Here is a 144,179-nt window from a genome sequence, read left to right on the forward strand (position 1 = left end):
GGAGAATCCTCTAGCCATGAATATTGCATTGTATTTTTCAATGCTCCCACTTGTTGCATGTTTAATCTTGTAAATCCACTTTGAGGTTACCACAAACTTTCCTTTAGGTCTTGGAACAATTTCCCAAACATCATTCTTCATAATATATTGGTATTCCTCCATCATTTCACCCTTCCACACTTGTGAAGTAGTTGCTTCCTCGAAGTTGGAAGGTTCAGATTCAATCAGCTTAGTCATTAAAGCTGCATAACCAAAATTCCTCTTAGGTCTCTTATATTTCCTAAAGGTGCCATGTGGAATCGCATGTCCTTCTACATCTTGCAAATTAGATTTTAGCCAAGATGGTATTTTTCTATTTTCAAGAACAACCATAGGATCCAATGGTTCACAAGGTCCTTCTATCATATCTTCATGATATTCAGGATGAAAATATGATGAGGGAGGATCTATAACCTCTTCTTTAGGATCCACATGCTTCTTCTCTTCATCTTCAGTGTTCGAGTGCTCTTCTCTGGATTTCCAATAAGTTACATGTCCATCAAAAGTCACATATCTTCTTAATTCCGCCTATTGTTGCCCTAGAACATAGATCCTATGGGCTTTTTATGATTCATTGTACCCAAAAAATATTCCCTTCTTACCATAATGCTCTAAATTGTTTCTCTTATCCTTGGGTACATGTATGAACATTGGAAAACCAAAGATTCTCATACGATCAACCTGTGGTTTTTGACTTGTGAATACTTCTTTGAGAGTCTTATCTTCAAGAAGCCTATGAGGACTTCTATTCAGGATGTAGACAGTTGTCTTGGAAGCCTCTCCCAAAAAAACATTGGTACATCTTAATCATGTATCATTGCCTTCATGGACTCTTCAATAGATGTGTGCTTTCTTTCGGTTACTCCATTATGTTGAGGATTATAGGGTAATATCAACTCCCTCTTAATCCCAACTTCCTTACAAAAGGAAATGAGTTCCTTGGAGGTGTATTCTCCTCCATTATATGATCCCAGGATCTTGATTCTCTTCCTTGTCTAGTTCTCCACTTTATTTTTGAATTCTTGGAACATTATGAAAACTTTGTCTTATGACTTCTTCAGATAGATCCACGTCTTGCAAGAGAACTCATCAAGAAAGGATATATAGTATAGAGTGACTCCAAGGGATTTCATTGGCATGGGACCACACACATTGGAGTGGAATAGATCCAAAATTTCAATGGACCTATGTTCACTGCTTGGAAAGGGTTTCTTTACATTCATTCCAAGCACATCCCTTACACACATTTATGATCTATCTGCAAATATGGTACACCTAAAACAATCTGCTTCAAAGCTGGAAAGGATCTATAATGAAGATGTGCATATCTCATATTCCATAGCTCACTAGGGTTAATATCATTATGTACTAAAGCTTTGGAAGGTTGACCCAGGTGTCTATACAACCTTCCTTTGTGAATCACAATAACCATAGCAAAGATTATACTAGAGCCCTTGTCCCACACAATGACTTTCCCATCAATGAAGGCCACTTTATCTCCTCTATCTTCTAAACATGAAATTGAAACCAAATTCTTTTTCAAACCTGGAACATAGAGTATGTTGCTCAAGTGAACGTTTTCACTTGTTTCCATCTCAATGGATGTTGTCCCAATTCCTTTGACTGCATAGTTTTTGTTGTCTCCAAGCTCTACCTTTTGTGTCAATCTTCTTTCCATAAAAATTGTAAGATGATCACGGTCCACTTTCATATGTCTTGAAGCTCCACTATCAATCAACCATATATTGTTTTCATTTATAAGAATTCATGTAAGTGTGGAATAGTAGAAGTGATATTTATCTCCTTCAACTTTGGATCTCTTGGATTGCTCATCAAATTTTGCCATGGTAGCATGATGATTTCCTCTCTTCTTCCTATCATTGAACCTTTCAGGACATTGGGCTTTGAAGATCCAAATATGTTGCAATGAAAGCATTGAATTTGAGACACATGTTTCTTCCTTTAAGGATTGGTTCTGTTGTCGAAACCCTTTTTCGTCTTCTGAAAACTAGACTTCTTTCTTCCTCCAATTTTCATGGAATGAGTTGTATAGGGTTGAGAATATTCTTCCTCTTTTAGATTTATTTCTCTATATACAAGTCTTGATTCTTCTTGGGCCCAAGTTTCCCATATTCCTTCCAAACTTGGAGCTTCCTTTTGGCTACTTATAACTGTTGCAAATGAATCCCATGAACGTGGTAGTCCATTAAGTGTTGAAGTCACAAGTTCTTTATCAAAGACAATTTCATCAATAGCTTGTAGTTGATCTCTCAGTTGAGAAACCATCACAAAGAATGAAGCCATTGTATCGTTCTTTGTCATTCTTATATCACGAAGTTCATTTCTCAAGCTCATGACTTGGCCAATATTGTTGATAGTATATAATTTATTTAGGGCATCATACATCTTCTTTGAAGTGTCAAGCTTTGAGATGTATGGAATAAGATGGTCCTTGATGGAGTCCACAATAATTCTCATGGTGATGATGTCATATTTCTTGTACTTCTTCTTTCCAACTTCATATGTAGGTTAAGTCACTTTCCCTTGCACAACTTCCGAAAGACCACCTTTTGCAAGAATTATGGCAATTCGTGTTTTCCAAGCACTAAATTTAGTGGCCCCCTCTAACGTGTTCTATGATTTCATAATAGAGACCATGGATGCAACTTGAATATAGATCTAAGGTTTCTTCAAGGTGATCTCAAGGTATGGTTTTTCAAGGAGTGATCTATGTGCTCCTTCCTTTACCAAAGATCTGATATCATGTTGATTTTTTTGTACAATCGATACAAGTGCTTTATTTCTGAACTATGATAATTACTTATGGATATATATTAGTTCTTTTATCTTCGTCAAGAAATCTCACTTCAGAAATTCAACTAATAACCATGAAAAAAAAGTAAACACCATCCTAGAAGCGCTAAATTTAGTGGCTCCCTCTAACGTGTTCTATGATTTCATAATAGAGGCCATGGATGCAACTTGAATATAGATCTAAGGTTTCTTCAAGGTGATCTCAAGGTAGGGTTTTTCAAGGAGTGATCTATGTGCTCTTTCCTTTACCAAAGATCTGATACCATGTTGATTTTTCAGTACAATCGATACAAGTATTTTATTTCTGAACTATGATAATTACTTGTGGATATATATTAGTTCTTTTATCTTCGTCAAGAAATCACACTTCAGAAACTCAACTAATAACCATGAAAAGAAAGTAAATACCATCCTAGATCCATCTTAACCCCAGATCTATCAAGCGTCGAGAGGGATCAAATCTCTCGAGGTGAAAACCTCTTTTTTGAGTGCAAAATTTGAGGAAACATTTGCACCTCGAGGGATTTGATCTCTCTCAACGCTTGATAGATCTAGGGTTAAGATGGATCTAGGTTGGTTTCAGTCATGTGCGGTCATACAACATTTGTTGAATGTCTAATTATTTTGATCATTTTAAATATGTTAAATATCTCTAATATTAATTTGGGCAATATAATTTTAAATTTGCTTAGTTACCTAAGTTTGTTGAGATGAGAGAGATTGTTAGTAACTTGAATGATGAATTAAAAATTTTGAGTGCAAAGTGACAATGTAACAACAAATATATAGATAGGTAAGGAGAGAGTGTGTGTATGTTTGGGGGGAGAGATAGAGAGATAAAGAAGGAGAGACAATGGGAGATAGAGATATAGATGGAGGGGGCAGAGATTTTGCTTACACTGAAATCAATGCACACTATAATCTAATTACTTTGAAATTAATGTATGTCATACATCTAGTTGCATCAAATCAGAAATCAACATCTAGACTGAAATCAATGCATCTAGTGCAAGCAAAAAAATAGGATTAGTAACAAGCATCTACACTAAAATCAATGCATCTAGTGCAAGCAATTAAATGGGATTAAAAATCAATATCTACACTGAAACCAATGCATCTAGTGCAAGCAATCAAATAGGAGTAGAAATCAACATATACACTGAAATAAATGCATCTAGTGTAAGGTATTAAATAGGATTAGAAATCAACATCTACACTTAAATCAATGCATCTAGTGCAAGTGATCAAATAGGATTAGAAATCAATGTCTACATTGAAACCAATGCATCCAATGTAAGCAATCAAATAGGAGTAGAAATCAACATCTACATTGAAATCAATGCATCTAGTGTAAGGTATTAAATAGGATTAGAAATTGACATCTACACTGAAATCAATGTATCTATTGCAAGTGATCAAAGAGAATTAGAAATCAACAACTACACTGAAATCAATACATCTATTTTAGTGAAAAACCAAAATATTCATGACCTAGATCTAACTTTTATGTCTATATTTGTCTATGCGTCTCTTTCTTCTTCCCTCTCTCTCCACCTTCCATTTTTTGTCTATCTCCCTCCCTCTCTCCTCTCTCCCCCTCCCTCTCTCCCCTCTCTCTCTCTCTCTCTGGCTCTCCCTCCCTTTCCCTACCTTTCTCTTCTTCCCTCTCTCTCCTTGCCATCTATATCTATACCTCCCTCCATCTCTCCTTATTTTTCTCTCTATCTCAACCCTCTAAACACATGTCATGCTCTCTCTCTCTATCTTCTTCCCTCTTGCCCCCTCCATCTATATCTTTGTCTCCCTTTGCCTCTTATTCTTTATCTCTCTATATTAGCCCGCAAACATACACTCTCTCTCTCTCCCTCTCCCATTGTATTTATCTATCATTGTCTCTCTATCTCAGCCCCGAAACAAACACTCTCTCTCTCTCTCTCTCTCTTGCCCCCTCCATCTATATCTCTATCTCCCTCTGTATATTCTTCTTTATCTCTCTATATCAGCCCGCAAACACACACACTCTCTCTCCATATATATCTATCTCTTCCTCTTCTCTCTCTCTCTCTACCCCCTCCATCTATATCTCTATCTCCCATTGTGTTTATCTGTCATTGTCTCTCTATATCAGCCCCCAAACAAACACACACTCTCTCTCTCTATCTCTCTCCATATCTATATCTCTTCCTCCCTCCCTCTCTTTGCCTCTCTCTTCTGCCCTCTCTCCCTCTCCATCTACATCTCTATCTCCCCTTATCTCTCCGTCTCACCCCTAAAACATACACACGCTCTCTCCATGTATATCTATATCTATCTTCCTCCCTCTCTCTCACTCCTTCTCCCTCTTTCTCTCTTCCCTCTTGCTCTCCTCTCTCCATCACCATTTATCCCTTGTCACTCCCTCTCCCTCTCCAACTCTTTCTCTATGTCTTTCTTCCCCTTCCAACACTCCATCTCTCTCTCGCCCTCTCTCTCAAATCCTCCCTCTCTCCCTTTCTCTCCCACCTCCCTCTGTCTCCCCCCCATCGCACTCTCGCTTTCTCTCCACCCTCCAACTCTATCACTATCTCCTTCTCTCTCCCCCCCTCTCCCCTCTCCATAGCTATGTCTTCCTATCTCTATCCTCTCCTTTTCTCTCTCTTCCCTCATCTCCTCTCTCCCCCATTCCATCTTCATCTCCCCCTTATCACTCCCTCTCCCTCTCCACCTCTATCTCTCAATGTCTTTGTTCCTACCTCCCTCTCTTTCCCCCTCCAAATCCATCTCTCTCTTCCTCCCTCTCCCCCTCTCCTCCTCTCTCTCTTCCCCTTTCTCCCTCCTCTCTCCTTGTCTCTCCCACCTCTGTGTCTCTCTCCCTCACTCTATTCCTCCTCCATCTCACTTTCTCTCTTAAGGAACTATCTAAAAAAAACATAATTTGTTGTAAAAAATTAAACCTATATCATGTCTAAGAGAATACAATAATAAAAAACTTAAAAGAATCATGCATTATCTTTCTTCTATCATTGTTAGTCACTTTGCTTTCTCTATGCACTTGGATCCTTTGTTAAGATGCATCTATCTTGGTTCTTTATAATATTATTTATATTATAAATTTCACATATGTATATATAAAACCATTCTCATTTTTAATTTATTAAAACCTCGATTTAATCTCTATGGGAATATTTTTAGTAGTCATGAGGATGGAGGGTTTAGATATACCTCAAAAGTAATTATAACCTTTTTGCTTTTAGATTTAATTAAAAAATGTTATAAAATTAAATTAAAATAAATATTTGTAAAATATTTTTATTTTGAAATAAGTGATAGTTTTTGGGCATGTTGTATTGATAAGCCATGATACTGGTCCATGGTATTGTAACAGAAAAATTTGAAAAACCTACATCCATAATATGATAATCAAAAGCCTAGATGGCCCATGGTATTGATAAACCTTGCTATTAGCCCACGGTCTTATGATTTTCTTCCCTCCTCTCCCTCTCTCCCTCCCTCTCTCTATCTTTATTTTCTGGGTATTGGCATGATACTCTAAAAAAAGCTTATTTAGAAGTTAATAATATCCATGGTAAATATTCATAATTAAAAATCTTGTCATATTGTAAATATTAAGTTTTTATCGGCTTATTAATTAAATTTATAGATGCCTATGGAATCATTATTTTAATTTCTATGGTAAAATAGATGTTAATTTATAATTACTATTTATATGTTGTCTATTTTAATATGATATGTACATTATATTTTCTTTTATCTAAAAAATTGTTCCTAAATTTATTAATAAAAAACAAAATTACAATATTAAAATTTAAAAAAATATCTAACATCTCACATTTAGTAAAAAACAAAATTACAATATTAAAATTTAAAAAAATATCTAACATCTCACATTTAATAAAAAACAAAATTACAATATTAAAATTGAAAAAAATATCTAACATCTCCCATTTCAAATCTAACGTCTACTACCTAACATAAATTACAATATTAAAATTTTAAAAAATATCTAGCATCTCACATACATTTCACATCTAACGTCTACCTCGGTAACATAACATAACATCTACATCTCTCTCACACCCAATCACAATGTTTGTCAAAGAGAGATATGTGAGTAATAAGTGTATATGTAAAATGAAAGTGTATTTTATACCTAAGAAACATATCTTTTAAATTAAAGCATGTCTCTTTGTAAATTAGTCATCTTTGTTAAAGTGTTGAAGATCACATAAATAATGATGTGCAGTAACTCTTAGTAAGTATATTTATTTACATCAATTTTACTTGAAGTATTGCAGATCAAGTAAATAATGATGGGCAGTGACTCTTGATAAGTATATTTATTTACATCTTGTTCATATTTGTCTTCTTGCAAATATTTGCTTAAATTATGGTGGATGGTAAGTAAATATTTTATTTACCTGAGTATGAGCTATTTTCAAAAATTTTAATTTTATATGATGATGGTGGTGGTGGTGGTGGTTAACGTCCACTGAGACCAAATTGGTCTATCGGACCTATAATTTTCTATCTGGCTCCTCGTCTTTCTTAGCGAAATTGGTGTTGTAGCTTTCTTTTTTTTCTCTACAATCTTCCAACTTCCTTTATCTTGCATCCCCTTCATCTCTTCTGGTTCTTGGGACATTGGTGTCTTAGCTTTGTGATCTATTGTGTTCGTCCTTTTGAAGATAATCAGAGAAGAAGTTTGGTCTAGGAGCTCTGCTTTGTTGTTAAATGAAGATTTATTTTGTGCGGTCGAATCCTCATAATTGTTGATTTGTTGGGCGGGGCTTTCTCCCTGCCTGTCTTGAAAGTTGTTTCTTTCCTGCCTGATTTCTTGTGATTCAGAGTTTTTTCTAGAGTATTCTTCTTTGATGACAGTGTAGTGTTCTTTTTGTGCTCCTTCCCACCATGTAGATCTGTGGTGGTTGTTTCTAGCAGAATTTTTCTGGGAGGCTTTTGGGCAATTTTTGGCTAGATGCCCTGTCTCAAAGCAGGATCGACATCTGAAGATGACACTTTCGTAATCAAGTTTCTGGTTCCACACATAGTTTTTACTTGTTAGGTTTATTTCAGCTGGGAATCCGGCGCTGAAATCCATTTCCACACAGATGCGTGCATAGGTGGTTCTGGCATATTCCTCTGTTTCTGGGCACCTGCAGTAAAATTTCCCAATTGCATTTCCAATGGCTTTTAGCGATGAGAGATTCCAGAGATACAAAGGTAGGCTTGGCAATCTCACCCAAACTGGCGCTGAGGTTATGACAGCTATAAAGGGATCGAATGACGGGTTCCATGGCTTCATGAATAGGCCTGATTTTTCCCAAAACCAAGGGCTGGAATCTAGAATACATTGTCTGCTTTCAGGATTTTCAAAATCTATAAAGAAACTCCTAGCACAGGGGTAAATATTAATTTCATCAAAAATGACAGGTTTCCTTACCTCCGAGATCTAGTTGTGGAGAGCTGTCAGCCGCGGCCAAAAACCATTGAACCGGCAAATTAGGGCACTTTTGGAAAACTTCAAAGCCTCATCGAGTGAGGCCTGGACCACCTGGGCAGTGGGAATTGGGGCTTCACTGACGATATGGGCAGGAGCTTGCCCTCCAGAAGCGGTTGAGCCAGCAGCAATTTTCGCGAAGCTGGGAGCCATATTTTACTTGCCCGTAAAACCCAGCCGCAGAGAAATAAAGCAGAAGATAAGATTAGATCTAGATCTAGCCGCAAAAGATTAAATCTGGAACCTAGCCACCTAGATCTAGATCTAGCCACAGAACATTGGATCTAGAATCCGAAATGTGCAAACAAACTTATTCACTCAAAATTTTCAGATGTCGGTGACTAACCAGATCTCACCTAAACAGCGAGTGTGGATCAGATCGCCACATCCACTATAAATAAATAAGATCGCCACAAATCCCTCTCACAACCATCCAATTCTCGATCCTTATTGTATCACAATGGCCGCGAACAAGGCATGGAGCGCGCAGTCATCTGCGTTTGCATTTGGGCGTGCATGGGGGTTTTCCTCCACCAACCAGCTTCCGCTGCAATGGACTGCAACACCGTCACTCAGCAAATCACATCCTGCGCCACATATCTCACCCAGGGAATGCTAGTGCCACAAGAAGACAACTCTTGCTGCTAGGACGTTCAAAGTGCAGTAAGTTTTGTTAATTTCATTCTTTTAATTTTCTTTTTTATAATTTAAATTTAATTTTATTTCCTATTTTTACATAATAAAAAATAAACAATAAATAAATAATTGAAGACCGGCCATAGCTACATTTTTCGACAAATTGATTCTACAAAAATATCTTGAATAATAGATAATTCTACTCAAATGAACTTGTCATTTAGATAATAAGCCGCAACTACAGTGTTATCTCGAATTGTACAGCGTTGATTTAATTGGTCGAAACGTCAGAGCTTAACCTTTTATGTTCTCCAACTTTTAGGTGACTTTAACAACCAATTACAAGAGTTTTTTTTTTAATTACGCCTCTGCGGTTACATGCGTCACTGATTTATTCATACAACGAATTACTCCTCAAGTGGCTCGGATTCCTTATGTTCAACAAACTTAACTCATCTTTGAAAATCACAAACCATCAGTGCATCTTTCCAGCCATTATTATTTTCATTACAGGGTCTATGCTTCCAGATCAGTGCGGGGAACTGAAGCCTTGAGTGTGAGTCGTTTCGTTCAGTTCAGTTCCGTTCAGTGAGCCGTGAGAGTGAGCAGAAAAAAACTGTGAGTTTCGTTCAGTGAGCTGTGAGCGTGAGCAGAATAACATGAGGGTTGATTACCATTGCAGTGAGCCGGAAGGTGAATTGATTACCAGTGCAGTGAGTCGTTGATTCCCAAGCTTATGCATTCAACAATTTTTGTTGGAGAAATTTAAAATTTGTTGTTTCAAGCACCAGAGAATCGAATCAGCGAGAAATGCATTCAAACATGACAACGAGACAAGAAATTTCAAAACCTATGGAAAGAAATAATCTAGGACAAGTGAAATTGCCTCATCCGCCAAAGTTGGGAAATGAGTTTGGGTCAATGCCAAACAATATCGGGCATTTTAAAACAAAGACTAGCCTATCTAAAATGGGAGCAAACAAGGAAAAACAGTCTGAAAAGTACTCAAGCCTTTCGCGATAAGCATTCAAACAAGTCCCCCCTGCAAGCATGTGGCAACAAACAGCCCAGAAGAAAAGTCATTGACGATTTTGCCTTCTATAGTCCCACATCTACACCTCTCACCTAGTCATCTAATCTTTATGTGAAATAATTGTTAAATGCAAAACAGAGGATGGAGGTTTTAGAAGCTAAAGCGCAGGAAAGGGATCATAAAATTCATATAATAACAATAGAAAACAATGCTTTAGCAGAAAGCAATAAAGTTTTGAAAGAACAAATGGCATTGCTACAGGAAGCTCTCTTGAAAATCTGTAGTGGAAAGTACAGAGGTGGTGAATGTAAAACCATCCAAGGATAAAGGGAAAGTGGTTGCCTAAACAGACAACCATGAAGAGAAAACAAGAGAAAAAAAGAAAAGAGACTCCACAAAAGTTTCCAAAACTTGGGCTCAAGTTATTAGCAATTCTGCTAATACGGAAAGAGAAACAAACATTCGGGTTGCCAACGTGCAAGATAGAGAAAGCATGGAAACACAAAATAAAGCAGTAAACATAATTATTAAAGTGGTGAAAGACTATGGGAAAAATGAATGTACTTTTAACCTTGCAAGGGACTTCTTGAAAAACAAGTTGCTATGGCAAGGACAAATATGCCAAGCATGGAGGGTGGATAAGTTTAACGGTGAGAGAGTCAGGGCCATAAAAGTCATCATGTCTAGCTTGTGTGATAAATATATCATTTTAAGAAAGAAGCATCTCTTGAGGGGTTCTCACTTTTTCTAGAAGAAGATTTAACTATAAGACAACAAGAGGAAATGTCAAAGGTTAGGGAAGCAAGAGATGAAGGCAAGAGAGCATGAATTTATAAAGTTGTGATAGCGTGATTTGGACCTCCTTCGAAAACATAGCAACAAGATGGTAATAAAGAAGAGGCAACAAATTCTTCAACAGGAAATCAAAAAGCACGGTCAGTATGGGAAAGCAGGGACAAAGACTCAACTGTGAGTCTTGCGTGTCAAAATAAATAGCAATCAAGTCATACCCAGGTTTCCTTAAGTTTAGTTTGTTGGAATTGAAAAGGTTACGCATGGAGACAAGGGCATGGGTTCGGGCCTATTGCAAAGGATAGAGACATAATTTGCCTCATAGAAACACATGAACATGAAGGGTGCAAGTCACCTTTGTTTGAAGGATATTGGAAGATAGCAGTGTGGAACAAGGCAGCAACGAATGCAAAAGGACACATGGGTATCATGGTATTAGTGAAGGAAAAAGAAGGTCGACTTATTCAATTAGAAAAAGAAGACTCAAATAAACAATTAATTTGGTTTAAAATATCAAAAAATAGAAATTACATCAGAATTGCAGCATGTTATTTTGCGCCGCAAGTTTCAAAAATCTAGAAAAGCAGATATTGCAACATATTCTCAGCTATGTGAAGTCCTTATAGTGGGTGATTTCAATGTCAAGACTGCAAGTGAGCAAGCTAGCATTCTTTGTTGTAAAGAAGATTGCGGCCCTATTTGGCTTATAAAATAGAGTAATCATCAATGGAAAAGAATTTCATAGGACAAGGGTTGCAATCTCTTTGATGAACAATTGTTTAATCTACGTGGGGCCTTCGATTTAGTCATTTGTAATGATTTGACTAGATGTGCAAAGTTTGGTAATTTCACTTGCAATATTTACAATGGAGCAAATGTAGTAGATTATGTATTTTGCTTGCATGGTTTGTGAGAGAAAATGGAGGAAGTTTTGATTGAAAATTAGCTTTGAGACTTAAAATCATATTACAAGCCAATTTATTTAAGTTTCTCTTGGACTGGAAAAAAGCAATTAAAGTCAAAAACTCAGTGTGTTCAACAAAATCTCCCAAAGGGCAGAATTCTTTTGACTCAAAAGAATTGTAATACTTCAAAATGACGCTAGAGAGGCTCTTCAAGAAGGAGAAAATCCCAATTCACGGCCTTCATAGTCACAAATTAACACATTTAATTCAAAGCGCACTTGCAGAGTGTAAAAGAGAAAAAATTAAGAAGTCTGAATCTAAAAAAGCAAGGAGAATGTGGAAAGAGTCAAACAAGGATAACATAAAGCTCAAAGCTTACAGCAGATATTAAGAAAGAAAAAAGTTGATTTCATGGTTTCAAAGAGGGAAGAACTAATATTCCATGGGAAAAATAACCCGAAATTATTTTGGAAGGAGCTTCAACAGAGAAATATGCAAACTGAAAATAGTATTACATCTTCTAAATGGTTTGACTATGAAAAACAACTCTATAAGCAGGGTACCAAGGTTCACTGTCCTCCCTTGGTCAACATTGATACTGAACTCTTCACAGTGCATGAGGTAAAGATGGGTACCAAGAAGTTGGGTGTTGGAAAAGCAAAAGACTTCGCTGAACTCCAAGAAGAGTACCTAAAGTGGGGCTTAAAAATTCTTACACCTCACATTGCAAAAAATTTCAACAACATCATACAACAGGGGTTCCCCAAAGATTCGACAACTAATCTAGCAATACCTCTTTTCAAGAGTGGTGACGTCAATAATTCGCCCAATTATAGAACCATAATGATAAACCCCGTGTTTCCAAAGTTATTTGGAAGCATGCTAGAAAATTAAATCAACAAGTGGGAAGAAGAAAGAGATAAGTGTGTTGAAGGGCAAGCAGGTTTTAGACCTAAACATTCCACGATTGATCATTGTATAATTTTAAGGCACATCATTGAAAAAGTTTGGGAGAAAAAGGAAGAAGCCTTCTGTTGCTTTGTTGATTTCAGAAAAGTGTTTGACATGATTCCTAAGGATAAGTTGTGGCACAAAATGGAGGAACTTGGGGTTCCTAAACATTTGAGAGCAGTTGTGCATAGGCTGTATGAAGAGGCGAAAGTCAAAATTAGAACTTCAGCAGGCATTTCTGAAAGTTTTAAAAGCGATATCAGGGTCAAGCAAGGTTGCCCATTGTCTCCTACCCTATTTGGTTTATATATCGACAAACTTGATGAATGGCTAAATTCGCAAGGGGGTGATGGTATCCATTTGGGCAAGTTTGTTATAAGGCTTCTTTTGTATGCAGAGGACCTTATTATGATTACTAAATCTGCTCTTGATTTGCAAGAGCACTTACTATCCCTTGAGCATTTTTGTAGAAGGGTGGAGATGCAAGTCAATATTACCAAAATGAAAGTAGTGGTTTTCTCTAAAAACACAAAACCTAACCAACATAAGTTCTACTTTGAAGGCAACATTATGGAAGAAGTTGTGGATTACCAATATCTCGGAATTGACTTCGACAAAAATCTAAGTTGGGATGATTGTAGAAAGAAAAAAAACATTGAGGGGTTGGAAAGCAATTTATGCTTTTCAAAATAGGTGTAGAGAGGCAGAGTTATGGGACTGGAAAACCACTCAAACTCTTTTTGGGCTTCTAGTGATTCTCTATTGTTGTGAATTGTGGGTCAATAGTACATCTGACATGCAATGGAAACAAATTGAGAAAATTCAGAAGCGTTTGATTACAAACAAATTCAAAATTAAAAGTGAAGATCCTTATGCTATCTTGGTGAAATATGGGTTTCTCCTATTGAAGCAATTGCTATGGTGCGAATCATAAGGTATTTAAAAAAAATTGAGCAAATGGAAGAGGGCAGATGGCCTAAGGTTGTCTTTAATGACATATTGTGCAAAAGAAAGAAGACTTGGATGTAGCAAAATAACTATTGGTTTAGTAAATGGGGTATTTGTTTGAACACGTGTCCCATAAACAATAAAGAGATATAAAAAATTGTTATGAATAAGTTCCACAAGCGTATTTGAGATAAGGGGCTAGGGAGAAAGAAAAAGTACTATGTTGAAGTGTTTAATCCCACTCATAATTATCAACAAAAAGCATACATAGAGGCCAATATTTCTTAGAGAGCCAAAATTCTTATTACTCAGTTAAGGACTAATTCTCATCAACTTCGTTGTGAAACAAGGCGCTGGAAAAGGCCAAAAGAAGTGTGGGAGGAAAGAGTATGTATTTTTTGTTCTTCCGGAAAAGTGGAAACAGAAAAGCATTTCATTTTAGAATGTGAGGCCTTCAAAGACAAAAGAGATGGAAACTAGCTCTTGGGATAATCTATTTAACAAGGGGTTTGTCGAGAAACTGGGAGCGTTTATTGTGACACTTCACAGGAAAAGGGTTGAATACATCAACCAGATGAAGAAGTAATCTATCTCATAGGCTATCTTTAGCCTCGTGGACATTAAAATAATTTTCTTTCTTTCTTTATGTGTTTCCATCATCATTTATTGTGGAGCCGGCCTATGCATTTAGTTGGAGCCGACTTGCACATGTATTTTCAATATTTGTTCTAACTTTAAATTTGTCTTAAGGGTCGACCTTATAAGAGGTGCTAAATTTGTCTCTTCAAACCAGAAATGTGTCCATCTTTGTATGTTTGTGTCTTTGATTCAACTCTAACCACAAAGTAGTGTTTATTAGTAGAGGTTTCGAATCGGATGAGATATTAAATCTTTGGGGTGCCATTTTAGGTAATGAACTAAGTTGGTAGATCCTCGATGCAAGGTTTGAGAGAGTTCAAGCAAGCATAGCAATGTTTGTATAATAAAATGTTCGTATGTTCTTGCCTTCACCTTAATGTCGTGTAAGATAGAGAAATGATAGGTTGAATTCTTTGTACTGAGAAAATCCATATATGATTGGGTCAATTACGTTCTATCGAGTGATTCAATTCAAGCATCTCTTTGGAAAACCATTGGAATTATTGAGGAGTATTGCATGCAATGTTGTCCAACAAGTGAGATGATACTAAGTTATAAGGCGGATCCTAAAGGTATATTGTTAAATCATGGAATATAAAATCAATCAAGAACCGATTACATCCAAAACTTTCAGTCTAAAGCTAGTGCCTCTTACATCTCATTATCATTTAGAATCTCTATAGATAGGCAATCTGACAACCTCTCAACCATTTGATTTGACCATGGTTAGCCCTTGCTTTGACATCAATGACAACATCTCAATGCTCTCACCCTTTGTCATTGATGGCAATACCCTTGTCATTTCTACCTTTCAGTGTTCTCTCCCCCTTTGGCATCAAAGGCAAATGGTGTGCTCCCCCTGACACTATCTCTCCCTTTGATTGCATCTTTACAATACTTCTTGACATGTGCTCCCACTATCTGAATTATCTCCTTTATTTCTATCATTGTAACCTTTTGGAAATCCCCTTGGGCTTATGCTTCAAATCTTTACCTTTCTCTTATTATTTGGATTCATGTCAATCATGTTATCATCATTTGAAGAACCATCTTCTGCTCAACATCATTGTTCAACCATATGTATCTCAACTACACAAAGATACAATCAAGTGCAAGCATGAGAGATCCTACTTGACATTGTGGAGATTAATTTTTGTGGCAAATCTAATCAGATGGCTAAATATTTTTTAACAATTTTTAACGCTACTCTGGACCAAATCGAGTATATTTAAATCTCTAGCAAATACAAGAAAGCATTCTTGATGCCCTGCATCTATCTCACCCACTCCCAATTCTTCCACCAAATTGTTTAGAAGTTCCACACCAAAACCTTCGTTGAGAAGCATATTCACTGGAATAGCCAACATTTTGAACTCTAAGGCAATAGAGGGTGCAATTACACTAGAATCACATGTCTGCACATCGCTTCTGACATGATCTAGTTCTAGAAGTATATCATCAACAACATTTGTTAATACCTTTTTCCTAGGAAGAAGGCATGAAATACAACTTGATTGACCGAAAATGGGGTTTGGAAAAGACTCTATTGATATTAATAGAATTATGCTAGAAAGTGGTAGCCATCTGCTCATGATAGCTTGAAGAACAACCTTGGTGTCCTTATGTTGCAAATCTCGAGGGATTGCCAAATTCATGGATTTGATTACTTTCTTCTGCATGTCATGCCCTTCATTGCCTTCAAGAGCGGATTAATACACTTGCCACAAAGGTTCAAGTATAAATTCCATAGACATAGGCTTTACATTGCAATCTACATCCTTCTTCCCCGCAATCATCTTGGTCTTTACTTATTAACCATATTAATATAGTCATCATTCTTGATAGGAATAACATCCAAATTCTTCAAAAGCAGTGATTGTATTTAAAACATCTTGCAAACTAAAAAGATAATTCAGATGCATAAGCATTTTTGATTATCTCGCTATCAATAGAAAAATGCTAAGTTTGACAATGCAACAAGCTTACTTGTTCCTCAACTCTTAATGCCTCAGCATTCCTTGATGTTGTCATAGCTTTATATATTTTCATATTTGCAACCTGAAATAGGTATTGAGCTCTTTGATGTTTTACTGTAGTAATTTCCCTTGTAGCACATGCAGCTTCCATACTTGCTTCAACATTTGCATGAAAGTAAAGACCTACAATATCATAAGAACCTTCACTACCTAAAGTTAATCCATGAAATCATTGCTACATTTCTGTGCACATTCCAAATCCCCAATTTCTCGCACAAGGATTCCCGATGAAACATTTCCCGTTGTGTTGACCTCTAAATGTCTTCTCTCTAAGAAATTTTCCACTTTGCTTTATGCGCTTGGATGGAGATGTCTGAAATTCTCAGATCAATGTCTTTCTTTTATGTTTCCTCTTTCCCTACCAATAAGAGTATATTAATGTCAAAACTTTTACTGGTGCCAATTCAGAACAATGTTCAATTGCATCATCTACAATCAAATCACTCTAGCGTTCTTCCATCGTGGCAAGATTGCATTGTAGTGTTGAGGTTCCTTAATTCAGACTTGGATCCTGAACATACAAAGTTAATTCATGATTTTTTTTGTCTTTGGCTCTACTTGTTTTCTTCCCCAAACTTTGGTGGAAATTTTTGTGTCTAGTAGGAAAATTTTCTTTTTTCACTTGCTAAAGAGGCATATCATGTTGCTTCTGCAATCACGTGCTATGTGTCCATGATTGTGACATTTGTAGCATTATGTATTTTACTTGAACAATGGAGCAAATTAATCATAACTTCTATTGCACCCAGTTGGTCCTTGCAAATTGATTTATGTAAGACCGATAAAGACTTATTTTGCTATAATCACTATTGGTGTATGCCCTACAATCCAAAGAATTTGGTTTGATACCTGAATGAGAAGACTTCCTTTGATGGTTTCCTAAAATTGCTTTTCCTTGGACAAGGTTCAACCCTTGGATGATTCTCATTGTTACTTGCATAGAGAGAAGATTCCTTGAGGACATCTGCATAACTTCTTGAAGAGGTAGCACTTGTAACATTCTTCTAGCTTTCATTGTGATTTGGCTTTTGAAAGGCAATGACTTTGGTTTCAGGTTTCTCTTCAACTTTAACCTTTGGGGATTTGGGGCTTGCATATTTTTTGCATGGAGATTTACTTGTATAACCAAGTCCCCTTTTGTCAAATGATGGTCTCTGACAGCGAAGAATGTCATACACTGATTGAGAACTCTTCAGATTCTTGCATAGTTTGTCAACTTCATTTCTCAATGATACAATTTCTTCTTCAATCTCATCACGATCTTTCTGTTTTCTTCATCAACTGGATCTTCATTACTTTTTCATTCTCTTTGTTTCTTCTAGCTAAGTATTAGGGAGATGACTTATTCATGTCTCCTTTGTTGTTGACCTTGCTTCAAGCTTGTTATAATCCTTAGGTCTCTCCTTAAGATGGTTTGTTAGAATTTCTTCTCTTTTCTGCGTCCTCTACTTGTTGTCTTAGGACAACTTCTTCCTTTGTACCATCAAGGTCATGATTCTTCTCTTCAAGTTATTTATTTTCTTTTCTCAGTCTCTTTATTTCTTTTAGAGCAGCCACAAGCTCTGCTTCAAGGTCTATTTCAGCCTCTACTTTGTAGCATTCTTTGTAGTCTTCCATGTTTTTGGTGTTTTCAATTTTTCCTTCATCTATCTTCTTTGACTCTTCATCATTTTTGTGTTCTTATTCCACATACTCTTGTTCTGGCTCAGCAGTGACAGGGACAGATTCCTTTGCATAAAGCTTTTGTAGTTTTTCCCAAAGACTTTTGGCTGAAGAACATTGACCCACCTTGAATTTTATAGAATCCGATCGACTAAGAAATTCTAACAAGCCATCTTAAGAAACTCCAATACCTTATGTTCAACAGACTCAATTCACCTCTGAAATGGTCACACGCTAGATTATTTATATGTGTTTTCAGCATCATTATTAGGGAGCCGAGCTGTGCATTTGTTTTCAATATTTGTTCTAATAAAAGGGCTGAGCTTAGGAGAGGTGCCAAATTTGTCATGCCGAACAACAAACATGTCCATCTCTGCATGTCTGTCTCTGATTCAACTCTAACCACAAAGCAGTTTTTATTAGTAGAGTTTTCAAATTGGGTGAGATATTAAATCTTCAGTGGTGCCATTTTTGGTAATGGACTGAGCTGGGAAATCCTGGATGCAGGGTTTGAGAGAGTTCAAGCAAGCAGAGCAATGATTGTATGATAAAATATTTGTATCTTCCTGCTTTCGCCTCAATGTCATGTACGATAGAGAAATGACAGGTTGAAGTCTTTGTACTGAGAAAATTCATATAGGATTGGGTCAATTACATTCTATTGAGTGAATCAATTCAAGCATCTTTTTGGAAAACCATTGGCATTATTGAGTAGTGCATGCAATGTTGTCCAATGAGTGAGATGACACTAAAAGTTATAAGGTGCCAAAAGGTCTATTGCTAAATCATGGAATCTGAAATCAACCAAGAACAGGTTACATCTAGAGCCTTGGGTCTAAAGCTAGTGCCTCTTACATCTCACTATCATTTGGAATCTCTATAGATAGGCAATCTGACAACCTCTCAACCATCTGATTTTGACCATGGCTGGCCCTTGCTTTAACATCCATGACAACATCTCAACAATTTCCAGGTCCATGGCAGCTCAAAAGGTTGAGCATTGCACTGTTTCCAAGCGGGTTTTGAAGTATATACATAAACTTTGGAGTAACAACTTGTATGGACAAGGGAAGGATTTCCAGTTCACAGGGTACAGAAATTCCAATTGAGCATGTACCATTGATGACAACTATTACAACTTTTATGTTAGGACTCTCGGTACAAGGGATGCTTCTTCGGTTTAGTAAAAAGCAGCAAGCAATGGCACTTTCATCTTTCTGAACTAAATGACAAGGCATCAATTAATACGTGAGACACTGGTTGCATACAATATTAGCTGATTTGCATATAGAACAAACTAGTATAATTCTGTTTTATCATGATAACCAAATATACTTTGTTCTGATAACCAAAGTGTGTCGAAGTTCGCAAGAAATGCAATGTTTTACGAGCAGACAAATCATGTGGAGGCTCATTGTCATTAACTAAATCACATGTTTTTAGTTATTAGTTATGTAGTATTGGTCACCAAAAGATTGTCTCTCAGGAGACATTACCTTTGTATCTCTTTTCTTACATTGAGTATATGTATTATCTCTCTTCTCTATGTAATTCTGCGTACCTGTGAATGTCCATATTTTATTATGGATGTAACTCGTTTAAATTTAGAAACAACTAAAATCACTGTCAACTAAAGAATCAAACAGAGCATAAGTAGACAGAAGCATAATGGATTGTCGAATGGCCTCCTCAAAAAAATATCAGTAGTCCTAAGCTACATTTTTCCTACTCGCAGAGGTTCTCACAATACCTTAAGTTAATAGCCTCTTTCTAATGGGGCTCCCTTTCTATGAGTTATTAGTAGTAAAAGAAATTCTCTGAGCTGTGGTTTATTCATTAATTTCTCACATAACTGGGAATGGTGACTAAGAAATCTCCATTCAAATAGGCATGGCATTGTTGTGTACCCAACATCAATAGGTGGAAGTCACCCAATCGTGAAAAAACCATAGCAGACTTTGAACCCTTGAAACCCCCTTATTGAAGTCTACACATCATACATGAAATGTTTGAGAGCCAAATCATACATAAAAATCCTGTAATACACTTTATATGAACATAAAAGGCATCGTTAACCTTTATCTTTAAGATACTCGATTAAACCAAACAAGTGTTTTCACGAAGAGTGATGAATCTAGACCTATGGTGACCAAAGGCTATGTTAAGCCATTCATGCTATTTATCTAATAATCATAATAAGTTATATATTTTTGACTGGTTGGGTTCTATGCAAAGACCCTATACTCCAATTGTCATAGTCGAAAACTCTGAATTTTAAACACAATTATAGAAAGGACAAATTTATCACAATGGAAGTCAATATCATATACTTTGGATTTATGAGACAAAAAAATGTCAAAATGACGTTATTGCGATACATTCTAGAACATTTTTATAAATAGGTCCTTTAGGACTGAGATCAACTAGTAACAATTTCCAACACTAACAAACAGAAGTACTCCAGTAACAAAAGAATCGATTCGTTTGTCCCATCACAGAAATATTAGGATGTGATGCTCCCATAAGTTGCATTTCAATTTTCATAATTTCACCATTGAAAATCAATAGTTATCCAGGGACATGATAAGCTTTAACATAAGACTCGGCCATCTAATGCAGATAGTCTCATCTTCAGAAACTTTTAATTGGCATCTTGCTGCTTGATAAAAATCCACGATCAAAACCACTTGTCATATCTCAAGGGGAATATAAAAAGATACAAGAGATGAAGAACCAATCTGGCCAGTCTCTCTAGAATAGTATTGGATACATAGAGATCAATGGATTGAATCCTAGATTAAAAATTAGTTGATGCTAATAATTAGTCTATTCATATCCCACTGAGTTGTGCCCCACTAAGAAATTGTGTAAAAAGGCTTCAACCCTTCACTATCTGTCTCTATAAGTGCCTTCCAAGCCAGAAAAATTTATTGCCATTCTCCTTTTCTGTTTTAACCGGAATACCCACAAATGGAAAAAGAGGAGGGAAAAACAATCTACTAAACATTGGATAACAACTAGTCTAAGTTCAATCTTTTTGTCCAGATAAAACACTAAATATTTCATGGTCAAAAAGTTACAAGTCAACCTTTTCGGATTTTGAAGGCTTGGAACCAGACTTCCTTCCTTTATACCACTTCCTTATTTTGTTAGATATTCCATTAAGACTCCGCTTTGCACCAATAACTGCATGTTGAGTTTGATCTTTTATATGAGCAAATGAGGATTGGACTCTGTTAATTAAACTTTTCTTCCAATCACTTTCTACAGACACCACAGGCTTTTTAATGTTTCTCTGCACAGGAAATTTTATACTGATTAGTAATGAGAAAAATAACGCAGCATAACTATAGACTGTCCAGTAGCAAAAAGTTGCCAGCATATTATGCTTCAGAAGCACTTGGCAAACATATGCCAAGCATTAAATCCTCAGTAACTCACTAACATCCAAAACTAGCAATCAAATTTCCCATGAATATTGTACACACACACAAAAAAAAATATGCTATATCTAACAGTCCAGGGCTCTGCTCTTCACAGCAAGATAAAAATATTTTTCATACAACTTGTCAAAGTGCCTGCTTTGTAATCATAGTAATGCAAAGATTCCAACTGTCTGCACTTTGAACAACAATAATCCCTAATGAACAAAAGACCTACGTATTAATATTTGCTGTACTCATTAGCTGTTGAAAATTCCATTGATCAATCTGAGGGAGTGAACCATTCTGGGAAAAATCCCATATGATTTTAACAACTTATACACTAAGTTTGCAGTTTCTATGGGAAATTTAAGTTCTCAATCAAAGAATGAATTTGGCAATTCAACAATTCACGTCTAGAATGTTAACCAAAATATTAAACCACCATCATGTCAGCATGGGTCTTTATGTTAGAAGTTCAAAACAAATTTAGCTTTGCATGCAATAAGGGTCACCAGCAAATGAGTTTACTCTGTTATGCTGCTTTCTGATATATACGTTGTAGAAAAAAATTCCAGTAACTTACAAATTTCAATAATTAAGGGGCTGTAATATTGTAAACTGCAAACTAAGTCCAAGTTTAAGATATACAGTTCCAGTGGGCAATTCACGTCTAGAATGTTAACCAAAATATTAAACCACCATCATGTCAGCATGGGTATTTATGTTAGAAGTTTAAAACACATTTAGCTTTGCATGCAATAAGGGTCACCAGCAAATGAGTTTAAGCTGTTATGCAGATTTCTGATATATACGTTGTAGAAAAAAATTCCAGTAACTTACAAATTTCAATAAATATATATCTCGGCTTCTGACAACAAAACAAACTTGATATTAAAACCCAAAAAAAAAATATCCCATCACCACCCCAATAAGCCTTATTAGCATGCTCTCAATTGTTGTCGATCATCTGATCTGACATTCATTGCCCACTAGAACTGTATATCATAAACTTGGACTTAGTTTGCAGTTTACAATATTACAGCCACTTAATATATATGTTCTGTGTCGATGCCAAATACACTGTTGACCTAGACTAAAATATTCTCTGATGGTTTTATGTAAGAACATTCTGTAGTCATCTCTCTGGTTGATGTTCATAATATTCTAAAACATGGCTATAGCTGTCCATAGCTTTCAAGTCTATTCCATAGAATCCATGTATGCTAAGCTCTGACACCAAATACTTGGAAGATATGTCAAATATATTCACAGTCAATATTAATAATGCAAGTTGGTTGTTCCATCAGCAAATATAGAGTATTTTGGTCTTATAGAAACATTAGGGATAACATGTAGCTCAATAGAAAATTGAATCAAAACAACACCGTAAGACTAGGGCATATGATAGCTGGCCTCCTAGTTAAACTGTTGTTCCATGAAGAAGAAAGCTTCACTCCCCAAATGCCGGGGAGAAGTAGGGATCCAGAAACTGGATCTTCCAAGTGAAGCCTAATGACTAAGCCATTTTGGAGGAAGATTCAAGAAAAATACTTGACTATGGAGCAAAATTTTAGAGCTATGTACACGGACAATGCTCTAATATCAATTCTTCTTTCTAAGGCTCTTCACCCTAGAGGCTTTTGTTTATGGAATTTGACAATAAAAGAACAAAACTTGTTTGCAGAAAATGCCTTCTGGGTCAGTGGCAATGCCAAAACAGCAAGATTTTTGGATAATCAGTGGCAGGGTCATCAGGCTCTATCCAAAATTCCAAGTCTGGATAGGATATCTAGTCAGCTCATAGAAAAAGGATGAATTGGAGAAGAAACTTACTGAAATATAATTCAAATCAACAGCCAGTTTTAAGAAATTGGTGAGGTTTCAAGGAAAAGCCAGGACCATTATCTGGTAAATCAACCCAACAGAAATAAAGATCCTTCAGGAAGCTCTTAACCAAAGGAAAGTTCTTCATATGCCAAGCTTGAATAAACTGTGCTGGACTGACAAAGACATCCAAGCATTGCTCAGGGGCTACCAGCGTAGAAAAAGGTTCCTTTTGGACCAGATTTTGGAAAAAAGGGATTTGATCAGAGATAGCACATTTATTGGATTGCAAATTGCAATCAAAAACAGAATTCTAACCCAGTCAATCTTCAAGAAACATGGAATCACAGGTCCCTCCAGATGCAATGGTTGTGAACAGAATAAGAAAGATGCTACTCACCTCATTCTGGACTGTGAAATCGCAAAGTCTCTGTGGCAGCTTTGGGAAAATGACCTATCATGTTCCAAGCCTGAGTGCAATTCAGTGATGGAACTTGGAAGTCCTCCAAAACCAGAAGTCTACTCCCTCTAACATAAGTTTCTAAAATTCATGTGCATCATCAGTCTATTTATCTTCTGGAATGTATGGATTGAAAGGAACTTTAGGATCATTGAAAACAATATTCTCAACCCTCTTAAAATCTGGAAGAAAACGAGGCTGATTAGGCTGAGACTTTAAGAGGACAAAGTGATTTCCCAAGAAGATGGACAGGTTAAGGAGCCACAGGGAAAACGTCTATTGGAGCTATGCAATCAAGGATAGCTGACAGGTCCCCAGGAGAAAAATGGAAACTTCCTTGGAAGAAATCTACAGCCTGAACTTTGATGCAGCTGCAAAAGGAAATCTAGAAAAGGTTGCCATTGAAGAGGTATAAGAGACAGTAATGTACAATGGGTGTGTAATTGCTAGCTACATGGAGCTATTGGAATTGATTCGAAAGTTTTAACTGGAGGGATTAAGACTTTACTCAAGTTGAATTTGAGAAAGGTTGATAGAAGCTTATCTGGTCGGCCATAGGAGGTGGCACTTACACTCCCAATTTGGTCGGAATCTGGTATCCACGCCTAAATCTTTGAATTTGCCAATTCCAAAATCAGAACCATTTCCTGTGATTCATTTCTAGAAGAGGTGGAATTGTTTCCGGCAGATGGAAACAATTCCTGAAAGCTAGCAACCATTTTCATCTGCTGGAAACAATTCCTGTCCAAACAAGAAAACAAAAAGAATGCATGACTTCTATTCTGGCATGGGCTTCCTTGAGGGTAGGATACTTTTGGAAGGAAATAGAGGGCTGGCACATGATTTGCTTACAAACCCTAAAAGCTCATTAAATTTTGATATAACTTCCTTGCTTATAAAGTTTATCTTTTCTTTCCTTGATCTGCTCCTATTTTGGGAATTTTGCAGTCCACCTTGGATTGAGTATCCACATTTTTTATTTCTCAAGTTTGTCAAATTTTTATTCTTTGAATCTTCTACTTCAATGTTTTTGTTCACATTGACCTGTATCTTTTGGATTGGCATGAACAATAAATACCCAGCAATTTTCCCCTGCATGCTGCTCCAAAGTTCTGCAAGACAGCTGCTTATACAATAACACTCCAAGAGTTTCTGTCAAGTACATTATCTGTCCCAATGTACTGATCTGGTGGCTTCTATATAGCTCTTAATATTATATAAATTGAGTTTGTGGCAATTATGTAATCTATGTTGTTTGCTTCATCGGTATTCAATTTATTGAGTAATCAGTGTTTACCTACTTCATTTCCTAGTTTCCATTAGATCAATTTTGCACATTAGTTTACTTCCTTCTGTTTTCTTATTTTCTTATGCTGACACACTAGAACATGTTGATAGCCTTCACTTCCTCTAATTCCAGAATAATGCTGGCAATATTTCCTTTAGCAATAATTCCTAATCATAAAACAAAGTTGTCTCAAGCTCTCTCTTTGTTAAATTTAGTCCACATTCTTAATCCAAACAGTGCAGGGACAGGACAGCCAGTTAGTGGGAACAAATTGATGACGGAAAAGCAGCAGAACTCCCACACAGTCCTGCGGATTGGCCACAGCAGAACTGGATCCTCATCGCATGGTATGCCATTCAACAGGTCCAATTATATTAGCGGCACAGCTTCATATTTTTACTGAAGTTCTACTCTTACTCTCCAAGTCTCTCCCTCTCACAATCTTCTTCAAGTCTCTCCAACTCTCTCTCTCTCAAGTTCGAATTCTTCTTTCACAATGCTCTAGTAGTAAGGTGAGATGATATGAGAGACACATATATAGGAGGTGCAACGAATTCATGTCATAAAGGAGGGGCAATACGCATGCCTTGAGGAAGAGCAACATATGCCATTTTGGGGAGTGTAACTCATGCCGTTAAGGAGAGAAATGCATGCCTTCGTAACTTATGCCATTAAGAGAGGTACGCATACCTTAGTTAAGGATATTGTAGCATATGCATTAAATAAAGCGTAAGAGGAATCTTTTATGACATGCCTTTAATGAGTGTAAAAGGAATACTGCCTTTAATGAGTGTTGTAATGCATCATTAAGAGAGAGAGAGAGAGAGAGAGTTACGTAGTGCCATGTGGGTCATCAAAGAGAGAGGTGCAAAGAGATTGAGGTGATGAAGGTAAGGTGAATTGTAATTCCTTTTAATAATAATATCATAATATCATAAAGGATAATAATAATAATATTGATGATTAAGTCAAGATTGAACTATTAGGATTGATTAATGACAAGTAATTTTCCTTCAACTATACTTGATTACCAATTGATGCAAGGTGATTTACTATTTTTGGAAAGTCATACTTGAGATGCTAGACATAACTTTCTAGTTTTAGAAAGTCACTCAAGAATTGTCAGAAATGAGATTTTATTTAAAGAAATCCATCCTTAAGCTGCCAATTTTCAACACTATGATGCTATCATAAAGAATGGAACATGGAAGCTAGTGGACCCTCCATTTGGAACCAAACCAATTGGCTACAAGTGAGTCTACAAGTATAAAACAGATGGCTCACTTGACAAGCACAAAGCAAGACTCATGGCAAAAGGATTTGCACAAAAAGAAAGTGTCGATTATGAAGAGACCTTTGCCCCCACAGCAAAATGGGTCATCAATTGGACTCTCTTTGCCTTGGCAGCCCAGAATGGATGGAAGTCCATCAAATGGATGTGAAGATTACTTTCTTGAATGGAGACTTGAAAGAAAATGTCTTCATTTTTCAACCAAAAGACTTTGTTATGAAGGGACAAGAACATGAAGTATGCAAACTCATCAAACCATTATATGGCCTAAAACAAGCACCGAGAGAATTATGAAAAATTGAATAAGCATCTTCTGAAATTAAATTTCAAACACTTTAATCTTGATGATGCGGCTTTATTTGTCAAAAAAGTTGGAAAAATTGTTGTCTATCTTGTACTATATGTAGATGATCTATTGATAAAAGGGAACAATAAAAACTATATTACAACCATAAAGAAAGAGTTGAAGAAAAGATTTGAGATGACGGATTTGGGACACCTTCACTTCTACTTGGGCATTGAAGTGACCCAACGTCCAAGTTATATATTCCTCTCTCAAAAGATGTCAATTGGAGAATTGTTGAACAAGTATGGCATGACTAAATGCAATCTAAAGAAGGAACTAAATTTGAGGATGCAACTAAGTATAGGCAGCTTGTGGGAAGTCTTATCTACCTCACCACTACAAGACCAGGCATTTCATTTGTTGTTGAAATCCTTTCCAAGTTTATGCAAAAGCCTCGTAAAGGACATTGGTCTGCTGCAAAAAGAATTCTAAAATACTTGAAAGGAACTCAGTACTTTGGAATCAAATATTCAGACTTTGTTGGAGATAAGGAAAATGGAGTGTCTACTTCAGGCTATGTATGAGTCTTGGGTCAGGAATTGTCTCCTGGAGGTCATGCAAACAATTAGTTCCAGCAAATTCCACAACAAAAGTAAAATATGTGGAAGCTACAAAAGCAACCAAGAAGATTGTGTGGCTCAGGAGAACTCTTTAAGACTTGCAGGAGAAACGATTTAACTCTACTCCCCATTTGATTGACAATACTTCTGCAATTAAGTTGGCTAAGAATCCCAAATTCCATGATCAAACTAAACATATCAACGCAAACTATCATTTGATTTAATGTCATGTAGAGGCCAAGACTATTCATCTACAACATTGTTCCACAAATGAGCAAATTGCAGACATCTTCACCAAATCTCTTGGAAGGGAAAAGTTTGAAAGATTCACAATGATGCCTGGACTCACAAACAACCCTTCAAATTAAGGGGGGGATGTTGAACACCTAATCCTCAAGGTTTGGGTGAGAAATTTGTAAATATATAAATTAGGGAGAAAGGAAGAGTTAGAATAGGAAGAGACCTTGGAATATGAATCCTAAATGTCAAAGCTCACACCTCCTCTTATTATATAATCATGTTTACATTAATGCAAATGCACATTTCAGAGTCATTCCTTAGCCTGACACTACTAGTAGAGTCTAGACTCTATAAGGGATCAAACTGCCTCGATATTGTTTTGCAGCTATGCCACTAGGTTCTAGCTGACTTTCCAGAAGGGTAGTAGAGAGCATAGTTAATGCAATAGTATAAGAATATTATATGCATATATAAAATATAATAGGGGTTAGTCATGGCTCAAAATTATCTCATCCATGATCAGCTCACAATACGATACCCGCTCCATGATTAGGCTCACAATCATCCATGGCGCATACAATACCTGCGGCGAAACCTGTAGTACTCAAAGAGACCTTTCCAAAAAGGTATCGTACGCGCCAAACAAAGATAACATGACCAAGTTATGACCCCAGGAAGTTGGCTGCCCAACTAACCCCAATGGGGCCCACAAACTCTTGGTGTTACATCTCTTGGGGTTAGGGCTTTGGTTGTTTAGGGTTTTCTCATGTTTTCCAATAATAAATAGGCCCTTGAGCCTCATTGTAACATAGTTCAAAGGCATGTAGCCACCACATCTCTTCTCAGAGATAAGCTACCATCGCCCGAGCTATCTTATTTCCATTATGTTTGTAAGCATAGTTCAGTGTTCTTCTATTAATGAAATGAAGTGTTTTTATGTTGCATCTCTGTGTTTATGATTATATAAGTTGTCGTGTTCCTGTTTAAGTTCGGAGTGGTATCAGAGCGGTCTGCTCTTTCTCTGTTTTTCTTTGCATGTCCCCAACGAGGTCAGGGTATAAGGAGTTAGAGCTTGATCTGGTTGAACCATTGCAAGATCAGCCTCGCAAAACTCGACGACCTCCCATGGCTGAAGAAAAGAAAGACGAGGGGGCAGGAGATCCTTTCAAAATGTTGCTCAAGGAAGCCCTCGAGCGACAGAGGGACACGATGATGGATAACTTTGCCCAAATCCTTCAACAGCTACCCACAGGCGATGCATCTTCATCCAGCAGCCACTCTGGAGGGGCCACTCCTTTTAAGGTATAAGTTAACTTCGATATTCCCATATTCGAAGGCCTGATAGATGCAGACGTCGTAGATAAATGGTTAAATCTATTGGAAGGAAATTTTTCAGTTCATGACTTTTCCAATCGGGAAAAGATTACTTTTGCACTGCCCCACACGTCAAGGATTGGTAGGAAACCTACTGTGAACAAAAGAACAAAAGTGAACCCTCGTTGTTTTCAGCTGCACCCACTTGGAATTCTTTCCGAGACGCCATCAAGGAACAATATTACCCTGTTGGGAACTATGTATACAAATACATAAAGTGGACCACGCTATGGCAAGGAAGGGACCAAAATGTGCCAGAGTTCACAAATATTTTCCATACCCTTCGCACGAAGCTGGGTATCAAGGATACTGAGCGGCATTTGGTGCTCAAGTACCACGGTTGTCTACACAAGTACATCCAGGACGAGATGGAGTTCCTGGACATTTCCTCGCTCGGCACGGTGTATCAGTACACTGTCAAGATTGAGCAGAAGTTTAAACAGAAGAAGCGGGACTTTGGATCTGTGAATCCAAAGCAAGGAAAAGGCGCCCCCAAACCACAGAACAAAGGACCAAGCCAAGGCAGCGCTACCTAGGACAGCCCGCCGAAGCCGCAAGCAAAGAACAACACCCCGAAGACGAAGAACAAAGGACCAAGCCAAGGCAGCGCTACCCAGGATAGCCTGCCGAAGCCGCAAGCAAAGAACAACACCCCGAAGACGAAGAAGGACATGAGAAAATGGTGTGAGTTCCATAAGAGCTCCACTCACAATACAAGTGAGTGTCGGGCCAAGCAATCACTGGTGGCTGAGCTGAAGGCTTCCGAATCAGACGCAGGTTCCGACTTTGAATCAAAACCCAATAAGGGAACTGACAAAGGGAAGTAGATCATTGATGTGGAGCCCAGTGCCACCATGGCCACCACCAAGATCTAGAAGATTGAGCCTGAAGATCCAGAGGAGGGGGAATGCCTCTTCCACTCACAGATGTGGGTGAAGGGTTCTCCGCTATAGTTCATTGTCGATAGCGAGAGCCAAAAGAACCTCATTTCAGCAGAGGTCGTGAAGCGGCTGGGCCTAAAGACTATAGCACATCCACAGTCGTACACCATCAGGTGGCTTCACCAAGGACGATATCTTTGTGTCAGCCAACAGTGTTGCCTTCCCTATAGCATCAAGCCCTTCACAAATGAGGTACTGTGTGACATTGCTCCTCATGAAGTTTGTGATGTATTGTTAGGACAACCATATTTGTGGAAGTGACATGTAGTATATGAGTCTAGACCTTGCTTTGTGATTATTACTTTGGCTAATAAGTTGTACAGGATACCGGAGGTAGCCCCGCAAAGCAAAGCAAAGCAATGCAGTAAGATTATTTCCTAGACCAGGAAATTTGTTTCCTTATGATTCACCCCTAGGGCAAGAAGAAGGTTGTGGCTACGGCTTCCAGGCAGGGCTCCTCTGCACAGCATCAACAGATGGACAAGGTCGTCGAGGAGTCCATGAATATTTTCGCCTCACCCACAAGGGTACATCTGCACTGTCAGGTCAAGCACTCCATCTATCTGACCCCGGGCGCACCGCTGCCCAATGGACCGATCTATCAACGCTCTGTTCTAGAGAACAATGAGATCAAGAGGCAGATTCAGGAACTATTGTAGAAAGGGCACATCAGACCAAGCTCATCACCTTGTGGGAGCCCGATTGTATTGGTACAAAAGAAGGATGGGACCTAGAGGCTCTGTATTGACTATCAAGCACTGAACAAGATCACTGTCCAGAATAGGTACCCAATCCCACAGATTGATGACCTTCTAGACCAGCTCAAGGGGACCAAATATTTCAGCAATATTGACTTGAAGTCAGGTTATCACCAGGTGCCTATTGAACCCTCTGATGTGTGGAAGATTGCCTTCAAATCCAAGGAGGACCTTTTCGAATGGTTGGTCATGTCGTTCGGATTGATGAACGCCCCTGCAACCTTCATGAGACTGATGGACGACATCTTGCGACCCTTCACCAATGCATTCGTGGTGGTGTATTTAGATGACATCTTGATCTTCAGCCAGAGTTGGGAAGAGCACCTCCACCATATTCAACAGGTCCTTCAAACCCTGCGCCAACACAAGTTGTGTGCTAACTTGGAGAAATGCACCTTTGGCCTGACCTAGGTTCAATATCTAGGGTACATCATTGATGAGCAGGGTGTACATGTGGACCCATCCAAGATACAAATCATTTGGGATTGACCCCCAACCACTCTAACAGAGCTCCGCAGCTTTTTGGGTCTTGCCAATTTCTACCGTAGCTTCGTGTTGGGGTTATCTCATATCCCTTGGCCTTTAAGTCAAGTCACCAAGGGTGGAGCAAAAGCAAAGTTTTTTTGGTCGAAAATCCAACAACAAGCATTCTCCCAGTTGAAGAATCATCTTTGTTATGCACCAATGCTCACATTACCAGACCTGCAACAACAATTTGAGATTGAGACAGATGCCTCCAACTATGCTATTGGTGCGGTTCTTGCTCAGCATGGGCATCCAGTGGCTTACCACAGTGAGACACTTTCAGACACAGTCCGAAAGTACCCAACTTACGACAAAGAAATGTATTTCATTGTGCAAGCTTGCCTTCAATGAAAGCATTACATTCTGGGGAAGGAAACGGTCATCCACACAGACCACCGACCTCTACAGTTCATACAGACACAAGGGAAGTTGCAGAACGATCGCCATCAGAAATGGTCCACCTATTTGCAACAATTCCATTTGAACATTAAGTATAAGAAGGGCAGCACCAATAATGTTGTTGATTGCCTCAGCCGACCACCGGTCATGGCGTTGATCACTGTGCTTGACTCCAGTTGTCGCACAGATTGTCACGACAACGCTCAGACCGGGGGCTGTCACCCTGATCCCCGATCTCTCCGTTTAAGCCTGTCTCCCGCGGCTAAGGGGGGTAGACTCTATAGGAAAATGGGTGACCAACTGTGAACCAGTTGGGTTGGGAGACACGAAAGGAAATCAGCACTTAATTGATTTTGTTAAGTAAAAAGACCAGTGCCTTATAAGATTTATGATTAAGCGATTACTTGCTAGATGATATAGAAATATAAACCATGAACAGCAATCATTTATCATCAAATAACCTGAACGATGCAAGATATCCAGTAAAACCACAAAGTTCTTATAATGATTAAAGCTCAATAACGATATCCAGTAACTAAAAATTTTGAAGAGATGAATGCTTTAAACAACCTCGCAAATCATGAATCATTAACCAGATATCACATTTATGCAGCTAAATCTTCAAGATGATCATTCGTGTGTATAAACTGAAAATTTAAATCCCCAGCATGAAAAATATGACATGACAATTTTCTGAGAAAAACTAAAATCTGGCAAAATTCCCACAATGCCTTTTTTATGCTTTTTGAATTATGGCAAAAATTTAAAGCTTAAAAATAAAATAAAATCAAGTTCTACACTTTAAAAGAAAATCTTTTTCCCCCCTTTTTTTTTTATATGATTTTAAAACTTTGAAAAATTTTATGATTTTTTTTTAAAAGTAAATTTAAAAGAAACTAAAATCTAAACTAAACCTAAAGCTTAAAAAATAAATGAAATTTAAACTATTTAACTAAAAAAAAAAAAAATTAATTCCTAAATTAAAATCTAAATTAAAGCCTATTCTAAAATCAAAACTAAACTAAATCAAAAAATTTAATTCTAAACAAAAACCTTTAAATTTTTTTTATTTTATTTTATTTTTATTTTTTTTTAATTATTTAACTAAGCTAAATTAGAAAAACTTTATTCCTAAACTTAAAAATAAAACTATTAAAATCCAAATTAAAAGTCTATTAAACTTCAAACTAAAGGCTAAGCTACCAAAAATTACGTCTAAAAGAAATGAAAATTAAGTGAAGACAAACGATTTTAAATCACCTAAGAAAAGAAATGAAAATCTACGCTGGACCTAAACTCACCAAACCGCATATAGGAAAAGTCCACGCTAAGTTTGCAGTCACGTTTTAAAAAAAAGACTGAGAACGACTCTTCATGCGTACGCAGAGAGCATAGTTTTAAAACTTTGACTCCGACTCCGCCTCGGCCGAGGATCGACCCCGACTCCGACTCCGAAACGGTAATGACTCGGCCAGCTCGATTTCAATGACTCGGTCGTTGTAAAAAATAAATTAAATATTTAATTTTTTTATAAAAAAAACATAATTTTAAAGATTTTCATTCATGTTTCCAAACACACAACATTATAATATAGATGGAAGACAACATATGATCAAAGTAGGCTCATGAACCAATCCATTATATCAAAATGGTACCCAATGGAAATACATAGTCAACTATCATACATGATCAAAGACTCAAAACAAAAAACACATAACCAAGGAGGCTAGAAATGGCCTTTACAACAAAAGTAAATTGTGACCAGACTCCAGTACTAGTACTACAGCTACTGGCTAGTAGCTACTGCCAGAGGAGCCAAGATCATGTCGATCAATCTCTGGATCATCACCAAAGTCAGATAGGGGGGCCCATGGCCCCTCCTCATCATCATCATCTCCAACTGCAGCCGTAGAAGTGGTACCACTAGCAGGCTGTGCAACTGCAGCAGATGCAAGCTGAGATAGAGTAGATATGCGGCTGCGCTTCTGTCGTGGCTGAGCAGAGGAAGCACCTACAACTGGAGTCCTTGCTGGCTGTGAGACTGAGGTTGGTGGATTGGGATCTGCATTCAACTGAACAGCATGTTCAAGTTCAACTGATGTCTCAATATCTAAATCTAAATCAAGATCCTCATCAGGATCAAACTCTACTGGACGACTCTCCACTACCCAATCTGATGTTGGATCAATGTCTTCCAACACAATGGGATCTGAATCAGGTCTTTTGTTCAGCAAATGGTTTCGTCTGAGCCGGAGGTTGTATTGGACATAAACTAGATCATTTAACCGTTTTTGATCCAAAAGGTTTCTCTTCTGTGTTACTTGAGAGCAGGAGCGAAAACGGGAGCGGTAGCAACATTTTCAGAAGCTCCTGGTTTGGGAGCAAATCCCAGAGGAGTTCGACAACCAATGTCACTAACATCAAGGTACATAGAGCGATTGGTGCTCTTGATTAAATACGAGTTCCATACCCTAATACATGACAAAATTCAATGGAAACATTGCAATCCTCCAATCCTGAAATCCTGAAAAACTGATAAGTCTGCTGGATTTTGAATGAAATCTAAAATTCTACTTTCTCCATATGAAATCCAATGAGGCCGAAACCACTCTCAAACATCCTGAGTCATTTCATGGTAATGTTAAAAATTTAAGTAAAAGGATGAAAATGAAGATTAAGGAGAATGTCACTTTTTCTTTAAGAATTTAACATTACCATGAAATTTGAATAGCATATCAATAGTAGAGAGCATTTGAGTGTGTTAAATAGGGTTTGGGAGGGGGAAATGGACCCCAAATAACATTTAACTAACACATAAAACACATTGGAGTTTAAACCAATCAGCAAACACTTCAAAATGTCATTAAAAAAATGTCAAATCGATGTTTTGATGGGGTTACAGGCCACTGGTTATGACTCGGCCGAGTCAATACAGAAACGGCCGAGTTGGCCGAGTCAACCATGACTCGACCGAGTCATTGAATGACTCGGCCGAGTCATTGCTGACTCGGCCTACTGAACCGTTTCCTCCACCGAGTCACATTTTTGGGCAATGAAACGGATCAACTCGGTCGTTTCCATTTCGAATCGGCCGAATTTTAAAACTATGGCAGAGAGAGACGGCTTTAACAAGAAAATGCCCAGCCAACGCACCGATATATGAAAGCTATTGCCCAGAAGACCTCAGCGCATACGTTCGGCCTCAGACAGGAGCGATGAAGGTGATTACGTTTGAAGGGATCGAGCTGCACGCTGATAATCCACACGCTTTGAATCCCAATTTTCCTCTTCTACCTCGTCTTATATATGCGTTAGTCTTTACAGGTGACGGCGGAAGAACAATGATCTGGTTGCAAATGGAAAATGCATGGAGCAGATAAGGAGCGGACAGATGCAGGCAGAAGGGGGACGAAAGGGAAGGAGTCATTCGCTGGTGGCCCACATTATGTTTCTCGCTGCAGGTTATTGGACGATCGACAGAGAGCAACGATGGCAGATTACGATCAACAAACAGCTGATGGGCAGATCAGCAACTGTAAAGCGAAATTTGCTGTGCAGGTCTGGAAGAGGCACGATCAATAGAATCGTTTGTGGATGGCTGAGTTGGAGAGGATGAGGGTTTGAATGGTAGATTTCGCAGCGAAATGAATCAATGAGGCAGTTGGCAGCCTGGTAGAGAAGCTCAGCTGCGCTGGTTTGAGCTTGCTGAATGATGATCTGACACTGAGAACTCAAGAGCTGATTATCAAATGAAACTGATGTGAAAATTTTTCCAGATCTGAAAAACCCCTGGACAGCGAAACAGTGACCCTGCAAAACTTTCAAAACTTGTACCGGCAACCTACAATAACAGAAAACCCAGAAATAAAATATGCTAGAGACAAAACCCTAAAGCCAACTAAATAATTACAGTATTTACAGATCTAAGGCTCTTTAGTAGCTAGATTTATCAATAATCACAGTAATATTATCAGAATTTAATTTAAATGTAAAACGCTTCAGAAAACCCTGCATGCATTCATAAAAAAATATTTCGAATGATAAGCCCGGGATCAAGAACTCGCTGGGCTCTTTCAGAAAACACAACCCGAGAGTTGGCCGGCTCAGCCGAGAACTTCCCCTAACGCCCGGTAATCTAAAGAAAGATTTCCTGCACAGCTTAAAATCAACCATCAACATAGAAGGAGAAAACAACAGTGAAACCCCGATCAAATGGAGATACCTGCCAATATATTTCAGAATCTAAACTATCATTCAAACCTCAAAGATCAGACAAGATACCTGTGCCTAGATCAATCTTCATTAAGCTATCATTAATGGCTGAAAATAAAATTATGCAGAACAAATAAAACAATCTTACAGCATTTTCAGAAGAGTAACACCAGCAAGATTTTTAACCCCAAAGTCTTCTTTATTGCACAAAAAATGAACTACAAGAGAGCTTCTTCAGAGCAATCCTGAATTCAGCAGCATATACCACACTCCTGGAAGGGAAGCAAGCTCCAAATTTTCACCTTCAGGATGCACTGTTATGCCACCTGGGACACATCTATGTTCCTTCAAGTGAGCGTGCCAAGATGATTTGGGATGCACACTACAATCGAGTCATTGGACATTTCGGAGTAGAGAAAACAGTGGTGGTATTGCAAAAGTATTTTTGTTGGCCGAAACTTCGTTGGGATGTTAGGAAACACATTAGATCCTGCACTGCCTGCGCCATTGCCAAACCAACCATCAAGAAGCAAGGCTTGTATACTCCTCTACCTACTCCTAGTCGGCCATTATTTCAGCCATTATGCCCCATACCATTTGCAGCCACTCAAGTAGATTCGGCTCACGTTCAGTCCAAAGCTAAAAGGGCTAACAGCTTCATTGAGCGCATTCAACACATCCACCAGCAGGTCCATGATATATTGGACAGAGCCAATGCTAAATACAAGCAGTGCCATGCTCAGCATCGAGTGCCGCACAAGTTCCGGGTGGGCGACAAAGTTTGGCTACATTTGCAGAAGGAGTTCCTTGCTAGACCCCACTGCAAGCTTCACCCGCTTCGATATGGGCCATACACCATCACCAAGGTCGTCGGTGACAATGCCTTCGAGCTTAACCGTTCCTTGGTCTGCACCTAGCATTCAATGTAGATCACCTTCGGCCATACTTTCCACCATTGTTGGACACATCTGACATTGCAAAACAGCTCACACCAACAGAGCTCAATCCAGACTGCATGGAACAGGCCACAACTAATCAGATCATGGACACACAAATCAAGAACACTCGCCAACAAAGAATACAGTGATATCAAGTTGTCAAAGCAGGCTAACTCCTTCACCAGGGACCAGGTTCAACAGAAATTTCCTCACCTCATGAAGGCTCTGCACGCAATTGGGACCATTGCTTCCTAAGGGGGGAGGAATGATCCAGGTGGATATTGGTGGCCACCCACCTATTCCACCAGACCCTCTAGTCAGTTTCATTTGTTTCCTTGTTCATTTCAGCATTTACTATTTTTAGCAATTTTTCAGGTCCTGAACTTCTGGAGTAGTTTTGACCCCCTAAACAGAGTTTTTTTGGGGTCCACAGCAGGCCCATTGCCATATGCAGGGGCCTGCAGCAAAACCTGTAGTACTCAGAGAGACCTTTTCAACAAGGTATTGCACGTGCCAAACAGAGATAATATGACCAAGTTAAGACCCCGAGAAGTTGGCTGCCGAACTAACCCCAAAGGGGCCCACAAACTCATGGTGTTACATCTCTTGGGGTTAGGGCTTTGGTTGTTTAGACTCTAGAGTTTTCTCATGTTTTCCAATAATAAATAGGCCCTTGAGCCTCATTGTAACACAGTTCAGAGGCATGCAATCACCACATCTCTTCTCAAAGATAAGCTACCATCGCCCGAGCTATCTTATTTCCATTCTGTTTGTAAGCATAGTTCAGTATTATTCTATTAATGAAATGAAGTGTTTTCTTGCTGCATCTCTGTGTTTATGATTATATTTGTAAGTTATTGCATTCTTGTTTAAGTTCAGATCATTCGCGGCCCTAGGAGGATCAAGTACAAGTTTTTTGCCTTTGTCGATTGTTATGGTGCCTGAAATGAACCTCAACTATGTCCTCCAAACAAGTCGCAGATCGAACCCTTACTGTCTTTAAACAAGGCACAGTCTGAATCCTTCAACTGACCAAAGAACTTCTCAATGTGCCAAATTAACAGTCAACAGAAATGATGAGATAATGGATAAAGAGAAATCACTGACTAGGGCGGTATCTTTCACCACCAAAAACAGTAGAGACTAGCGAGGGTGGGATCACCTCCACCAAAACTAGACAAGGAGAAAGGGGTCTTAAAAACCTCAAAGCATCAACTCAAAAAACAAATTTGTATCGTCGTGCTTGTTGATTGGAAGTACCACCTCTATTAACACCATCAAATTGTTAAACCAATAAAAGGTATCTATCTCTGCTAATCCCATTCGTCCAAACGAGTGAAAGCTAAAATAAGGAGAGTTGGCTGGCCTAGCTCTTAGTGAATCCCACACTGCCCAGCACTGTTCCTTCCATCCCACACCCAGATGGAAGGCTCTTCAATAGCGGTAGAATGTTTGTTAGCTACGCAGGGTCGGACCAGATATTTGGGGGAATGTAGTAGGCACTTTGAAGGGTTGGACCCCAGTTACCGTGCATATAGCTAAGTATTCAATCCAAATTCAATTATGACAAAATGATTCCAACTCTCCTTTATTTATATATTTCCTTGTGGGGGTTCTTATCCTTAAATTAATGTGAGGGGTTACAAGTGAAACCTCCAATTTGGGCTTTTTCCCCAGTGATCCCAAAATTTACCCAATGTTGCCCCCGCAACATTGAATAATGGGCTTCCCCTTTATCAGAGACTAGCCTGCAGGGTTGGATAGGCTATTTCATCCTCCCTTGGGCAATTAATCCATAGAGAACATTACATTGGAATACTTACTTTGCACCTCCCCTTGAGCATCTATCTCACACTAAGGGTTTTCTTGTAATTATATTTTTTGGGATGGTTCCATCGGTCATAGAACAGGAGCTTGTAAATTTGGTGAACAGGTTTTACATGAAAAGAATAATGTAAGGACTATAGAACATTTTGCTTTGCTCCTAAATAAGTCATGTATCCAAGCCCACTATATTTACCAATTCAGTATTCCTTTTCTAAACTACTAGTGACTTCACACATGGGGTTACTGAACTCCCATCCCGTCCCATGTTTCCATTGGAACAACTAGCCAGGTACACAAATAAACAGTCAACGCAACACCTCAAAGTTGATTCAACATATAAATATATGGCATAATATAAAGCACATAGAATTGTTATTTACTCTTTTGTCACTTACATTTAAGTTCCTCTAGTGTGAAACATCAAAAGGATATCTATACCTAGTACTTACCATTCTAGAAGAAGTGTAATCATCATCTTCATCCTCCTCATCATCCTCACCTTCCCCATTGCTCCCAAAATTTGGCATATTCATCAGGTCATCCTTAGAGTACATTTTCATATTCGATGCTCCAGGCATGCCCTATGATAATAACTTTATTACTTTAATATTAGCATGTTTTTTTCTTGTATGATGCAGAATTCCACTTCCATAAGAAAAAGAAACAAAAATAAAAGAAACTTCACTTACAGACATAGATCTCATGATCTTTTCCATCTCAGCCTCTTTGGATGACTTTGGTACAAAAGGCTCCCCTGGTGCTCTATCCTGCAATAATATAAGGATTATGATCAAAATCCAGAGCACTAACTCTTGATTAGCTTTCAAGATGAGATTATATATCAAGGTGAAGGAATTAGTGCTATTGTACACCAATGACTTGCCAATCTTTATTGACATAACAAATGCATCTAAATGTGGGAGACTTTACATTTACATTGATGAGTTGACAGCAAAATAAATGTAACTAGTTCTCATCTTGTCTCCCTCAAATTATTTAATAAAGTAAGAAAACATTGGAAACAAAAGTATGAAAGTGAGAAACATGAAAAATATGTGTGAAGGATAAGCATCATCTATTGATACAGAGAAGCAAACTCATCTCTCCTCAACCATGAAATCACACTTGGCAAGGCATTTTTGTTGAAACAATTTTCCAAAATAATTTCAATATTAAAAATAAGTGAAACATGCCAGAAACTTTGAAACTGGCCCAAACATATACTCTGTATCAAAGAAGCCATCATCTTTTCCTCCTCCTACCTCATATAAATTCATGCTTTTTCATTTACCAGAACAAACATTGAGATTATGAGTTCTTTGAAAACCTCAATATTAGGCACATTAAACTTGATCAACCAAATTTTATTCCACAGTGTCTACTACATGCCATTGTTAAAAAATTGGTATTCTATAACTAACCTTTTAGATTTGATCCACACTGTCATATTAGACAGATCAGTCAACTGATACGACATCTACAGATCTAATGCAGAAGAAAAGCAGAGAGAAACAGTATCACAGTAACAGAAAGATAATGTAGATAATTAAGCATCACATCCACAGTATGCACAGATATTTCAGGACAAAAACTTGTCCATTATTTTATCAAAAGCAATTGCTCGAAGAATAATACAAGGTATTGTACGAGATTGAATTGTAAGATGTATTACATCTATTTAATATTTATACAAGATGGTTGTAACCGCTTCATCCATTTTATGTTGGCTACAGTAGACTGCAGCCCATAAAAGCTGGGATCTTCTGCCTAATCAGGTCAGCTCCACAAACTTCCAGACGATGGGAATCCAGGACTGTCAGCCCACCAATTGACCAAGTCCTTAGGTAGGCTAAAATAAACTCTATCGATGATGTTGACCTCCATCTTGTCACCCTTACATGTTGACTTTAGCCACAAACTCAAATCAGCCTTTCTGACTTTGACAGCAAAGGACTGACAACTTTGAACTTGTTGGTCATGTTACAGAAAAATCTCACACTTCTTGAGATAAACTCCAAAAGCTCTAGTGTGAAACCCATTGCACCTCAAAGGAGGCCACCATCTCCTCACCAACCCTCTTCTCGCTTTTGGCAAGCTCCCCTCCGCAGCTCAAGGGGGGTTCTGTTAATTTTAGGCAACAATGGTATGTTGTATGCTTTAGAGCAATTTTACTTCAATCTCTTTATTGGCCCGGTATCAATATTTGACTAGCAATCACATCAACATGATAGTAAAATGCAGATAGAACATAAACATAAATAGTAGAAGACAAGCCAAGACGAAAGGACACAAGATGTGGCACCAGCCAGGGACAAACCCCAATGTGGAGAAACCCTTGATCAAATCTTCTTTTAGACTTCAATAGTTCAGTAAAGAGAGATAGTACAATTTACAAATCTGATCATTGATAACAGCAGCAAAAGAGCCCTAACCAGAAAAGTCAACGCTGGTCAACAGGTCAGATTTGACCCTTAGCAAATCGGTCAACTTCAGTCAACTTCGGCCTCCAAACAGCAAGATAAAACAGCCCTCATAACTGTCAAATTCAGCCCATTCAAAGGCTGGTCAAACAGCCCACCTGCGGTCAGCCCTAGCTGTAGTCAACACTGGTCAACAGTCAACATTTAGCCTCGATTTCTGTGCCCAGAAATGCAACCTGCCCAAATAGAGATAGCCCTCACAAAAATGCAGTCAAAGGAGGTCAATGCATGCTGGTCAACGCTTGGTCAAACTGTCCGGCCTCCTGAAATTTCGTTCCCCTGAAATTTCGAACATGTGGAGAGAGAGAGGCCCAGAAATCTGTACCCAATCAATGAGGAGAGAGAGAGAGCAGTGTGAATATGAGTGTGTCTAAATGAGGTTGAGTCAACTTCTATTTATATGCAATGTTGAGGATGAATAGACGTCACTGTTGGGCTTCTGAGCCTACATAAGTTTGTTGGTCGACCTTGACAATTTGACCATAATCAAAATAAATTCATAACTTCATTTCTACATGTCAGAATCGGATGATCTTTAGATCAATCCTACACCTCTCGGAGAGAGGAATCCAAGAAAAATATCAGTTGTCATAAATAAGATGACCCATTTGGAGTTTGGCCCTAGTTGCCAATTTTAACACTCTTTCTCAACTAGGGAGAACTCCATCTGCTAATCCATCTGCCAATCTGTACTATCTCTGCCATCAATGCACTGCTCTGCTCTACTGAACTATGAAGAAGAAGAAGTGATCGAGAATGTGTCATACCATTCTCTACTGACCCAAAGTCAGTTCCAATCAAAGGAGAGTGGCATACCACTCTTATTGACCCGAAGTCGATTCCAATCAAAAGTGTCTCATACCACTCTTACTAACCGGAAGTCAGTTCCAATTGATCCCAAATCGCTATCGGTCATCCTAGCATAGGTAGTATGGTAGTACACAATGCGTCCATCGGTAGTATTATGGTCCCTATCCTCATTTCCCTACTCATTGGCCAGATGAGAGGTACTTCCCATGAGTCCCAAATTGCATGGGTAGGATGTCTCAGCAGGAGAAAGATGAACCACTCATCATGCCTATCTGTCGCCAAGGGGTATCGCAGGGGAAGGCTAAACCACTCACCCTGTACACAGCAAACCACTAGTGGAAGGCTAAACCACTCACCCTGTGGTTGCCCATCGCTCCAATAAATACCCCAAGCCACCTGGAGCTCCCAGATCTCAATGTCCATCTCATACAGGACCCTCACAAGAGGGTCTCTCCACGACTCCAAGTCGTTCTCGGAAGGCCAAGAACTTGACCTTCCCTGGGGGCTTTGTTAGAATATCGGCGACCTGCTCATCGGTCCCAATGTGATGGAACCTTATTGCTCCTCGTTGTACCATATATCGGATAAAGTGGTACCTGATATCTATATGCTTGGAGCAATCATGAAACAAGGGATTCTCTGATAATCGGATCCCACTTTGGTTGCGCAGAGGATCAAGGTGGTATCCAGCACATGTCCAAACAGTGCACTGAAGAGCTTCCTCAACCAAACAGCTTCACAAGAGGCCATACTAGCAGCTATGTATTCAGCCTTTGCGGTGCTCAAGGCAACCGATTTCTGCTTCCTGCTCATCCAAGATATCGAAGTAGAACCCAAAGAAAAACAGCATCAAGAAGTGCTCTTGCAATCCACCACACTGCCAGCCCAATCAGAATAACCATGCAGCTTCACATCTCCGGCAGTGTATCTCAGTCCATGAATGATTATGCCCCAAAGATATCTCAGAAGATTCTTGGCACCAATCCAATGTATATGATGAGGCTCAACCATATATATATGTCTGGACTGGAGTTCACCAAGAACATCAGTGCTCCTATGAGTTGACGATACTCAGAAGCATTTCCCAATTCAGGTCCAGCGGCACTACCACATAACTTCTTAAAGTTAAGTTCCATCGGAGTAGTCACGGGCTTGCAGTCCACCATCCCAAATCTTTCCAATATCTTCACAACATATTTTCCTTGAGAGGGGAAAATTTCACTTGGCTTTTTCCAGACCTCCAACCCTAGGAAATAATGCATCAGTCCTAGGTCCTTCATCTCAAATTCAGAAGCCAACTTCCTCTTACATTTGTGAATGAAAGGGTTTGCACTTCCATTAGCTCCATGCTTGATTTTGTAGAGCCACTTAAAGGTGACAACCATTTTGTACTGGGGTCTAGGGACCACATCCCAGACATCATTCTTCATAATTGACTCGTATTCTTCATTCATAGCATCCTTCCATACTTGATGCTTCACGGCATCTTTGAATGATGAAGGCTCATTTTGAATGATAGTGCTCATGGCGATCAAATATCCTTGATCCCTGTTCAGCTTCTTGCTTTCATGGAAAATCCCCCTTGGTGCAATGTGTCCCTCAGCATCTTCGAGAGTCTCCCTAAGCCATGAGGGTCTCCTTTTGGAAGAGGAAGGCTCATGAGGAGGAGGATCAAAAAGATCCATAGGTTTATCAACATCAGATATCGTTTCGTCTTTTTTGCACCCTAATTTCCAGTGTCAACTTCTTTGTCCTTCCTTAGGATAGGAAGGTTGTTGGTCTTCCTAAGGGCCATACCTTCGTCGAAGGTGACATCATGAGTTATCTCAACTTCCTTTTGACCAGCCACATAAATTCTATATCCCTTAGAATTTTCACTATAGCCCACAAAGGTTCATTTCTTCCTAGATGCACCCAATTTGCTTCTTTTCTCTTTCGGCACATGAAAATATACGGGACTTCCAAAAATTCTAAAATGAGAGACATCGAATTTCTTACCAGTGAACATTTCTTTGGGAGTCTTGGAGTCCAATGCTTGATGGGGGCATCGGTTTTGAACATACATTGTGGTATTTGCAGCGTCAACCCATAGGAACTTCGAAAGGCCTTGATCATGAAACATGGCACGAACTGCTTCTACAATAGAGCGATTCTTCCTTTCAGCCATACCATTCTGCTCAGGAGAGTATGGCGTTGTAGTCTCCCTCTTAATGCTAGCTTCTCTGCAATAATCTTGGAAGTCATTGGATTCCTACTCGGTCCCATTATCAATCCTCAATATCTTGATTTTCTTCTCGGATTGGTTTTTGATCAAGGCTTTGAAGTGCCGGAACCAGGTGAACACTTCATCCTTCTTCTTCAAGAAGTAGATCCAAGTCTTGCGAGAATAATCATCCGTAAAGGTGAGATAATATAAGTATCCTCCCAAAGAGTTTACGGGTATCATACCAGATATGTCGGAGTCAATCAATTGCAATATATTTGTAGTCTTGCTATTACTTGAGGGGAATGGTCCCCTTGTAAGTTTTCCTTCAGCACATCCCGGACATACACCTTCATGCTCTACTTTGAACTCGGGTATACTTATCACCATCTGTCTCACATCAGGTAGGGCCTTATAATGAAGATGGGCAAACCTTCGATGCCATAGTTCAGATTGTAGAGATGTGTCGCAAGACATGGCTCCCAATGGACTTCCTCCAACTTGATACAAAGTGTCAACCCTGAACCCAAGAGTAAAAGCATCTTTAAAATTTATTTTCCAAACACGTACCTTTCCATCGATGAATGCCACCTTGAATCCTTTGTCCTCCATGGCTGAAATGGACACCAAGTTCTTCTTGAGATCAAGTACATATGGTACTTCTTGCAAATGAATAGTGTTACCTTGATTCAATTGAAGGGTAGCATTCCCTACTCCCTTCACGGGATAGGTGGCATCGTCTCCAAGGATGATCTCCAAGTTTGTCTTCTTTTCTATTAGATTAGAGAGGGCTTCCTTGTATCCGGTGAAGTGCCTTGAGGCACCACTATCAATCAGCCAATTTCCCAAAGTGTCCAAAGGAGAGGCAATGGAGAGGGTCGATATAAGATAGTACTCTTCTTGCTTATTGTTAACAACATTTGATTCTTCATACCTAGAGTTCCTTGATTTCTTAGAGGGCCGACCATTTCCTTGATGTCTCGCATTCCTTTTCCCTTTGCCATTGGACCTGCCATTCCTTTGATCATTGTTGTTGAAGTTGCCCCTGGAATGATTGTGATCATCATCATGCGATGTGTCCCTTCTATTTGGACACTCCTTTGCATAGTGGCCAAACTTATTGCAAACAAAGCACCTGTCGTTCCTTCCTCCTTTAGATCCAGGCTTTCCATGGAAATGACCTTTAGAACCTGCATTATTTCTCCTTTTGGCATGAGCTGAGAATCCAGTGGGGTTGCTTCTATGAGAAGGCATTTCTTGCTCCACAATTCTTGTTTCTTCTTGAATGCATCTCAACATCAATTCTTCAAACCCTAGAATTCGATCATTGTTGAGGATGGTGGTTCTAAATACATACCACTTAGGTGGGAGTCCTCCAAGGGTGGTGAGAGTAAGTTCCTTGTCAGGAATGACTTCTCCAATCGAGAGTAGATCATTCTTGATCTCAGTAATCCTTAAGAAAAAGGATTGAATATCCTCGTCCTTGTCCTTCTTAATATCCTTCATCAACTTATTCTTGAGAAATAGAATTTGATTAGCATTACTAACCCTGAACATGTCGACCAACTTGTCATAGATCTCCTTGGAGGTCTTCAATTCAGAGATGTAAGCTACCAGATGCTTATCAATGGAATCCATGATAATCTTCTTTGCTTTGACTTCAGCCCTATTATACTTGGTCTTCGCAGTAGCTGGTGCATTTGAAGGAGGTTCAAGGATTTTACCCTGCACTTAGTCCATCACTTCTTTTTCTTCCAAGGTCAAATCACGAGACATCTTCCATCAATGATAGTCAGATTTATCATGGAGCTTGTCTTTAGCCGGGAAGTAGGATGAGGAACCCATTGAACCTTTTGTCCTTGTCCAACTGTATTTAGTGATTGCTCTTTCACTCTTGATTGGGCTTTGTCTTCACCCTAGCTTTGATACCATGTTAATTTTAAGCAACAATGGTGTGTTCTATGCTTTAGAGCAATTTTACTTCAATTTCTTTATTGGCCCAGTATCAATTATTCAGATTAGCTATCACATCAACATGATAGTAAAATGCAGATAGAACATAAACAGTAGAAGACAAGCCAAGACAAGCGGACACAAGATGTGGCACCAGCTAAGGACAAACCCCAATGTGGGGAAACCCTTGATCAAATCTTCTTTTAGTCTTCAATAGTTCAGCAGAGAGAGACAGTACAATTTACAAATCTGATAATTTATAACAGCAGCAAAAGAGCCCTAACCAGAAAAGTCAACGTTGGTCAACAGGGCAGATTTGACCCTCAGCGAATCGATCAACTTCAGTCAACTTCGGCCTCCAAACAGCAAGATAAAACAGCTCTCAAAACAATCAAATTCAGCCCAGTCAAAGTCTGGTCAAACAGCCCACCTGTGGTCAGCCCTAGCTGCAGTCAACGTTGGTCAACAGTCAACATTTAGCCTCTATTTTTGTGCCCAGAAATGTGACCTGCCCAAACAGAGATATCCCTCACAAAAATGCAGTCAAAGGAGGTCAATGCATGCTGGTCAACACTTCGTCAAACTGTCCAGAAATTTGGTCTCCTGAAATTTCGGCCACCTGAAATTTTGCTCTCCTGAAATTTCAGCCTCCTGAAATTTTGAACGTGTGGAGAAAGAGAGGCCAAGAAATCCGTACCCAATCAATGTGAGAGAGAGAGAGAAGTGTGAAGATGAGTGTGTCCAAATGAGGCTAAGTCACCTTCTATTTGTATGCAACGTTGAGGATGAATAGACGTGACTGTTGAGCTTCTGAGCCTACATAAGTTTGCTAGCCGTCCTTGACAATTTGACCATAATCAAAATAAATTCATAACTTCATTTGTACATGTCAAAATAGGATGATCTTTAGATCAATCCTACACCTCTTGGAGAGAGGAATCCAAGAAAAATATCAGCTGTCATAAATAAGATGACCCATGTGGAGTTTGGCCCTAGTTGCCAATTTTAACAGGTTCTCCATGGAATAGAACTGCTAAGGCTTACTAGTTCCAAGATTTGGCCTCAAAAGTTCATATATGTCAATCTAAAGGATAATATCAACCAATAGAGTCTCAAATAGATCCCCAAACACAGAATCAAGGAATTACCAAATGGTTTTGGAAACGAAACCCTAACAAAACAGTTTTAAAGATTATAATGAATAATGGGTGGAGGATGGAAGATATATATATTGGGGGCAGAGTCATGGAATCAAACAATTATAAGTTTTCTTGGACTGATAACTAGATCCAAACATGGTATGGAAAATAAACTAACCCACCCCAGGTTTTGAGATCTAGGGTTTTTACGAATGATTAAGGGGAAAAAAAGATCTCTATATTCCTCATACACTTGGAAGAAGATTTTAGCTCAACACAAGACAATGAAGCAAATATCAAAAAAACTACCTTAGCACATGAACAATTATCCCATGGAACATAATACCAAGATAAAGCAAATAAAATAACTTACTTCACTATACATCATCCAAGATCCACCATAAGCATCCGTGAAAAGAGACTACAGCACATCACAATTCTAGCCATGAAAAGTAACTAAACTTATCCATCCATAGCCAAATTATAAGAAAGAAAATTTGCAGAAATTCCAGACCTCCTAATTTATTTGTCCCCCAAATCCAGCATAAGTAAATGAGAGAAAGTGCAGCTCTATTTATAGAGGTATTCAACTTCCCTCACAATAAAATTTTAATTTTCTAAGCTGAAATCCCCTAATCTAGCCAGAGGAGGGACGAAAGGCCCTCTGCAACAATTAAATAATCCAAACTAATACAATTTAAGGGCATTCAAGCCACATGTACAAAGATGAGGGACACTAGCCCTCAAAAGTGATCCTACTCCACAAATGAGGGTAAAAACAAGGGCTTTGGTGCAGTATCCAGCCTCCAAAGGCCCTTTAAAGCGCAAGAATCCTTCAAGTATTCCTCAAACCTGCTACATAACCTTCCAAAGCAGGCACACAAGCCCCAAATCTTCTTCAAAGTGGATGTAAATCTCCATGAAATATCTCCAAAGATGCACTGTCCACAAACCATGCATATCTAAGGTGGACAAATAGTCCTTCAAGGTCAGAAACACCCCAAAGTGATGACAAGTAAGGGCTGCTTGGTATCCTGTCTCACCCCCTAATCCAATAGACCAGCCAACTCCATCAATCAGCACAGAACACCCCAGGTCTTCTTCCACGTGGCTACACAGACCCACAATGATCATATGTTAAATGAAAAGGATGGGTAACGACCCAATAAAGATGAGCCAATAACAACACAAAAAGGCCATCCTCTCCCCAAACAGCACTTAATTAAGACATGGGTATATCATTCAATACAAGGTGATAAACCCTCCAAAACGATAAATGATAGCCCCAAACTCTGCAGTGAAGGGCCTCTTCAAATCAAACAGCCAAAGGTCAGCTCAGTAACATTCAAAACGAAATCGTAATACAAACTCCTCACAGGTTGGTGCAGTATTAGTGTCAATCTTTGAAAACTCCACTTTAAAGAGGTTCCCCCCGAGTTATGTTAATTTAATTATAAGCTGCACAGGTCAGCCAGCCCAAAGACAATTATGCCAGCATGTGAGTAGATATATACACACACATTCCACAACCATTTAATTGCTATGGCTTGTCCTCCAAACAAAGCGCTGATCTGAACCATATTACCTTGGCCTGTTACAGCATATGACTGCCTCCTAAAGTCTGAAATGAATTCAGTTCTTACAGGACTGATGAAAGCTTGCACTGCCCAGGAGGCTGAACCAGTCCAATACCATGATTTCAGCACCCACATTTATATGTACAACAGTTGTGATAGCCCGAATTCCTTCTAGTTTCTCATACCAGTACAGGTCTTCTCAATTTTATTGTGACTTGAATTTCGGAAGATCTCCCAATATAGAACCAGGAAAAAAGCAAATTTTAGTTGCTACCTCCAAACTTCAAAGACCATCTCATTCTATATATGTCAGATGTAGAGCTTGTACCAGCTCTCGATTCTTTGACATGACATAACTCTCTCTACAGGTATTTTGGCAGTGCGAATAAAATGTGCACTAATGACCTCACTGTCCTTGATCATGAATGAAACCTCTGCAACATTGTGTGCAATCTGAATAGAGAAATGCTGCATCCAGAATTTGGTGATTTGTATAATTTTCTTCTAAACATCAAAGCCACTCATTATCTTATCCAACAAACTCAAATGGGTAACAGGTCACTTTAGAGTCATTGCTCAGAAATGAGATACTCTTTAGCCATTCAGCAGAAGATTTGGCAAACTCCTATGGAACTCCAACATAACTCCACTCATAAACATGCCTACATTCCCACTATGTACTCAACTACGATGCAACACTGTAATACTTTGTTATATGCTACCACTTCAACTAACAACTCCACCACTCAAGCTGAAGACATCACCAGTGACCAAATGTTATACTCTTGTTGGCAACATCACAGTCCCAATCCACATTGCTAATCCAAGCAGAGTTAGTTGTTGGTTGGAATCACCATACCAAAATTCAAATGTTGAATGTAGTTCCACGTTGATATATCCAAGCAAAGTTGGTCATTGGTTAGGATCATAGCCTTTAGATACCTTAAAATTCTCTTCACAAGTATCCTATGCTATCAACCAAGATTAGCAACAAATCTAAGGATCACTCATACAACTTCTGCCATGTCAAATCTGATACAAACCATGTCATACATCAAAATTTGGATTGCACTATGACAAAGAAAATTTTCATCTCGGCACACTTAGTGTGAGTCTCAAGACTTGTAGACTTTAACAACTTGATGCCAATCTTTGTTGGGGTCCTAAAAGGTTTGCAGTCTGACATTCCAAGCCTTTTCAAAATAGTGTCAATGTACTTTCTCTAATTCTACAAAAAAAATCTTCATCTTCCTATCTTGCCAAATCTCAACACCTAAATGATAATTGTAATGTTCCAAATGGAAAAGATACAGTAGATAACAGAAGCGAAGAACTAGCTACATCTATAGAATTCAGAAATGCACAACCATACACATTAAACAATATGAGCAAAAATTCTGAGCCATTATATTAACATGGGTAAATTTGAGTACAACAAATGAGAGTAGAGGAACCTGGGCTTTCTACTGCAAGCTATGACAAGAACCCAGGTGTGAATGCAAGGCAAGGAATATCTAGCCCACTGTGTGGCAATTAATGTGCAGGGACTGTATATGCCCACCGTTGGATACAACCCCCGCTTAAATCCAACAGTGGGCATATACAGCCCCCTGCACATTAATTGTCACGCAACAAGCTAGATATTTTTTGTCGTGAATACAATGCTCAAATGCTGGAAAGATCCCCGAGTAGGAACTGTGCATGCCCAGGAACTTGGAAGAACTACTCGTTGTTGGCTGGAAGGAAACTGGAGAAATTCATCTGTAAAGTCCAGAATGAGATGAAATTGGGTGAGCGGCCTCCTCGCAAGAACCCTTGAAAAACCCAGAAATAACTCACGAACCAAAGTGGTGGAAGTAGTCCAAGAGTGAACTGTGCCCTCCTTCTATAATTTCTGTTGTTGGTTGTTGTATGGAAATAGGGATTATGACCTCAGAAATGCCTAGAAAAATCTGCAAAAATAATCCTAGCCTCCTCTCACCAAACCCAGAAAAACCCAGAAAGGGTTTGCGCTAAATCCATCAGTCACCAGTGACCCCCAAAACTGCGTGCTCCTCTCCACAAGCTGCCAAGAATGCTACAGGATCATACTGCTACAATAATGTCGGATTTCACCCCAACAATGACTTCCCCTAATCCTGTGAAATTTCCTCTCTCTTCCCAAGCAAAATCTCGCTCGAAAACTCTCCATAAATCACACCTCCTAGTGATTGCGCAAATACCCAGTCAGCCCTGAGCCCAAACTAGAGCAGCTCAGCTCACTCAAAATACCACAGCTCCAGCCCTGAAAATTTACCTAAGTATCTCTGCTCGGTGAATTCCCTACAAAAACTCCTCCCCCAAGCTCCCAATTCACTGCCCCAACCCAGCTCCACAAACTGCCCCTGCATCCTTAGAGAAATATGTCCTTCTTGATGTATGCACTTGAAATTTGCTTCTCCGATGCCTACAACAATCTCCATACAGCCCCCCTAGGCTGACACTCAAGGTTCATCGAAGGATGAGTTGGAATTTCCGCCCAAAAACTCCTTGTGCTAAACAGCACAAATAGTCTTGGCTAAACAGCACAAGAGAACTCTTGTCCCCCACCATCCACCAACACTCTAATTTTTCCTTTTTCCTTTTTCCTGATGTTTGAGGCCTCCTCTTTGCCAAAAATCAAATGGTGTCTGCTCAACCCACTTTTCCTAAGTTTTAATGCCAAAATATCTCCCAATTGCCAAAATTGCAAAAATAGAAATTCTTCTTAACAAAATTAATTAATTGGGGACATTACAATCCTCCCCACCAAAAATTGTTTGTCCTCAAGCAATGCTTGAACAAGCACCCTCTCGATCAGTTGACCCAAACAAAAACTGCAAACAATACCGAGGTCCCAAATGTGCCACCGAGTCATCCTTGATCTCTACACTGTCCTGCCATGGGGAAACCCCCCGATACCAGGAACTAAGCCATCTCGATCAGCATGAGGCATCCTTTGCTCCACACATTATCCAGCCCGGCAAAGGCACCAGGCGCCCTCCGCATACTGCCACTAAGTAGAGCATCGTGGTAATATAAAATCCTGAGTGTCTCGTGAAATTTCTCTACTGAGTAGTCCCTCTTGTGCACTTCAGGAGTAAACTCATAAAGATGCAATCCAATTGCTGTGGGGTTGAATCCTCATCCGCATGAGCCTCCCCTGATCTCCTCCTGTCGATCACCCTGCCACAATGGTGAAGTCCCCCACACCACCAACGAATCACTAGAATCCAATGGAAGATCTAGGTGACCTTCCTCTGTAGAAACCAGCTCACCCCTACAGGTCGCTAAACTGCTAAGTCCCGCGATGCCAGAATCCCATGCTCGTCGCAGAATGAACCTATCATGCTAACACTGTGACACCCCGATCATGACCAACATGCTCGTACCAGATCCTCCTCTCTGGTAACTCTCAGCCACTATATCTATCACAATCGACGCCATGCCCAACCTGCATGGGCAACTTAGCAATGCTCGAGCCCACCACTCCACTGTTGGCCTCGATCCTGAGCAGCAACCTGCCTCGCCATATGATGAAGATCTCAGGAATTCCCCATGTATCAGCCTGAGAAAGAACCAGATCTCTCTCCATCATAACCCTACCCATCGAGAAGTGGAGTGATCCACCTGGTTGCCGTTGCGTAGCACTGCTACCTACTAGAGCCCATTCGACTCTCATCTTTGACCCCTGTATGTATCCCATAGGTGGACCCCAAGCACCAAGAATCTGTCCCACGCATGCCAATCTGCCCTACTCCTTCCAGACCACACAATGAAGTCTGCTATACCAACTCTTGATGATAGACTCAGACACTGCTTGGAGTTTGGACACCTTCCTGTAGGCGAAGTCTACCATCCACTGTCCCTCATGCTCATGTAACACCTCAGACGACCTTGCCTTAAGTGTATCAAACAGCTCCCTTGCAAACACCTCCCCAAGTGTGAGTCCTGGGGTGGAACACTTGCAACCTCAGTAGTAGACCATGCCATCGCTAAGCCTGTATCCATCAGCTTGTACATGTGAAAATTTCTAAACTGAAATTCTATCACTGCAGCAGCTGATTTATTTTACCTACTTATTATTCTCAATAAGTTATTTACGAAAATCCTTCAACAAATATTAAAAAAAAATCTACTGTAGTTATCACACAATTACCCAGAGAAAAATACATACACAAGAATCAATCATATCGACACAATTATTTTTGGACAATTGTCCCCAGAAAAACCCAATGTAGGAAAACCAGTGCAGCGGATGAGGGCTTTATTAATCTTCGGCAACAATTGATTTTACAAGGAATGATTTTTACAAAGAACTGAAAGAAAACACCTGAGACTTTCCCTCTGAGACTATCTAACACTTTGGAGACCCTGCTCCCACTTCTATGTCACCCCTGCATCACTCTGATTGACCCAGCATGGCTCCGAGTGGCTCTGTGTCAGCGTACATAAGCCCTGCGTCTCTCCTTCTGCATTGTCTTCCACTGCCCCTGCGTCACCTCTTCGATCTCTGCTTGCTGTTGAAGCCCTCCTCTTTCTCCACCCTGCAACTCCCTTTGAAATTGATCTCCTTTTCCTTGAGAATCAAATTTCTTTGAGATACTGAGTTTTTTTTTCAAATGACCCTCAAGTCTTCCCTTATACTTTTCTTGTCAATGAATCAACCACCGAGATTAAGTCCCTAATCAATGGCTAAGATTAAAACTGACTTCATCCTCGTCTCTTAGAACCTTCTCATCCTTATATTTATTAATACCCATTAATATTTTTTATTTTCCTAAGTTTAGACTTAGGAACCCATTAAAAATATTAATTATTTTAATAACTCCTCATCTGGATGGAATTTCTCAAAACGATTTATGGGTCTTGGAGATCTCATGTGCCTTAGCCTCTCCTCCAAATTTCAAGGCTAGAGCACATCCAATGCTACACAAATCCACAGTCCACCCTCTAAACGTCTCAATGGGAGAGATTCCCTCCTGCCAGTGACTCACTGTGTCTCATCCAACTGCCTAGGGTGAGCCTCCCACATCCTATTGCCAGTACTGAGAGCATTTAGGGGCAACAACTCAACCCTCGCAACTATAAGCCATATTGGAGAGTGATAGGCATGTAAATCCTAAAGGGTGTACGACCAAGAGTCTACATGGACACTGAAAGGTAATCCCATGGATACCCCTTTCTTTGTCTTGGTCCTGTTCATAACTCTATCAAAGACCTGTCTCTGTTGAACAAGATGTCCCCAGATGCTCACCAGTGTCCCCATCAACCTGGGGTGAGCTGCATCCAATGGGACGCCTAATGCCCCCATCCATAAGTCTCTTGGGAGGCAACGCTCCAAGAGCCCGTTGTGTCACGCCATACGCCACTAAATACCACCAAATATCCCTGTACTCCTCGATAGGCCACTATACATTGCAGCCTATCCCTGTACACCACTAGATACTCATGCCTATTGTTGTAACACTATACTATTTGGAGTCCCAAATGCACCAATGCATCCTTCACTCCACTAGCAAACTCGATGTGGTGTAACTCACTCCTCCCACCAAGAGACTTTACTACCATAGGTCCACATACATCCAAGTGTATGAGATCTAAAATTTCCTTAGATCTGGTGTCACTACTTGCAAATGGCTTCTTTACGTTCTTGCCTAGAGCACATCCCTTACATGTCCCTTCATGCTCTTCCTTCAATTCAAGGATGCCATTGACCATTTGACTTAGAGATGGAAAAATCTTAAAGTGAATGTGTCCACACCTTCTATGCCATAGTTTAGAAGGACTCAACTCCAAGTGAACTAGAGCCTGGGCCAGAGATATATAGAATCTATATAATGTCCCCTCACGAATCTCAATTACCCTAGCATCATCAATACTTGAGCTCTTACCCCAAACCAAAACCTTGCCATCAATAAAAGCAATTCTATCACCTTTATCCTCTAGACAAGAAATAGATAGTAAGTTTTTCTTCAAACCTGGAACATATAAAATGTTGTTGAGGTGAATGCTTCCACTAGACTCGAGCTCCAATGATGTAGATGTTGATTTCTGGTAGCATCGGATGTGCTCTAAGTCTCAAATTTTGCAGGGAGGCTTAGACATATGTATTCCACAATACCCAGAAATTGTTTTGGGAAATTCCACACGGAGACAGTTTTATTAAAATAATTAATGGGTATTAATCTAAACTGTGGGTGTAACTTCTAGAAGAAGATGAAGATCGAGTCCAAATGATCTGAGCCATTGATTAGAATCTAATATGGGCCGTTGGTTCTCAACTGAAAGATTATAAGAAGGGCATTGAGGGCATTTGGAAAATATACCAGAGGCAGATACTTAGTTACCCGAGTAAGATCGATTTTCTCATTGGTTGAAGTTCGGCAACAAAAAATCGAATTAGAGGGAGAGTTGCAAGTGAGAAGGAGAGAGAGAGGGTATCAGAATCAGTCTGAAGGTCAGGAGCAGAAGAAGATGTTGAGCAGAGGGAGGACAGCATAGAGGAGGGACAGCACAAAGACAGTGTAACGCTGGGACTACGCAGTTCTCACGCAGGGGTTGACGCAGTGAGACATAGAGGGGGCAGCAAGTCCTCTCCTAGATTAGAAACTTGTCGAGAAGTGTCTGTAAAATTTCTCACATAGAATCCTCTTCTATTCTCTTGGTTGTATCTTGTACATGAGATTTTTGCTAAAGAATAATAAAGAAACCCTCATCTGCTGCACCGATTTTCCCACATTAGGTTTTTCCAGGGACAATTATCCAAAAATAACTATGTCATCGTGGTTATACTTGTGCTAGTATTTTTCTTTGCATTCACTTTCTGCAGTGTATTTTAATTGTGAAAGTTGTAGTAGAATTTATTTCAATATCTGTTGTAGAAACACTGTGAATAACTTGTTTTTGAGTTAATAAGTAGAAGAAATAATATTAATCGCTACAGTTGGATTCCAGTTTAGGAATTTTCACATGGTATCAGAGCACAGATCGTGAGCAAAAGAGCTCAGAAGCAGAAAGGAAGAGGGAGTTTGAAATTCCTACAGAGGCAGCAATTCGAAACCCTAAGAGGCAGCGCAGTTCGAAAACCTGAAGGGCAAAGTCTGAGGAGAAATCGATTTCTTTGAGAGAGTCGACAGAGAAATTCGATTTCCAATTCGAAAACTTCCAGAGGCAGAACCTGCAGCGTATTTTTCCTTGCAGAGTAGTCTTCAGGAGAAAACACAGTTTTTCCTGCAGCAATTGTTGGGGCAGGATAGCATCAGAGATAGTTAGAAAAATAGCACAAAGATGGAAACTCAAGATGTCTCTGAATTATCTTCTAGATTAGAAGAAGAATTTGCATGCTTAGCAAGTTCAACGTCAGCAGATGTTTGGTACATTGATAGCGGGGCTTCAGCCCATATGACTGGAGTATGAGAATATTTCTCGAGCTATCAAGAAGAACAAATGGACTTCCAAATTACTATGGGAAATAGAACGAAGTGTACTCTAGTAGGGAGAGGCACCATAGCATTTCAGACAGAAGCAGGAACCAGCATCCGAGCCACCAATGTTCTGCATGTGCCCGGGTTAGGAATGAATCTGATTTCAGTGTCCTAGTTACAGGACAAGGGATACGATGTATACTTCATTGGAAAGAAAGTATACGTCAAACATCCAAGCTAGAAGAAGAAGAGACAAATTGGAGCTCGAAGCAACAGACTGTATAGGTTGCAGCTCGAGTCTCCAATGGCACTGATAAGCAGCAGTCATAATGGTGAAAAGGAACTGAATGAATTATGGCACAAGCGAATGGGACACTTACACTATGGAGCACTGAGGATGCTCAAAGAGACTATTACAGGAGTTCCAGTTCTTAGTACTGAGCATGATGATTTACGCAAAGGATGCGTAGTAGGTTAGTACGCTAAAGCAGCTTTTTCCAGAAGCAACAATAGAGCAGAATGTGTATTGGGATTGATACACTTAGATATCTGTGGTCCAATGTCCACAAGAGCTCTTAGTGGTAGGGAATACTACGTCACCTTTATTGATGATCACTCTAGAAAAACCTAGATCTATTTCTTAAAGACCAAGGATGAGGTCTTTGATCAATTCAGAGAGTTTAAGGATCTCGTTGAAAACATGATAGGGAAAAAGATAAAGGTATTCCGTTCAGATAATGGTGGAGAATATACGGACAAAGACTTCACAGATTTCTGCGCAAAGGAGGGCATCAAAAGAGAATGGACAGCTCCATATAATCCGGAGCAGAATGGAGTAGCAGAGTGAAAAAATAGAACTATTGTTGGGGCAGCAAAAGCTATGTTGTATGATTAGGACTTGCCTAGATTCTTATGGGCAGAGGCTTGCAACACAGCAGTATATACGCTATGTTGTATGATTAGGACTTGCCTAGATTCTTATGGGCAGAGGCTTGCAACACAGCAGTATATATCCATAATAGAACTCCTCACAGAGCGTTGGGGAAGAGAACGCCTGAAGGTGTCTTCACAGGGAAGAAGCCAGAAGTAAGTCATCTCAGGATATTTGGAAGTGTGGCATATTGTCACATTCCAAACGAAAAGCACAGTAAACTGGATCAGACTGCAGAAAAGGGGTACCTCGTAGGATATAATGAGACCTCAAAGGCATACAGAATTTACATTCCTAGCAGTAGGAAGATTGTAGTGAGATGGGATGCGAAGTTCATGGAGGATAGAGCTTTCAGGAAATCTCGAGAGATGCCAGCAGAAGGTCAATCAGTAGATGTTCCATTAGTCTAACAACAACAGGGGCAGCAAGGAGGACAGGCAAGAGGACAGATACCTGGATCGAGTACAGTGACCAGTACCAACGTTTCCACGTTTCCTCAGAAGAAGGAAATCCAGATAGTTCTCAGCAAATGGAATGACAGGACCAGGAGGAGTTGATTGAGCCTCCCACCACCAGTGGTAGAACCAGCAGGGAAGTATGGCAGACACTAAGGAGTTTTTTGGAGCTCCTAGAACCAAGAAGAGGCAGTGTAGATATCCTGACAAATACCAGGGCTTGGTAGCACAGGTTGAAGAACCCTCTAGCTTTCAGGAAGCCGTTCAACACCAAGTTTGGGTGGATGTCATGGTAGAAGAGTATAGTTCTATCATGACGAATGATGTCTGGGAAGTAGTACCTAGACCAGAGGATAGATCAGTTGTAGGATCAAGGTGGATCTACAAGATCAAGTATGTTGCAGATGGCAGTATAGAGAAGTACAAGGCTAGGTTCGTGGAAAAAGGGTACGCACAGAAAGAAGGAATAGACTATGAAGAGACCTTCACCCCAGTAGCCCGATATACCTCTATCAGATCCGTTATATCCCTAGCAGCTCAAATGGGATGGGAGATTCACCAGATGGATGTCAAGACAACATTTCTGAACGGGGTGATAGAAGAAGAGGTGTATATAGAACAGCCCGAAGGCTTTAAAACGCATGAAAAGAGAACTCATGTGTGCAAATTAAAGAAAGCCCTGTATGGGCTCAAGCAGGCACCTAGAGCATGGTATGGTCAGAGCGTTGGGGAAGAGAACACCTGAAGGTGTCTTCACAGGGAAGAAGCCAGAAGTAAGTCATCTCGGGATATTTGGAAGCGTGGCATATTGTCACATTCCAAAGGAAAAGCACAGTAAACTAGATCAGACTGCAGAAAAGGGGTACCTCGTAGGATATAATGAGACTTCAAAGGCATACAGAATTTACATTCCTAGCAGCAGGAAGATTGTAGTGAGATGGGATGCGAAGTTCATGGAGGATAGAGCTTTCAGGAAATCTCGAGAGATGCCAGCAGAAGGTTAGTCAGTAGATGTTCCAATAGTCTAACAACAACAGGGGCAACAAGGAGGACAGGCAGGAGGACAGACACCTGGATCGAGTACAGTGACCAGTACCAATGTTTCCTCAGAAGAAGGAAATCCAAATAGTTCTCAGCAAATGGAATGATAGGACCAGGAGGAGTTGATTGAGCCTCCCACCACCAGTGGTAGAACCAGCAGGGAAGTATGGCAGACGCTAAGGAGTTTGTTGGAGCTCCTAGAACCAAGAAGAGGCAGTGTAGATAGCCTGACAAATACCAGGGCTTGGAAGCACAAGTTGAAGAACCCTCTAGCTTTCAGGAAGTCGTTCAACACCAAGTTTGGGTGGATATCATGGTAGAAGAATATAGTTCTATCATGACGACTGATGTCTGGGAAGTAGTACTTAGACCAGAGGATAGATCAGTTGTAGGATCAAGGTGGATCTACAAGATCAAGTATGTTGCAGATGGCAGTATAGAGAAGTACAAAGCTAGGTTCGTGGCAAAAGGGTACGCACAGAAAGAAGGAATAGACTATGAAAAGACATCCACCCCAGTAGCCCGATATACCTCTATCAGATCTGTTATATCCCTAGCAGCTCAAATGGGATGGAAGATTCACCATATGGATGTCAAGACAACATTTCTGAACGGGGCGATAGAAGAGGTGTATATAGAACAGCTCGAAGGCTTTAAAACGCATGAAAAGAGAACTCATTTGTGCAAATTAGAGAAAGCCCTGTATGGGCTCAAGCAGGCACCTAGAGCATGGTATGGTCGGATCGATAGTTACTTGCAGCAGTTGGGATTCGTCAAGAGTGATGTTGATCCCAACCTCTACTATTTAATGGTAGAGAATGAGCGACTTATTCTGGTATTATACGTGGATGACTTATTTTTAACAAGGTCATCTAGGCTCACACAAGACTGTAAGAAGAATATTGAAGCAGAATTCGACATGAAGGATATGGGGTTGATGCATTATTTTCTAGGGTTGGAAATTTGGCAGAAGAATGGGGAGATCTTCCTTGGGCAAGGAAGATATGCTACAGAAATCCTGAAGAGATTCAGAATGCAGGATTGTCGACCCATGGCTACTCCCATGATCACCAACTGGAAGAAAATAGATGCATCATGAGATAAGGAGATGGGCCCCACCTTGTACAGACAGCTCATTAGGTTGCTCATGTATCTGGTCAACACTAGGCCAGACATTTGCTTCATTGTCAACACCCTTAGTCAATTCATGGTGGAATCGAAAAGGGTGCATTGGGCAATAGCTAGGCACATTCTGAGGTATGTGCGTGGAACAGTCGAATATGGGTTGAGATACTCCTGAGGGGATGGCGTTAGATTGAATGGATTCACATATGCAGATTGGGCAAGTAGTTCAGTAGATCGGAAAAGTACCTCTGTGTACTACTTCAGTGTTGGATCAGGAATGATCTCCTGGTGCAACAGGAAGCAGAAGTTGGTAGCTCTGAGCTCAACAGAAGCTGAATATATGGTAGCCAGCACAGCTACGTGCAAAACTATATGGCTTAGAATACTGCTTGCGAGTTTGTTTAGAAAAATGATGGAAGTGACCAAGATTTACTGCGATAATCAGAGTTATATCAAACTCTCTGAGAATCCAGTATTTCATGATCGATCGAAACCAATGCTTTTAAAACTGGAACCAGTGACCGGACCGATCCACCTAATGAAGTGGTTTACCGACCAGAACCAGTCGAACCAGCACTGGTTAGGTCTAAACGAACCGGTTTTAGAAAAATACATCAAATAATTAAAATTTTAATGAAAGAAAACTATTTTTAAGATTTAAAACCATGATTCCAAGCCAATAGAGACAAAATATGCAAAGTTTGCTCATTAATATACCATGTAAAGGTGAATAAATCAAAATGGCACCGAGTGCAATACATATCATCGACAAAATAGTAAAGTACATAAGCAATGAGGCTCTAAATGGATTATAAAGTCCAAAAACAATGTTGCAAGCTATGAGGCCATTGGCCTACTACAAGTCTACAGTGTACACATGATCAATCATCAAGTTCATCACCACTACTAGACACAGGATCATCATCAGGAGCTACATAGACATCATCTGGTTCAAAGTCTGAGGATGCCTCAGCCTGATCTGCAACTTGTGATGTGGCACATCGCTATTGATCCGTCTTATGTGTGTTGTTGTGTGAGTTGAATCTTTCAGTCGTTCTTATGTGTCTTGTTGTGTGAGTTGAATCTTTCAGTCGTTATGATGTTTGCAACATGTCGCTTTCATTTACAACTTATCATGATAAGCCCTTTTCCTTGTTGCAATTTACTTGATATTGAAGTTTTACTTTCTTGTGAGGTTGAGATTTTTTGAAAGTTTAAGTAGCTTGCAAAATGCAACATTTGCAAATTCTTTTCCTTTTGCTCCCTATCATAAGGATTGGAGTTTTCAATCTTTCATTTACATGTGATCTGATGCACATTATTGAAAGTTCCAAACTTGTTTCTTTTGCTTTGTGGCTCTTATGGTCTTATTGCACCTTTATTGATACCCAAAGGTACATCATTGTGCAACATGTTGTGGTAACTTTGAACTTCAAAACTTGCAAACTTTGTGCCATAGGTTGATACAAAAAATCAAAAGATAGAGGCAATTGATCAAATGACACAGGCTTAAAAGGTTCAAAGTCTAGGAGATTTTCACTTTGTCATAAGTATTAAAAAGTTAAAAGCTTTGATGATGCATGCCATATTACAAAGATGGAAGGTTGCCAAAAATTAGTGAATGTTGTTGGGACTAGCAAGTTCTAAGTTTAAGTGACATGAAAAGTGTCACAATGAGAGTAACTTTCGAGGAGGTGTGTCAAAGCTTGAAAACTTCAACAAAAGACTTGAGGTGAAGATAAAAGAGGGACTAGTAGATGGAAAATTAAGGCTTAGCAACACTCCACAAATTTCACAAGTCATAAGCTCAATGCCAAAAAGGCTTTAAACAACACAAGCTAAAGATCTAATGTGAAACAAGGAGCTTGTAGGTAAAATGTAGTTGTTTCAAGATGTAGGTGGACTTTAAGTGGCAATGGACGCTGATTCCAACTCAAGCTTGTTTCATTTGAGTCACAACCTCTACTAGCTGCACATCTTGAAGCTTAAAAAAATTTAGGAAGGGTATACAAGTTTTTCTTATCCTTTTGTACCAAAGGCACAACTTGGGGGAGTTGTTGCTAGCTCAACAGTTGCCTGGTGTTATATTTGGGAGAGGCACTTAGATTTAGATCTCATATCCTTTGTCCCGACACTTCTTTTGGGCACTACTTAGAGGATTACATCTTTCTTCTCGATGCTCCCAATGCATAGAGGCACAAAGAGGTGGATAGAGTGCAATGCCATTTCGATGCTCAAATTTGTCAAACATTATGTAGGAATTTACAGGGTAAGTTCCTCAGAAAGAACACCAAAAGGACACCGCTCACAACCAGATCACAGATCAATACACCAATATTTTTGACGTGGTTAAAACCCTCAAAGAGGGAAACAGTCCACGGCCTGTCCCAACGTGGGTACTACAGGCAATTTATTAATCAAAGAATGAAAATTTACATAAGCTTCTCTCATGCACGGATTACCCGAACAATGACCCTCCATGCGCTTTAAATAGAACTCATGGACCAATCGGGTGTCAAGCCACGGATCAAGTGTCGGTAATACCGAGGAGAGAGTGAACCGTCGGATCACTACATATCGTGACCGTCGGATTGTAAGTTACAAAATGTACAACGGTAAAGAAACACACTTTACCTAACTCTATACCTAACTCTATACTAGACCAAGTTGAACTTAACTATATCCTATGTGTCGGAATACCCTAACATCCCCCCTTAAGAACAACTTGGGATAGGATTGAAGGATTTACAAATATGACACAATAGGAGAAGGAAGGAGGCACTAGAGCCTATCCCCCCTTAATGACAACTTCCTGAACTCCAAGCATATATCGAAGTTTAGTGAACTTCGCCTCTGTGAGAGCCTTTGTGAAGATGTCTACAACCTGATCATCTGTTGAACAATATTGCACTTCAAGAACATGGTCATGAATGAGCTTTCTGATGAAGTGCATGTGTAGTTCAATGTGTTTGCTGCGCTAATGCTGGACTGGATCTTTGCATAGTTGAATGGCACTTTGATTATCACACCAAAGTGTGGTTGGATGCTGCTGGGCGGCTAACGCTTTCTTGGAAGAGTTTCCAAGATTAAGAAGACCAAGGTGTAAGAGTTTTTCTTGTTCTCTTATTAAGGAATCACAAAAGGAGTCAAAGGAAGGGGCCTTGTAGTCTTTTCCTTGACAAATGAAAGCTTCCCTTGTAGAATGGAAAGTGGAAACAAATACAGAGTAGGCTGGTCCCAACTTAGTAAGGATGGAATAAATAAGGTTACTATCTTCTTTCTTAACCTTAACACCTTCCAAGAGATATCTAAGAGTCTTGAATTTGGACAAGAAATCTTCAATGCAAGAAAAATTATTAGGATCCAAAGTAAGCAACTCATTTTCAAGTTGATGGGCTCTAATTTCATTTTTAATCCCAAAAACTTTAGTGATTTTTTCCAATGCTTCATGAGGAGTCTCAAGTTCTGCAATATGGAATCTAAGATCAGGAGAAATAGACATCCCTATCAAACCACGTGCTTGATCTTGTCTATTTTCCCATTTTGCAGCCTTGTCTTCATCTTTTGGTTTCTTCTCTTGGTCTGTGGCTATTCTGTAGAGACCTTTACTTCTAAGTAAATCTTCCATGTAGGCTATCCATTGGAAGTAGTTAGTGCTGTCAAGAATGACTTGGCATTTTCCATTTATTTTTTAAAAACTGAAGCTGAAGATGCTGAAAGTAAGTGTTCCAATGGATAGATCTCGAAAAATTAGGCTGTTTTAAAAAAAAACGGTTCTGAAAAAGGCTTCCGGATGAAGAAGTTATGGCTTTTTGAAAAAAAATTGTTGAAGTTGCCGGCAAAGTGCGCGAATGTGCGGGAAGGAAAAAATCCGCCCCCACAAAATGGAGACTTGAACCCAAGACCTCTACTCTCTTAAAATAGCTTTGAACCAATTGATCTATACAAAAAATTTGAGAGAGAGAGAGAGAGAGAGAGGGGGGGGGGGCCTTGGTTTGCGTGCTTGCCTTGAGAAAGCTCTTTTTCCCTACAAAACACAAAACACAAAACCCAACACGAATATGCAAAGAAAAACGAACCTTGCGGCTCGAAGTTAGCTTTAGCCAAAAAACTAGATATTAAAAAAAATGAACCTTGCGCCTCAAAGTTAGCTTTAGCCGAAAAACTAAATATTTTTCTCAATGTTTCTGATTTTCCGAGATCACACTAAGGTGCAGGGAAAAGAGCATACGCATGAGAAAAAATCCTTCCTTTCTGTTTCTGATTTGCCCAGATCGCATAGAGTTGCAGGGCAAAGAGCATACGCAGAAATGAAAGGCATAGATCCGGTTAAAAAAAAAGGCTAAATAAACCGAAACCGAAATAAGCAGAGAGAAAATAACAGTAAACTGCAAAAACACTGTATACCTCCCGATCTGAAAAATGACGCAGCTAGGGCTACCGGAAACCTTTTCGCGTGAAACAAAAGGGGTTCCTCACTGGAACAGATGCTCCGAACGCAACAGAGCAGTCCTCTCGGCCCGAAAGCAGTCAGAAACAGCAGATCTAGGAAACGACAGCCGCATGCAGTTCTACCGGCTTCAGATTTGGATCACCAACGGACGCGGCCCTCAAATAGCTCTGATACCATGTAGGAATTTACAGGGTAAGTTCCTCAGAAAGAACACCAAAAGGACACCGCTCACAACCAGATCACAGATCAATACACCAGTATTTTTGACGTGGTTAAAACCCTCAAAGAGGGAAACAGTCCACGGCCTGTCCCAACGTGGGTACTACAGGGAATTTATTAATCAAAGAATGAAAATTTACATAAGCTTCTCTCATGCACGGATTACCCGAACAATGACCCTCCATGCGCTTTAAATAGAACTCATGGACCAATTGGGTGTCAAGCCACGGATCAAGTGTCGGTAATACCGAGGAGAGAGTGAACCGTCGGATCACTACATATCGTGACCGTCGGATTGTAAGTTACAAAATGTACAACGGTAAAGAAACACACTTTACCTAACTCTATACTAGACCAAGTTGAACTTAACTATATCCTATGTGTCGGAATATCCTAACACATTAGGGGTAAGGACAACCCTTGGCAATGAGGCCTAGAAGGGGTGGTTGTATGTGATCTGGAGACAACTTACACATAACCAATAGGTGGCCACCTTTCACTGGCTTTTGGTAGAGGGTCAACTCTTCTAGATAGAGAGATATCCTCTAGGTTGAATCTAGTTCCTTTAGTTAGATTTCCATAGTGAGATTCTTTCCTTTGACCATGGATGGTAAGAGAGCTTCACATTTGACCTTGACCCTCTCTCCCCTTTATCTGACAATTTGACCTTGACATTCACATAAACATTATATAGTAACCGGCCGGTTCCACATTTGACCTTGACCCTCTCTCCCCTTTATCTGACAATTTGACCTTGACATTCACATAAACATTATATAGTAACCGGCCGGTTCCATCCTAAACTGGCCGGTTAGGACTAGTTAGGGCCAAAAATCGGCCAAAGCACCTTCCTAACTGGGTTTTCAGCCGGTTCCAACCGGTGGCCTTGCTGACCGGTCGGTTTGACCAATTACCGATTAGGACCGGCCGGTTTTAAAAAAACTGATTGAAACACATTAATATCAAATGTCACTTTATCAGAGGCCGTGTTCAGCGTGGGGCAGTACAATTGCAATATGTCCCCACAGGAGATCAGGTAGCAGACGTACTCACAAAGGCTCTAGGAAGAGCTAAGTTCATTTAGTTCAAAGAGCAGATGGGTATGGTAGAGAATCTGTTTCAGTAGCAGAAACAGGTAATTTCTCAGTTACAGTGGTAGGGAATGAGAGAGAGTTGCAGTACAGGTGCAGTGTTGGCAGTGGCAAGGTCAGCAGCAGTACAGATGCAACATTTGCACAGTAGTTGGTGGGCAGTGATGTCAGACATCAACAGCACAGAGGGAGATGTTATAGAACAAGGTGATGCTTCGGCAGGTCGCATTGCTAGAGCACATTCCTCGCTAAGAAGGAGATTGATTTCTGGTAGCATCGGATGTGCTCTAAGTCTCAAATTTTGCAAGGAGGCTTAGACATATGTATTCCACAATACCCATAAATCGTTTTGGAAACTTCCACCTAGAGACAGTTTTATGAAAATAATTAAAATAATTAATGGGTATTAATCTAAACTGTGGGTGTAACTTCTAGAAGAAGACAAAGATCGAGTACAAATGAACTGAGCCATTGATTAGAATCTAATATGGGTCGTTGGTTCTCAACTAGAAGATTATAAGAAGGACATCGAGGGGCATTTGGAAAATACACCAGAGGTAGATACTCAGTTACCCGAGTAAGATCAATTTTCTCATTGGTCGAAGTTTGGCAAGAGAAAATTTAATCAGAGGGAGGGTTGCAAGCATGAAGGAGAGAGAGAGGGTATTAGCATCAGTCTGAAGGTCAGGAGCAGAAGACGCAAAGCAGAGGGAGGATAGCGCAGAGGCTATGACGCAGAGGAGGGACAGCGCAGAGGCAATGTGACGCTAGGACTGCACAGTTCTCACGCAGGGGCTAACGCAGTGAGACGCAGAGGGGGCAGCAAGTCCTTTCCTGGATCAGAAACTCGTCGAGAAGTGTATGTAAAATTTCTCACAGATAATACTCTTCTATTATGCTGGTTGTATCTTGTACATGAGATTTTTGCTAAAGAATAATAAAGAAACCCTCATCTTTTGCATTGGATTTCCCACATTGGGTTTTTCCGAGGACAGCTATCCAAAAATGACTGCGTCATCGTGGTCATAATTGTGCTAGTATTTTTCTTTGCATTCACTTTTTGCAGTATTTTAATTGTGAAGGCTGCAGTAGAATTTATTTCGATATTTGTTGTAGAAACACTATGAATAAATTATTTCTAAGTTAATAAGTAGAAGAAATATTATTAATCACTGCAGTTGGATTCTAGTTTAGGAATTTTCACAGTAGACCCAATGCCTTTCACTGGATAGCTCTTATTGTCTCCAAGTTCGATAGAATGAGATGATTTTCCCTTAGATAGGGTTTGGAGTTGACTGCATTCTCCTGTCACATGTCTGGAGGCACCACTGTCAATAACCCATACATTCTCGTCCTTGAATGTAACAGCTAAAGCAGAGAACAATCTTCCATCTGCTACTTCTTTGTGAGCTTGGAGATGATCTTCAATAAACAATTCTTGATAGATTTAGTGAGATTTCCAAGAACCTTGAAACCCTTCCTTATAACCCTTGCCATAGTGCCAACAAAGATGTGATCTTCAGTCTCCTTGCACCTTAGCTCTGATACCATGTTGGAAAATATGGAGACTTGTAGATTAGAACTTATTTTCCTTATCATGATAATTACTTGTGATGTTAGTTGGTTATTTATTACTTTTTTAGTTTTGTTCATCAAGCAATTACCAAAACAATAAAGATCACAAAGAGACAGAGTACACAAGATATAGGCTCCAAGCCAGGGCAAAACCCCTCCAAGGGGAAAACCCAGAAAATGCTTCTCTTTTTCTTTAGAATCTGCTTACAAAAGAGACTTCCAAGACCCAAAGACCAAAGCCAACAAACCCTCCAAACCCCAAGCCAACCCCCAGCAAGATCTTCCTTGAGACAGCTTCAGAACTTTGATACTGCTTCCTTGATGCTGCAACTTCAGCCCCTGCAACAGAATTTTAGCCCCTTGTAATTTCATCCTCATGCAACTGCTTGAGAATTTTGGCCTCCTGCAACTGATAGCTTCACAAACCCTATCGAGACAAGGAAAGAGATTCTTTGATAGACTTCAACTTCTGCTCCTCTTCTTCGTCCTCCTAACTACTCTTCTTCACCTTCGCTATTGCAGATCGAACTTGCTTGAGATGAGTGACCAAATGAGTTGAGCTTCACTCCTTTATATAGCCTTTCTTGAGGGTCGAATTCCCTCCCTTTAGGTCGAATTGATCTGCTCCTCAAGCCAACTTGGTCTTGGGCTTATCCATGGCTTTTTCTCGACAAAATAAATATTTTCCTTCATTACAATGAGTCCAAATGGGACTATGACACATGACTAATATTATTCTTTATCCTAGAAAGACCTAAAAGCATGAAGAACATGTTTTTGACTCAAACTTGAGTATGAAACCCATACTCCAAAAATAAAATATAATTTATTTTTCTTCTTTATAAAGAATATACAATGTCATGATTACAATTACATCATAATGAAGAACGAACCTAGTTACAATTTTCAATAGAACTCATGTTTGGATTTAGCCCATGTGCTAAATTTTATTGTCCCAACGCTCTTTTGCATTTTGTGGTACATTTCCTTTTGTATGTGGAAATATTATGCTTTTATCATATTTTTTTAGCTGCATCAACCTCCGGGGCATCGTTCCAAGCCCGACCCAGACATGTGGACAAGGGGAGCGAGAGTACTAGAGCCTTGTGGACACAAAGAGGGGAGATGATGAAATAGGGCATGTAATGTGAGGAGGGGAGTGAAAAATGTGAAACAAGAAAACGGGACCACGCTACCAAAATTGGGGTTTCCCAAGTAGTGCCCATCCTAAAGCTGCAAGCCAGTAGGGGAGATCCCACAGGACTAGGGTTGAGGATTAACCCCCCAGTTAAGGTAAGGGAACAATATTATAGTCAAAACCCTTCCTCCTTCTAAGTTACCCAATAATCCATACCCAAGTGTGCCCAAGAAAACAAGCATAAGCACCCAATTGCATAATGAAAAATCATACCTTTAGGATTGGATGGCCCACCTTCAAACATACGATCTCGACAGATGGGCGAGGGGACATATGACTGGCTCAGGGAGCAGAGACATCTAGCACAATATTGGCTACACTAGTGGCTGTCAGGGGCTATTCGCTGTCGGCTGAAGACAAATTTATGAGAAAATTTCTCCTATGGGGTCACCCACTGGTGGTGGGTAACAGGAGGTTGACAAAAGAAACTTTGCATTTTTAAAACTAAATGGGGGCTTCATCCTCAATTTAATACAAATGGATTGGAGAAACTACAAAAACATATGGCGAGCAAAATAGTGGGGCAGGCAAGTCTATGAATCTAGATTTGAAACTCTTCAAAACACATTGCAATTTAATTAGTAAAACACACTGATCTATTATATGTGGAAGAACAGTAATGGGTTCATTTCATCAAAAGAGGAAAGCTAACCCCTGAAATGATAGATATCTACCAAAGGATGATGATAAAAAATTATTTCCAAAATCAAAGCCCATATCAAGTATATGTTGCGTACAATCTTCGAACACTGTAAGATCTCACGAAAACCATTATGTCAGTTATAATGCTTCGACTCTCTGTGTATCCTCGATCATCCATTCCTCACCTAAGTAGGACAGCACACCTACCCATAACTATATGCAGTCTAACTTTAGACTTGAGCAATAAAATTTCAAGAAAATGTAAGGTCAAATCATTTCTACAAAAACTGAAGCATCAGAATTGTGAAATCAAACAGTTGCACTCACCTTTGGAACTGGGGGTGGCTTGACTGAACAAGCTTTACTGAGGTCATTACAAAGAAACTTCAATAACGCAGAACTTTGAGCCTTGCTTTTAAATAAATATTCTGCAACATCAGTATCATGATATCCAATCACCTGCATGGTATGCACAGGTTAGAAAATATCATGCTTCAAAAGCTGTATATTGCACAAAATCTATCCAAATTAATTCCTAATGTTATTCACTAACCACAGAAAAGAAATAGATGCACAGATAAGGGAAATAGCACCAAATATTCTGAGGTATGTTGGAGACAGTGAGTTAATGTTGCATGATACTGTGGATTCTGACTGCAGAGGAAATGCAAGTGGCGAGAAAAGCGCTTCAAGGTTCTACTTCAGTTTGGGATTAAAGTGTGATATCCTGGTTCAGCAAGAAGTAGGCAGTGTTGGAAGAATTTGTCATCGATGTCAAAGGGTGAATAGGCTAGCATTAGTTTGATGATATGCGTGCACATTTCAGCAAATTTGGATGCAAGGATACCCTAGATTGATAGCCCTTGTCATGCCATTTCGTTTGATAGGTGGCATGTTTTGTGGGTCCTCCTGGTTTGATGTTTGAAGACCCGTATAGATGGGTTTAGCACCAGCTCATTTGCCCCAAAATTTCATGACCTTATTGCTTCTTTGCATCCCCTAGAAGAAGGTCAAAATTATAATTTAAGTTGACCTATATTTAAGAGTCAGATCAGCCTGGCAAGAAGATTTTATGAAAAAATAAATAAATAAATAAAATTAACTGACTGAATCTGCTTTGCAGATCGGCCTAAATCCTTAAGTCGGCTCCAGCATTTATTCATGGCTTTTCAAAATAAAATTTATTTTCATGTTCAGGTCGGCTCCAATGTAGCCCCCCTCCAAACAGGTATAAATATGGTAGTCGTTGGCATTGCTAGGGCATCAACTCGGGCATCTGAGGCAAACAAAAAGGGATCTTCTGTTCCGCTTAGGCCGAGCCTTAAAAGAAGCATCGATAGAAGGCCAAGACATCCCTTTTAGAGCAAGTTCAGGGTTTTGTTTGGTAATCTGGTTCAGTATTCTTTGCTGTAAGGTTCATTAGTTCTGAAGCTGCATTTCCTTGAGAACAACCTCAATCTGGAGCGAGCTTTGAGGGACAATTTTTACACACAAATTGCTGGATTGATCTGAGTTTTCAGAGGAGATCTGAGGTTGTCCTAACGGCATATTTCAGTAGCCTAATTCGGCCCTGCCTGAGGCAGACTGCGACGTCTCTGAGGCAGGTCTCTGAGGCAGATTTTCGGCCTGCCTGAGGCCTAATTGGGGCCTGCAATCTGAGACCATTTTCGGGTTTGTTTAAGCTGATCTGAGAAGGAATTAAGGGCAGATCCAAAGGCATATTTCTGATGGTCTAACCTGAGGTTAAGGATATTGATATAAGAAGTCTGAAGCAGTCCTTTGAGAAGACTTCCATATTCGGACCTTGATATCTGTTTGTGGAAGTTTTAGAGTAGCTGTTTGGAGAAGCCTTGAATAGGCCCCCCTGATTAAGTTGTGGAGCAGGCTTGGCAGAGTTTTGGAGCTGGAGCAAATCTTGAAGAACTCAAGGCAGAGTTAAGGCATATCTGAAGCATTGTTCTAAGTAAATTTTGGCACAGACCTTTGATGATCTGAAGCAGACTTTGATAGAAGCCTTGAAGCAAACCTCTAATGAAGTAGTGAGGCAGAGTTTTGAGCTATCCTTGAAGGACTGGTGAGGCAGATCAAAGGCAGAGTAAGGATACTTGCATTGATGATCTAAGGTATGCATGTTATTGATTGAACTATCTAAAGATTGCATATGACAAAGGGGCAGAACTGAAGTTGTTTGAACGTTGTTGTAATTGGGCCATTGTCCCGACTACGGGAACCCAAGAAGATTTTGTTTTACCTTTTATTCTATAGGGTGGCAGGATGGTGCTAGGGAAGGAAGTTATAGCTTCCTTCAGGAGGTTGTCGCCTCCTTCTAATGGGAGTTGGTAAATCTTGGGGTTGTAGCCCCTCCAGTTGTAGCTGGTAAATCCGGAAGTTATAGCTCCCCTTCCTTTGATGTGATGTTATTGGTTAATGCTTTTGATACCAAATTGTAAAGAAAAGTGAAATACGGATTCACCCCCCGTCTTAGTATTTCCATAGGAAAAAATGCCACTAAGTGTTGCAAATGCAGAATACATGGCAAACAGCTCTACTAGTTTTGAAGTTATTCGATTTCATAAGTTTATTTCAGAGTTGACCGATTAAATGTTGGAGCCTGCAATGATATATTGCGACAACTAAAGTTGTGTCATATTCTATAGGGTAGCAGGATGGTGCTAGGGAAGGAAGTTATAGTTTCCTTCAGGGGGTTGTTGCCTCCTTCCAGTGGGAGCTGGTAAATGTTGGGGTTGTAGCCCCTCCAGTTATAGCTGGTAAATCCGTAAGTTGTAGCTTCCCTTTATATATATATATATATATATATATATATATATATTGTGTTCCTTTGATGTGATGTTATTGGTTAATGCTTTTGATACTAAATTGTAAAAAAAAAATGTATTCACCCTCCCCCCTCTTAGTATTTCCAAGAAGCAACAATGGCACTTGGTATCACAAATGCAGAATACATGGCAAACAGCTCTACTAATTTTGAAGTTATTCGGCTTCATAAGTTTATTTCAGAGTTGACCGATTAAATGTTGGAGCCTGCAATGATATATTGCGACAATTAAAGTTGTGTCAGGCTCCCTAACGATACGGTGTTTCACAATCACTCCAAGCACAGACAGTTTGTACTATTTCCTTAGAGACAAAGTTCAAAACGGTGCAGTCATCCTAGAGTATGTTCCTTCAGATTCACAAGATGTAATGATCCGACAGTTTGTTCCTTCAGATTCGCTGGGTGTAAATATTTTGACAAGGTTCCTAGCCAAGTGGAATTTTGAAATGTCAAGGAAGAGATTGTATTTGGAGGAGAACGCTTTCCTTGCAAAGAGGGAGTGTTAGATTTTTTTTTACCTTTGTTGCTCGATCAGTTTTCTTTTAGGGTGATGGCACTCCAACTTCATTGCTCTTGGTCACTGTGCATAAGAGCAAAGAGAGCGCAATGTGTATGAGGTTGCAGGACTAGTGGAATAGAAATAGCACACAACAATCATGTAGGAGAAAGATGGGGAGGGTGCTGTTGAAAAGTGTAACTAGGTTCAGTCTTCATAATGACATGTAATTGTAATTTTTGTAAATGATGAAAAGAAGAAAATAAAATTATTATTATAAATTATAATGCCTTGCTTCATGGGTTTCATGAGCAAGAGATTTTATTTTTAGATGGCTCCCATTGTGAGCCTTTAGGATTTGAAAAGTCAAAAAGAGTCAATGTCATGAATGAAGAACCTATAGGATTGTCAAGCAGCCCTCTAAGACAAGCGCAGGTCTCTCCTCTTCAAGTCGGCCTCAAGATGTAGAAGAAACTCATGTCGGCTCACCTTATATGGAGACTCACCTATACGAACTGTTATGTCGGCTTATATTGATAGGCAAACTACTATATATATGGGTGAATGCACTTTGCATTTCCACAGTCAGAAATTCGCATATCTCTCTGAAGTTTGGATAGGAGTACAGTGAAGGGCATATCTCTCTGTGATTTCGGAGGACAATCACAGTCAACAGTTTGGATGTCTCTCTGAGTTTTTCGGTGGACAGTTGCAGTAAGAAGTTCAGAGGTAATCACAGAAAGAACTCAGATAGGAGATGAAGGAACAGCGAAGAAGTTTAAGGGCCAATCACAGGAACAGTAGCTCGGATCTCAGAGGGAGAGTCTCGGTGCCACAGTAGATCACAGATTCATCAAGGGTATAGAAACCACAGTTCAGTGTTATATAGAAGCCACAGTTCGATGAAGGGGCTATTGTTCAGTGATGTATCACAGTGTGTCAGTGCTGCTACAGTGGTCACATTTTGGTGACACTCCATGATATGTTTTGGTGCCATCTCTAGTATATCTACAGTTCGTTGAGGAGATGATCTGTGTTGAGAAGGTCAAAGAGGAAGAGAAGTCACGATGATGAAAAGAGCAGAAGACAGAGAACTAGTGTCTTGGTCTTGGAGTGGCTAATAGGTCAAGGGTCTTGGTCTTGGCATTCGTCAATTGGAATCTCTATAAGAAGAATTTGTGCGGGTTTCCTCTCAAGGAGTGAGAGGTTTTGGCCCTAGTTGATAGCCTACATTCTGTGTCTCTTGTCTATTTATGTTCATGCATTGGTAACTGTTTGATGAAGAAGAACACTAATAACTTAAGCAACTAGAAGATCCTAGTTTAAAGAAATAAAAGTCACTCACAAGCAGTTACTAATTAAGAGAAATCACCTAATTCATGATGCCCTTGATTTCTCAAGAGGTGCATGCTTGCACCAACCTTAGAATACTTCCAAAATTAAACTATTGTTCAAACTTAGCAATTTCATTCGCTTCCTTTTGTGAAGTTTGTTTATGCATGGATTATCTATTGTTAGAATAACACACAGATCTGAAGGGAGTGTTTGCATGAGTTGAGGATTGCGCAAATCAAAAAAGGAGTATGCATCAATGCATGCCACGGTGACCCTCCAATTGGGGCGCAGTAACTCTGGCTCTTCTATCCATGCAGCAGAGCACACTTGTCGAGTATATTAGGGTTATGCTTTGACTAAGTAACCTTAGGCACTTCATGCATGTGATCAAATACATTGTATCTTCCTTCTTCCTGTTCAATAAACGAGATGCAAAGCATAAAATACGTATGCAGTTTGAGTGGTTATGTTTAGTGTTTCCATTGTTCCAATTTCCAACAATATATGTTTGCAAATTAACCTAGCTTATATTTGTTGTTTTCATTGACGTTTTTCCGCTTTAAGCTACCTAGATTTTAGGGTTAAATTTTTTAGTGCAAAATCTACTTTCCATGGTTTGAAATTTCCCACTTTTTTTAATACATCTTATATGTACAGAAATATTTATATCAACACAACAAAAAGCAAAAGAGTATATACAATGGAGCTTGTATCCTCTGTAGAAAATTAATGATCTGCACCCTAACCCCAGTTTACAATTTTGCATGTGCTCATTTGACCCAACCGACATGTTTTGTCATGCTGATATAAATTTCAGAATGCATTTTTTGTAAACATTCAAAGAGTGCTTATACTATTTAACACATTTCCTATCAGCTGAAATTAAAGCTAAATTTAGGCAAGCATATCAAACATGAGATACACTTATTTTTTGTCAAGGTGACTCCCAAAAAACCCCACAGCCTTTTGGGGAAAACCAATCTTCAAAGGATGATTTTATTGCTTGAGAAAATTAGTCGAAGTAGATAAAAAATTAACCACAGTACTTATCTCCTTCAGCTGAAGCATTTAATTCAATTTCTGGAAATTTGTGCCCACTGAAAATAATTTCCAGATTTACAAATTTCATGCCCAGAAATGCTGCCTTGATATCAGTGCCAAATCTGCCTTGAAATCTGTGTTGTAGATGCCTCGGAATTCGTGCCTGAACAACACAGATTTCAAGGCAGATTTGGCACTGATATCAAGGCAGCATTTCTGGGCATGAAATTTGTAGATGCCTCGGAATTCATGCCTGAAGGTGCTTGATTTCTGCGCTGGAGGTGACTGCTGTCGCTCTATTTTCGTGCCAAGAAACAACCTTGAAATTGGCGCTGCCTGTAGCAGCAAACCTGAAATCTCTGCCTCAAAATTTGGGCCCAATCAAGGTAAGAACAGTCCTTGAAATTTGCACACAGCAGCCTTGAAACTCATGCTTCTGCCCTCAATTTCTGTGCTGTTGTTCCCTCGAATTCCATGCTGACTGTTCCTTGATTTTTGTGCCTATTTCCTCCTCAAAATTCGTGCCTCAAATGGCTGCCTCCTAGAAACTTGTGCCTCCTTTCTCTTGCTGCAAACCCTCTTTGAATATCTCATTTTCTCCTCTCCTCTTGCCCTCTCAATAATCTCACGAGTGAATAATAAGAATGAGATTTCCCTTTTCCTTTTATCTCTTAGAAAATATTGAATACCTGAACCTTGGATTCAATGGACGAAATTTGATCTCCAAATCTCAAGATGTGTGGTTGAGATTAACTTTCCCAATTGACCCCCCTCACACATTGGCCCAATTACTTAGGAACCTCCTAGTACCTTTTTCAATTTGTGTACTTTTTCTATTTTCTCATAAAGTGATTTTCTCAACTCACTTTCATATTAGAAGTGAACTTAGTACTTTACACATAAAGTCACTTTATAAAGTGCAAGGGACTTTAATATTAGAAAAGTACATGGTACACCACTTTTAAGTATCTCATCAATCCATGACATTAATATAATATTATAACTCATAAATGTCACCAAGATAAAAGTCATTAATGTGTCTACTAGGCTAAAAGGGATAAATGCCTAGTAACACCTCTCCTTGGTATTATTTTCAACACTCCCTCTCACCAAGGAAAGTGTTGCTCGCCACTCCCATCTTGTCTCTGAAAAAGACATGCTTGCCTCTTGGCAAAGACTTGGTGAGAATGTCTGCTACCTGCTCATCAGTAGATATATACTCAAGCTTCACAACCCCTCGCTGAACCCAGTCTCTGATGAAGTGGTATCTGATCTCTATATGCTTTGACCAATCGTGAAATACTGGATTCTCAGAGAGTTTAATACAACTTTGATTGTCACAGTAAATCATAGTTGGTCTCAGCATTTGACCAAATAGTCCATGGAGCATCTTGCTAAGCCATAATGCCTCGCATCATCCCTGACTAGCTGCCATGTACTCTGCTTCTGTGTTGCTCAACACCACTGACTTTTGTTTCTTATTGAACCATGACACAACTGTCGAGCCCAATGAGAAACAACATCTGGAAGTGCTCTTCCAGTCACTGACACTGCCAGCCCAATCTAAGTCTGTGCAACCAATCAATCTGACCCCATCACATCTGACATAGTCCAACCCATAATCCATTGTACCCTCCAAGTATCTCAACACATGTTTCGCATCCACCCAATGTACTCTCCTAGGCTCCATCATAAACTGACTCAATGTATTGACTGCAAAACAAGTATCATGTCTAATATTGACCATATACGTCAATGAACTGATCAGCTGACGATGCAAAGTGGGGTCCACCAACTCGGAATCAACATCATGCAGTTTCTTCCAATTGGTGATCATAGGAGTATACAAAGTGGGGTCCACCAACTCGAAATCAACATCATGCAGTTTCTTTCAATTGGTGATCATAAGAGTAGCCATAGGCCTGCAACCATCCATATGAAATCTCCTCAGGATATCTCCTGCATACCTACCCTGGCCCACAAAGATGTGCCCATCCTCCTGCCAAACCTCCATCCCCCAGAAGTAATGCATAAGCCCCATATCAGCCATATCAAACTCTGAAGCAAGATATCTCTTGCAATGCTAGATGACTGTCCTCCCCTGTAATAAACAAGTCATCCACATATAGTACCAAAATGAGTGGATCGTCACCTACCAAAATAAAGTATAGGTTTGGATCTGCATCACTCTTCTAGAAACCCAGTTGTTACAAGTAGGCATCTATCCTCTCGTACCATGCCCTTGGTGCCTGCTTCAATCCATACAAATCTTTCTTCGACCTAAATACATGAGAATCACTCCCATGCAACCCAAAGCCCTCTGATTGCTCAATCTACACCTCCTCCTATATAACACTATTGAGAAAAGCGATCTCCACATCTATCTGGTGAATCTGCCATCCCATCTCAGCTGTTATAGATATAACTGCTCTAATGGAAGTATAAAGAGCAATCGGTGAAAATGTCTCCTCATAGTCAACTCCCTCTATCTATGAGTACCCCCGCGCCACAAACCGAGCTTTGAACTCCTCAACGATACCATCCGCAGCATGCTTGATCTTGTCGAGCCACTTGGAAGTCACAAGTGACTTCCCATCATGACGTGGCACTACCTCCCAAACATCATTCTTCGTGATAAAGGAATATTCCAAATCTGTCGTCTAGCGGCCTCCTCAAAACTAGTTGGCTCTGTCTCTACAACATTTGCCACGAAACCAGCCAAACTCTCTGGCATTCTGCTCTCCCTCACTAACCACTTGGGTCTCCCAACTGCCTTTTGAGCCTCCATCAAGGTCTCCCGAAGCCATCTTGGCTTCCTCTTCCCTGCAGTAGTCTCCTGTGGAGGTATGGAAAAATCCTCATTTGGTGCCTCTCCTAGCGAGGAAGGCTCTGACCTAACCAAAGGAGATCCTGAACTCTTAAATATCATGCCCGATGAACCTGCACCAGGTGATCCAGTACCAAGCAAAGCTATGCTCTGTGAACCTATCACCCCTGAAGAAGGTGAACCTCTTGATCTTGGTGTACCACCCGATGCTTCTGAAACCTGTGGAGTTGCCCCTCGCTGAGGAGCCTGCTGCTCTACCTAATCAATCTCCCAAGACCTCCTCAAAGCCTTCTCCTCCTCAAATCTCACATCCTACCTCAGGACAATCTTCCTCTGTGTAGGAAGGTATATGCAGTAGGCTTTGTTGGTCTCGCTATAACCCATCAGTATACCTCTCTCTGTTGTGGGTTCTAGCTTCATCCTCTTCTCCTCAGGGACGTGTGAATATGTAAGGCACCCAAATATCCTGATGTGCCCAACTTTCGGCTTCTTGCCGGTATATATCTCCTCAGGAGTCTTGCTCCCCAAGACTCTATGTGGGCTCCGGTTCTGCAAATAAACAATAGTGTTAACCGCCTCGGCCCACAAGAAGAAAGGTAAACTTTGATCATGCAGCATCACTCTAGCTACACCCACAATGGTCTTGTTCTTCCTCTCTACCACCCCATTCTGTTGAGGGTTATAAGGCACAATGAGCTCCCTCTTTATGCCGACACTCCCACAAAAGTCTCTCATCTATGCTGAAGTGTACTCACCCCCATTGTCTGATCTCAACACCCTGATCTTCCTCCCTGTCTGGTTCTCCACAAGAGCCTTAAACTCTTGGAATCGCCGAAAGACCTCATCCTTGGTCTTCAAAATGTAAATCCAAGTCCTCCTGGAGTGGTCATTAATGAAAGTCACATAGTACTCATATCTGCTCAACAAGACATGGGACATGGGACCACATACAACAGAATGAATAAAATCAAGGACACCCGCCACTCTGTTGTCACTGCTCTGGAAAGGTGTCTTGGTGTACTTTCCCAAATCACACCTCCCACATACATCATGATGATCAGTGCTGAAGTCTGGAAACCAGGTTACCATCTCCCTCAACATCCTGAAAGCTCCATGGTGCAAGTGGGCCATCCTCTTGTGCCACAACTCACATAAACCACTACTTTTGGTCTGAGCCACCATATAGCTCGAAGACGCTGAAACACGAGTCTATATAGTCTCCCACTACGAGATCCAATCACATGAGCAAACTCGATTTTGAATCCTCTAGGATACAATAGCACTTGTCCTTTTCAAAACAGTACCTCATACCCCTGTCCTCCAAGCTGGAAACTGATATCAAACTCTTCTTCAACCCTGGAACATAAATAACATTTGTCACCTTCAGAGGAGGTAATGACTCCCTCTAAAAGGATATTATACCCATACCTGTCGCCTTAACTTTGGAGTTGTCGCCAAGCACAACCTCTAAGTCAATGTCATCCTCCAAAAGGCACGAGAAGTGCTCTCTAACTCCGATCATATGGCAGGATGCTCCACTGCCTATGAACCATGCACGGGAAGATGTGACATGAGTGGCTAAACTCACCACCAAAGCACACTCTGAATCAAACATAGCCACAAACTCATCCACATATGTTGTAGTTGCAACTCCTTGTTTCTTCTTACCCTTCTTGTTGGGACACTGAACTGCATAGTGACCCATCTTCCCACAAGCAAAGCATTTCACCTTACTCATGTCTTTCTCCTTAACCTTCTACTTCCCCTTATCCTGCGCTTTGCTCCACTAGAAGACCACTTCTTGATCTTCTTTGTCCTCTTGCCCTTTGCCGCAAGAGCAACATTCTCCTCTTCACCTCCCCCACCACTCTTGCTGCCACTACACATGCTTCTCTGGATCTCCTCCTGAAGGAAATCATCCCACATCATCCTCCATCCAGGAAAATGCTCTCTAGCCACCAAGCTATGGATAAAACTATCCCACATCTCGGTGAACCCCTCCAAAGCAATGTGAACCAACTGCTCCTCTAGAATAGTCTCTCCAATAGCAGTCAACTCATCTTTCACCTATGAGACCCTGGTGAAGAAAGATGTAACATTGTCGGTCTTGGTCATCTTGGTGTTGCATAATTTTTGTTTCAACACCATCTTCCTATTCTCATTAGAACTCTAGTGCAAAGAGACCAAGATGTAAAATTGTCGATCTTGATCATCTTGGTGTTGCATAATTTTTGTCTCAACACCATCTTTCTATTCTCATTAAAACTCTAGTGCAAAGAGACCAAGGACTCCCACATCTGATACACATATCTCATCCCTGAAACATCAGGGAACAAATTATTCTTGATGGCATCTAGAAGGATCCTCTTTGCCTTCACATTTTTCTTGGTGAATTCTACCAATAGAGTTGGATGAGTGGGCGGTTGTACCACTGCTTGTACAATATCCCACACTTCCACCTCCTCTAGTAAAAGCATAATCCTCTCCTCTCCTTAGATATGGCATCCATTGTACATCAATGATTAATTATTCCAACATCAACCATCTAGAATGTAGATTGCTCCTCTTGTCTAGGCTTCGCCTCTACTTCAATTCTATAGGGATATTAGTCAACATTGCCTAATTTTGATCAAACAGACTAATCCAAGCCTTATAATATGGTAGAGAAAGCTTAACATATCTAATCAATGATTTTGACTTGAATGAAGGGTACATAATTGCTAAGGTCATGACAAAGGAGTTCAACAATCAACAACACCAACACTGAGGTACATATAAGGCTTAGTGCTCTTGATGAAATGCCAATCACATGTCCTCATACATGATATAATCCAATTAAACGCCACAATTCCATTGATCCTAAAAATTGCTAAGCCTGCTGAATTTTGAATGGGGCATGAAATTCTATTTTCTCCATATGAAGTCTGATGAGGTTGGAACCACTCTCAAACATGCTGAGTCATTTCATGGTAAGGTTAAAAGTAAAAGGATGGAAATGAAAGATAAAGGAGAATGTCACTTTTACTTTAAGAATTTAACATTACCATTGGGAGCATCTAGGAAGCGTTTAGGGAGCATTAAGGGGCACCTTGGGAGTATTCGGAAAGTGTAGTTCCTCACATAACAGTTCGAAATTTCCAAAAAAAACAAAAAAATCCCTACGGAACCGTGTGAACTGTCCACCTTCTCTTGGATCCGCTCGCGATCCACCACAAATCCATGCCCAAACCTCCACAGATCCACACCCGATCCTTTCCGGATCCGCGAATCGAGCAACAGGAACCGCGGATCGGGGCCCCACTGATCCAATTTTCCAAGAATCGCCAAAAAAAGGCAAAACCGTGGATCTAATTCTTGGATCTGCAGTTTCACCGAAGGATTGATGGCGAATCCGTACAGGACACGGTTCTGCCTCCAGATCCTTGGAGGGGGGGGCAGTTCCTTCAACTAAGAGCTGTAGCATTTAATTCAATTTCTGGAAATTTGTACCCACTGAAAATAATTTCCATATTTACAAATTTCATGCCCATAAATGTTGCCTTGATATCAGTGCCCTTGAAATCAGTGTTGTATATGCCTTGAAATTCGTGCCTGAAACAACCTCAAAATCAATGCTCCCTCTAGTAGCAAACCCGAAATCTCTCCCTCAAAATTTGGGCCCAATCAAGGTAAGTACAATCCTCGAAATTTGCGCACAACAGCCTCAAAACTCATGCCTCTACCCTCGATTTTTGTGTTGATGTTCATCCGAATTCTATGCTGACTGTTCCTCGATTTATGTGCATGTTTCCTCTTCAAAAATCGCACCTCTAATGGTTGCCTCCTAGAAACTCGTGCATCATTTCTCTTGCTGCAAACCCTCCTTAAAGATCTGCTTTTCTCCTCTTTTCTTGCTCTCTCAATAATCTCATGAGTGAATAATAAGAATGAGCTCTCCCTTTTCCTTTTATCTCTTAGAAAATATTGAATCCCTAAACCTAAGATTCAATGGATGAGATTTGATCTCCAAATCTCAAAATGTGTGGTTGAGATTAACTTTCCCAATTGACCCCCCTCACACATTGGCCCCATTACTTAAAAGCCTCCTAGTACCTTTTTCAAGTTGTGTACCTTTTTCTATTTTCTCATAAAGTGATTTTCTCAACTCACTTTAATATTAGAAAAAGTGAACTTAGTACTTTACACAGTGCAAGTGACTTTAATATTAGAAAAGTACATGGTACACCACTTTTAAGTATCTCTTCCATCCATGACATTAATATAACTCATAAATGTCACCAAGATAAAAGTCATTAATGTGTCTACTAGGCTAAAAGGGATAAATGCCTAGTAACACCTCTCCTTGGTATTATTTTCAACATCCCCTTCCTCAACGCTACTAAAGTGGAAATAAAATCAGAATATGCCACTTCATGTAGAGATTTGGCAACCTTAATAACCAAAGAACCTTTGGCCAACAACTACATATGTACCTCAACCTTCTACATGGTACAAAATGCACACAATGAACTGACCTCATTATCAACCAGCCTAGATCCACCTTAACTCCAGATCTACCGAGTGCCGAGAGGGACCAAATCTCTTTTCACTCTAAAAGAGGTTTGCATCTCAAGATATTTGATCCCACTCAGCGCTTGGTAGATCTAGAGTTAAGATGGATCTAGGCTGGTTTAATTTCCCCCTTTAAATAGGCTATATGCCACATGAATACCATGGGTTCTCAATACCATGGATCATTACTATGTGTCATTTTTTTATTATCATTTTATTTTTATAGGGTTATTTTTATTTTTTTTATTTTGACGGAGTCAAAATGTTTACACTATATTACATTACAACATCTTGGTATTATTTTCAACATCCTCTTCCTCAATGCTACTAAAGTGGAAATAAAATCAGAATATGCCACTTCATGTAGAGATTTGGCAACCTTAATAACCAAAGAACCTTTGGCCAACAACTACATATGTACCTCAACCTTCCACATGGTACAAAATGCACACAAAGAACTGACCTCATTATCAACCAGCCTAGATCCATCTTAACTCCAGATCTACCGAGTGCCAAGAGGGATCAAATCTCTTTCCACTCTAAAAGAGGTTCGCATCTCAAGAAATTTGATCCCTCTCAACGCTTGGTAGATCTAGTGTTAAGATGGATCTAGGCTGGTTTAATTTCCCCCTTTAAATAGGCTATATGCCACATGAATACCATGGGTTCTCAATACCATAGATCAATACTGTGTCATTTTTATTTTTATTATCATTTTATTTTTATAGGGTTATTTTTATTTTTATTTTATTTTGACGGAGTCAAAATGTTTACATTATATTACATTACAACATCTCTACCACACTGGGCTGGAGAGCGCCTCTCAGCGCAAAAGCAAGCCAACACTAAATCTTCCAGAGGGTATACAGAGCAGAAGTCCTCAATGCCAAATCAAAACAAGTAGTTGTAATCACCAAGTAGAGTTGCCCACCAATGAATCCTTCCTTGAGAAACACTGACAACTGATCCTGAATCTACTTTGAAAGTTCTAACCTTTCTTCACAAAGGAACAATCCAAGAGCATGTGTTTCACTGGCTCCAAGCATTTGCAAACAGGACAGAGGCCATCAAAAAGCCCACTCTTTGCCAACCTGGCCTTGGAGGGAGCCCTGCTAAATAACCTGAAACTTGTAGGATAGTCGATAGACTACACACTATGTAGTCGAGGAATACACCTGTCCTCCGAATCTGTGGACATCCAAAGCGCATTGACAACAAGGGCCAGTGCACAACCTTGATGCAACAGGGAATAACCTCTGTGAGTTACTAGAGTTAAGATGGATCTAGGCTGGTTTAATTTCCCCCTTTAAATAGGCTATATGCCACATGAATACCATGAGTTCTCAATACCATAAATCAATACTATGTGTCATTTTTATTTTTATTCTCATTTTATTTTTATAGGGTTATTTTTATTTTGTTATTTTTATTTTTAGTTTATTTTGATGGAGTCAAAATGTTTCCATTATATTACATTACAACATCTCTACCATACTGGGCTGGACAGTGCCTCTCAGCGCAAAAACAAGCCAACACTAAATCTTCCAAAGGGTATACAGAGCAGAAGTCCTCAATGCCAAATCAAAACAAATAGTTGTAATCACCAAGTAGAGTTGCCCACCAATGAATCCTTCCTTGAGAAGCACTGACAACTGATCCTGAATGTACTTTGAAAGTTCTAACCTTTCTTCACAAAGGAACAATCCATGTGTTTCACTGGCTCCGAGCATTTGCAAACAGGACAGAGACCATCAAAAAGCCCACTCTTTGCCAACCTGGCCTTGGAGGGAGCCCTGCTAAATAACCTGAAACTTGTAGGATAGTCGATAGACTACACACTATGTGATCGAGGAATACACCTGTCCTCCGAATCTGTGGACATCCAACGCGCATTGACGACAGAGGCCAGTACACAACCTTGATGCAAAATGGAATAACCTCTGTGAGTTACACTGCTGGTTGGGGCACCCAAAACTCTACCCCCAATCCTATCAAAATGGCCCTAACGCTGCAAAATTCATGTTGGATGGATCCTCCTCAGGGATAAGCCAAACAAGTTCAGTGATAGTTGGTCGGTCTTAGGAATCAAAGTACACCAATCCTTCCACAAACATGCTACAGAATCCCATAGATCCTGCCAAAAGAAGATGCCCTTCATACTCAAACAGTGGGCTTGGAAGACAGTAGCAGGTTTGGTAAGATGGAATACAGATGGCAGTAAAACAGGTTAGGATTTGGCACGACGACCTATTTGGAGTTGAATGTAACAAGGTTCATCTATTGCAGGGGTTTAGATTTTGTACTTTTACCATTATACTTGATCTAAATCTTCAATTAAAAAATTAAAAAATCCCCCTCCTCCTTGCAGCTTTTTGTTATCTATCAGGGACCAGGGTACATTAATTTCTGAACTTCAATGTGTTTCATTATGTTTGTCACTGCTATTGCTGATTTTGAAACTGCAAAAGTCTTAGAGCTTCCCACGAACCACTTGCAAATCTCAAAAGGATTAATTGATACAAACATTTTGTAATTTTGTGTGTTTCTGATAAGTTTTATATGACTAAAAGCCTGCCTCCAATTATAATACATATTATGTTGTTAAAAAATTGACTGGGTATCAAGCACTAACATTTTTTTAATAGATTGACAATATGCGTATTTGGAGATGATCCAACTAACTATGATGGCAACAGTGATACTCTTCAGGAATGTCAACTGTAATTTCAAGTGCAATAGCACAATGGAACCGTGAAGAGATATTGAATGACTGTATACTATATCTTACAAGTTTCTGCACACGATGGGTAGGTTTCTAGTTGCATGCACTATAATAGTAAAGACATCAGGGATTTTTGAGCAATAATAGTGATCAATAAGGCTTTTGTGAGAGTACCCATCTTCCAGTAACAAGAGATGAACATACAAAATCTGTCTATTTACATTAATCTAACATAAAACAAAATGCCAACCTAGCAGCATGCTAGGGTTTTAGGATTGACCAGGGACCATATTGTCGATGGATCAAAGATTCCTTACAGTTCTTGGCAGTGCAAAGCATGAAGCCATGATTCCTTAAAACTGCTCTAGATCTAACTCCAAAAGAAAAGGATGATCATACCTCTTGGCAAGTTCGTTCTATGGTCCTGCACTCTGCATTACAATCTCCCTCTTGCTCTTGTTCAACAAGCTGAATCCACCAGAAGTATGAGCACATTCATGATTAATAAAGTTTAAATGCATATACAACAATCATATCAAAGGATTTTAATTTTTACATGACATTCTCCCCAAGAGTGGAGTGGAACCAGTATGAAGCGATGAAACTAATGAACTATTATAGAATGAAAAGCATGATAACATTAAAATTTGTCCAGGTAAGTTCAACTTATCTATGTAAAATCACTTCACAGATAAGGATTGTTTTGACTTGAATGCTTCAACGGTACTACACTCTAATCACTCAGAGGGAAATGTAGAGCTAGATATGTTGGAACACAGGAGCTTCGCAGCATAAATATTAATTAGAAAGAAATGAATTTAAATGGATCCAAATATTTTGGGACAGAAAAAGCGTATGATGAAGCTATGCCTGGAGTATATACTGTATATACTCCAAATATTTAAATGGATCCAAATATTTTGTGACACAAAAAGCGTATGATGAAGCTATGCCTGGAGTATATACTGTATATACCATCATGGAGCCAAGAGAATAAAACCATAAATAATATGGCAGGTCTTACAAAGCAACTTAAGACATGAATCAGCATGTATGATTCAGGATGTGATTGATTCATTTAATACCACAGTTGCACATGTTTCACGGAATGCTGAAACAATCAGTTAGCATCAAAAATATATCTGCAACAGATGTACAAAACAAAGCTAAGGGTTTTAAGAGGAGATAGAATGCTCTATTGAAATTGCCAACCATCCATACTGAAAAATTAACGTATTTGGCATCAATACCAAAACAAACAATAGCATCAAATTTAATGATCGACAAAACAAAGTGAAAAATATTTAAGATCCTGACAGGTATTAGCTGGTCTTTTAGGAACAAATTCCTACGGATAACTTGCTCACCCTTGAATAGAAGATTTATTAACATTTTAGTGGATAATGCACACTTTCATAGACACCAAGTAGTTAAGCTAAAGAAGTTAACCTAAATTGTATTACGAAGTCATCAATCAAGGGAGAAACTGGTCCTTGGTGAAGAATTGAAATCCAGTGCATCAGTGGGGTACAAACACAGGAAGAGATGGTAGCAGTGTGGTGTTCTGATCCACCCAATGTGAAAAATCTTAGAAACCCCACATGATTAGTTGCCATTTACCATACAGTCAACTGCACTTAAGGAGATTAAATTTGTTTAAAGGTCTCAGGCTTCTGAACTTTGATCCCATTATTGTTGTTATGTAGCTTGTATAAAAGTTAGTTTGTTAGTAAGATAACATAACATAACTATATTATTAATGTCTGACAAATGACCACAAAAGTAGGCCAATGCGACTGAAGCAATGTTGCACGAAGCGGGAGCGAAGCGGAAGCGGGAGCGCGGAAGCGTCATTTTCCAAAAATCTAGGAAGCGAAGCGTCCGCGGAAGCGTCTGCTATATATATATATATATTTTTTATATTTTTTTGCATTTATACTCAAAACAAACATCCCAAATACCAAATTAATTGTAGAAGACATGAAAACATGCATATTTTTGCATAAATCAAGATAGATATGGCATCCATGATTCCATTGTAGTTACTAGTATGTACAACAATCATCTATATTCTAGCTATTACAAACATACATCAAATTTTTAAGCATATTATAAAACATAAAACATTTAAGCATATTATAAAACATAAAACATAGAGCATATTATGATTTATCTAGCAAGTGAGCAACTGTCAACATTTGTCATGTCCAAAATTCAAATAATAATGTTTACAAAATATGTCACTTGGTCACCGCCAAGCCAAAAAGGTTCAAAATTCAAATTCACAAGTCTACAAGTCTAATGAGTAATCTATGACAAAAAGTAGTAGATTGTGAATATATCTACTAATCTCTCCTCCTTCCACCACGAATAGAACGTGATGGCGGGCCTCCACGTGGTGGCAATGAAGAAGATGGTCCCTGTGTAAGTCGTGGCACTGAAACTGATGAAGAAGAACCCCCTGCTGTTGGTGTTGAACCATGGAACCTAGGAACCAAGGGACCAGATGGGGGTGGGGGTGGTGGCATATCAACACGGTCATCATCATCCTAGAATCGCTCAAAAAATTCATGCAAAAAAAAAAAACACTAGTTAACAAAAAAATTAAAAACATGAATTAGAGAAATGCTTTATAAGGGAAAATTGGAAAATTCATACCACAATGGACATACCTGGATAAGAGCATCCTCTAATTGCTCTAGTCGCAACACTCCATCCTCCAAATTGGGCTCCTCTGGATTCTTGTCCCAAATCAACAAGTCTTTATTAGACTTTGCATCTTCACAGTAATGGGACAACAATCGCAAGTTGTAATGAACATAAACCAAGCTCTCTGCCCAGTCTAAATTCAACCTGTTCCTTTTAACACTGTGGATGAAAGAATAAGAGCTCCAACACCTCTCTGCAGAAGAAGTGTTTACCACCTGTGATAGCACCCGCAATGCCAAACTCTGTAGAAGTGGAGTACCCCCTCCATGCATGTTCCACCACTCAAGAGCAGAAAAAGTCTCTCGATCTTGAATTGCATGCATGCTCCCAAATGGACCAGTGTTGAGCGTACAGTTGCTCACCTGTCTCCGTACCAATGCAGCCTCCTCCTCATCAGGGATTAATTTACTCAATGCAGCCATATATTTTTCGTGAACCTCTCTATCTTGGTGTGGTTTTTTCCTGCTTCCCCCCCCAGGTGCTGGTGTTGAAAGCCATGATGGATGATAGTATTTAGGTGTCAAAACATATGCTAATGCATGCAATGGAATATTTAGCATTTCCCATCGGTTTTGCACCTCTACACGAATATAATTGTACAAGGTGGTATCTCTAGGCTCAACAATGTCTTTAATCTGCCCCAACATGCTATCCATTTGCTCATACACCTCCCCAATTACTGGTCGATCTGAATCTGCAAACTTGATCATGTAATAAATTGGTTTGGTGAATTGCAAAACATATTTAACCTGTGACCAAAAGTAACTGTCAAGAACAGTGTCCTTGACTGCATTAGCACCATCTGTGTCAGTGTTAATTTCATCCCATGTTTCAGCACACACCAGATTAGTTAAAGCTTGTCTCACCCTCACTAGCCGCCTAAAGGTGAGGTAATAACTAGCAAATCTTGTCTTTGCAATTTTAAGCAATTGCAACTTGGAGTAAGTGCCATAGAAGTAGTTTACCCTTGTATGCCCTGTGATGAATTTAATGAGCTGCTTCCCTTTCCTGTAAACCTCAGCAATCCACCCACAATCTTTGTGTTTCACAATATCATGCATCAAAAGGTTCAATGTGTGAACCAGGCACCCAGACCAAAAGATGTGTGGATGAGTACGCTCAATAATTTTTCCTGCTGCCTTACAATTTGCTACATTATCTGTGATCACTTGAACCACATTATTCGGACCAACATCTTTGATTGATTTCAATAGGAGATCTGCAATGTTTTGTGCAGTTGCACTGATGGAGGAGGAGTCATGACATGCAATAAATACTGCACCACTAGAAGAAACACCAAGAACATTTATCAAATGTTGGTTTCTAATATTTGTCCACCCATCTGATACAATGGATACCCCAGAATCCACCCACTCATGTGTAAAACGTGTCAAAGCTCTTTGAACCTTAGCTTTTTCTCTTTCTAATAACACTGTTCTAGCTTTCTCATAGTTGGGGGCCTTGTATCCTTTTGGGGCTTCATTGATGGCCTTTACCATGTCATGCCAATAGGGAGAGCGAAGCACATTGAATGGTACACCGCAAGCACAAAGAAAACGGACTATCTTTCCATCCACATCATCCCTCCCAGCAACATTAAGGAAATCCCCTATTGTTCTTCTACCTCCAGAGGTTGCAGAAGTACCATGAGGAGATGGGCAACTACCAAATTTAGAGGTTGCACTTGAATCAGAATGAGTTTTTTGTTTCTTGTTTTTTTGTTGTGCAGCCATCTCTATTTGGATGTATTTTCTTCTTTCTTCAGTTGAAATGTTTGGGCAAATTTGTACCCCCACAGAACCCTTTTTTTCATCACTGTCCAGCACCCCACAAAGATGCCTCCTCAGACGGGTATATGAACCACAATATGGTTTTCCTCCATGACAACCATGAGGGCACACAAATTTGTAAGATCCACCACCCTTTCCCCCATCAAGTTTGGTCACATAGTTCCACAAGGGTGTTGATGTACCTTTCCCATCTTGTGCTTCAGTGTCCCCTTCAAGTTCATCCCCTTCTTCTTCAAACCCTTCCTCCTCATCATACATTGGGTCACTACTATTAGGACCAAGTTCATCCCCTTCCTCTTCCCTTCTATTCCTCACCCTTGCCATCATTAAAACCAAGAGTGGAATGATACATAGAAGCCAAAAGAACACCATCTTGGAATATGGATATAGGTGGTGGACAACCTGTAAATAAAGGAGCAAGTAGAAACAATGGGAAAGAGTAGGAGAGGGAGGAGAAAAATACAAATTTTTTTTCAAAAAAACAAGGGAGTTTGGGGTTTGAACTTACCTCTTTAGCTCTTGTAGATGAAGTCCTCCAAGCTCTTGCTCCAAGCTCCTCCTCCTTCTCCTAGCTCCTCCTTCTTCACTCCTCCAAGCTCTCCTCTCTTCTCCTCTCCTTTCCTCTCTTCTCTTCTCCAACTCTCATAAACTCAAAATGAGAAAATGAGGAATGAATGGGAGCTTTATGCTTTTCATTCCTCACCCTAAACTCACCCTAACCCACCCCCTCATTGCTAAGTTAAGTTAACTTTAAAAAAAAATTAAAAAAAATGAAGTGTCTTTCCTTAGCCCGCGCGGTTTTTTCGGAAGCGCTCGTGAAGCGTACGCTTCCGGGCCCGAAGCGTGGCGCTTCCGGAGGCCCGAAGCGTGGCTCTTCCGAAGCGCCATCCGAAGCGCACTTCGGGGCCCACGCTTCTCAAAAACCAGGAAGCGCATAAAAAATTAGCAATCGCGCTTCGGAAAAGTTGGAATCGCGCTTCCGGAACGCTTCCGTACGGGACGCGATTCCGGCCTAGGATCCGCGGGGGGGGGGGGGGGGGGCGCTTCCTGCAACACTGGACTGAAGAGTACAACCAGTATGTACTATGAATATAATGTGGGGGTGCAAGCACAACTCCTAGAAACGCCGAAAATAATATAAAGAAAGAAAACTACATAAATATAACGTAAGAACATATGTATAAAACGGAGACAAAGGTACAGTAATAAAAAACACTAAGTGAGTTTGGACAACTCAAGCACCTGTCAAGAGGGAGAGAAAGAGAGAGGGATCGGATGATGAGGCCAATGATGTCAAGGTCTCCTGAGTTTGATTGTCAAGGGCAAGGGGGAAGAACATTGTACTAGCTCACTATCAAAGTCCTCTGGAACCATAAGGGATTTGGTTGTATGATGTTGGGGGGAATGTACGAGCAAGGGTAACTCCTAGCATCCAAGGTAGAAAGAAAGAAACTCCAAATGGATCTTTGATTGTTCCTCTGGGTGTGGGAGGTATTCTGACAGGCGGGAGGTGCTCTACTCAGAATTTGTCTGGCGCTGATCTCCCTAATGCTTTGAGAACATGTGGCCTAATGTATGGACTAGTAACACCAAACTACTCTCGCTATCAATTGGCCTTCCAAAGGGGGAGACGAAGGAGAAACCCGAGGTCTCACCATTCTATTGTTTGGAGCACTTTGGAATATTGCCTACCATTTGTTGCTCCGAACTAACGAATTAGCGCGAAAGTATGAGTTGATGGATTTGGTCATCTCAAGACAGGGCATGCTGCGTAGGAACTAAGATTTGGGGCACAAGATCTCGCTAATGAAGAGGGATAAGAATCTTTGGTCCTGGCAACAGAAGAAAGTAAAGAGGGAGCCCCACAAGTGCCTATGGAGGCTGTTGTCACATAAAGTATCTGGGCACCGCGACAACGCTCAAAGTAAAGGTTGTCACTCTAATCCTTACTCCGTTTAGACTCTCTCCTAGACAAGTCAAGGGGGGGTAGTCCCTAAGGTGAATGGATGAAGATAATCTATGGAAAATAGGCTCTAGGAGATTTTAATGATGAACAACTTGATGAATTTAGAACAAGTCTTGGTCAATTGAGATGGATAGATTAAAACAAGACACAACCACAAGATAAAACTAATTATAGACCAGTGTCTTTATATTGAATTAACCATAGGCTAGATAAAAAACAAGTTATCCAGAGCAAATTTATAAGTGTGGTAAAACGACGATCATGAAAACTTTATCATGCAAGAGCCTCTAGCAATTAAATCCCAAATCTAGAAGAATTTAGTCAATGATTTTAAAAACACTAATCGCACCTGACAATAGAGAAATCACTACAACAAAAGAACACCAAAGAACTTTAGATTAACAATTTAATTATTCCTTAGGTAATTAATTTAATGTGGTAAATGAAAAAATCAATTTTTTTAATGTGACGAAAGTAAAACAAATCAAAGGGTTAATAAATTAAATTTTTAATGGGCCATAGGCCACATTAAAATATTTTAATGTGAAAGCACAAGTCCTCCTTTAATTTATTTCTCTAGCAATTCTAAAGTCACCAAACAATTTTTAAATTTTTTAAATTTAAAATTTTTTTAGATTTTTAATTTTTTTTAATATTTAATAATTTAAATGTTTTTCAAATGTCCGCATGGGGTAGCTCAAGTGGCAGTGGCCGTGGAAATGAAATCTCACTGAACCGGAAGTCTTGGGTTCAAATCTTGGGCTACCCTTCCCCCCGTAGCGGGGTGTATAATGGACATGAAAATCAGAGAGTCCTACCAAGCTTAAAAAAAAAAAATGTTTTTCAAAAAAAAAAAAAAAATCATAAGTTAAAATAAAAAAATGAAAAAATGTAAAACAAAAATAAAATCAAATCAAAAAAAAACAAACGAAAAACAAAACCAAAACAAAACAAAAAAAATCGAATTTTAAATTAAAATGAGTCCAACCAAAGTTTACTTAAATGAAATAGGAATTTTTATTAAAAAAGAAGAACTAACCCTAATGTGAAGACAAAATAAAATAAAAATGAAATCGAATTGTTTTGTTGGTTGTGTATGCAAGTGTGGCAGCGGCAAGAGCTCGAGATGGATTGCAGGTCGAGGGAGAGAACGCAGCTTTGAGGAGGCAGTGAGCCACGAGAGGAGCAAGAGAGTGCAACGGGCAGTGATGAGGGAGCTGAGAGAGGGAGAGGAGCATGTGGGTCGGTGAGGAAGAGCTGTGTAGCAGAGGGAAGGAGGATTCGAAGGCCGACGAACAGCGTTTGGCAGAAAAGCTCGGATGGCAAGAGGGACTCACGCAAGAGGCAGCACGCAGATGGCAGCAACAGCTTGACGGGACTGTGAGATGGAGTAAGGGACAGCAACGATGGAGAGCGAAGGGAAAAACGCAAGAAAGAGGAGAAACCCCAGGCAGCAGATAAATTCGAAATTTTGAGTAAAAGGAGGAACTGAAAAACGATTTCAAATTTTTTTTAGAGGAAAAAATGCAGCAGACAAAAAAGAAAATGGTAGCCCAATAAAACCCTTAAAAAAATTCCCAGAAATTTCTGATTAAAATGATATATTCTTCTCCTTAAAATTTCCTTGAAACCCTTATAAAAATTTCCAAATTTAAAACTTTTTAAACACTCGAACTGTAAAAGAATACCCCTGCAAAATGGTATTGAAGCCAGATCTTACCCTCCAAGGCCTAGATCTGGCTTCAAATCAAAATTCTCTTTCAGATCTGCAACCTGAACCTGAAAACAAAAACACCCAGAACCCAGATATACAAAAAAAACCCAAGTCAGAAAACTAAGAAAAATACAGATCTATGCACAAAAATGGTAGATCTATCAGATCTGAAGAATATGAGTCCAACTCGGCTCCCAAATCTGATAATCTAAGGCTCTCAACAGCCAGATCTATCAATTTTCCACACAAAATGTTAAATTTTTCAAATTTTAAAGGAGGTGCTTAACTCAAAACCCTTCGTATATCACAAATAAAATCTTATGATAAGCCCGGAGCTAATTTAGTTGGGCTCTTCAGAAAACACAGATTGGGAGTTGGCTAGTCCAACTGAAAACTTCCCCTAACGCCGGAAGATCTAAAAAATCAAGATTTCCCGGCAAAACTCAATCCAACTATCAAAATAGAGAGAGCCAATAATAATAAAATTCAGACAAATAGAGATGCCTGTTATTACGTTCAAAATTTAGATTATTATTTAAACCCCAGCAACTGAGCAAGATACCTATACTCAAATCACTCTTCAGAAACTATCATCAATGGCTTAAAAAAATTATGCATGAAAACAACACATCCTACAATATTCCCATGAAAAGTAACACCAGCAAAATTTAACCCCAAAGTCTTTCTTTATTATCCAGAAAAAAAGTACACAAGAGCTTCTTACTAAGCACACGACTCATAAATCGGATAGATCGACTGACGAATGACTTCCTATTTAAAGATAAATCCTCCAACGGCAAAATTCGTCGGTCCTAAAAAAATAAATTTTAAGAAGTCTGGGGACTAAGGTAAATTAATTATTTTGATAAATTTTAAATCTTTGATCCCTGGGAGTTAAGTCTAAGTCAAAGTCAAAATTTTGGAGAAATTAACTCAAAAATAATTAAATTACATTTAATTGAAAAAAATCAAATTTCCCCAAGAAATAAATGTTTCGACGGATGAGACTAAAAGAAATTTTAATCTTCATCAACGGTCGAGATTACTTTGACGAAGATCACTCGAACTAGCCGTTGGAGGATTTATCTTTAAATAGGAAGTCATTTGTTAGTGGATCTATCCGATCTCTAAGTCGTATGCTTAGCAAGAAGCTCTTATGTAATCTTTTTCTGGATAATAAAGAAAGATTTTGGAGTTAAATTTCGCTAGTGTTACTCTTCATGGGAATACTATAAGATGTGTTGTTCTCATGCATAATTTTTTTTAAGCCATTGATGATAGCTTCTGAAGAGTGATTGAATACAGGTATCTTGCTCAGTCGCTGGGGTTTAAATAATAATTTAAATTTTGAACTTAAAAGCAGGTATCTCTATTTTTCTGAATTTTATTATTATTTTCTCACTCTATTTTGATGGCTGGATTGAGTTTTGCAGGGAAATCTTGATTTTTTAGATCCTCGAGCGTTAGGGGAAGTTTTCAGTTAGACCAGCCAACTCTCGATCTGTGTTTTCTGAAGAGCCCAACTAAATTAGTTCTGGGCTTATCATAAGGTTTTATTTGTGATATATGAAGGGTTTTGAGTTAAGCACCTCCTTTAAAATTTAAAAAATTTAACTTTTTGTGTAGAAAATTGATAGATATGGCTATTGAGAGCCTTCGATTATGAGGTCTAGGAGCGGAGTTGGACTCATACTCCTCAGATCTGATAGATCTACCATTTTTGTGCATAGATCTGTATTTTTCTTAGTTTTCTAACTTGGGTTTCTGGGGTTTTATTTTTTTTTTTGTATATCTGGGTTCTGGGAGTTTTTGTTTTCAGGTTCAAGTTGCAGATCTGAAAGAGAAGTTTGATTTGAACCCAGATCTAGGGCTTAGAGGGTAAGATCTGGCCTCAATACCATTTTGCAGAGGCATTATTTTACAATTCGAGGGTTTAAAAAGTTTTAAAATTTGGAAATTTTTATAAGGGTTTCAAGGAAATTTTAAGCAGAAGAATATATCATTTTAATCAGAAATTTCTGGGAAATTTTTTAAGGGTTTTATTGGGCTACCATTTTCCTTTTTGTCTGCTGCATTTTTCCCTCTAAAAAAAATTCAAAATCGCTTTTTCATTTCCTCCTTCTACTCAAAATTTCGAATTTATCTATTGCCTAGGGTTTCTCCTCTTAACTGCGTTTTCCTTGCTGCCATTTTCGTTGTCCCTGCGTTCCTCGAGCTCTTTCAAAGCTCTAAACCCTAGCCCGCATTTTCCTTTGTAGCTCTTCGCTCTCCATCATTGTTGTCCCTTACTCCATCTCACAGTCCCATCAAGCTGTTGCTGCCATCTATGTGTTGCCTCCTGCGTGAGTCCCTCTTGCCATCCAAGCTTTTCTGCCAAACGTTGTCCGTCGACCTTCGAATCCTCCTTCCCTCTACTCCACAGCTCTTCCTCACCAACCCACGTGCTCCTCTCCCTCTCTCAGCTCCCTCATCATTGCCCGTTGCACTCCCTTGCTCCTCCCGTGGCTCACTGCCTCCTCAAAGCTGTGTTCTCTCCCTCGACCTGCAAGCCATCTCGAGCTCTTGCCGCCGCCACACCTACATACACAACCAACAAAACAATTCAATTTCATTTTTATTTTATTTTGTCTTCACGTTAGGGTTAGTTCTTCTTTTTTAATAAAAAATCCGATTTCATTTTTAACTAAACTTTGGTTGGATTCATTTAATTTAAAATTCGATTTTTTTTTTGTTTTGGTGGTTGTTTTTCGAAAGAAAAAAAAATTGTTTTACATTTTTTCATTTTTTATTTTAACTTATGATTTTGATTTTTTTATTTTCATTTGAAAAACATTTAAATATTTAAAAAAAAACATTAAAAATCTAAAAAAAAAAAAAAAATATATATATATATATATATATATATTGTTTGGTGACTTTAGAATTGCTAGAGAAATAAATTAAAGGAGGAATTGCGCTTTCACATTAAAAAAATTTAATATGGCCTATGGCCCATTAAAACTTAATTTATTAACCCTTTGATTTGTTTTACTTTCGTCACATTAAAAAATTTGATTTCTTCATTTACCACATTAAATTAATTGCCTAAGGAATAATTAAATTGTTAATCTAAAGTTCCTTGGTGTCCTTTCGTGGTAGTGATTTCTCTATTGTCAGGTGCGATTAGTGTTTTTAAAATCATTGACTAAATTCTTCTAGATTTAGGATTTAATTGCTAGAAGCTCTTGATTGATAAAGTTTTCATGATCATTGTTTTACCACATTTATAAATTTGCTCTTGATAACTTGTTTTTATTTAGTCTATGGTTAATTCAATATAAAGGCACTGGTCTATAATCAATTTTATCTTGTGGTTGTGTTTTATTTTAATCTATCCATCTCAATTGACCAAGAGGTTGCCATCCATCGAAAGTTTATGAGCTTGGTTGTTGAAATCTCTATATTTTGGTTGCAAGAGAAGATCTCATAGACTAGATTACATCATTTTCTTACCTCTTTTCACATAATCATCCATGTGCGGGCATCATATTTTCCCACCTCCCACCCATAGCATCCTCCATGTGTTTGGGTTTGCATTCGCTTTGGGATTTGTTGCATGAGTAATCATATAGGAAGACAAATTTATATTGACTTGATGATATGTTGGTTGCATTGGCTTTATGATTACACTTGGTATTAGCCTTACTACATGCATGTTAGGAATCAGGATAAGATGAATTGCATGCTCATTTTTTCAATAGAACTAACATCATATGATATTTCTCATGGCAGTTGCACTTAGATTAAATTTGCATTATTTTCAGTTGATTTTATGGCCTAACATTAAGCACGTGCAATCATGAGAAGTCGTGAAAGCATGCTACCCCGTGTTTTTCCATCTATTATATGTGCAAGTGACAGGTCTACGGTAACCAAGAAATTGTTGGACTTCTCACGACCTCCCGTTCGAGTAGCTTCACCCACTTCTTCGAGAGATCTCGTCTCAGTTGGAGCCAGATGTTACCCACCATTTTGTGGATAATATCCGTAAGAGAAATTTTTGTCACCAAGATGATCCTTAGTCGTCAGCCAGCAGCCCCTTGCAGCCACCAGCTAGCTCATTATGCCATTTCTCCGCCACTTGATCCAGCCATGTGGTCCCTAGCCCATCTGCCATGATCGTATGTTTGAAGGTGGGTCTCCTGAACCTAAAGATATGCCTTGTCATTTGGAAATTGAGTGTGCTAGTTTGCTTATCATGGACACTTCTAGGCATGGATTAATAGGGGGATTCGGCGGAAAGAATGGGCTAGGTTTGTGCTCGTCCCCTAGACCCCCTTTGGTATTAACCATGGATTTTAGTCCCATGGGATCTCTTTTACTGACCATTTGGCTCTAGGGATGGTACTTCATGGGAAACCCAGATTTTGGTTCCTGCTCCCTTATCCGCTTATATTATCCTCTTTCCACTCATTATTACTCCATTCATCATTTCTCCCACCTGGGTCCACATTCCTCCACTGGGTCCACATAGGGTTAGCACACCCCTTCCCCTTGCCCATACCTTGGGTCATGACCTAGAATGAAGCCCAGAGGTTGATGCAGCTAAAAAGAAAGATAAAGGCATATATGGCCACATTCAACAGGAAAATGTACCACAAAATGCAAAAGATGGTCAGGACAAACGCATTTAGCACATGGGCAAAAGCCAATACATGAGCTCTACCCCATCGTCATGGCCATCACCGTAGTTCCTACAAGTTCTATGAGCCTCCTTCATCATATAGGAACCCATAATTGTCCCAACCCCTGGTGGGCAATGAACCGCCCCAACCTTAAAAGGGGGTATTCACTACCATATCTTATACATCATGTTCTTACCCCTTGAGCCCCGAGCAGTTAATCAAAGAAAATCATAAAAAAGCAAAAGGCATATAAATAAGAGTGGAAAAATCAAGGTCGGGGCATCTCATGTACCATGATTGCTCCCTCCTATACATTATAAACCCAAGCGTGGGGTTCCCTCTTATTAACTACCCTTATACCCCAGCATGTGACCTAGGGCTGCCCCTTCTCATTCCCTACTTCATTCACCTATATGCCACATGCCACCACCTTTTGAAGGATGTACCTCGACTATATTATTCTCTTTAGAAGTAGAAACCACCTGATAGGATTATTGGTTAACCCCATTTGGAGTTTAGGAGACATTGGCACATCTCGAAGCCCATTATGGAAGGGCAAGCCATTGTGAAGTCCCCACCTGTGGTCCATGATTTGGTAAGCTCATTTACTCGATTTCTTTAATGACTTGTTGTACTAGAAGGCTAGGGGACGCATTGGATCTTATGCGGAATTGCAGATGGTCTTCATTTTGGGTTTGGTCTCCCTATACGGGGTCCTAATCCTTTAAAGGGCTACATTGGCACTTGTAGGGTGTGTGTTGAGATCCATGGGCCTCCACAGCATCAGACAACACTCCATGGATCCCCACAGCCATTCAGGGATTGTTCGTGGTTCACTTATTGGACGAGGAAGATGCACGTGATCCATCATGCCCAGCTAGCACCATATTTACACCATATACTTGGCAGATGATCCAAGACTTGCATGATGATGTGGCATCACCTACACCATCATCCTAGCCCTTGCAGGAAACCTACAGGCAACTTCAATTTGTTTGGAGACCCATGAGAACACTTATGTGCCCCCACATGTCATTTGAAGCACAAAAAAGTTATTACAAGGGGCCAACCACTTGTCCAGTACTTTTGAGAATCCTATTCTTCATTGTGGCACCCATGGACCTGATTAGGCCTCTTAGAGGGCCCTACGACATGCATAGATTATTATTTAACATCTTGAGAGGTTTACGTTTTTCATTTATGAGCTATTTTGGTGGGTTTGTCACCAAAAGTTGAATTATTAGAACATTATTTTATTTTTGGGCCTTATGTAGGCCAAGCAAGCTAATTCAAACTCCTAATGTGTGTATAAATACAAGTGAGATGAGCTCATTTGCTCATCATCACTTTGGATTGAATCTTTTCTCTCTCTTGAGAATTTCACACTTTTTCTAGAGAATGAATTGGAGCTTTATGGATGAATTTTGATGTGTGGATATTGGTTTATCTTATCTTGGAGCTTCTCTTTTGTCAATTATGGATGGTTGGATATATTTTGTTACATGTAAGTACATGCTTTTAATGTTATTCTTGTTTTAATTTGTCATATACATTGGACTGGGATTTTCGCTATTTTTAGGGCTAATTGTTGCATGCATTTACTGCTTTAAATTGTGGAATTTTGTCTCTATTATAGCATCTCTCAATGTATGGGCCATGTAATGTGAACGAAATCTCCTAGGGGTAATTCTATCAACGAATTGACCTTGATAAGCCATTTCCTTTGCACATCGAAGTATAAAAGCTACAAGATTGCTTCTCCTTGACCTAGAAGGCTAGTGAAGTTGTCTTGGGGCCTCCTTGACCAAGAACCAAAGGTTTTCACTCATATTCATCATAGACTCCATTCTCCCAAGACTAAGGCATTGATCTACCAAGAGGTGGTCACCTAAAATCACATCTTTTTCACCTTTTCCCAGGTCTAGCCAAGTTGGGTCACCTAGGGCATCATTTTCCCAACAAACTATCTCTCCAAAAAGTTCGATCTCCTAGGGTCTCCTGCGATGGTGTCTCTTGAAGGCCTCCTCCAATTTTGAAGCCATTCTGGCCGTGGAGTTGGGAGAAAAGCCAAGCAAGATCAAACTTTGCCCTAGCATCTCCAAGGCTAGCACCTCATAGGATCAACTCAACACCTTCAAGTGAAAATTCTTTCTTTGATCCTTTCCCCCACCTTGTCCAGGGTAAGAACATCTTTGGTTGCCATACTTTTTCTTCCTACCCCAGATGAGGTCCACTTGGTCTAGTGTGGTCCCGTTCCTTTGAAAGACAACTCTTCAAGAACCATCCGAGATACCAATTTCAATAAAGATTTTAGGGATTGGGTAACTCCTTCACAAGTCCTATACCATAAACCTAACCCTCAAATCCTCCCTTCCTTTCCCTAGTAGACATTGTTGCTTGCTTAGAGATCAAGCAAGCTCCATCCTTTAAGCTCTCCTGGGAAAGGGATTATTTGGGTCACGCATATCCATTCATTGATTTATCCTTCATCGGTGACTCCACAATATACCAGGTCTCCTCCCATCAGCGAAAGTCTGTAAATAGAGGGAGCCTTAACTAAGGTGACAGTGGGCTAAGTCACCATGTGTTGCCCTTGTTCTAGCATCTGCCCTTTAGGGATCCCCTTTAGGTCCCCTCCTAGTTTGTGCGGTAACACTGATCAATCTGGATCCCTTCTTATGAAAATATTTCAACTTGAGATAGACCTATTGAGTCATTATGAATACCTCCCTACCTCCCTAGTTAAGAGGGAGTGTTGGAAAAGTAACTAGGTTTGGTCTTCATTCTTGTATCAATTTGTATTTTTATGTAAAAGAAGAAAAAAAAAAAATTACGCATGGGTTTCATACTCCATTTAATGGTCTTCTAGGTCAAGAATGTGTTTCATGCTCCTAGGGTTCGTCATGAGTCAAAAAAATTATTGTTATATGTAAAAGACCCTTTTTGGGCAATTTGTATCAAGAAAGAAATATTATTTTTGAATTTATAAAGTCAATTTGGATTCCCAAGACCAAGTCAGCCTTGCCAGTGAAAGTCGGCCTAGAAGAGGCACACTCGATCTCTTGAAAGGTGTATATATAACTAGAGACTTCGACCTATTGGAGCACACACTTGACAAGTTTGATCTGCAGCTAGACAAGAAGAAAGAAGAGCAAAAAACTCATGATGAAGAAGGAAAAGTCAAAGCAAGGAAGAAGGCTTGAAAAATATATCTTTCTATCCACACGTGCGAGCAGATTAGGGTTTTCTGTGCAAATTGCAAGGACCGAAGTTGCAGGACAAATTGCAGAATTGAGGTTGCAGAGTTGAGATTTTGACAGAAACAAAATTGGCAAAAGTTCGATTTTCGTTGACTTTGGAAGACTTTGACTTGTTTGGAAGAGATCATTTGGAGGGTTGACTTGGGGCTTGAGGAGGTCTTGGACTTGGTCTTTGGGTCTTGGAGGTCTCATTTTGATCTAATTCTATAAGAAGAGGATTGTTTGGGTTTTCCCCAAGTTGTGGGGTTTTGCCCTAGTGTAGAGCCTATATCTTGTGTTCTTTGTGTTTTTGACCTTCATGTTTTGTTAATTGTTTGATGAAGAAGTAAAAATTAAATAATAAAATGTCAACAAATATCACAAGTAATTATCATGAAAGGAGAATCAACATTAAACTACAAGTACTTTGATTTTCCAACAACCATGTCCAATGGTACCCATGGATCAGGGGTGGCATATGCATGGGGTTGGTGTGCGCCTCTGTGAGGAAAAGAGGTCGTGGGACGAGACCACATCATGAAGTGTACCTAGTGAAGACCAAAATGCACCATTATAGTTCCAATAGCAAATGGAGATGGTGGGCCAGCTCCCCTTGACATATCCCTCAATTGAAAGAGACCTTCATTTGGCCTAAGGGCCAGAGTATCCCAGAAGGCCTGAATCATGGATGATGACCTTGAGATCATGAATAATTGCCCACTTACCTTCTTTTCACGCCCTGTGACCCAATCGCTAGATAACTTGAGTTCCACACCTGTTGGGATTTAGTGAGGTCAAGATCGAGAAAGATCCTTTGTGTGGGCAAGAGAGAAATCATTCTTTTCTTAGCTTTAAGGGCTCTAAATTAGTATTCAAGTGTTCAAAAACAAAGGAAGAGCATGGTGTTGGGCCCCATCAATGTGTGCTCAAGGGTGATGTCTTGCAGATCTAAGGTGTCATGAATGGAATAGGTTCCTAGTTGGGTGTTTAGGGGCGGGCAGGGGAGCCCATGAACTCTCAAATTAAACTCTCAACCTCAGGGGAGGTGCTCCCTGTTCACTTTCTTGTACTACTTCGACCACAGTGAGCGCAAGAGGTTGTTACCATATCCAAACCACTTCAAGCCAAGAGTTGAGCATTTGCTACTGCATTTTTGTCTCATGTTTACAAATGGCCTAATGTGCTCTCATCTCTTCCTATAAAATTTTAATGTTCAAAATTTATTTCTGGAGCATAGGGAAATCATCAATTGGTTTCAACTTCTGTAAGTGTAAGTTTTCTTGTGTTTTCATTTTAGAAACCAATTGCTTGAGGATTATTACTTCTGCATGAAGCTACTTCTTTTCCTTTTCAATAAATTCCACCCCCTACAACAAATTTTGAACCTAGGAAGTCCAATATGAAAAGTCCCTGCGCCATGGAAATAGCATTGGGGCTATAGATTGATGGTGGGGGTTCCCTGATTTCCTGCCCAACCTAGCTTGAAACCAATGTCAATTATAGGAATTGAAGCAAGAATTCAAGCATATGGAATAGGAAGGCCAAGGAAGAGAGTTCCCGCTGTCAAGGGCACAAACAAAAAAATCTCAGCCCAGGAAGAAAGAGCTCGTGGTCGAGGGCACAAAAGCTAGAGGGAAGCATGGAGAGAATTGTCTAGTTCTATCATGATCATGGTTGACGGCCGAAAAAGAAATAGCACACATTGAGGCAAAGAGAGCTCGTGGTCGAGGGCATAGGCAAAGAACTCACAGCGAAGGAAAAAGACGATGTGTGGGCAGAGAACTCACAATGGAGGAACAGACAACGTGCAACTCATGGCCGAGCAAGAGACAATGTGTGGATCACAGGAATCGATGCAGGTTACACCCATTCAGATTGTGAAAAATCTTCATGCTCAGAACTTGCAACAAAGGAAATGACAACGTGTAAGCAGAGAACTCACAACAAATAGAGATTGCATCACACCCACAAGAATCGATGCATTTTACAGAAATCAGTGTGGGTTACACCCATTAGAACACTTTCTAATTGCTGGAAACATTGATCAGGAGGTACCACATCTGTTCCTTCATACTGCAACAATGGGAACAAGACATCTAATAAACGATAGAAAGATGGAGCAAGGGTTGAGGTTCCTTCAAGATACTTCGTAGATCGGACAATGAGGTCAATGAAGTCAAGTTCTCCTGAGTGTAATGGCCAAGGGCAAGAGGGGCGAAAATAGGGCACTAGCTCACTATCAGGGTCCTCTGGAACCATCAGGGGGTTCGGCTGTATGATCCTAGAGGAATGGCAGAATGTACGAGTGAGGGATACTCCTAGCATCCAAGACAGGAAGAAGGAAAATTTGAATGGATCTCTAGCTGCTCCTCTTAGTCTGGTTTAGAATTTTGTGTGTGGGACTGTCCTCCACATTTGTGTATGTGACCATCCCAAGTCATTTGGACTGAACCACATAGATCCCTTAGCCCTAAACTACCTTTCTATTTTGAGCACTTCCTCCAAATCTCTGATGCCTCATTATCAATCCAAATTTCTTCAGCATCGTTGGCTACACAACCTTCATATTTATATTTGTCAACTCTGTGTGAATTTGCAACAGCAAATCAAATTTGGCCACCATCTCCATAGGGAGGGACAGATTTGTAAAATTTGAGTTGGATGGAAAGGGACAAAAGAAAATTTTATCTTCAGATGCCTGGTAGACCACAAGAAGAGATGAAAATACCATTGCCTCTACAGAGACTCAGGTGGATCTATTTCAGTCTTCTAAAAATATCCAGACCAACAATGCTTGGCCTTGAATACCTTCAGATATTGCCTACTGAGCCCTCTTTTACTTCATTCTTCCACCCTGTGGCAAGCACTGGTAGAATCAAATGCGTTGCAACTACCAACTAGTCTGATAACAAAGAGCCTGTTTGACATTGTCGTGGTATAACAACTTCTCAGAGGAGGGTCTAACACACTTGCCATAAGCACCATCACAGGGTATTACCCCAGACGTGTATCACTCGCTTCTTTAACACTACCATGGATTCCCTGTGCTGGATGCTAGGAGTGTCTCTGCTTCTTTGGCATCCTTCTCTAGCGCCAACAGGAGGGTTTTGAGGCCACCGGGATTAGCCCCCAGAGAATCTTAGCCCAGGATACCCACCTAAGGACATTATTGGGCAGGTTCTTGACACTGACATCTCTGTTAAAAGTGCGGACGATGATAGCGATTAACCCCTTTTTGCTTTGTGGGGATGTTTATCTGCTTTGGCCTATCACTTTTGTTCACAATGCTTTATAGTTGATTTATTTAGATTTAGGATTAGAATTAATTTCTCTTTTACTGTTCTCTTTGCTGGGAGATGCATATACCTCGAAGGATTCGCTTTTACTGTTCTCTTTGCTGGGAGATGCATGTACTTTGAAGGATTCTCTTTTACTGTTCTCTTTGCTGGGAGATGCATGTAGCTTGAAGGAGATGATGTGCTTGCTCTTGATTCCCATTGAGATATTTTGGACATTCGTGGACATAAATTAACTTCCAATTCAATTTCGAAGAACGTATACATTTCCATTTACTAAGCATCATTGTCTACAGACCACAACAATTTAGTTTGAAAATGTCACACAAAAAATTCAGAAAACAAAGAATCGATATCAATGTAATGGATACCTTCAATTTGTCCCCGTCTTCCACAATATCGAGATGAAGCAGCCAATCACCCTCCTCCTTCTTCAGATTACAAATATTTTCTGCTACTTCTATAATCTCGTATTCTGAGAGCTGCAAGTCGACATTCAATAAAAATCAGTTCAAAAATTGCCCATCCACGCAAATGATAAAGCTTCTTCACACAAATTAATATTAGGATAAATCTCGGAATAGGGCGTCCTTTCACCGAGACTCATGTCATTATTTAACTGTCCGAAAACTTCTGAGATTTGAACATCGATATTGACATACAGATTAACATGAGTAATAGCGCAGAAAGTGTGAAGATGAGAAAGCTTTTACAAAATAGCTACCCGCTTGGGGGCGATCTGATTGCGTTTGCTCGTCACTTGACGGTCGAGTTGTTTGACAATCTGTTCGCAGACTCCACATTTAATGTAAGGAATGTCTTCTCTTCGAGCGACTGCAATGGGTTTTTTCGGGGCACCCATTGCTTGGCCTGAGAGTACAGCGAAAACGAATAAAAACCCTAAGCCACGAAAAATCGCCATGGCCTTTCCCTGCAAAATCTCCAGAGTTTCTAAACTGTTCCTGCGTCTCTACACGAATTACGGTCTCTGAATCATTATATACACGAGTTTTTACGGTCTCTGAATCATTATGGTTGCGTTCCCATTAAAGTCCAAGCGGTTGCGGAATTTTAATTCGACTTATTTTCGAGGGCGACTCACGAGTTTGCGAAGAATGACCAGATCTGCTGAAGAAAGACAGCTTAAAGACGAAGTCAAATGTATTCAAGTTTGTTGGGAGGGTTTAATGAAAACCTCCATGCTCATATTTATTCAAGTTTTATTGTGATATGATGTTTTAATGGGATAACTATTATAATTTAATCCAAATGAGTTATGATGTTTTTTTTTTTTTTACATCAAATTAATTGGATTTAAATTTATAACCTTTTTTTAAAACTTATGTTTTTAACCATTAATTTCAGTTAATTATTGTAATTTAATTTATAATAATAATATATTAATTGATTTCCTCTAAGGAAGTTTTTAGGGCATTTCACCACTTTGATGTGATGTGAGCTTAAGCAAAAGGAGGTTGTAGATCTCACTATACTTGGTGTATTGCACGCGCTCTCACCACTTCATCAATCATGGCACAAAGTTAGCACAAGATTAAATGTCATTTGAATATTTTATGTAGCGTCAGGAGGTACAGAAGGACTTTGCAAGAGAATTCTATCATATTGCATAGCTGGAGGAAAAAATTGACAGTATAGACCGCAAGCTGCTCATTCTAGCCAAGAGATCCACGAACATCTCCTTCGCCTTGAACGTGGATATTGACCAGCCAACGCAAATGCCTAGAGATTTTACCCATAGTTTTTACAAGTCACAAGTTTTTTGCTTGCACCACTAGTAGTAATTTTTGTATTCTTTTGTTGATGTATGTCAAGGCTTGGCACAACTAGTCTGTTTTTATAAGTTTTTATTTACAATATGCTCTAGTTAGACAAGGTCCAAGCAACCTCGAGACTTTGAATTTATGTTAATGGTTTGGTTTCCCTTCGAGCAAACAAGTATCAGAAAAAATTTGTTATATGTAATTCTCATTTGAAGTAATGCAAAGCGCCTAATTATCTGACAAGATGTAAATAACTTGTATAGACTACAAAGTATGTTGACCACTACATTTAATAACAATAAATTTATATTTACAATAATTTAATAACTTATAATATATTATATGTCGATTTTTATGTATGATTTAAGTTTTTTTTTAAATATGAATAATTTAAATGTTTAGGCTTTTACAATGAATCATAATGGTTGATTTTTTTTAAGAAAAACAAGTGTATAAATCTTTTGTTATTAAAATATATTCATTATTAAATAAAATACTTATTACTTTTGATGAGGTGTTTTTCGAGGTGAAAGTGAGGGGTGGGTTGTTACTATCCCACTTGCCCAAAGGATCAAGAGATGTAGTAGCGCGCTCTCGTGATCAGCTTTAAAGTTCTAAACTAAAACATGTTGACCATTACTCAATCCAACATGCAATTAACCCTTGGTGGTCGCTCAAACGTTTCAACTGTCATTTGAGTGCTCACTCATGTTCTCCAATGTGGGCAACATTTAATCATGGCATCAAGGTTCTTAGTATATTCTTTATTTAGTGATGTAGCACGTGGAGGGGGGTGTAATTTGCATATTGCGACAATTAGAATATGTAGCAGCTCCATCCACATCCTACTTCCTCATCTCTCTATTTTGGGAAACGTCGATTTCCTCAATTGGACTTTCACCATCTTAAGGAAACTATATAGTCGCTGGTTCAACAGCTTATAGTGTGGATGGTATATTTCTTTTTCGCTGCATTTTTCTTTCCATTTTGAATTCATTCTGCTTTTGCATCTTGGCAAGGCTCCCAGTAGCTCCCATGCTTAGGATTATCCATTTTCATAGGCATCCTTAGCCTCATAAAAACTAGACCCCGAGAATTCTCTTACTGGTTTTCTCTCAGCTATTTGGCCTCCTCTGGCATTTCATCCTTTTACCCATCATCTGAACTTCTTTTGAACCCCATTCACTCCCTTTCCTAGACCCCTTGGCTCATCTCTATGCTCAATTTGTGCACCCCTTAAGGTCCTTCGCAACTAGACTTTGCCCTAGACTTGTCTTCACTCCGTCTTCTTGTCACTCCCCTGTTGATCTGGATTAAAAATAGGAACGCAACTATTAGGCCCCTATACTACTAGTGTAACCCCTTATTGTTATTAGTACAACCCCCTTATTATATTGTTGTACCCATGTAGTCCACATATTGCTACTATTGTACCCCATAGAAGACCGCTATTGTTATTATTGTGCCCTTATATTATTATTGTTATGTCTGCTCTGATTATATTATGACCCCTTAGACTCCTATATATAGAAAGGAGGTCTTGTCATTTGTATCATCCAAGCATTGTTCATTTTTGTAATGTAAAGGAGGTTTCCCCCTCTAAGAGGCTGAATTCTAAGGCGTTGATCTATATTTTCTATCTTTTTGTGAGTTGGTTTCATAGCATTTGGTATTAGAGCTTTGGATTCTAGGGTTTCGCTGCTCCAAACAGGTCATCGTGGCATTTGCACTATAACTTTTTTTCTGCGAAATTTCAGATGCTACAAAAAAAACCCATTTGTGTCGAAATCGTTTTGAACCTCAGGTCCAAATTTCAGAGCTTTTCACGCTATATTTGTGAAGATATGATCTAAGGAAGTTGGCCTTTTTGTAGACTCCTGAATTACATTCCAAACAGGTGACCTGGGGAAAATCCTCATAACTTTGGTTTTGAGCATCATATTAAAATTTCGTAAGAATTTACAGAAAGAGGACGGACTGTAGTTTTTTGTGTGTATTTTTCAGATCCGAAGGTCAAAACAGTGACATGTGGCAAGTCATACAAGTTCGTTATTCTGAAAAGGTGTATAATCAGGTCATCTTGGGAGATTGTGCATAACTCTTTCTTGGAGAATCTAATTTTGATCATACTAGTGGCATTAGAAAGAGGACGCAGAGGACTACTGCAGGTCGCGATTTCAGAACTGGAAGATCTGAAATTACAGAGTTACAATCATTTCAAGATCGAGCTCCCAAAATCAAGAAAAAGCGAGATGAGGAAGTTTGATGGCAAGGATCCGGTAAATTGGATACTACAGATGGAGAAATATTTTGATCTACATGGTGTACCACTGTTACAAAAGGTACGTATTGCATCTAATTATTTAGAACCGAATCAATTTTTATGGTATAAAGGGCTTTGTTCTCGTAAACCACTTGTCACATGGTCAATTTTCACAAAGGAAATGATAGCACATTATGAGGATACAAAGATAAACGCCTTCTTTAGCCAATTGATAAATCTCAAACAAAAGTGTTCACTGGAAGAGCACATTGAGGACTTTCAAAAATTTAATATAAGGGAAAATGATATTCCAGATAAGCAGAGGATTGATGTCTTCATAGGGACTTTAAAGGATAACATTCAACATGAGTTTTGGGAACCTGATTCATTGGAGAAGGCATTCAGGTTGGCAAGAAAAGTGGAAATCAAAATTATGGAAACAATGAATTCTACCCCTCACAACTATAAACATGTAAGTGTTGTTTCTCCTAGCCTTCCACAACCTACAAAGTTGACACCACAACAATTGGAAGAAAAAAGAGAAAAAGGGCTTTGTTACAATTGTGATAGCAAGTGCACTAAAGGTCATAAGTGTGCTGAGAAGAAATTATTTTACATATATTACGAAGAGGAGGAAGAAAAGGATCAAGAAACATCAAAAGAAGAGAGGATACACCAGGAACGAACCCTGGAGAAAGAAGAAATGAATCCGACCATATCTTGTAAAGCATTGGTAAGAATTACCACTCCTTAAACTCTCAAGATAGAAGGACATATCAAGAAGAAAAAGGTTCAAGAAGTGAAAGATCACATCGAGAAAGAAGAAATGAATCCAACCATATATTGTAATGCATTGACCGGAATTACCACTCCTCAAACTATCAAGATAGAAGGACATATCAAGAAGAAAAATGTTCAAGAAGTGAAAGATCACATTGAGCATCAAGAAATGAATCCGACCATATCTTGTAAAGCATTGGAAGAAATTACCACTCCTCAAACTCTAAAGATAGAAGGACATATCAAGAAGAAAAAGGTTCAAGCAGTGAAAGATCACATTGAGCATCAACAACAAGTTCTCCAACTTTTAAAGGATAACGCCACTTTGGTGCAGAATCGAATGAAACAACAGGTAGATCAACATCGTAGTGAAAAATGTTTTGATGTAGGTGATTGGGTATTTTTACGGCTACATCTCAAGCAAGCTATTTATGAGAAGGAAATGTTGGTAATACTACATGCACTTAAGAAATGGCGACCTTACCCAATGGGAAGACACTTCAAGGTAAAAATGGATCATGATAGTCTTAAATACTTTTTAGAAAAAATATTATCTTTAGAAGAATAGAAAAGATGGGTCACAAATATGTTGGGTTATGACTTTGACATCATCTATAGAAAAGAGAAGCAAAATTTTGTTGCAGATGCACTCTCAAGAAAGGATGAGGATGTCGAAGCATTGTTTTGTGCTATTTCTATTATCCAACCAGATTGGATAAACGAAGCAAGGGATGAATGGAAGAAGGACAAAGAAGTGTGGCCACTCATTCAAAAGTTGCAGAAGATCCCAATTCAAACAGTATTGCCAGAACTTGAAGAGGAAGGAAAAATAATATTGGAACCTAGAGCAGCCACAGAAAAAAGAACTCGACAGCTACGAAATCGATCAATTTCAGAGTATCTCATCAAGTGGAAGAACTTACCTGCTGAAGATTCCACATGGGAGGACAAGAATTTTATACAGAAGCATCAAGAACTACTCAAGCGTTGAGGACAACACTTTTTGAAGGAGAGGGGCATGTTAGGCCCCTATACTACTAGTGTAACCCCTTATTATTATTAGTACAACCCCATTATTATATTGTTGTACCCATGTAGTCCACATATTATTACTATTGTGCCCCATAGAAGCCCACTATTGTTATTATTGTGCCCTTACATTATTATTGTTATGTCGGCTCTCATTATATTATGACCCCTTAGACTCCTATATATAGAAAGGAGGTCTTGTCATTTGTATCATCCAAGAATTGTTCATTTATGTAATGTAAGGAGGTTTCCCCCTCGAAGAGGTTGAATTCTAAGGCGTTGATCTATCTTTTCTATCTTTTTGTGAGCTGGTTTCATAACAGCAACAAATTACAGATATAACCATAAATACTGAGATGCGGTAGAAATAACACTTCGTTTCATTAATATCAAATATTGAAATATGCTTACAAACAGAATGGAAATAAGACTAGCTCAGGCGATGGTAACTTATCTCTGAGAAGAGATGTGGCAGCTACACACCTCTAAATAGTGTTACAATCAGGCTTAGAGGCCTATTTATTATTGAGAAACAATGGAAAACCCTAAACATCCAAAAACCTAACCTTAAGAGACGAAACGTCAAACTATGGGCCCCATTGGGGTAAGTTGGCACATCAACTTCCCAGGGTCGTAACTTTGGCATACAATCTTCGTTTAACTCATGCGGTACCTTGTTAGAAAGATCTATTCGAGGATTACAACTGCTGACAGCGAATACTGAGTTGAAAACTAGTATTTGCAACCGGTGGTTTTCCCAATAAATGTAGTTTAGGGCCTCAAAACGGCTCTCGAAGTTCAAGACTCGAAAAACTGCCAAAAAAATAATTTGTGCTACAATTAAAGAAACTGAAAAACTTAAATAACCAATGGTGGGGTTCCAAGTGGAATAGGCGGGTCGCCACCAATATCCACCTAGATCACCTATCATCTTCCACCCTATCATTAATGGGTGTGGCAAATAACTCCCTGTGGTGGATGTTTGGTCAATGTTGGCCCTCTTGTTCATGCTCCTATGACATGGATTTTTCCTAGAGATTATGCTACTTCTTTCTCCCCCTCTCTAGTAACTCCCTCTTTCAATTACTCTAACCCTTCCCCAATGCCTCATCAGTGAGGCTAGGTGCACAAAGGAGTGACTTGCTATCAAGAGAGGGCCCACAAGGACAGCACATGTATGCATCATCTCTTGGAGGAAGTAGGCTCTCGCTATCGTGACGTTACTCCAAGGCCCATCCAGGAAGAGCTAGCATGTGTCGAGGGTGGAGGTTCCTCCCATACACTTCACCTCTTAGACACATAGGTCCTTATTAACTTGGTAAATTTGGTATAGGACATCAAACACACTTGAGGCAGATTTAATCAGTGCATGCAGATAGTTTACCTTTGTTGACATATGAAGTTCCTCCTAGGAAGAACTCTATTAGACCAACATGAGCATTAGGCAAGCATCCTCCATTCTCTTGAGCATCTTCACCATCACATGAAGGACTTGGACCAATGAATGGAACATGTAGAACAACATCTCATAATACCTCCCTCAATAGGAGGCATTTCCAAAGAAAATAGAGACTCCATCCAAGCTATTGTCATGAACTCCAATCCTTTTTTTTATTATACAACATGTTCTTGTTCGTGTTCATGTTCTTGTTAATGTAAATTTATTTTACATTAAAAAAAATTATAATATAGTTTATTATAAAATTATAACTATAATATAGAATTATTTTTATTTGTAAAAATACTATAAACATATAATTCTACCATAATATTATTTTGTCATTACATTGTCATATTATTATTATGACAAGTGCTACATAGTAGCTAGTCGTGTCGCTTATTTTAAATTAGGTTTTATTTATTGGTAAATTGAGGTGTTTTGTTAATTGGCATTTAATTATGAAAATAAAGGAAAATAGGAGAAAATGGAGATGAAGAGACACATATTTGCATGCTAAGGAAATTAGTGGGAAAATGAAGGAAAATGAAGAAAATAGAGGCATCAATAATAAAAAGGCTTCAGAGAAATAGTTCAAAGATTTTTCTAGTTTAGTTTTTGCCAGTTATAGTTTGGCTCTCTTACACTCTTGCACACTTAGAACATTCTTGGAGCACCTGGGCATTCACTTGGATTGGAGAAACGGCAAGAAAGCAAAGGAAGGAAGGAAAAGGACAAGCAAGGAAAGCAAAGGGGCAAGCAACCAAGGTCGGATTAGCAGCTTCAATAGGAGGATTTTGCAGATAACAGGTTGCATGTGTGATTTCCTAACTGACTTATGAATGCATGGTACATGCATTTGTATATTTGGTTCATTTGTTGTCATTGGCATGGGTTTTGCCAGGTTTGACAATGGTTTCAGCCTTACCTTGCCATTTCCCAGATAGCCATGATGTGATGGGATTCATTATTGGTAAGCTTTAGATTTCCAAAAGGTTTTGGATTCGAGTGAGGTTGTCTCAAGAAAATTCCCCAAGGGTTGGGGGTGGAGATGGTTTTCTGTAGGAATCCCTCGAAGGGTGGGTGGAGACAGAAAAAATCCTCAATGGATGGTGAAGGAATTTCGAGGCATCCAAGCTTGGTTGGGTTTTTTGATATCGAGACCAATTTAAGCGAGATCACAGTAGCTTGAGGGCGGAGGTAGTTTAACCTCTAGAGACCCCTATTGTTTATGTCTTGGTTACCCAATGAGAGCTCACATTCATGCTTGGAATATGGCATGGGGGTGATTGGCTGAAATAAAGATTTGGTTCAGCCCAATCTATGGTTGGGTGGTACGTGGAAGTCCCTGACTTGGTTGGCTTATGTATATGCTAATACAAACTATTTTCCTTATTATGATTTATGAGCATATATGTTGGTTATCAAGTGATCTTATGGAAGATTTGTCATGGTTTCTATTATGATTATATGTTGGTTATATACATGGTTCTATGTTGTGTTCTAACTATGGGTTTTTGTCATTAATTGATAAGTATATGAATGGTTGATGAATGCTTGCAATAGCAAGTGTTATTGCAACTATTGTGAGAAGGTATTACACCTTCTTGGTGATTCTTAGAGGAAGTTCAGAGGTTTAAGATTATATGTGCATTCATGACCTGTAACTTACATGTTCACCATATGTTTGACGAAATGACTATCATGGTTAGGCATAGTTGGGTCAAGTTCTGAATGATTAACATTGTTAGCACCTCATCTCTGCTTCTAGAAACTTATAGGCAATTTTTGGCAGGGGTCTAGAGACTAGGTTGAAATAATGGCTTAGATCCTGAAACCGCGGGCATAGAACTACAACTTTTGGGTCATAACAACAGAAAGCAAGGCTTGTGAGTGCGGTTGGAGGCTCACAACCACATGCAGGTGGTGTCAAGAGTGCGGTTATAATGAAAAAGAGTTCCAATTAAGGGATTGGTCACCTAGGGTGGTTGCTCAACCTCTAACTAAAACTAGGAGTTCAGGTCATGTCATAGTAGCACTGATCTCATGTTTACCCTAGAGGGCTTCTGGAAGCAGGTAAATGTGGAAGGAGACATTATAGATTGGTATTAGAGCTTCCAGGTTCAAACACTTGGACTGGATGGGCTAGATGCATGCTTTTATGCATTCATTGTCATAATTATGGTTATCGTGCATGAGGTCATTGTATGCAGTTAGTGTTATCATGCATGATCTCGATATGATTGTGTATATACATGTATTTTTCTAATCTAGACTGATTTTTGTAGATGTGATAGGCTCCCCTAAACGTCATTTAGGAATGATTTTGAATATGGTATCTATTTGGTTTTGCTAACATGACATGTTTGTAGGAAGAAGAAGATTAAATATGACGAGCAAAATGATGGATTACTGTTCACGTCACTCTCCCTACAGATCAATTGAGCAACAAGGAGATGATTATTCCCCTGACATAGTGTTTAGTCAATTTAACGTCTTAAATTGCTCTACATAAATTATCAATCCGGGTATCGTAAGCTGATGAAGTGTGGTGCACTATATGTGCTTAGTTAACCTTTCTCTTACTTCGTTGTTTTATAGTTTATGTTGTTTTTGAGATTTTTGTTCTAACATGCAATAATCAAATAATGAGAAAATGACTATGAGACCAAGTATCCTTGCTGCAGCAAAAGGACAAGATGATTCTATCACGTCATTAGTTCATTAGAAGGCTATGTGCATCACTAATCTACAATCAACTTGAAAGCATGCAGTAATTCAAACTGTACATTAAACTTGCAAAGAAAGAGCTTGAAAGAAATAACTTGAAATGAAACTGAAAGCAAAACATAAAAACCACTTTCTAATGGCACTAGTCACTACTCATGCTGCTGCAAAAAAAGGTAAGAAAATCACTTTAAAAACCAATGATAATGTTTATCTCTTCCTAACTCTCTGCTTCCAACACATAGTACTGTGTAAAACACGATTAGGAAGTAGCTAAAGATGAGTTTAAAAAGTGATCAAAAATGAGAAAAATCTACTTTAAAGACTAGTTATAATGTTCAGCTCTTCCTAACTCTCTGCTTCCAACACATAGTACTGTGTAAAACACGATTAGGAAGTAGTTAAAGATTAGTCTAAAAAGTACTCAAAGCCAGCTGTAATTTATTAGTATTCTGATCTCTAAAAGATGAACAATTTGTGATAAAGAGACCATCAATATGTTAGCAGACAACTTTGAGAAACTAAACTAGAAATCAAGCTAGAAAAATAAAATAAAGGCAGCAACTTATGAATATGACAACTGAAAATACCATTAGAGATAAAGCAAATACAACAAAGACACACAATCCCGGGAGAAAATAACTTGCATAAATTAAAATTGCATGAATGAAAATCTAATCTACCTTACATTCTACAAAGCAATATTTACAAAATGAAATCTAATCTACTTACATCCTAATATGCTCCATGACATCTACTTCACATCTCCTTCCATGTTGAGAACATCAAAGCTTTATTCAATTTCTTCAAAAGTGCAAAGTACAACAAAGCTCTCCAAAGCTTTCAAAAGCCATGGGACTAACAAACTAAAAGGACTAAGAAAAGACTAAAGGAAAGACTAGCAAATGAAGGAGAGAGATCTCCTATTTATACAAAAAGATGAGAGCCATCTCATTAATGATAGTCCATGAATCTCTCCCTCTACCTCTAGAGTCCTAATCAAAATAGGAACTGATAAGACACATGTCTTTTTAGAGTTACAATACAATTAGGAGATGTGACACATATCCTCATGATCCCATGATTCTTTCCAACCAAATTCGAATTTGGCCTTAGAATGCCACATAAGGGTCTTCTAGAAGCCTCCTTTCAACCTACACATGTCAACAATCTCAACCCATTTGTTAGGTATAAGCATATGCACATTATTTTCTAATGTTTAACCACAAATTCACTTAAAAGGCTTAGAAATAATAAAGATTGGAAAAACATAAAGGTGGCCCAATGATAATGAAAGTGGGATGAATGTGGTGACATAGTAGTGAAATGGAGGTGAAATGGAGGTGATATAATGGACATAATAGTGAAAGTGTAATGCAAATGAATGACATTTTCAAGACTCAACACATAGCATACACATTAAGGGGTTTAAGGACATAGATTAGAAGTTGCAAGGCAAACAATGACATGTTGATTGAGGCACAGGAAATATTTGCAAGGGCTCAGGAAAAGTAGGCGCAGGTTAATGTAGTGATTCTACACAGTCTTTCAGAGTTGAAGAAACAAGGGCAGATGGGGATCAATTATGGAGATAGGCAGGAGGAGAAGAAAAATGGGGAATATGGTAGCAGGTCTCAATCACGACACAGGTTGGATAGAGAGGACACAGTCATAGGTGGCAGATCATTGGACACACCTGAAAGGAGAATTGATATGTATGGGTTTATTATAGTTCTTCTTCATGGAGACACCATCATCATCATTGCCATCATCCTTATAAGAGGAGTGAGTATTTTCCAGAGTAATTTAAGAAAGTTAAGCCTCCTACATTTGATGGAGAGATGAAGAAGTCAGAACACTAAAACAAATCCTTGTAGTTAGCTCCCTTTTTGCTTCCAAGGACTTTTTAGTGTAATTTTCTCAATTTTTTTGAAAAAGTTGATGTTATTTATTGGAATGTCACAAATTTTGGCGTTGTTTTCGCATGCCAAAACATTTAGGTGCTAATTCAGGAAATACTAGCATCGTAAATTTCAACATCAATAGCACTGAAAATAACGCTTGAAATTAGCGCCAGAAGTAACGTCGTAAATTCCAACAGAAATAACACCATCAATTGCCCCATAAATAGGACCAATGATAGCATCGTGTCTAGCTCCTTTTTTTTCACCTACATTACCTCCTTGGTTAACTCCCTTTTTAGCGTCGAAATTAGCATCAAATGTGCCTAAATAGTTAATTAATTGAGGTGTTGGGGTTAATTGGATAGGGGATTTGAGGATTATGGGATTTAGGGTACATGGATTAAGGGTTAAGGGATTAGGGGTTAGGGTTTAAGGGATTAAGGGTCAAGAGATAAGGGATTTGGTGATTACGGGTTAGATAGTTTAATGGTTAATGGTTAGGTTGTTTCAAGTTTAGATGGTTTATCGAAGCTTGTTGTTACAAGATTACATTTCAGTTCCTTTAGTGATTTGGATTAATTAAGGTTTTGGGAGTTGTTGTTGTTACATAGACAATTGCTTAAGCACGTGTTGCCTTTCCTAATCAGATCGGATCTATGAAATCCAATTATTCATCCAATTAATACATACCTCACCCTACCATAATACTGCATGATTAGATCATTCTGACACCATTACATTTTACAATTAAGCGAATGTAACCTTTGTCGCTTAAGCTTGGGGGAGATGTTGGGTCACAAAGTTGTCATATTTTTCCTACTTATTTTCCTATTTATTTTATTCATTTTTTACCAACAGGACCATATCTTATTATTGTAACAACCCTTATTCACCTAAGTATGTCCTTTTTCACTTGTCACTTTCTTAGTCCAATTCTACTTATAATTTGACATTAGAACTATTTTCTTAATCTTCTTTTTATCATAAAACTAATGTATGAGTTGTTTCAAGTTTGGATGGTCTATTGAAGCTTGTTGTTACAAGATTACATTTCAGTTCCTTTACCAATTTGGATTAATTAAGGTTTTGGGAGTTGTTGTTGTTACATAGACAGTTTCTTAAGCACATGTTTCCTTTCCTAATCAGATTGGATCTAGGAGCATGTCAAAGTCAAAAGAAACAACCCATCACTTGGAGATATTTGTGGAGCATCGAGATCATTTGGTTGAGATCTTTTGTCACTCTATTTGCAATTAAATGAAATTGTTATATTTTTACCCCTTCCATGGAAATCGTTGTGTAATTATTAAGATATCATTTTATTTTAAGATCACATGAGAATCAAAAGATTCTCATGATGATCTTCTCATTGTAATTAATATCTCTAAAAGAGAAGATTGTTTTCCCACGAGGGCTAGAGCGAAGAATTGGAGAATAGGATTGGAAAGGGGAAACACTAGAGCTTTGTAATCCTGATACTTTTATTAATGCAAATCTCAACTTTGTGGTTCAATAATTTCCTTTGAGTAGTTTGTGTGCTTTTTAGTACACCAGCCCTTGCTGAGGAGGAAGGGCCCTCCTTCTTAGCAGGGATCACTAGTTAGTTAGAGTGGAATACATAATTGTACAAATATTTCTCAATTATTTGGTTGTTGTTATTTTTGTTGCTACAGTTAATTTTGTATGTAATTTAATTAATCACAGTAAGCTCTGGACGGTGTGACAGCTTAGGTCCTGGACCGATCCCTTAATTTAGTGTGGCAGTAAATTATTTTCTTTGTTGTTACAGTTTGGATTGCACTTCCTTTTATGCATGTAGATTGAATGAGTGATGGTTTTCAGGGGTGTTGTGAGAGTGGTTGAATGACAAATTGGATAAATATTTATCAGTTATGGGATTGTTGTTACTGTTGTTGTTACAGTTAATTCTATGTGTAACTTAATTAATTGCAGTAAGCTTTGGATGGACTGATAGCTTAAGCCTTGGACCAGTGCCTCAGTTTAGTGTGGCAATGAATTATTTGCTTTGCTCTTACAATTTGGATTGCACTCCCTTCTATGTGTGCAGATTGAATGAGTGATGGTTTTCAGGAGTGTTGTGAGAGTGGTTAAATGATAGAGTGCATAATATTTCTCAGTTATGTGATTGTTGTTACATTTAATTTTGTGAGTAATTTAATTAATTGCAATAAGATTTGGTTAGTGTGACAGCTTAAGTCTTGGATCGTTCCCTCAATTTATTGTCGCACTGAATTATTTGTTTTATTGTTACAATTTGGATTGTGCTTCCTTTTATGAGTGCAGATTGAATGAGTGATGGTTTTCAGGAGTGCCATGAGAGTGGTTGAATGACAAATTACATAAATAATTCTCATTTATGTGATTGTTGTTATTGTTGTTGTTATAGTTAATTCCGTGTGTAATTTAATTATAATAAGCTTTGGATGGTGTGACAGCTTAAGCCCTAGAGCCCTAAGTTCAGTGTGGAAGTGAATTATTTGCTTTGTTGTTACAGTTTGGATTGCACTTCCTTTTATGTGTGCAAATTGAATGAGTGATGGTTTTCAGGAGTGTTGTGAGAGTGGTTGAATGATAGAGTAGCTTATTCTACAATATTTCTTCGCATTGAATATGTGTGGAGTGTGTAATAGCTTTGTTGATTGTTGAAAGTGTATGTGCAATGACTTTGGGTTGATATTATTTTATACTAGTCATCGTCTGCCTTAACATAGACTTTGCGCGACAATATTGTAAAAATTAAAGCCTTCTTGGATCGATAATTAAATGTAAGAGCGGGTCGACCAACATTAAAATGAAAACAATATAAACAGAATGAAGTTAACAAAGTTACTTATTCAAATCATTATGATATATGAGAATTAATATTTTATTAACTTTTATGTCTTCATGAACAAATGTTGATACAAAATGAATGGAAGAAGCATTCAAGTAATCCTAATCTTTTTTGCCAACAATTCATACCATACCTTGAACATTATATTAACTAAACAAAATATATAGTATTTACAACCATGAGGTTCATATCTGCCTCAGAATGAGGAAACCAAAGAGAAAAATGAAAAGTTCTCTACCCCTAAAGGGGGAAACTAGAGCTTACAACTTCCAATTTGTTTCTAAAAAATGTGTGGTCATACAAATTGCACAGAAGGGTTGAGCCTCGCGGCGTCCAGATAGTATCCTGAGGGATGCTAGAAAATGTGAATTGCAACAAAATTGTGGGTGCCTTAATCGCAAACTTGGCACTTATGGGCTGAGCATGAGGGGTGATATTGCACTAATCACGATTGAGCCACAATGAAATTGTTCCGCAAGCATCGAACAAAAAGAAGTAGAGAGAACCAACCTTGTGTTGATTAAGTGGTCGGCGAATAATGTGTGTTGTTGTGAAGCTAAACTGATGTTGAACTAGAGTCGCTACGTGCCCGAGAGCTTCCACGAGGCTGCACCAAAATGGTAGCCTCCGGAAGATCCTCCATAATGAAACACCCGTATGAGCAGGGTCGAGGGGGAGAAGGGGGGAAGCTTTAGTCGTTAGTGGGGGAGCGAGGGGCATAGAGGGAGGCGAAGGATATTTGCGAGAGGGGGGAGGGGACGAACTAGTTGGAGGGGAGTACATGGGAGAGACAAAAGGGGAAGGTACGTTGGGAGGATAATCAATATCCGAGCCTCTAGCCAAACGCTTCAGGGAGGAGGATGAGTGGCTGAAGAGCGTGGAGAGATTAAAAAATTGGTTAGTGGCCTTGGTTTTAACTTCTTCCTTACCCTTTAGATGCTTATTCAAGAGGTTGCGGAGGGTCCAGAGGAATGAATGTTGAGCACGACAGGTCTACTCTTCTTCCATTACCACGACCTCTCTGTAAATGTGATCATGTATGTTATGGTCAAACAAAGTGGCTATGGAGGTGTTGTCTAGGGTGGTTTGGGGTCATACACGACCTTTGTGCCAACCTGGGCGACAACTTCTCCCCTTGTCGCAACTCATGAGTGCGATGTAGGAGAAGCGAGGCGCAGGGATGAGGTTAGAGGAAGTGACGAGGATCATTGGGGTAGGAAACTAGAGGAAGAATAGTAGGGATTTCAGGTCGTTACGGGATAAAGAGCCTTGATTGATGGATCAATCGAAAGCTAGAGTAATGAGGCCTTGTTTTCCATGAGTTGAAGGATGCCTTGCATGTGCATGCAACTGTTAGGTCTACTAGGTCGATCACCTGGATCCAGGGGATTGCTCCTGTTATATAGATATATATATATATATATATATATATATATATATATATATATATATATATATATATATATTTTGCTCAAGCAAGAATCAGACCTTTTATTCAAATTAAGCAACAAAGAGGTTACATAATATACATTCACCCTAAGTTAGGGAACTGGGCCAAAAACACAAGAACGCGACTAAGGGCCCATAAAACTATACAACCCACAAAGCCAAAGATCGAACCCACTAGAGAAAGAGAGACCCGATGGTGGTGGACAAGCACGACAAAACAGAGCCGTCGATCTACATCTGCCATATCCAACGGCTGAAAGGGATATTGGGTAGACAAAAAGCACTAGGATTACCCCTCGATGAGGGCGATAATCACAAACAACCAGAGTACACGTGTTACATGGACAGTGGCATGGGAGGCTTGTCTGAAAACCTGCTTATGGTATTGCCGACGCCTGATAACCAGGGAAGCTATAGCAAAACTGTCGCGGTCCCACCACCAATAAGCCCGACAAACCTCAGCCCTAGATCTGCTGCCACCAGATCCGATGGCTGTGGAGGATATCGGGTAGAAGAGAAGATCAGGAGATACCTGTCCGATGAAGGCAGTATTCTCTTTCTTCCTAGCGCCACGTGTAACTCCATTTGTGGCATCAGAGACTTTTTGGTAAAACCACTTCTGGTACAATCGGACCTCCGATAACCCTGGTAACTGTTGCAAAACCACCACTTTCTGGTTTTTCGCTCTTTTTCCTCTGCTTTTCATTCCTCTGCAAGATCCAAAACTTGGGCCGTCGGTTAATTAAAACCAAGACTTCCGTCAACTTAGATTTCTGTTGGTTGTTTCCCCTTGGAGTGTTGATAATGATCCCTGTCTTCACGTGCTAGATTGTTGCAGTCCTCACGCAGTTGTCCATTCTGAGCGAACTCCCACAAGCAGCACTTGTTTTCTTTTGCGCAAATCACCCCTTCATTAGCTAGGATGTCCGCCACTCTGTTGGCATCTCTGCGCACGTAAACAAAGCTCAAAGTTCTAAGTGTTCTGAGATGAGATTGAACTCGGTGAAAAACTTGCGAAAGTCGCCAGTGATTTGAAACGTTGTCTGGTGCTATGCCGGTGCTTATCCTTTTGACCGAATTAATCACTAACTCCAAGTCTACCTCTATGATCGTATCATGTAAATTGTAGTCCATCAGGACTTCTAGGCCTTGCTCAATGGCCATGAGTTCTGCCATATTGTTGGTAGCCTTCCCAAAATGACTGTGAAAAATGACTTTGATATTACCCTCTGCATATCTTATGACTCCCCCGTAACCCGCGTCCCTTAGGTTCCCTTTCGAGGCTCCATCTACGTTGAGTTTCAGGAAGCCTTGGGGAGGGGGTTGCTAGAAAGCCTTGCCATCTGATATGTGCCTTACTTTCTTTTTGGTGCCTGAAGGGCCATAAGACTGAAGTCCCAGCTGTTCAAGGATGTGAGTGTCCCTTTGACAAGGGGGTTTCTCAGGAGGTTGCTTCAGAAAGACATTAACTGTTTCTTTGAGTTGATTTAGGATCTGCGCCATGATGCCTTGAGTTGAATCGGATTTATCTTTGAAGATCCTGTTGTTGCGTTCTTTCCACACATCCCAGATCAAAAAACCTGGAATCAGTGTCCAGGCTACATTGACTGTCTCATTATCTGAGAAGTATTTTCTCCAATTCTTTAAAGTTACAGTAATGTCATCATCCTTTCTGACTGTTTGGTTGAAGATAGAGGTGACCCAATTCCATATGGAGGAGGTGAACGTGCAAAGGTTGAGAATGTGATCCATGGTCTCCTCTTGCAGACCACATAAATGGCATTTTGAAGGACCTTCAAACCCCCTTTTTCTAAGATTTTCCCAGGTCAGAATCTTTTTATGCTGAACTAGCCACATGAACAATTTGATCTTCATTCGGTGAGGGTTGCTCCAATGGTTTTTCCAAGTCTTATTAGGATTTGGATGGTCAAATCTTGAGATTATTCTTTTGGCTTCTTTGAGGTTGAAGTTGCCCTCATTGTTTCGACCCCACCTTAGTAGATCATTTGAGGTTGAAGTTAAAATTTGCCTCTTTTCCAGAATCTCTTCAAGAACTTTAGCTTGGGCTTTCAAAGGGGTCTCTGCACTGTAATCTGGAACTTTCCAGATTCTCCATTTCCCTTCCTCTCTAGACTGATCCCAAAAGTCCCTTACACTTTTTAGTCCTTTGTTAAGGGTGTCATTTTTTATGCTGTCTAGACCTTCTCTGCAGAGATTTTGTTCCTGCTGCCAGTTGTCCTCCCAGAACCAGGCGAGATTCCCATTTCTTATCTCCCAGAAACTATGTTTCTGAACTAAGGCTCTGTTCTCCCAAGCCTTGTTCCAGATATGAGAACCCCTAATGTGCCCTGACATCTGAATGTGGTCCTTTTCCTGCCAATCCATTGCATACTTTTGTTTCCATAGCTTGGACCATGGATTGTTGGTTTCCTTTAGCCATCTCCACCAAAGTTTTTCCCCCAAGACTTTGCTTAGGGTGTCCGGGTCGTGGAGACCTAAACCACCATGGGTTTTGGGTTTGCAAAGCTTCTCCCACGCTACCAGGGCCCATTTCTTCTTCTCTTCCCCTTTGCCCCAAAGAAAGTTTCTTTGAATATTCCTGATCTGTTGTGAAACTCCTTTTGGGACAGGAAGGGCTGAGAACATGAAAACTGGAATGGTTTGTAGAACAGCCTTTGTAAGAATTAGTCTTCCTGCTAAATTCAAAGATCTGTTGGTCCAGTTATTGACTTTGTCCTTCAGTTTATTTGTAATTGACTCCCATACTTCCTTATTTAGAGGTTTGTCAGTGAGAGGCATTCCCAAATATTTAGAGGGAAGATTCTCTCTTTGAAATCCCAGGATTCTAGAGAGATGTATTTGGATGGAAATATCTGTATTAAAAAATAAAACTTTTGATTTTGTGAGGCTTACCTCCGTGCCAACAGCCATTCCGAAATCATGCAGGATTTGTTTGAAGGCTTTGGCTTCCTTGACGGTGGGTGTACCCTGCAGCATAGTATCATCCACAAATTGTTGATGAGTCAATGTGTCCCCATTCTGAGTGAGTTTTAGCCCCTTGATTCTTCCTTCCTCCTTGGCTGAGTTGATCATTCTACCCAATCCTTCCATCATGAGAATGAAGAGGAATGGGGAAAGAGGATTGCCTTGCCTAAGGCCCCTTGAAGGCCTAAAGGTTCTTAATGGAGAGCCATTGAGAAGGATAGAGCAGCTTGCTGAGGTAACCAGGGCCATGACCCACTTTATCCAGTTGTAGTCAAAGCCATAAGCTTTAAGGATTTGCTTTATATAAGGCTAGCTTAGCTTGTCATAAGCTTTTGCTATGTCTAGTTGTATTATCATCCCTGCCTACTTATTAGTCTTAAGGGAGTGCACCACTTCGTGAGCTTGGATGATATTGTTGAGAATTTGTCTGCCTTCCACATATCATGTTTGCTCGTCTGACACGAGCATTGGTAGTAAAGGTTTGAGTCTGTTAGCTATAACTTTGGAAATGATTTTGTACACCACATTACATAAAGCTATGGGTCTAAATCTTTCTAGTGTCATGGCATTTTTCTGTTTATGGATTAATGCTATGAAAGATTCATTAATCGCTCTAAGAACTATTCTATATTTTTTCGAGTCCTCCACCACATCTAGAATGTCATATTTGACTATTTCCCAACATGTTTTGAAGAAGTCTACATTGAATCCATCCGAGCCTGGAGCTTTCCCATTGCGCATCTCCTTGATTACTTCATTGACCTCTTCCTCCGTTACTGGCCTGTTGAGATTATAGTTATCTTCCCTGGTCACCAATTTTGGAATGTTCTTTGTGAAGCTCTTAATGAATTGAGATCTGTCTGCAATTGTTTCCTCTGCTATGCTTTGAAAATGTTGCACCAGAACAGATTCCATTTCTTTGTGAGTATTTAACTCTTTCCCTTGCGGATCTAAGAGTTTTGTGATTATGTTATGAGCCCTATGTTTCATGGTGGACTTGTGAAAGAATCTGGTATTTCTCTCCCCTTCCTTAATCCAATTTACTCTAGATTTCTGTCTCCAGAAGATTTCCTCCTGCTGACATCTATTGTCCCATTCTTGCTGCAGAGAGTCCGCCTGTATTTTCCTTTCCTCTGTGAATCCTTCCTTGATGAGAATTTGATTAGTTTCTTGTAATTTTCTTTCTACTTCTCTTTTGGCTTCAAAAATGTTGCCAAACTCATTTCTGTTCCATTCTTTGAGCCTATGTTTGATATGTTTGAGTCTCTGATGCAGGAGGAACATTTTTGTGCCCTGGGTGGGCATGTCTTCCACCCACCAATTTCTAATATTAGTGATGAAGTTAGGGTGAGTGAGCCATGCATTTTCGAACCTGAAAGGTTTGTTTCTCGAGGTTCCAATAAAAGAAGCTTCCAACTGGATGGGCCAGTGGTCCGAGCCTCCAAAAGGAAGGATCCAAGTTGTCATAGTGTGACCGGAAAGGAGGAGATCCTCCGAGATTATGAATCTGTCTAATTTCAAGGCAACTTGGGCGATTCCCCCTCTCCTGTTATTCCATGTGAAGGTGCCATTTATTGTTTCCATACTTACTAGTCTCATGTTGTCTAGGAAGTCCTGGAATGCAAGTGAGTCTCGTCCTAACCTTTTGCTTCCCCCTTTTTTCTCAGAGAGGGATCTGATCATGTTGAAGTCCCCTCCCATAATCCAGGGGATAATAGAGTGTCTCTCTCTTAGTTCCTCCAAAGAAGTGAGGAGCTTTAGTTTGTCTTCTAGCATTTGAGGACCATAGACATTTGTGATCAAGTAGCACTCTTTGTCCCCCAAAGGTTGTATTACCATTGAAAGGTGATTTCTGGATGCTTCTGCATCTATGATTTCAAATTTCTGCGGATTCCATAGGGTAAGAATTCCCCCCACTGTGTTGTTTGCTTTGACTTCAAGAAACTCATATTTGTTGAGCCATTTGCTGTGAAGTACTCTGATCCTGTCTACTGAGCATTTAGTTTCCTGTATAAACACCATGTCTGGTTTTTCTTCTTTTATTCTGTTACTGAGATTTCTTTGCTTTCTCTTATTACCTAGCCCCCTAATGTTCTAGGTTGTGAGCTTCATAATGATGTGTTTGTGAAAGAGTAACTGGTAAGATCTTTCATCTTACCTGAATTAATCAGGAGTTTCCCACATTCTGACAGGAGATCATTCTATCTCCTTCTTCCTCTTTTCTTGCCTGGGTTTTTTGTGGAGTGTCCTGATGTAATCTCCATTTGTTTGACCCCTTTATTCTCCTAGCTATCATGGTTCCTTTTGACTCCTGCAGCCTTTGATTGGGACCTTCGGAGGAATAGTTGTTGCACTCTATCAAACTCCTCTTGTGGCAGAGAGTCAATCCCTTTGTTGGTTCCCTATTCTAGAAACTGTTCTAGTTCAAGGTTCTCCCTATCAAGAGTCTCCTGTAGGTCTTGGTCCTCCGTTCCTCCTTCACTTGGGGTCATCTCCTGGTCTCTTCCAAGCCCTATAGTGCTTAGTGGATCCTCCTTTAGTTCATTATTTTCCTGTGTGATGTCCATGCTGTCCTCTTTTCCTTTCTCTGTTGAAATATTCTCCAGGTCCTTACTCCTCCCATTTTCTTCCCCCTCTTCTTCTAAAATCTCAAAACTATTGTGACTTGGTAGCTTGTTCTCACTAGGTTTCTTTTGGTGCTTTCTACCCCTGCCTTTCCCCCTGCCTGCCACTTTGGTGTATCCTTCAGGGTCTTTTCCGATGTTGCTTTTCAGGTTGTCCTCTCTTTTGTTGAGTGGGCATTCTCTGAAGAGGTGCCCATGTTCATGACATTTGCGGCATCTGAATGGGATATGTTCATAGTCGACCGCCTGAACCCATTCCTCATCATAAACTTCCAGGATGATTTCATCCGAGAGTGCTCCCGATAAGTCCATTTCTACACATATGCAGGCGAAGGAGGTGTATTTTCCTCACAGAGTCACCTTTGATATCTTTATAAAATGTCCTAATTTGTTACCTATAGCTTTTAAGGATTCCGACAACCAGTAATCTAAAGGTAAGGAATATAATCTAATCCATACCGGGACTGATGTGAACGTTTCTCGCTCTGAAACAAAGTTCATCGTCCAAGGTCGCATGTAGAGGCCTGCAACAGCATAGAAGTATGGTCCTCCTTCGAAAATTCTATCTTTATCCTCCAGGTTCGTGAATACCACGAAAAAACCCTTAGACCCAAGATGTATATTTATCTCTCCTTTTGGTTTCCAGGTGTTTTTTATCCAAGTGTATAGTGCTTTCTCCGTGGGCCAAATGCCCATAAACTTGCATATGACCGCATAGGTTTCCATGTGATCTCTGTGCACCTGCAGAGCAGGATCATTCAGGACCACTCGTGGTTTAATATTAGACTTGGGCTTGCAGGGTCCCATTGTAGCTCTACCCTCTGTCCTCTGACCATTGTCTCCAGCTTTCGTATCCTTTCGAACCTCCTCGTGGGTCCCTTCCTTTTCCTGGGGTTTGCTGCCTTCCGTCTTTTGGGAACCATTAATTTTTGTCTCATTCTCCGAAGAATTTTGGAGCTTGTTTCGACTCGTCCCTCTGCCTCTGTTCGAAACTACGTTACTGTAGGAGGGAGTGGAGCTCCCTCCTCCTTGCCCCTCCATAGTTAGTAGCTCACTTCTATCGTCCCCTGTTTAAAACCCTAGTTTTCGACCCTCTCCTTAACCATGGATATTCACTTCCCTCGATCAAGGATAATATCACTATCGAGTCTAAATTATCATTAACACTATAAGAAGTCCTGCTGCTGTTATAGTTAATTGTGTGTAATTTAATTAATTGCAGTAAGCTTTGGATGGTGTGAAAAATTAAGTCCTGGAGTTGCCCCTTAGTTTAGCGTGGTAGTGAATTATTTGCTTTGTTGTTACAGTTTGGATTGTTGGGCATCCATACTGTGTGGCTCATAATGGTAACATCTAGTAAGGAAGGAAACATCTAGTCCTAGGCAACTTATATCAAGAAAGACATTATCTAAATATTGTATTTATCTTTTTCCTATTTGACAACGCACAACAAGGGAGGCAAGTTATAAAATATGTATTTGTAATCTCTTTGAAAGGCTATCATCCCTCATGATAATACAAGTGAATATTAGTCTTTTATCTTAGTCTTGTGAGATTGTGTTTCCGAGTCTAGTTTTTGGAAGATCCAACTAAGAGGTGAGACTCTCTAAGGCTCACCTTCGATCAATTGCAGATCAATTGCACTTCCTTTTATGTGTGGACATTGAATGAGTGATGGTTTTCAGGAATGTTGTGAGAGTGGTTGAATGACAGAGTAGTTTATTTTGCAATATTTCTTTGCATTGAATCTGTGTGGAGTGTGTAATAACTTTGTTGATTGTTGAGAGTGTGTGTGCAATGACTTTGGATTGAGATTGTTTTATACGAGTCATCACTCACCTTAGCATAGTCTTTGCGCAACAACCTTGTAAAAATTAAATCCTACTTGGATCGATAATTAAATGTAAGAGTGGGTTGACCAACATTAAAATGCAAACAATATAAAGATAATGAAGTTATCAAAGTTGTTTATTCAAATCATTGTGAGGTACGAGCATTAATATTTTATTAACTTTTATGTCTTCGTGAACATATGTTGATACAAAATGAATGGAAGAAGCATTCATGTAATCCTATCTTTTTCTGCCAAACAATTCGTACCATAACTTAAACACTTTAATGATATTGCAATAGGTAATTTGTATTGACACAAACAAAACTGAAGCATTTGAAAGTTTAGTCTATAAGAATCATCACCTTTTAAACACAGATTACAAATAATTCTGAAAATTTAGAAGTCTTGGTAATTAACATCATTGTTTGCAACAATGTCATCTACTGTATCATTGTCAATTTCCATATGATCTTTCAAGTAGTTAGTATTATCATCATCCTTGTCTTGCAACATCTTCATCATCGTTGAAATATCATTGCAGACCATCCATATTGTTACTAGATGTATTTGGATCATCATTTTCTATACCATCCATATTGTTGTCTTCTGTAACATCATGTAACTATGTATTAATGTTGTCTTCTTGTGCCTGAACATAACCATCTTCAACATCATCATGGATGTCAATTTCTTCGATGTTCTCTAATCCCTCTCTCTCATTTTGTTGGCCATCATTGTTTTTCTCAGTATCCACTAATGCATAATAAAATACATGCCTTGATCTTGGATCATAATGTAGGACAAATATCCATTTCAAGTCCAAAATATCTACATAGAAGAATACCTGCACATGAATGAGTACATACATATATTAGACACATGTTCTGACAATTTTATTTATTAATAAACACATGTATATATTCGTGATAAACGTAGTATTAATAGATTATTGGTCACTACCACTTCTAGTTCTTTGAATTAAAGAAATACCTACTCACAATGAATTAGTAGAACATAAGGCTCCTTATCCTCTAGTAGGAACTTTGAGGAATCTATAGAAAACAATCCACTATGGGTATTGTGTCTTTGTGTCCTCTTAAACGCTTCATACCATCTACACTTCAAAATACAACATTTAAAAGAGCGGTAATCCAACTCAATAATTTTTGTATTTTCCCAACATATTGTAGATTCCCTGCTTCAATAATATTCTTATCTTTTGATATTGATCGACTAAATTGCTTGAAGTCAACCATGATGCCACAATCGAAGGATTGTCTCTTTACATCTACATGTTCTACATGATAATGTCGACCATATGCCCACATTTCTGGATATTTACTTGCGTGTGAAAGACCATTTATTTCGGTAAAAACAAATATGATGACGAATATTAAAATAGTTAATAGTGTCAAAATTGCAAGGAAACAACATTTGTAAAATTCCAACTGTACCTTTCTTTCACATCCTCTAAACAAGTTGATTTCATCTTCTGTTATGTTTGAATCTATACTTGCATATTCTATTTTATTTTGAATTTGTTTAGTAATCCATTATAGTGTGTAATCTTTGGCCCATTCCCCTTGCAGATCAATACGAAAAGGGGTATTCCTTGGGTTCAGTCTTTTAAATTTTCTCCTCGCTTCTAACACTTCTTCTCTTTTTTTATCACACAAATCAATCCATTTGTTCAAAAAGTCCATGTGCTACAAAATGAACTTGTCAAGTATAGCACTTTCATCTACACCTATTACATGTCAACATGCTTATTTCAAACTCTAAAGGCCATGTTGTTAATTTGAGAAATAAATTACAGAGTAAATTAATGATCGCAATAAAACAACCACAATGATCATGAGTTTACTTACTAAATTCTACTTGAACACCAATAGATTGTAGTTTTTCTCCATCAATAATATATAATACTCGTTCTTCATCCGAGAAGCGTGGCTCATCTTCAAAATCCTTACCAAGGAATTCACACAGGAATAAAAATGCTTCATTCACTACATACCCTGATTTAGCCATGCAACCCTCTGGATTTGTCTTTTATGAGACATATATTTTTAGAGTTTTCATATACCTCTCAAAGAAAAACATCCACCTCGTTAATACAACACCTGCCAATTCCATGTCATTGACTAGGTGTATAAGTAAATGGACTTGTAGGTCCATGAAACTTGTAGGGAGCCCCTTCTCAAATACATACAATTTCCGCAATTTCCTTCTTCCATTTTGGCACTTAACAATCATGGAACTCCTTGGATGTCATCCACCTAATATAAGAATACTAAATTAGTATGAACCTTTCGGAAAATTTAAAATGCAATAGAATATCTATATGTCTCTCACACATGAACATATCTCTATGTCTCTGGATATAATTGACATGCAATGTAAAACCTTCTTTGGAACTATAGGACTTTGTACATTTGTACGGCATCTCTTCTCTTTGCATATAGGGCATTCTACCTTGTCTTGATATTCATCTCTATATAAAATTAAATCATTTTTACATGAATGAATTTGCTTATATTCAATTCCCAACTCAACCAACAATTGATGCGCCTCTCTACAAGTTGATGGCAACACATTCTCTTTAGGAAATATTTTAGTTTTTAGTGCCCTGTATGTAGGTTTTAACCCTGTACAGAAATTACCTGCATACGAATTCTTAAACAAAGAAAATAAACAATGCGAGAGCATAACCCATAAAAACACATATGCATAGATATTTTTCCCTGGATCCCAAAACCGGGACTACCAGCTTGATTTTTCATTATGTTCCTTTCAATGTTACAATACATATTTATACATGCCGAAGCATCCAATACCATGGACCGAAAACCATCGTGTCCAAAAAACATGTGCGAAAATCGTGCACAAAACCATAGGTGGGTCCGCCCAACCTAACATATGGTCCAAAACCAAAATTTTCCGGGGCGCTGCCCCGGACCCCATAAAGTGGGGTTACGGGTGCCCTTCAAACCCCCTATTAACTACGTGGAAAGAATATAACACAACCCAACACTGTAAGATTTCCAAAGATTAGATCAATTGAATGTTTGACTTATGATGAACATGTTTGATATGTCAATCTATATTATGACTATTCATATACAATATATGGTTTTAAAATCTCCTTAAATAAATATAAACGAAGTTGATGAATGTTTACGAATTACGTAGACCAATTGACATTGCATTGTAAGAAATAGATTTCAACTCACTTCAATAGGGTGGTGAATCCTTTGTCTGACCAACCAAATAGTGACTTGATTTCTAATAATATTAATGTGCATGCCAATTTTGAGGTTCTACTTGCACCTGATTTGAACATGGGTGTCTTTGTTGCTTTCTTGATGGAGTCTTTCAGCAAGTTGTTATCATCAACATTACATTGGTGGTAATTACCCCTGTTGTCATCGTTATTGTCAACCATATGATCATTATTGTCATCATTGTTTCCATCCCCAAAGAAACATGTAAGCATCTCATTCAATCCTTCTTCATGCATTGCATTTTCACTGTCATGCTCATCATGATCATTAAGGCCACTAGCTGGTAGCATATTGCAATCATCAATGTATGCGAATCTAATTAGTTGTTCAAATCTATCAAGTGGTAGAGTTATCTTTAAATATGCTTTTTTCGCCCTGGTATGGTTTAAGGGATGGTTTGGATCATCCCATCTAAATCTTAATAGCCCAGTTGGATCAACTTGGGTATTGATAGTCGTTATTTCATTATCATCTTCTACCTATCGACAAACACAACCACTATTTAATGTTTGGAGAGAATTGGATAAATCATAAATGTATGAATTTCAAAAAAATATAATCAAATATCATTTAACAAATCCCATCCCATGTACTATAGTCTTGAACAACCTTTTCTTTAGTCCAATTATTTGTTGTGTCTGAAGTATCCATTGTCACATCCTCTTCCACCCACTATGTTCTTCGTGATTTAATAGTGGTTTAACAGTTTTAGGTCCATGCCCACGTACATATGTTTTTTTCTTTTTCTTTTGCTAGTTGAACGCTTAGGCTATGCATTGTTCCAATCTTCATCTGAAATATCAACAACATGCATTAATTTATTTCAAGGTTGGATGATACACTATAAATTCTACTAATACTGTGAAAAAGGATGGACATGTCACAAAATGCTTCCTAAGTTAAGTCAAAATTTGATAATTACTTGATGTCCTACGACATTTGTTGTGTCCTTATTTAATATGACATGATATGTTGCCATGGCCTCATCTTGCCCCTATAATACATAACATAGTCAATGATGTTTAGTACACCAATTATATCATTTCAACCAATATATTATCCAACACAAAGGCTCACTTTACTCATATATTTGACATATCAATATCATGTTTTGGATTTGAAAAAAACAACAACATATTTTATATAACTTTATCTCATCTATGTTGTAGCATTTGTGAATTCATAAACACCATCCTCCTTTGGTTGAGGTTTCTTTGTCTTCTTACCTTTATTGTATATGTAGATTTTGTATCAGATTCTATGGCCACCCACTTTCCTCTCGTTGATTTAGTAGGCCTATATCATCCACGTCCTCTGCCCATGGCCTCCTCTAGATCATGTAATACACAATAATGACATTAGCCACATAACATTTATGCACTTCATTGTTGCTCCATCCAATTTGCTAAACGCACAATCGATTTAAGCTCAACTGGTTTTCACTGCACCTTTCTAACTAAAATGCCCTTATTTTCAATATATATATATATAATTTCTACTCCTAGTATGGTGACATGACACAACTCTTATAAATCTCAGATGAGGATTATGAAAACTAATGGACTACTTTTTTTCCTTTTTCATATTTTCATTTAACTTAATTCAAATCCTTCATCTATAATTTTAAACCACAAAATATCTATATTTTTGTATATTAAAAAAAAAGAATAGGTTGACCCTATATGTTAGAGAATATACTATTTTCAAATTTTGTTTTTTAAGTCTTGTAAATGAACTCAATATATAATATAATAATCAATATAGGTTAACTTGTGGATGAGATATATTTTTAACGCCACCATCCACCCTATAAAGTAGTAAAGAGTGAGTGGTGGGGTTGAAAATGTTTGTGTCACATGTATACATAATCACTAAGCAACACAACCTTTAAAGGTGAAAATATGTGACTATAACTAGTGGCTTTTTACATTATGAGTCATTGACTATTAAAATAAAAATAGAAAGTTTGAAATCACACCAAATTCATTAGTGGGCTAGGAAAATATGACATAAAACACCCTTCATTGAAGGGTCAAAACACCATTTATATGGCTTTACATCAACCAACATTTCAGCTTATCCCATGTGCCTATGCACGTTGCACATCCATTATTGATATTCAACGAGCACAACCACATCAAAAAATGTGGTTGATAAACGACAATAGACGTATATTAAGCAAATTCATTAATATTTATATCAACCACATTTAATAATAATAATAATAACAATATTAATATTAATATTAATTATTATTATTATTGTTGTTGTTGTTATTATCCCATGTATCTATGCACAATGCACATCCAATATTGGTATTCAATTAAACCTCATAAAAGAGACAATAACATGGCAACCTCCCACATCAACATTGTAAAATGCAATGATGACAATGAATAGACCAAATTGGAAAATAAAATAAAAAAACCGCCAATCTATAATTGGCGCGCACAGTGGATAAACATATTGTGTATCCCGACTATTCAACCAAAACAATATAGTACATTCACCATATTTCCATTCTAATACTCACCAATTGCAAATGAGGGAGCGTTGAAGTTTTGTGCGGAGTTGGTGGAGACCATGGTTGAAGCAATGCATTGAGGCTATAAAAACAATAACTAATCGATTGGATATTTGTTGATGGTGGGCAGAGATATTGACAGACCTATCCTCCCTTGTTGTCAATTTCAACAATAAAAAAATTGATATGTGGGTATGATTCAACCTCTAACAATCACAAAATCAATTTGTGCATCTCATTAACCCCATACCAGAGGCGAAAATAAAACCCATGTCCATCCATTTTGCACTATTATTGTTTAAAACAATTAGAGGGAAGCGAGAAAAATGTAGGGAGCAAGGATTTTCGATAGTGTAGAGGAATAATTATTTTTTAAAAAACCTGCCAAGCTATAATTGGCGCACACAATGGATAAACATATTGTGTATCACGACTATTCAACCAAAACAATGTAGTACATTCACCATATTTCCATTCTAATACTCACTAATTGCAAATCGAGGGAGCTTTGAAGTTTTGCGCAGAGTTGGAGGAGTGTTATGAAACCAACTCACAAAAAGATAGAAAAGATAATTGAATGCCTTAGAATTTAGCCTCTTCGAGGGGGCAACCTCCTTTTCATTACACAAATGAACAATTATTGGATGATACAAATGACAAGACCTCCTTTCTATATATAGGAGTCTAAGGGGTCATAATATAATCAGAGCCGACATAACAATAATAATGTGAGGGCACAATAATAACAATAGTGGGTTTCTATGGGGCACAATAGTAACCATATGGGGATTACATGGGTACAACAATATAATAAGGGGGTTGTACTAATAACAATAAGGGGTTACACTAGTAGTATAGGGGCCTAACATGAACCTCTCCTTCAAAAAGTGTTGTCCTCAACGTTTGAGTAGTTCTTGATTCTTCTGTATAAAATTCTTGTCATCCCATTTGCAATCTTCAGCGGGTAAGTTCTTCCACTTGATGAGATAGTCTGAAATTGATTGATTTTGTAGCTTTCGGGTTCTTGCTTCTGTGACTGCTCCAGGTTCCAATATTATTTTTCCTTCCTCTTCAAGTTCTGGAAATATTGTTTGAATTGGGATCTTCTGCAACTTTTGAATGAGTGGCCACACTTCTTCATCCTTCTTCCATTCATCCCTTGCTTCGTTTATCCAATCTGGTTGGATAATAGAATAGCACAAAGCAATGCTTCCACATCCTCATCCTTTCTTGAGAGTGCATATGCAACAAAATTTTGCTTCCCTTTTCTATAGATGATGTCAAACTCACAACCCAATATATTTGTGACCCATTTTTTCTATTCTTCTATAGATAATATTTGTTTTAAAAAGTATTTAAGACTATCATGATCCATTTTTACCTTGAAGTGTCTTCCCATTCGGTAATGTCGCCATTTCTTAAGTGCATGTAGTATTTCCAACATTTCCTTCTCATAAATAGCTTGCCTGAGATGTAGCAGTAAAAATACCCAATCACCTACATCAAAACATTTTTCACTACAATGTTGATCTACCTGTTGTTTCATTCGAATTTTCACCAAAGTGGCGTTATCCTTTAAAAGTTGGAGAACTTGTTGTTGATGCTCGATGTGATCTTTCACTACTCGAACCTTTTTCTTCTTGATATGTCCTTCTATCTTGAGAGTTTGAGGAGTGGTAATTTCTTCCAATGCTTTCCAAGATATGGTCAGATTCATTTCTTGATGCTCGATGTGATATTTCACTTCTTGAACCATTTTCTTCTTGATATGTCCTTCTATCTTGAGAGGTTGAGGAGTGGTAATTCTTGCTAATGCTTTACAAGATATGGTCGGATTCATTTCTTCTTTCTCTGGGTTGGTTTATGGTGTTTATACTCTTCTTTTGATGTTTCTTGATCCTTTTCTTCCTCCTCTTCATAATCTATGTAAAATAATTTCTTCTCAGCACACTTATGACCTTTAGTGCATTTGCTATCACAATTGTAACAAAGCCCTTTTTCTCTTTTCTCTTCCAATTGTTGTGGTGTAACCCTTGTAGGTTGTGGAAGGCTAGGAGAAACAACACTTCCATTACTATAGTTGTGAGGGTAGACTTCCTTGTTGCCATAATTTTACTTTCCACTATGTAACAAAGCTCTTTTACTCTTTCCAATTGTTGTGGTGTTGCTATAAAGAAGGTGTTGCTCTTTGTATCCTCATAATGTGCTATCATTTCCTCCGTGAAAATTGACCACGTAACAAGTTGTTTACGAGAACAAAGCCCTTTATACCATAAAAATTGACCCGGTTCTAAATATGAAGATGCAATACATACCTTTTGTAACAATGGTACACCATGTCGATCAAAATATTGCTCCATCTGAAGTATCCAATTTACTGGATCCTTGCCATCAAACTTCCTCATATCGCCTTTTCTTGAGTTTAGGAGCTCGATCTTGAAACGACTATAACTTTGTAATTACGATTCTTCCAGTTCTGAAATTGCGACCTGTAGTAGCCCTCTGTGTCCTCTTTCCAATGCCACCAGTGTGATCCAAATTGGATTCTCCAAGGAAGAGTTATGCCAAATCTCCCAAGATGACCTGATTATATACCTTTTCAGAGGAGCGAACTTTTATGAGGTGCCACGTGTCACTGTTTTGACCTTCGGGTCTAAAAAATATACACAGGAAACTACAGTCCGTCCTCTTTCCATAGCTTCTTACAAAATTGCAATCTAATGCTCAAAACAAAAGTTATGAAGATTTTCCCAAGGTCACCTGTTTGGAATGTAATTCAGGAGTTTGCAAAAAGACCAACTTCCTCGGATCATATCTCCGCAAATATAGCGCAAAAGGCTCTGAAATTCGGACCTGAGGTTTAGTGCAATTTCGTCTCAAATGAGTTTTGTTGTTCGCTTCTGAAACTTCGCAGAAAAAGAGTTATAACGAAAATGCCACGATGACCTATTTGGAGCAACGAAACCTTAGAATCCAAAGCTCTGATACCAAATGTTATGAAACCAGCTCACAAAAAGATAGTTGAATGCCTTAGAATTCAGCCTCTTCGAGGGGGAAACCTCCTTTACATTACACAAATGAACAATTCTTGGATGATACAAATGATAAGACCTCCTTTCTATATATAGGAGTCTAAGGGTCATAATATAATTAGAGCTGACATAACAATAACAATGTAAGGGCACAATAATAACAATAGTGGGCTTCTATGGGGCATAATAGTAACCATATGGGGACTACGTGGGTACAACAATATAATAAGGGGGTTGCACTAATAACAATAAGGGGTTACACTAGTAGTATAGGGGCCTAACAAGGAGACCACGGTTGGAGCAATGCGTTGAGGGTATAAAAACAATAAATAATCGATTGGATCTTTGTTGATGGTGGGCAGAGATATTGACGGACCTATCCTCCCCTGTTGTCAATTTCAATATAAAAAAAATTGATATGTGGTTGTGATTCGACCTATAGCAGCCAGAAAATCAATTTGTGCATCTCATTCACCCCATACCAGAGATGAAAATCAAACCCATGTCCATCCACTTTGCATTATTATTATTTAAAACAATTAGAGGGAAGTTAGAAAAACATAGGGAGCAAGGATTTTCGATAGTGTAGAGGAATAAAAATCGCCCTAGGATGCCAAAAAATGTGAAGCAACAACAGAGGGAAACAGCCAAGGGAATCTGATTCTTGCAAGAATAAGGTATTTCATACTCAATTTATATATTTGCACGTGTTTCCATTGCTTGTTTGAATTGTAATTTTTAGTTTCAACACTGTAAAAGAATAAATTAGGGTTAATTTTTTTTTTTTTTTCTAATTTTAAAATAAAGTTTTATTGTACATATATAGGGACATGACAGTGAAAAATTGAATGAGGTAATGACTTCTATATTGGGGGTAGAAGCAATGAAAAACAAGAAGGTATGGACCTGTCCATGTTTATGAAATACGTGGAAGAACATACTAAAGGCATTGAAATAGACAAACCAAAGCAACCCTGTCAAAGTGAATCGTTTGATTCCCCATCAACTCCTGGATCAAGCAAAAGATCTAGGAAAAAATCAATCACAATAACCTCTAAGAATGTGGAACAAGGAACAAAGACATCCAATGTCCCACCCACTCTTGGGACACAAATTTATTCCACCACCAGTACAGTTACTTATGCATCTTGCATTGGTACATATGAAACTGCAGTAGAATATGATGTTGTCTCTAGGGAAATATGATGTTTTTTTTTTGACAGAAACGGTTATGTTGATATATTGATTCTTGGCTGGAAAGCCTTAATTCAGATTACAATGGGGTGAACAGAGATCAGATTTCTCATCTACCGGGCACCAAGTGGCTTCCCTTCTAATGAGCCTGCGACTTTTGCTTGCTGTAGTTCTTGTAGCTTTGTCTATCTTTCCTAAATTACAGATACAAACAAACTGCTTTAATAAGAGACAATAAAACATTTTAAACATACGATTATGGGATGGGGTCCCAGCCTTCGTCTCCGTCTCTTAGAAGGACTCCAGGGGGGAGGAGAACTGCTTTGTTGGCTTCAGCATCGGCTTCTTTATTGTTGTCTCTCTTTATATGAAGAAACTCCAAATTCTGAAAGGTATTTGTCAGGAATCTGATTCGGCTCAGAAGTCTTGATAATCTTAAATATGAGGGAGAGGAATTATCCACCATAGCCTTTATAATGGACTGAGAGTCTCCAAAAATAGTTGCATCTTTGATACCCAAAGAGATGAGTAGCTTGAGACCCTGGAGCAGAGCCAGAGCTTCGGCTTGAATGCTGGAACTGAAACCCACTCCCCAAGCATATCTGGATTCGGTTATGCCATATTCGTCTTTAATAACACCACCTGCTCCGGAGCTCTCGGGGTTGCCTTTTGCAGCACCGTTGAAGAATAGAGTTTTTCTTGCCTTCTTTTTGCAAAGATCAACGAGCTCTGCAGCCTTGAGATGGATTTGCCAATGCTTAAGGATATGAGGGGGTCTGACTTTATCAACGAATTGGAGGCCCAAAGCATCGCCCCAAGCAGCATCATGATCGCTAAGATCTGCTCTGTCTAGCTGGTCTCCCAAACATTCTTTCAAATGACTTTTGATTTTTACCCAGATTATCCTGGAGTCACTCTTTTTGCCATTGAAGATCCTATGGTTTCTTTCCAGCCATATGTGCCAGCAGGTTAATTTAGGAATAGCAAGCCAGGCTTGTTTGATATGCAGGTTCTGAGATGAGCCACCTGGATACATGTGCGTCCATTTAGAGAACAAATCTGAGCAGTGAATAGGAGGGGCGAAGTCAGAGTTTAAAGGCTTTAACACTTCCTTCCATAGATCAGCTGCAAAGCTACAAGAGAGCATCATGTGAGCGGCAGTTTCTTCGTGGTCTTCTCACAGCGAGCAGCGAGAGGGTCTAATAACGCCTCTTTTATGAAGCCTGTCCTCGGTCAAGATCCTGTGATGGCAGAGGAGCCAGCAAAAGATGTCTATCTTGGGAAACGTTGACTGAGACCAGATCCCCTGCCAGGGCTTCGGATCTGGCAGCACATTCGGTTTCTGAGAGAGATGGTTATAACCTTGTGAGACTGTGTAATTGCCTGGGACCGAACCCCATCCCCTCATGTCTGCTTTCCTGGTATTTAATGGGGCTTTGCCTTTTAGGTAAATGAGGAGGGTGGCGTATTCGTTGGATAGATGCGATGACACCTTCAAATTTCTCCATCTCTGCCAGTTGTTGTTCTCCCACTGCGATAGATCCCACAACGTTTTAATGCCTGCTCTATCCAACCATTCTTTTAACTGGATCAGGGATCGACCCTCAGCAAGGGGGTCGCATAATGCGATCCTCCCAAATATTAACGTGCTTTCCATTTCCAGGTATCCAATGCACATGCTGTTTAATTAAGAAAGAGGCTTTCTTGCACAGTGTATGTATCATAGTTCCAGTGGAGGTAATAGGATTGTCCAGGCAGCGTGCTCTCTGCCGACGGAAGTACTTTTTCCAAAGCGCAAGCTGAGTCCAACCCGGGTTTGGAGCAATTATCCTCCATAACAGCTTTGCGCCCAATGCTATATTTTGTTTACTGATATTCTTAAAATGCAACCCGCCTTCCATTCTGGGCAAGGAGATTGTGTCCCAGCTTATTAATGGAATTCTCTTCTCATTTGCTTTGCCACCTTTCCAAAAGAAGTTTCTAATATACTACTCCATTTTCCTTGTGATGCCAATAGGAGCCATCATCACTGCAGCCTGGTAAATGGGAAGGCTATTCAGAATAACTTTTATAAGCACTGTCTTACCTGCTAGATTGAGCCAGTTGAATGCCCAGGAACGAATTTTAGACTTGAATTTTTCCATCAGAGGCAACCAGTCTCTGCTGAGGGCTCTTTTTTGGAAGACAGGGAGGCCCAGATACTTGAAGGATGACCAAGTAAAAGAGGTTGCAAAACCAAAACAGTTAGATATGGCTTGAATCGATCTGATCGTTGCATTCCAGCAGTAAATGTGGCATTTGCCTTTGTTGAGGCTACTTCCTGAATCTTCGCAGTAGGCATCCACCACTTCTTTGAATCTTACAGCCAAGGGTAAGGAGGTAGCACCCAGCAGGAGAGAGTCATCCGCAAACAGTGAATGATTTATGCTTTTAACACCTCTTGCTATGTTTAGTCCCAATATTTCTTGGTCAGTCTGCTTTTTATTCAAGAGGAAGCTGAGGACAGAGGCTTGGAGGACAAAGAGCAAGGGGGATAGGGGACACCCTTGCCTCAGCCCTCTAGAGGCTTTGAAAAATTCAGTGGCCCTCCCATTCACCAAAGGGGCGATCCATGGCTCACTCATACATGCCTTGATCCAACTGATGAATTTGGCCTGTCGCACGGAATGAGTCGATCTTGTGGACAAGATAGACCTTCCTAGAATCTAAAGAAGACCTAATGACAAGCAAACCAACCAGACACTATCTTTCTCTAAATATGCTTCAATAAACAATAGCAAACAAGTGTTTTTAGGGCCTACCTTTGGTCCAATGCAAGCTTGTGGATGCCCTCGCACCTTTGACCCAAATGAGATCCTTTTCGCGAATCTGCAAACACAAACAAGGCCAACAAATTAAATAGCACCTGAAAAACCAATTGCATAAAACATATTTAACATGAAAGTCAAGGAGTCCATGAAACAAATAACATAAGATACTTGTTGAGAAAAATGAGTTTGATTGTATTAATTCAAAAGAAGAAGAACTTTACAACCTTTGCCTTGACGTTGTACAAGCTCCTCCCAGGGTCCAACAAGATGTCTCCTCTACTTTGACAAGTTTCACTCACTCTCCAATGGAACCAAGAGGTATGTGATCTCTCCTCTCAAGCTCAACCAAAGAGTCTTAATTTCACCAGCATTTACCCTCAAAATGTTCAGCTTCTAACCTCTCTAGTCCTCACCCCAATGCATGTATTTATAGTGCAATGGAGGGAAGTTACTAGGTCCTCCTTCAAAGGGATAAAGCCCTCCTTCAAAGGGATAGCTCCTTTAGTCAAGGGATTAGCTCCTTCTCTTTTGGGATGCATGAACCACCTCAGAGCGAACAATCCACGTCAAAAATCCTTCTAGAAAACTCTAGAATTAACCCAAAGTGAGTTTTTTAAGATAAAACTTGCGCCTTTTGACTTTCACAGGGGTCCACACCTACACCGTTAGGGACAGAGCGGGTAGGTACGCAGCTTTTGTACACAGAAGGTGCGGGACCGCAGGTGACCATGAGAGAAAGTGCGGAACCAGAGTTACATTGATTTTTAATGTCTTTCTCCCACTTCCAAAGCTTGATTTGAAGAGCTGAGGTCTTAGACTTGCTTAGGAGGACAGCACAAGTGATGATAGACCCATACTGACTGTAAATAATCACAGTGACGATATTTTTGTGTAACAGATTGCCCCCTAAAGTGTGAAGTCTGTAGTAGATGAGGATTTCATTTATCATATAGTAAGAGTGAAGTACTTTATCATTTCGAGGATCATCTTGTGGAGAGCCCGGTCGGAATCTGTAAAAACATTCAATGCAAGATATATATATGAGATCATATCATCGCTGAGGTAGGCATTGCCATACTCAGATCAAAACTAACTAGAAAACTATCTACTGCTTTGATATAGGAATGATCTTGTAAAACATCACAAGTATAGACTCATGTGAACACAGTATGGACGCAACTATCTGTTTATGAATAGTCCACAATACAATGAATACAAAATTCCTCGCAGCCTGGATGGTAGAAACTAGATCCAGGGTCTTCATTTCTACTTCCCGAAAAAGTACGATTCTATCCATGCGAATAAATGTGTTGATGTCGAACATGGTAGAAACCACTTGATTACCAGTCAATGATGTAAACTGTTAACAAGTGTGAGAGAAACCACCAGTGATGTCAATGGCTCTCAAAGTACCCAGTACAATCCATGAGATGTGAATAAATGTGTTGATGTCGAACATATCACGGAATCCTTCGATCGAAAGTCAATGATGTAAACTGTCGTCAAAGGCGAGAAACCTGCCATTGAGGCATGCAGATTTCAAGGTACTGACGATTCCTAGATCATCTTTCTAGATAATGAGCTGATGTCGATAGAAAGCGATCCGTCGTAGGCAAGCCCACAACACGAAATCATAGATCAAGTTGAAGATATTTAGTTGCAATGGTTGACTCAGGGATGGTCAAGATGGATGACAGATATTTTAACATATGAATGGCTTATTGGCAGTGACCTCTTGAACATATAACGACACGACAGATGGCTTGGTGACAATTGACCCAAAGTTAATACCCAGAAACCGGCTTAAGACTTTCAATGTGGTTTGATCAACTGTTAGGCAAAGGATTTCCCAACCCAGGTGAATAAAAGTGTCATGTTCAAGAGTGGTTACAAAGTATGACAAACAGACTCATTTTTCTCTCTTTTCCCCCACCATTTCTGGCAAGTACCTCTTTATTTTTGACAAGCTTGAGGAGGATAACATTTGCTTGATTATAAGCTCATCCTTCGGATGAGTCCAACTTAGTTTAAATTCGAACCCTGAGAAGGAGTGGTTCGTTCCTGTTTGTATTTGAACAGGTCCTTTACTGTGAAATTTTAACGAGTCCAGTATAGGAGAAACTCGACGTTTTTCAATTTTAGAGAGTCTGAAAAAACGTAAGAAGACTCCAGGGTTGACCTTTTTCGTAAATTTGTGTCTCCCAAGCCCGAAAAAGTATAAAATAATACTTGAGAGAACGGCTTGATCTTTTATGACCAAGGAGTACTTTTCGTTAATAGTGCCCTTGACCCGAAAAAGTAAAAAAGCGATCAATGGCACGTCGTTTTATAACCAATATCGAATTCGAAATGACAAAAATCCGGCAATCTTTTCATGTTTTTACGGTCGGAAAAGAGCTGTAAGTGGACCGTCTTTTAATTCCATTTTAACAAGTTTAAAAGAAACACTCGGCAATATTTTCATGTTTTAGGAGTCAGAAAAGAGCTTAAAGTTGACTCTACATGTTTTTCTGTCGAAAATGATAGATTTCACCTGAATAATACTTTATTCTCCACAAAAACACAAACATTACTCATACCTGTTTGAAATGGATAAAAGCGTTGCAAAATACCTTTTCAAAGTGAAACATAAACAAATTTGCAATTTATTTACTCAAAAAACTTATAAAAAGGGCCTTTGTCGATTCATTTTTACCATTCGAGTTTGGGTGAGAAAATAGTGCTTTTGCTTAGAAAACTTCCCGTGAAGATTGTGGAAAATCCAACCATCGGAATCGAGCGCCGTCTTCTCCAGGTAATCCACATCATCCTACTCTTCATTTTCAACCATTTAGTTTTTTGATTTAGTCCTTCATTTCATTTTTTGGGAGGGTTTTTAGGCACAAAACCCGCGCGCGAGGGTCCGCAGGTTTACCATTGCGGACCCGCGGACCCCGACTTTTTCTCCATTGGGAAAAAGCTCGGGGTCTGCACTTTCCGTGTAGACAAAGTGCGGACCCAAGCACTGTGTCTAACTCAGAGGGTGCGTACCCCGCCGCAAGGGTTTTAAACCCAAAAATTCTAAAAAATGGACCAATCAAAATGTTTTCTAGCAATTTAATTAATCTTTATACTTGATGCAGAGAGTATATCATGCTAGATTGGCGTGAACGAGAGCATGAGGACGTGGATACTGCCGCATGGAATCATCAGCCTTCACTTGATGCTTTGAGGGCATGCAGACTGTACAAATTCTGGACCATTCCTGGCATGAGGGCTCAGGTGGATTTCTTACAGTGGCTGGTTGACAGATGGAGCATACAGGACCAGTGTTTTTTCATTGGCGGCCACCGGCTCGAAATCGAGCCAGCGGACATTTATTTCTTGACTGGTTTGCCTAAGAGAGGCGAAGACTTGACTCTTCACGGGACTAGGCCAGGTGGCCAGTCTGTCGATAGCCTCCGGCTAGAGTACTGCAACAGCCAGGATAGAGACAAAGGGATAGACATAAAGACCATATCCCGTCCTGAGCTCATGGTGATTGCGTTTACTCTCACCAGACTTTGCAGAGCTGCCGCATTACATATTGCCACCGGATCCTAGATGCGTATGGCAGTTGATTGCTTTCGAGGCACCATCTTCAACTGGTGCAATGCTGTGCTGGCCAATGTTAAAGGCCAACGGACCAGGGCCAAGAGCAGACGACTAAAGACCTTTGGTTATGGGGCTTTGGTCATGAGTTTTGGCCTGGAGAGGGTTCCTATGCTGATCCCACATCACCTTACTGTTGGAGCTGGGCTTCCTCGAG

At 39.3% G+C, this 144,179-nt stretch overlaps 1 protein-coding gene across 1 annotated transcript; it reads right to left on the reverse strand.

Annotated features, from left to right (window-relative positions):
- Positions 1-20,563: 20,563 nt before the first annotated feature.
- On the reverse strand, positions 20,564-105,065 carry LOC149138848 (nucleophosmin). Its single transcript, XM_089446664.1, has 7 exons — positions 104,608-105,065; positions 104,255-104,365; positions 84,905-84,973; positions 69,025-69,156; positions 39,050-39,127; positions 38,810-38,941; positions 20,564-21,247 (listed from the first exon to the last, which is right to left on the reverse strand). Exons 1-7 carry the CDS (start codon positions 104,803-104,805, stop codon positions 21,029-21,031), a joined length of 939 nt encoding a protein of 312 aa, XP_089302790.1. The 5' UTR covers positions 104,806-105,065; the 3' UTR covers positions 20,564-21,028.
- Between the last annotated feature and the right edge of the window lie 39,114 nt (positions 105,066-144,179).

The sequence above is a fragment of the Pinus tabuliformis genome, chromosome X, assembly GCF_031772625.1.
Source record: "Pinus tabuliformis cultivar Carrire ecotype Pingquan chromosome X, CPIR1, whole genome shotgun sequence".
Taxonomy (NCBI): Eukaryota; Viridiplantae; Streptophyta; class Pinopsida; order Pinales; family Pinaceae; genus Pinus; species Pinus tabuliformis.

Bases quoted from the DNA above. Each gene is read 5' to 3' on its own strand.
- LOC149138848 (XM_089446664.1), bottom strand. From the start codon at position 104,805: ATGGCGATTTTTCGTGGCTTAGGGTTTTTATTCGTTTTCGCTGTACTC. The intron at 39,128-69,024 runs GTGAGTGCAACT...ATATTATTGCAG, and splicing joins AGCCACCCCCAGTTCCAAAG to GATAGAGCACCAGGGGAGCC. The intron at 21,248-38,809 runs GTAAGTACTAGG...TTTCCTGTGCAG, and splicing joins ATTACACTTCTTCTAGAATG to AGAAACATTAAAAAGCCTGT.